We start from the raw sequence: 144,179 nt of genomic DNA, 5'->3' as shown, positions 1-144,179 counted from the left end.
CAGTATAACCATCAGGCCACTTGTATGCTACGGAGAAAGCTCTGCGTGGAGCCTCCGGCAGCAAAAAAACACCACTGGCTAAACTATTTAAAAATGCCGTCTCTCGCTAGCAATGCAGTGATCAGTGACGCTTCTTTCCGACCAATCAGCAGCCTGCAGGGTTTCACGTCACCTTCTTGGCTCGCCTCAGCTTGCTTGGAACCTCGACTGAGCAGGTAATAAAAAAAGTACCTGTTAGCAGGTACCAGGTACTTTTTTTTGTAATGGAAAACCAAAAAAGGCGAGTAAAGTCGAGGCGAGGCGAGTAGGTACCATGTAATGGAAAAGCGCCATTAGAGTTAGTGCAGGGGGGCCGCAAAATTATGTTAAAAAAAAAACATTTTCAAAAGTTAAAATATGTCTGAAAATATACATTAATATGAATTCAACATATTCATAGCAAAGATAAATTGGCCTATCTGTGAAAAAAAACACATTTAATTTACACATTGAATATGCTTACTATAGGTAAGGTAGTTATGCAGTTAACCTTAAGGATTCACTGTGCCTTCCACATGTAGTTTATCATTAAAATAATTTGATATCCATTCATTTTCATCCATCTGGCCCAGTTTACTATGCAATATATTATATATTACAATATATTTCGTAGGGGCTCCCTACTCCGTCTCTCTTTCAGCGTAGGGCAGTGTTTCTCAACGGGGGCGGTACCGCCCCCCAGGGGGCGTTCAGAAGATGATGGGGGGCGTTGGAAGCAATATTTTGGAAAGGGGGGCGTTGAGGTGCCATTGGGGGGCGTTTGTTAGAAAGCTAGTTTAAACCAAAGATTCACAATAACAATACATGTTTACACTTAAACTACTAAAGAATAAGTAGTCTGCAAATGAAAAGCTGCCAGTTTACAGCACTGCGACTGGACGAGACGGGTATCCTAACTTCTCTGTGCTTCTGTCAGCTTTGTTTGGCGCAGCTCCGTGCTGCCTTCATTGAAACGGGACGTCAGAGCATCGTCTTAAATGAGCTCTGTAGCTACTACGTGAAGCTGCGTTCAGATAAAAAAAAAAAAGCAATCACAGCGACGTCCTGTTGTATTCTTTAATCCCCCCCCCCCAATGTAGCACAAGTAGACTTTATATTTCACAGTAACAGTTTTTCGTCAGATGGTTTATTAAACACGTTTCCTACTGTACCTGAATGCAGCTTCATTTCACGGAGAAAGAGAGAAAGAAAAGAGACGTGCGAGATATATCGACTGTGCTTTGTTGTTTGGCAAACATTTAGCTGTTCCATAAACTCGCGGGCAGTTCAGGGCTTGTGTTTGGTGTTTTAAAACTTTCTTATGGAAGCGATAGAGGCAGTGATGTCTCTGTTTACTGTACGGGACTCTCACACCTCCACCAAACACAACGCGATGTGGGGTTGCGTTTTCTCCAAACGTTTTTTTCTATTTACTCCCAAGACAGGCGACAGCAAACATAGCTAGACTCTTCTAAGCATTAAAAAACGGCTCTCACTAACTTTCAAAGGTTGTAAACTTATTTCCATTCAGCAGTAGGTGTCGTTCTTCAAGTCGTTTGTCATCACCAAAATACTTTTGTGTGTGTGTGTGTGTGTGTGTGTGTGTGTGTGTGTGTGTGTGTGTGTGTGTGTAATCCTTCTGCTTTTACCCCTTGATAAGTGCCAGCTTGTTTTCCGTTGGAACAATTCGATTTTAGATTTGAATGAAAAATAGATTTGAATGTTAAATTGCTAGCTGTTTCTGATTGGCTACTGTTAGTGTTTGTAATAATAATAATAATAATAATAAGCATAATACATTTTATTTAAAGCGCATTTCATGACACCCAAGGTCACTTCACAAACAAAAAAGGACATTCAAATTATAGTCATCTTATAAAGGTGCTGAGGTTCACACCATGCAGCAGGTCTTTTGATAATACCTATTTATAGTTTGAATGTTGCATATCTAGTCGTTCTGATTGGCTGCTGTTATTTAATTTGAATGTCAAATGGTTGCATTTTTTTTTTAAACCTGTAAATATATATAATTTCTATTCACATGGCATTTTTGATACCTGGGAAACTAATACATGTGTTGTTCAATGATTTGATTTTTTTATTATTTTTGATAACAATAGTAACAACAATAATAGGCCTATATTAGGGCGTAATCATTAATATTCGGGGCATTTAGCCTACATAATATTTGATGGGGGGCGTTAGGGACCTGGATAATGGATAGGGGGGTGCTGGCACAAAAAAGGTTGGGAACCACTGGCATAGGGGTCCTTGGCCTAAAAAACATTAGAAGACCCCTGGACTGAAATGTACATAGACTGGGGTCCCTGATTGGCCTCACCTGAAGAGGCGATAACTATACTGTATCTGTCTAGAATGTTCTTTGTTCCTCTGCTTTTACCTGATGAAGGACCAAAACGTTGTATTTCTGAATAGAGTATATACATACCTATTTGTTTCTTCTGTAATAATGATATTGTAAAGTAGGATAAGCATTATAGGCAAGGAGTGTGGTTCGATTAAATGTTAAAATGGCTTGCCATATGCTTCTGCCTCACACTCTTCTTCTCAAACTCATCCTTTTTTTTGATCTTTGATGGCATCGGATTAATTTATCGATGTTTGTGTGTTTTTTTGCTTTTGTATGTTGAATGTTCGAGATGCATTAAGAAAAAGAAAAAAATAGTCTGCAGGAATTCTCTTTTCTCTTGACTAAACAAAGTTCCAAATGAGCTTAACAGTCACATAAAGTAAAATAAAACAAAGTAAATTTAAAAAAAAAAAAGGCAGCAAGATAAACAGTAAGGGCACGCAGAAGGAATATATGAGAGCATAGTAATACAGGTAAGGGAACTCTAAACATAAATTGTAATCCAAATTAAATAATCATCTGCACACAGTAACTGTTAATATGTCTATCTATCACCTGTGTTGCTCCTGCAATATGTATAGTATAATTCAATTACACAACTCTATTATTTAAAATCTCCATATACAGCGGTTTTCCCTGTCAAATTGTTCTTATAATAATCATCTAAAAGGTGCTGCCAAAAGCCCTGCAAATTAATAGTAACAAGCCAAGTCTAGCTGCAACTATTAATAAATCAACAGAACATCAACCGGCAACCGATTTACATAATCGATTAATCATTTCAGTCATTTTTAATTATACCAGTCATAATACCAATCGTTCTGGGGTTGCAGCATCTTCAGATGTGAGGACTTGTTGAAGAGGTCACGTTGGGCTTTAGAATAATTCTGATGAGCATTTTTCACAATGTTCTGACTCTCTGTAGCTCAAACGATCAATTAATTAATCAGGAAAATAATTAGCAAATGAATCCACTGAAAATATGTATTAGTTACAACCCTAAGTGTCTGTGTAACAGAATTGAGAACATAAAAAAATTAAATAAAAAAAAAAGCAGAAATAGTAGCTAAAAGGTAAAAGACTGTTACAGACTGAGTGAGAAATGTAGGAAAGTGGCTGTGGATGAAAGATGAACTCTTCTACAGTATTAGTATTAGCCCACTCTGTCCTTCTCTGTTCTATTCCCACACAGAATCTGGCACCGAAAGGGAGAGAACAGCCCGTATTTGACGACTATTGCGGAACCAAAACAAACGCAGCCGACGGCTCACCTTTACGCCCACGCTGCTGCCTGTTCAAATCATCTTCTCGTCTGCCTTCACATCCGCACGCGCTCTCCGGACGCGATGCAGGACAGCGTAAAATAAAACTTAAAAAAAAAAACTAAACCAAAACAAGTCTCCAAAGGCAACTTCGCCCTCCCCTCCGCTAACGATGCAGCCGGTGTGCGAGGAGAAAGTGTTCACCTGCAGGTCGGGTTGCATGCTGCTGTGCACTGCTGTGGGAGGGGTCGCCCTGCCTGAGAGTAAAAACGGAACACATCACCGGGCAATACACCAATAACATGAGAGGGGGGGGAGAAGAAGGGCAAGTATAGCCAAGAGGAGAGAGGTGCAGCAGCAGCAGCATCAGCACCACTCACTCACATGTTTCTGAGCATTTTGTGAAACCATTTTTAAAATACGTCATTTAGTTATCCTTACAACGTTTCTTCTGTGAACATTTTTACATATAGCTATTATAACTATTGAAACCAGATGGCAAGGTCATATAAAAAAGGTGTTCATTGCACTTTCACACAATTAAATATGAAAATCTATTGATATGCAATAGTAACATCTGTTATATGTACCTGAATGTGAATAAATGCACACTGTATACCTGCAAATTGACAACAAAGTATTTAGCCTACCAGATAGCAGATTAAAGCTGCACTAATCCATATTTTGATATCAACAATGGATCAGATGACTACATGTAATGTGAAAGGGGTCGCTTGCAGTGACACAACCCGAAAAAAAGGATCACCTGACTCTGCAGTTCACTTCATTAAAATATCAGTCATTTTGGAGACGTTCCTCCTCTCAAAAACGACCCTATATGTCGTTTGTACAAGCAGCTGGTTACAACCTATTATACGTTAATCGTGGCGGCGACATCTGGTGGCTGCAGTAATTATTACTGGAGTAAAGCAGGAAGTCAGCTGATATAGTATAAAGAACCCCAATGTTCACACAAACGTACTTACTTAAGGTATGTAACGTAGTAACGTGACGTAGTCACGTGACGTAGGTAGTACGTGACATAGTAATGTGACGTAGTAACATGAAGTAGTAGCGCAACATAAGGTAGTAACGTGACATAAGGTAGGAACATGACAAGGTTGTAACGTAACATAAGTAGTAACGTGACATAAGGTAGTAACGTAACATAAGGTAGTAACGTAACATAAGTAGTAACGTGACATAATGTAGGAACGTGACATACGGTTGTAACGTAACATAAGTAGTAACATGACATAAGGTAGTAACGTAACATAAGGTAGTAACCTGATGTAAGGTAGTAACGTGACATAAGGTAGTAACGTGACATAAGGTTGTAACGTAACATAAGTAGTAACGTAACATAAGGTAGTAACCTGATGTAAGCTAGTAACGTGACATAAGGTAGTAACGTAACATAAGGTAGTAACCTGATGTAAGGTAGTATCGTAATGTAAGGTAGTAACGTAACATAAGGTAGTAACCTGATGTAAGGTAGTAACGTGACATAAGGTAGTAACGTAACATAAGGTAGTAACCTGATGTAAGGTAGTATCGTAATGTAAGGTAGTAACGTCATGCAGTAACGTAGCAGCATAAAATAAGGTAGTAACGTAACATAAGGTAGTAACTTAACGCAGCAACGTCACGCAGCAACGTCACGCAGCAACGTCACGCAGCAACGTCACGCAGCAACGTCACGCAGCAATGTCACGCAGCAACGTCACGCAGCAACGTCACGTAGCAACGTCTCTATTGCATAAGGACATGATTAATCCTGCCTAAACACTGTCACTACATTAACAGACTATCACATGTGCACTTAAATTAACATGAATCCATCACAGTTTTCACCACATCTTTTTTCTTGACGTAGTAACGTCACGTAGTAACGTAGCAGCGTGACATAAGGTAGTAACGTAACATAAGGTAATAACTTAACGCAGCAACGTCACGCAGCAACGTCACGCAGCAACGTCACGCAGCAACGTCACGCAGCAACGTCAAGCAGCAATGTCACGCAGCAACGTCACGCAGCAACGTCAAGCAGCAATGTCACGCAGCAACGTCACGCAGCAATGTCACGCAGTAACGTAGCGTAAGGTAGTAATGTAAGGTAGTAACGTCATGCTTTAGAGGCAGCACGGTGGCTCAGTGGTTAGCACTTCTGCCTCACAGCAAGAAGGTTCTGGGTTCCCAGGTCGTCCCAGCCTTTCTGTGTGGAGTTTGCATGTTCTCCCCGTGCTTGCGTGGGTTTCCTCTGGGTGCTCTGGTTTCTTCCCACCATAAAGACATGCATGCAACTAGGACTACAGTTGAAAATAAGCCGACTGGCTAACACTAGTGCATTTACAGAAATGTTGATTAATGTGCATTGTCCTAATATAAATAAATAAAATCTTCTTCTTCTTCTATGTCACTTACATAACTACATCACGTACTTAAATATAAAAGTGAAGTTACATAACAAAAGTACTAATTTGAACCCAAATCACAATCTTTTCCTTAAAAAAAACACTGACTTTCACCCAGGAGACCGCTGGTCATGTCCAGTGTGAAACCAAAAGTCAACGTTGACTTATTTAAACTTAGGTACATATAAGTTAACTTGTAAGTTATGTGCATAGCGTAGTAACATCACGTTCTATGTCACATTCTTACGTATGTAAGTGAAGTTATGCAACAAACGTACTTATTTTAACCCAAACTACGATCTTTTCCTAATCTAACAAAGTAGTTTCGTTGCCTAAACCTAACCAAACTGCGACCGCTTCACAACATTACGTTCAGGTATGAGGGCGTGTATGACCTGCTGCCACAAGTAGGGCCGCTAACTTAGGAAACACACAGAAATGAACCAGAAATACATTCTCAAAACTGGAATTCTTACATTTTACAGAAACATCTGTCCATTCGTGTATACAGTCCATGTCAATTAAAAGGTTAAGATATTATTCTTGTTACCCCTGCAGAGATTGCCAAATAGAGGCAATGTGGCATGAGGCAAAGGACAATTTGGTTTAATTAGACAGAACGCCATTGTAATTAAACATCTGCGACCTTAAACATGTCTTTCTCATTTTCTCTAACAGAGCAACTGCTTCAGCGCTGCTGGGTTGCGCTGCGCTGTTAAAGGTCTTTACAAGACTGCGTGCCAGGAAAAAAAAAAGGATTGAGGTGTAGAAATAAGTAAACCAACACTTTTGAGCTTACAAACCTGTTTTTACTGTAAAAGAAGAGCAGCGTTTAAGGATTTGCTTGTTGAGGCAGAATATTTCAGACGGCGCAAAGCTGTGCAAAGGGTTTACATAATCCCCCTCATTTTTCAACATGGTGTTCATGCGTGTAGGGTTGGAATACAGAACTTAGTCTGCTGCCTTGTTTATTGCCTTAATGTGGCAACATTTGGGCCTAAGTGTTCCTCATTGCTATGACATGAAGCTTTATTTTCTACATGTTTTACTATATGTGCTTCGGGAGCTGTTTACCACTGTGCGTGGGTTTGTGTGCCAGTTTGCAACTAGCAAGTGGTGTCTTTCATAGCAGATGAAAGTATTCTTCAACCTAATCAGTTTGTCAAGGTTGTATGCTGCAAGCTTGAAGCTCCGTCGGCTGTTTTCTCTCCCGATATTGTGGATCCTCGCACACACGGGCAATTCAATACCTGACAAAAAGAAAGAGGAAAAAAAAAATCAATTGAATTCTCATTTCAAAAGATGAGTCAATTCCATTAGCTGAAAGATAAGTGAGTATAAGGCCTTGTTGTTTTACAATCCAGACTTCAGTCTAATCACAGTGCACTCGTAATTATGAGCTTTGTGACTGTCAAATGGCTGTACGTTTCCATGGCGCCGATCATCAGAGGGGAGGTCTCCCTTGGGATATGGCCAGTGTCCATCTTCGCTCCAGGATCAAACAGTCATACTCTCTATAAATACATTTCAGTCCTTCACCTTGCTAGATTCAGATGGCCTGTAGCTTTTATATTCCTCAGCAACTCAGCATCCACCTGTGCCTGCTGGTCTTACCTGGCAGTTAGATGCATGTAATTGCCTCTATTTCCCATCCCAGGTGTAAAATACACTGATTACACGGTTAAAAGACGAAAGCCAGCAGGGTTCTGAGTGCTGGCTGAGGACAAGGGTTGTAGAGCACTGGTCTGGATGGTTATTAGTTGAGCTGGATTTCAACAACCCATCTATCTGTCCATCCGCTGGCTCTAACCACTTATTAGTTTTCAGAGTGATGAGGAGACCAGCCTATCATCCCAGCATGCATTGAGCAAAAGTCACGAGAAACATCCTGAACTGTAGAGAGTAGGTTTACAGTTTCAGAGGTATTAGGACAGTTACAGGCAGTGAAATAACCCTAACCCTAGAGCGAGCGTATACCATTGAAGTCTATGATCATTTAGGCACACAGTCTTGCACTTTCGCCTTTTTCGCCGTTTCCAAAATGTTCTTTTTAGCCGAATCCAGTGTTTTATGATCACAATTTATCTTCTAACTGGTTGGCTTGGTTCCAGACAAAAAAATATCTCTTTTTAAGCATTTAATGAAACCTTAATGGCACAATTGAATGGTAAAAATCACTTCTGGAACCAGAGACCGAGAGAGGGGAGAGGAGAAGCTGCAGGAAGAGGTCTCGCTCTACTTCAAATTCTAGAGTTTTTTTTATTCATTTTTTGGCTTTCTACCCACTGCAGCTTTAAGCAGACCTGTATGGTTAAAAAATTAGAAGTTTCAACTTCAAATGAGAAAAACCAATCATTTTGAATTCTTATCAATATGACTTTTTTTTTTTTTACCCGTTTAGCCAGCTGCTGCACCACCATGCATGATGTAACACCCCTTGCATGTTTCAACTCTTTGTTCACTTTACCACTCCCAGCTGCAATGCCTATAGAGACCCTCTATGTTATGCCTGGGTGTTCATACACCAAACGCTCCTGTTTTGCACTAGAAACACTGGTGTTGACCTCCACACATTCTCCCCTGTTCAAAAGCTGCCTACCACCTCCTCCGTGTGTGTGTCTGTGTGTGCGTGTGTGAGTGAGTGAGACAATGTGTGGGCTTAAAAAAAAAAAAATGTACGTAGCGCGTTGCAGGACCCTTGTGACATCCAAAACAACTTTGTAGTATTTGAGTGTCCAAACCTGTGAATAATAATAAAAAAAGACATCAATTGCACTGCAGCACTGAGGTTTTTGTTTTATCAGTAGTAGTACTAGGATATATTCATCTTAACCCTGACAATCATTAACCACACAAACCGCAGTGGCATGGAAACCACTATAGCAAGACGGTTTTCATGAGACCTTGGACCCTTTTTAGGTTCAAGGGGATGTATCATTTGAGCGTGACCTAAAACCAGTGTGTTCCAAATTCAACCCACCCGCAGTGCTGTTTACTGTATGAGCTTGTGTTGACAGCACACACGTCATGTTAAAGCGCTGAGTGACATTTTGTTGCACATTATCAATACATTCTTATGAACAACCTGCAACTCTGGTTTAATTTAAGGGCAACTAGATTTCATACACTCCTGTTGTCAATAAGAGACGGGTAAGGGTGTTGTGTTGGATTGTAGGAACTCTCTTTTTGCGTCTCGCTGGAAGATATCAAAGTCTTAGCTGCTAAAAAATACCAGCTAGGGGATATCACTAAACTCCCTGTGTATATTCTGATTTATGTGTTAACGTTACTGTGATTGGATGTAAAACTTCCTGCATCAAATGCAACCAATAACTTGACTCCTTTCTAGTTTGAAATTTGAAATTAAAATTATGAACCACCCAGACCTCTCAGGTGGTCTGGGACAGGTCTGCTTGAGTCAGAACTAAACAGGGAGAAGCAGCGTTCAGTTATTATGCTCCAAATATCTGGAACACACTACAAGAAAACTGCAGGTCCGCCCAAACTCTCAGCTCTTTTAAATCAAGGCTGAAGACCTTTCTTTTTGATGAAGCTTTTCGTTAATTTTTTATACTGAACAGTGAATTTTATTCTTGTATTTCATCTCGTATAAAATTTCAATACGGAACTGTAAATTTTAGTTTTGGATTTTTATTCTCGTATTAATTGTTATACTGAACTATGATTTTTATTTATGTATCTTATATGGTATTAAATTTGTATTTGTTAATATTTGTATTCTTATTTTTAATCCCTATTTTGCTCTTTGTTTTTTAATGTTTGATGTTTTGTGTAAAGCACTTTGAGTTGCCTTGTGCTGAAATGTGCTATATAAATAAAATTGCCTTGCCTTGAAATGTGTTACTTTTAACCCCCGCCTCGCTTAACACGCACTCCCCAGTCCTTCCAGAAAAATGCGGAGTTTTTTTGTGATTGTTGCGGGCAAAAATACGTGATTATGCGGCACGTTTTCTTAAAAAATGCGATGGAATATGCAGGATATTTATGCAATGAAATTGCGGGAACTTGCCAAAACTGCCGTTTGCAACACGGTTTGATGAAAAAGAGAAAAATAAGTGATTCCCCCAACACCCTGTTTTTCGATGATGTTCACGTCACTTCATAACGTCCCCATGGCAACAGGGGAAAATGGCTGCTCTTGTGTGAAGTAAACGCAACATTTTTCAACTTTCTACTAAGATATATGTGACTTTTTTGCAACGAAAATGCGGGGATTATGAAATCATGCAAGCCCCGCATATTTTGCGTGGAAATCAACAATTTATGTGGCGAAAGTGCGGCCCTGGCATAAATATGCGGACTTTGGCTGATTATGCATTGAATTATGCAATCGCATCGTTTTTTTTGACTCCCAAAGTGAATGTATGTGACAGGAGAAGAAGTTCTGGCTGTCTGGGAGATGTCAGCCAAATCGTCCGTAATAACATTTTATTCATTACATTTTATTTATTATATTTTTTTAAAGAGTGTATCTGCAAAACAACATCTAAAAAAAACAACACACATTGTGTCTGCAATGTAGCACTAACCGACACAGCCGGGACCACCTCAACTTTTTATCTGCACTTAGTTAAGAAAGGTAAGCTAAGTGTAAGTGACGCTAGCAAAGCTAGCTAGCTAACGTTATCAATCTGCCTCTGTACCCAAAATCTCTTCACCCCTAACCCCAAGGGATTTACGGAATATAAGATATACATATTAGCTAGTGGTGTATAATTCTCGCTTTGTCAGACCATCCTCCAAAGCACGCTGGAAGAGGGTCTGGCTACTCCACATAGCATTCGGGGATGGAAGGAAAACATGCTCTTGTTTATTGGCATTTCTTTAAACCAATCACAGTCGTCTTGGGTAGTGCTAAGTACCAGAGAAAAGCCACGGTGCCGTTGCAAAATAGGCTCGGAAGGAACTTGTTTTGGTGGAACATGTGTACATTTAAAAGTTGTTTTAGTCGTCAGATTGGACAGATAGTCTAGCTAGATGTCTGGATTTACCCTGCAGAGATCTGAGGAGCAGTTAACCATAGTCCTCAGAAATCCACCAGAGTTTTTCCAGTGGCAACGGAGCAATCCCAGAAGTGGAACGCCAAGGATATAGACTACTTGTGTGTATACTGTATGTTTCAGTTGTTATGTCTGGTCTTGGTCTTAACTCGGTCTCGCCCTGCCGTGGTCTTGGTCTTGACTTGGTCTCAACCCCTCAAAGTCTTGGTCTTGATTTGATCTCAACCCCTCAATGTCTTAGTCTTGTCTCGGTCTCAACCCCTGGAAGTTTTGGTCTTGTCTTGGTCTCAACCCCTCAAAGTCTCGGTCTTGTCTCGGTCTCGATACACTCTGGTCTTGGTAATGACTTGGGTCTTGGTTTAGGTGGTCTTGACTACAACACTGCAAGCTGGCATTACCATCAATTCAGTTAGTGTTTTTAAATTGCAAAATGTCCCAAATAGCAAGCAACATGTCCCCCTGTAGATTATGCTTCACATTTTTGCTGTTCAGTTTACATTCTCACTCCGAGTGATACTTGGATACTGGAATAATATATAAAATGTCCATATCACCAGAGTACTGCAATGAAAATAACAAAGACTCCTCTGATTCATTAGGCTAATGAGGCGTAAGGAAAGAAATTGGAAGAAGAAGAACCGCTGCTGCTGCTGCAGTATGTTAATGCATGTGACAGATTTAGCTCTTTGTGATTGCAGCTAACAATGTCGGCTTTTACTTTCTGTTTGATGTGAGCATGATTTCCTCAGAGAATAATATACAGCTCTGATCCTCTAGCCGGCCACCAATTTGAAACATGTTTCATCCTGAGCCATGTCTCATTTCCAAAAACTAATTTTCATTCAGCAGCTAAAAAAGTACAGGAGCTGCAATCAGCTCAGGATTGGAAATCCTTTCCAATCTGACTGGATACATATTTATTTCTAAATATACAGAAGAGAGAAACATCCTTTAATTGGACTGAACCCATTGAAAGTCCCAAAACATACAACAACATACAAATCTTCAAATAGTGGAAGATGATTTAACTGTTTAACTATACTGATAGAATTTGCAATCAATCTTGTTCTTTTTTTTTGTCTTAAGAAGTTAAGACCCGACCTGTAAGACAAGTGGCCATACTTCCACTGAACTTATTGTAGAGAAACGGCGCTCTCAGGTGGACACATGTGGTATTTCTACTCACTCACTGCTCATTTCAGTGTGTGTAATGGACAAACTGGGCAGACATATCTTCATGTTTGGTGTCTTTTACTTAGTACACATTTTTGGTAGGCTACTCGCACTTTCCAATTCATGCACTCCACTTCACTTCTGTCTGTGTGTGTGTGTGTGTGTGCATCCCCGTTGTCTTTCCAATATCTCGAGAATCGTTCATCAGTACTACTTCACACTTGGCTTCCTGGGTACCCGATGAACTTGGCATTTGTAATTTGGAGCACTTTGGACAGCGTTGGATATTGTAGATTGATAAACTGTGAATAAAACTAAACGGCCGCATAATAGGTTAAGGGGGAAAAAAAACGCTGCCGTAATGCTGGCTTCCCTTCGTCACATAAAAGACCAGCAATTTCGCTAAGAGGAAACTCACTAAAAAGACTTTTTTTTTGCAGACTAGATATTAAACATAAGCCAGACACTATATATCATATTGAGTTGCTGACATTAGGGTTGCATATTAAGTGCTTTGGGACCTTCTGTAAGTGCTTTTGAGGTCCAATGGTTGTGGAGTAAGCCAAGCAGCAATACAGGAGGCCAAGCATTTTGAACGGGCACTGCTAGTAATGTACAAATTCCAAAAAGGCAGCAAATGTTGGAAATCAATTAAAGTTCCAAAAACCAGAAATGCTGTAATATGCAAACAGCATGTCTTGCAACAAGTCTAAGTGCTGTTGTGCCAAAAATCAGAGTCCAAAATGTGTTTTTGACAGTGTTTTCCCCGTACTTTGTGCTCGTCTGCCGTTTTTCAGCATGGCCAAGAATATGTATGTGATCATCAATTAGATTAGAAGTACTGTCTGACAGATTAGACAGAAGCCTTGAATACTTATCTGACAGCACAATGGTGCATTTTATTGGAGTAGCAGCTCCACCCTTTCATATATGATCATTACAAATGTCTGTGTCATTGTCAAATGTCATTGTTTGACTACAGTAGGTGACATGGTGACAGATATGACACGGAGATAAGCCTATGAAAAGTTGCCAAGTCAAGAGCACTGTTGGCATGTCACTCAGTCCGTGTTAAGAATCTTTGTTTTGGGCTGCCACATACCGTACCATACAGAGTCTATAGCCATGACGTTCCACTTGCTCCAGTTCCACCGATGAAACTCTTTTCGGCCGGATGCCCGTCACCTTCCTCTTTCTTTGTGTTGGCGTTCTAAACTCCGGTGGATTTATAAGGACTGTAATTAACTGCTCCTCAGATCTCTGCAGGGTAAATCCAGACAGCTAGCTAGACTATCTGTCCAATCTGAGTTTTCTGTTGCACAACTAAAACAACCTTTGAACGTACACATGTTCTACCAAGTTCCTTCCAGAGGCTATTTTGCAGAGGTACCGTGGCTCAGACAATTGTAACTGGTTTATACTCCTCCCAAGCGCTGTGGAGGAGGGTCTGGCAATGCGAGACTATATGGAACCTAAGAGTACACTCACAGTTGAGATAGCTATATATCAGATTTTTTCAATGCTACATATCTTCATGACATCCTCAGGTGCATGCTTATTACAAGTGTTTTTGACCATTTCACGTAAGACTGGTCGGCAGCTAACCAGAGAAATACAATAAGATCTCTTAAAACGACAGCAGGATCAGTCTTGTTATAATCATATTTCCAATCACAGAATCACATTACAGCAGCTCTGCTCTGCTACATCGACCAGGAGGCAGCAAACACTTGAGATTAAAAGCCATTTGGGTGGAAGTCAATGGAAAAAACAAAGTCCCTTTACAGGTTGCTGATCTCAGTGATATCTTCATAAGACGTTGAATGGGAAAAGCTTGACATGCATTTCTTTTAAGTCCGTGTCAAGCATAGGCATTGTCATATACAAATGTTTAAATCCACATGTTCTACTTTTCCATTATGTTTGTGTAGCTGTATGTTCTGTATGTATAGGTGTGTGTGTGTGTGTGTGTGTGTGTGTGTGTGTGTGTGTGTGTGTGTGTGTGTGTGTGTGTGTTTTGAGCCTGTTTGTCAAGATACTGTAAGTGTGTGGCCCTTCATGTCTGGGATCTTTTTTGCTTTTTTCCGACATGTTGACACACGTGTGCTTGCAGTGACAACTGCGGGAGGTGAAAAGGGCTGTGCAAGTCATACATCACGCTATCATCACTGTATGAACATGAAAACAAGCTTGACACACACACACATACACACACACACACACACACACTCCCATCTTTCAGCCTTTACCCAGCAGCCATTGCAGGGGAAAGGTGTAGCTCGGTGGAGGTTGGAGAGTTCACATTCCAGGTAGAGGACATGGGGAAGTCCTTGAGTGAAACTCCATTATGCTTTCTAACCAGTGATGGAATATGGAGTATTATCAGGAAAATGTAGGCTACTTAAAGTATTAAAAGTAAAAGTACTCAATTAGGAAAAATCCTTACATATTTAGAAACTGGAAACAAAAAAAAGTGTTAAAAGCCTTAAAAAAAGCATCAAAAAGGGTTAAAAGCATCAAAAAGAGCATCAAAGCGTCAAAAAAGCTACTTTAACTAGTAACTAAAGCTGTCAGATGAATGTAGTGGAGTAGAAAGTATAATATTTCTCACTGAAATGTAGCGAAGTAGAAGTAGAAAGTGTCATGAAAAGAAGAGACTCCAGTAAAGTACAAGTACCTCAAATGCGTACTCAAGGACAGTGCTGGAGTAAATGTACTTGTAGTTACATTCCACCAGTTTCCAACATGCAAAACTGCTCCTTTTTAGAGCTGCTGATTTTGTTTTTACACCAATTTCCTGCTAAGTCCCCCACTCTGTGGCAGGTCAGGGGGTCAAATCCAAAAATATAATGTTGACAGGAAGGTGGCGGGGCCCATGCAGGTGGCAGGCGTTCAAACAAAGCGGTGACCTCGCGCTCGACAGATCCTCCCTCGGCCGTTTAGAAGCGTGTCATCTGCAGCTCCGGAAACAATAAGATTCTCCCACAGGGACCGAACCCCCCTTTCAACCTTCCAGACAATAGCCCAAGGAGAAGAAAGGGAAAAAAAAAAAGATTCCCCTTGATAAGGCACGGCACGCTTAAAAAACTCCCTGAGGCCCTTTCCATTTGTTCAGCTGTCCGAAAAGTTCAGGGCTTGGGCCCGCCCGCCCACCAACCCACACACCCACCCACACGCTTGGGTGGTAGCATCTCATCCTCCTGAGCTGTAGCTCTGTGTGTGGAATTAGAGCAACTCAATTTGTGAAAACAACTGGCGCATGACGTCCCGTCAGACAAATCTCTGTTTGTGCGAAACGTCCTCACGAGGGGACAGCGTCTCATCATGAGTTGGGAGACAGCAGGGACAAAACAAGACAGGAAAGAACACTGGCATTTGCTGAGGTGCTCTGAGACATTAAAAAGGCCTATGTAAATATCTAAATATATTTTTTTCCTCGATCACATGTTCCCTTTGAGCGAACGGATCAGACATGAACACACAACTTTCTGCCAAAAACAGTTTGGGTTATTTCACAGAGATTTCTGTACTTGTGTTTGCGCTGTGGTCTTGCCACTGGTTTAAAATGGATGAATTCGTAAAAAACGTGATGTCACATCCTTTGAAGACTTGAACTCCGATCAAACTGGAAAACTTAGCAGCCCCATTTCCGCATTGGCTATTTCTCGCCTCAAACATATTCTACACATATTCCAGTTACCATTTAGCAGTAAAATGAAAAAGCTTGCCCCACCTGTGGGGGCGATGCTTGGTTTTGGCTCGACTTGGTCACAAACTTTTTAAAGCTAAACAGTTCACTAAAATCATCATCAAAAATCATTGACACTGTGTTAGAGACTTCTCGGCTCTGATTTGGTGTTTTCCTTCTGGCACGGTGGAAACTTGCAGTTTAGTAGGTCTACTGAACCTTTAACCTTTAGTTTATAATAATAGTTATATAATAGTAATATAATAATAATCGCTGCGGGCCGAATGTAGTTGAGCATGTACAGCTAAAGAGCCAGATATTTCCTTCAGGAGTTGGTAGAGACCAAAGCGATGCAAAAAGGATAGTAAATTTATTAAGACTTATATGCTACATTCTCAGATGGCCTTTCATTTGGATGAACAATGCTAATGTTGCTCTGTATGATATGTAAATAGGCAAATGTTTGCTAGCAAGTCAACCACTCTTAGATAAGGCCAACAGCCCTATTTGATCTACCACTTCATCTAGAGCCACTGTGGCCTTGACTGCTCACTCCCCAAAAGAGATTTGACACATTTTTGTATCTCCTTTTAAAGCATTGTCATTTTCACCACAGACTGCAAAATGTTAAGAGTTGATATTGCCAAAACTCTGTTTAGATGGAATAATGTTATATAATATCCTTCTCCATTTTCCTGCAGAAGTGTCTTTGAGCATGACATTGACATTGGCATTGACATTCCCCTCTGGCTGCAGGAGGGCAGTAGACACTAAAGGGACAAATATGATGAATGTAACCAGTGAAGGTAAATAACCTTTGTTGGTCACATGGGGAGAAAGCTGATGATGGCTATTTTGGGGTTTCAAAGAGAGAGGTCTGCTTGTTGGGTTTTGTTAGAGAGTTATATTGCAAGGTTTGCGTGCCTCCACATATCATTTATTTTTATATAGTAGGCTAAGGGTTATTTTTAGATAACAGATGGTGAACTCTAATGGTTATGTTATAGCAGATTAGATGCTAAAAGATAGAAAGGTGTTATGTGTACAGTAGGTATTTGAGACTGGAAGTATGGAACTAATTCACAGATGGTTTGGATTTTACAGTAGGCTATAGTTTTAAGTTGAGTATCAAGTTTAGGATGGTCACTGAGATGTTAGATACATGATACAAGTTAGGCTACTTCTGAGGCTCTCCTCCAGCTGCACTGACATCTAAAGAAAATGGAAAAAATAAAACAGTCAAGACACATTATCATCTGGAAAAGGAGGCCAAACTAACCCCAGGATCAGGATTAGGAGAAGATCTACAATAGTTTATATGCTTTTTTTTTATTAGTCTCTCATTTACAGGAGCAGCAGGTAGCTGTTTTCAGCAAAAAAGTGACGATAAATTGACTGTATGCTACATGCCCCAGCAACAGACAGACAGTTAGCAACTAGCTAGTGAACACAAAAGAGCATTTAGCTGCTAAAAAAAAAGATAGTGGGTGGAGAGGAAAGCACCGCTAAAAGGAGAGTAAATTAGCTCATTGCTTTGACTTTATGGCTCACGCATTTACTGTTTTTTTTGGTCTTGTTTCCAGCAGCAACAAGATAATTAATTGACTGTTTGCCACAAGCGGGGCACCAAACATTAAACTTACAGACTTTTTAGCTATTGAAGAAGGTTACATCTGGCTAATGTTAGCTAAAGACTGGTGTTAGCTGAAGAAGATCTAGCTAACGTTAGCTAGTAAAGACTGATGTACTTCAGCTAACTAGCTGAAGAAGATGTAGCTAATGACCCAGCTATTTTCTCAGGAGTTGTTGGAGGCCAGACAGGGCTAAAGAGAGAAGGAATATTGGACTTTGGTGGCTAGTAACAATATTTGAAATGAATGCTAATGATGCTCTGTTTGCGAATAGGATTGTTGTGTTTAGCTAGTTTTGCCAAGTAGCCAAAATAGAATGAACTATTGTGAGTTTAAAATGATTAAATGACATCAAACAAATACAAAGTCCTTCCATTTATCATTTGGATTAATGAGGATAACCCAAGCTGTGCAGTAACTGACAAACTGCACGTGCAGCCCTGTTTTCCCCAAAGCTATTTGGGACATGTGTGCGTCGTGGCGGTGGTCCCTCCAACCCAGCCGACCGTTTGGCCTGTTTGGGTTTGTTTGGGCTGGACCCCGACAGCAGGGGACAAGCCGGGGGCTCCTTTCATGAATGTGCATGTGAATGTCAACAGCAGTCCTGAGCCACCCAAAAAAACCCGCCCCCAGACCCATTAGCGAGCAGGGGCCAGAAAAATAGACGCCGGAAAAACACATTGCATAAGACCTTATGCAACACGCCACAGAAATTAATAGCTGAATCAGATAAGCGGAAGAATCGGGAAATTATGGAGAGGCCTTGAACTATTGTGTTGTCGTCCTGGCATGAGGGGCACACAGGAGTTCTCAGAGGATTCACAAACAGGAACGATATGACTGCTTGTCACGGCTATAGTCACTGAGAGGGACAGTTTCAAAAAGCTGCAACAAGTGTTACATTTTTGTATTTTTTTGTTTATTTCAAGTGTACAATTCAACATAAAAAGACAACAGCAGTTGTTGAAAGCATATCCAACAAAATAGAAAAAAAGGATGAAAAAAGAGAACATAATTCATTTCATTAGCAATTTCCTTGATTTACATGCGCGAAAAGGAGTAGGAAGAAGTATAAACTTATTTAAGCCTACCCCTTAATAATTAAATCATTTACCAACCCTTAATATAAGTATAGAGTTTGACAGACTTGGCACTTACCACACCAATAGTTACCTAATTGCAGTTAAATACAGTACAGAGTTGACATAGTTTCTTGAAAGGCAAACACAATGTTTTTTTAACTCCCTCTAAAGTCTAAACTGTCACTTTTTTAGGTTAAGGGGTTAAGATAACACAACAGCAACATTTACATCTTTCACATCTGCAATCTTTGTGTACATTTACAATCTGATTCTGGAAATAAAGTAAAGAAGAAAGTGAAGTGACTCAGACAAAACATATTAAACATGTATATGAAATGAACAATAAATACTTCTACAGAAACAAATATATACAAAATAGCTGTTTAACATAAGAAAACAGAGGCTGAATATAAAACAAAGGAACCATTAAGAAATATATTTTTCCTGCAATTCTCTAAACTGTCACTTTTGTTTCTCCACACCTATTTGAGCTGTATCTGGGGCAAAATATGTCATAATCTGTGTAAAATATTTGCAAACATTCTTTAACCTGAGTAGAGATAAGAAGGGACCTGTCAGTTTCCTCCTCCTGTTTTTTTTTTTACTGTGTAAAAGGGCAAAACCCTTTTTGCAGTGAGATCGGTTGCAGTGCTGTGCTGATAACGAAGCTGCAGGTTCATTTCCATGTGATGCAGCACATACATGCTCATGTGCAATAAGTTGCAATATTACTTTTGACTCCTTATGTCAACTCCTGGAAGTAAGGCTGCTGCCGGGGCAAACAAAAAAAGGGAATGTCAACACAAGGATTTCAATTAAAAGCTATAGAAAGTCCCTTCTTTTTTTCTCTTTCTTTCTTTTTTTCTTTATATATATATATATATATATATATATATATATATATATAAGTCCTTATTTTCCTTCCTTTTATTTGACAATCACAGTCAAAGAGTTTGGACAGGGCAGATTGGTAAGGAACATAGAAGTGAAACAGGGTATAAGGGACATACAGTAATGAGCTGACAAACTGCGGACACACTTTCTAGTAAATAAAAGTTTGGAACTTCAAGCAACTTGATGTGATATGAATCTCAGCTCATTCCCTAAATTAGGCAGAGTATTTACTGGAAGAGCAAGATGGTATGTTTGTAAAATGGTGACTCTGCTTGTTTTGAGTCAGAATCAGTTTGAAACATTTCAGAGCAAAGTTACTGACATGAAACAGACACAAGAAGCAACGGTTTCTTTCTTTTTTAGATTCAACTTTATTGTCATTTAGCAGAGTACAGGTACATTGCCAATGAAACGCAGTTGACATCCAACCAGAAGTGCAAAAGAAGTATTAAATACCAAAGCGCAGGTTGAGTGCAGTATTCTGTGCAGTTATCTAGACGATAGAGATTAATTATGTACATTATTGTGTATAGTGAGATAAATAGAGGTTTTCCAGATTACATGTCTACATTGACATGAGATAATATAGAGGGTTTATGTACAGAGAGTATAAATAGACATTATATATATATATATATATATATAGAGAGATATAACCCTAGTATAGATACTAGGGTTTAAAAATACTTCTGTAGAAGTTGAAGTATCAACTCAAGCTTTTTACTCAAGTCAAAGTGTAGGACTAACCTGACTCCGCCAGATGGATTGCTTCGCATTTGCTCGGCATATCCATCTGGGAACTTTTCGTTTGAGAACTTTTGGGAAGGGGCGAAAATACTGCTTAGCTGATTGGATAAACCATCTGTCTATCACCACCTATGTTGGTGATAGACGGGCCAAATCAACCAATCAGATCAACGAAGCGTATGAAAATACAACCACAAGCCCGCCCCTGCTGCTGCAGGCAAAGCATAGCTCATTAGCTCAGCAAGCAAGCAACATGTCGGTAAAGGATAGTTGCCATTTGTGTAACGAGAATTTCTGAATAAAAGGCAACATTTCAGGTTCCCCCGTCCATATTCCAAAAGAAGGATCCAAGAGAAAAAAGCATTAGCGAGCGGCTAACAGAATTAGAGCTACCGCTGTCTTAAAATACTGGTTAGCTGATTGGATAAACCATCTGTCTGTCTATCACCACCTATGTTGGTGATAGACGCTTCTCGTTGCGTCACACTTAAACCCGCCTCAAAACCAACGCCAATTGGTCGGTCGTTTGGCGAACGGCTCCAAAGTTTCTCTATCTCAAGATGCCAGACTGATCTGTGAGTAGAAAACTGGAGCTCGCGAGATCAGGATGGTCTCACAAGTACTGATTTCAAAACTACTTAAAGTATAAAAGTCAAAGTAATGTAAGGGGAAAAAAAATGCCATTAAGGACAAAAGCTAAGGCCTCCCCACAGGGGCCTATAGCGCACTACCCCCACCTCCACAAAAAAACATTTTTCTAAATGCCATAATGACTATAACGTTAGATTAAAATGTTAATGTTGAAAGATTTGGGATGCACCTGTTTCAGTCGCATTCATGCCCATTGAAAATGTACATATTTTAGTACAATGCAAATACATAACCATATATGTGTAGTACTGAGCATTAACATGTTTCATGGAGTGGATGATATGATGACTAGTTGCCTATAAGTATAGTAATGAGGCAAAAAGTCAAACTTAAGAGGCATGTTACCAATAGGCTTTATTGGAATGCAAATGTCCATGCAAGCTTAGCTGCAGGAATCTGTGAGGACAACGGATTTAAGATATTTCGGTTGGGAAATTTCGCTCCAGTTCTCTTGAGTCTCTGCCACGGACATCTTGGTACTAGGCTACATACGTCTGCTATTTGCTTGCTGGAGCGTGATGTGATTTGTGTCACGTGTAGGTGTGATGGATCGCGTACAAACCAATAGGGTGTCGGGATGGTATATGTTTATACTTCTCATCCAACCACAATCAAATTCACTCTATCCGGATGGCGCGATATATCTGGATAGGTTTTTGGTTTTTTTGGTGATTTTTTTTTAACTATGACAAGGCGGAATGAAAACAAGCCGAACTGAAATAGGAGTAACGAGATAACGATTTTTAAAATGTAAGGAGTAGAAAGTACAGATAAATGCGTGAAAATGTGAGGAGTAGAAGTAAAAACTCTGCTGTAAAATTATTACTCCAGTAAAGTATAGATACCCAAAATTTCTATTTAAGTAAGGTTGACACCTCTGGATATATATATATATGCATATTGCACAGGTTTATGGGCGGGTTACGGAATAAAATAAACAAATATATTGTGCAGTTTTGGGCATTAGCAGTGTAAGGGCATTGATGAAAGAGTGCAGGAGTAAATGCAAGCTTGTAATGAAGGTCAGACTCTCAGCTGACCCGCTGACCCACTTGGAGGAAAGTTTGAGCCGATGGGTTTGATGCTCGTCGTAACTCCGGCTACTCTTCTATTAGTCTTGCATAGAACTTTCTCCACAGCGTCTGTCTGAGCGTTGAAGTATGGCCTGGCTACACTGGCGTATCATTCTGGGATGGGGTGGTTCCTATTTCTTTAAACCAATCACAATCGTCCCCGATGCAGTTGAGGATTCGGCGCCTTGCTCAAGGGCACATCGGGGGGAGTGCCCAGGAGGCAAACTGGCTCCTCTCCAGCTACCGTGACGCGCTCCATACTATGGGGGACTTGAACTGGTGGTGGCATCACATTTCTCTCAAAATGCACATTTTTGCCAATTTGGGGGCATACTCAGTCAACGCCGTTTTGGGTGGCTGGAGTCTTTAGCCAGAACTGTGTCTGGACTGAGAAACATAACGATTGTACCTGTGTGAGGCGTGGTGTTATCGGAAAGGAGTATTTAATGCTCGACAAACCCACCGTGGTTAGATAAAAGTTGAAAGAAAGGCAGCTTATTTTGCTTTGCAATTGTACACTTGGAAATAAAGCTACCCTATCACAGTCCAACAGACTAACATACAGTAGAAGCTCTGATTAGCCAATAACATTATTTATGCACAGCACAGTTTCTTCTAGATCACCGTTAAGGAGTCAGCAATGCATGCTGGGAAATCTGTGACTCTTTTTGACTCCATGTCCACTCTTTATGAATTGACTTTTGTTGTTGCGACATGTCGGTTCTTATTGAAAGGCTTCAACCTTTCCAGTTCAGTTATTAGTGTTGGAGACGTGAGGCTATTCTTAGACGTATAGTCTTTGCTCTCGTGGTCAAAATAACACCCATCTGGATAAACATCCACTTGTAAGAGGTTAAGGGGTCTGTGCTCTCTCTCTCTTCAACAGATGAGGTGTTTTTTTTTATTACTCCAGATGTTGGATTTAACCAAAACACTTACATGTACACTGGATGTGAGCGTTCACCCTCCAGGGCCGTTTGTCCATCAGACTTTCAACCACAGCACAAACACAGATGGGCTTGTTATCAGTGGTGGAATGCAACTAAGTACATTTACTAAAGTACTGTACTTTAGTACAAATGTTGAGTCTCTTATTTGCCACTATAATGCCACTTTCTACTTCTACTCCGCTACATTTCAGAGAGAAATATTGTGCTTTTTACTCCACTACGATAATCTGACAATTTTAGTTACTAGTTATTTTAAAGGTTAACATGTTGGCACACAAAAACACATGTAGTTTATAAGTTGAGTTGTAAATTAAAACTAACCCAACAATATAACGGCCTACAAGTCCAGCTGAAATGATTAGACCATTAAACACAGAATTCGTTTTTTTACACTTTCTTTGACGCTTTTAATGCTTTTTTTGGAGACATTTAGCGCTTTTATTTGTTTCCAGTTTCTAAACTGTGAGGATTTTTCTGCACTGAGTGCTTTTATTTCCAATACTTTAAGTACATTTCCTTGATGATACTTACATACTTTTACTTAAGTATCATTTTCAATGCTGGGCTTTTACTTTTACTTTTTACAGTGTTTACTCACATAAAAGGATCTGAATGCTTCTTCCAACGCAGTTTGTTATCGAGGAAACAGCGGGGGATTGCACCACGCATTTCTCTCTGACCATGAGCAAGGCACTGCCACGCTGAGAGCTTCAATTTCCAATTTTCAGAATTTTAGAAAGTCTGTGTTTGTTCAAACAAGAGCAAACATTTGCTCTGCACATTTGTGTCATTTCTCATCCGGTTACATAACGAGAGCTTTTGTTCGACTGGTTTGCTCAATGGGAGTTTCCCCGCAGTAACAGGTAGCCTGTGTTCCAGTCTGGAGTTTATGTAAGCTCCATTTGTCACCGTTATGCTCGAGTCCAAACCATCAAGTTCAACAGTGTTTGAACAGAGCGGACCGGACGGCTGATGTGGGTTCAGACCAAATTTAATCTGGGGACACACCAGCAGCTACTGGGCAGTTATGTTTTTGTTTTTGGGCTTTGTTGGCTTATATTCGATAGGACAGCCGAAGACAGGTAAGGGGGGAGAAAGTTGGCAACGACAAAGGGCAGCAAAGGGCCATGGGTCGGAATCAAACCCTGGGCCACTGCGGTAAGGACTGAGTCTCAGTACATGTGGCACACGCTCTACCCAGGGTTTCTACAGGTTTCCCCGAGTCAAATTTAAAGTGCTCATATTATGCTTGTTGGCATTTCTTCTTTCCTTTATCGTGTTTATATATATCTTTTTTGTGCATGTTATAGGTTTACAAAGTGAAAAAGCCCAAAGTCCACCCCAAAGGGACTTACCATCTCCAATAGAAAACACTGTTCACAAACTGCTCCAAACAGCTCTATTGTAGTCTAGCCTTTGCGTGACGAAAGTGCATCACTTTGTAACACACGCTATAATGCTCGCCTAGCTGCTAGCGTGGCACACCCTCATACTCTCCTTCCTCATACTCTGCTTCTGACTGGCTAGCAGTCCTTACCTAGGGGCTGCGCACAAAGATGGAACAGAAGTGAGATGCCTCACTCTGTAGCTAAAACAGAGAGTTCAACACATAGGGTGAAAAGAGGAGCTGCAGCAATGTTGCAGTACAACAAAAATATGGTGTTTTTTGAAAATGAAACCATGTAAACCTTTTCTGATATAACCTCTAAATACAAGTATGAACCTGAAAATTAGCATAATATGAGCACTTTAAGACTTTTTCAGGCCATTATGAAGGGAATTTAAGACCTATATGACGGCATCAAAAATAATACAGCAATATGAGTAGGAAGACGTATAAACGTATTTAATCCTACCCCTTAAAGTGCACATATTATGAAAAAAACACTTTTTCTGGGATTTGGGGTGTTCTTTTGTGTCTCTGGTGCTTCCACACACATACAAACTTTGAAAAAAATCCATCCATGCTGTTTTGAGTGAGATATGGTTTCTGAATGTGTCCTGCCTTCAGTCTCCTAGTGAGCTGTTCAAAATCGGCTCGGACTGTGTCGTCACAGTCTGAAATGAGCTGGCTAACCACAACCGTTAGCATGCTACGTCGTTCTCAATAGCAATAATCTACAAAAAGAACTACTTACATGTGCGCCCTCATTTAGAAGTATCCCAGCTGATCCTGCCTTGTAACTGACCAAAGTTGGAGAAACTGGCTTTCTTTTACTGTCTCTAGAGTTAGCTAGCTGACATGCTCTACATCTGAGCTACTGGGCATGTGCGAGTGCAATCAAAGATAGTACAGAAGAAGAAGAAGAAAAGAGGTCTCACTCTGTAGCTAAAACAGAAACCAGGTGAAAGGAGGATCTGCAGCAGTGAGAGAGAGCTGTGCAGTACAACAAAAATATGGTGTTTTTTGAAAATTAAACCATGTAAACCTATTCTGGTACAACCTTAAAACACAGTTATGAACCTGAAAATGAGCATAATATGGGCACTTTAATAATGAAATCATCATTTACCAACACTTAATATAAGTATGTTGTATGTATGTAGTTTGACAGACGTGGCACTTACCACACCCATAGTTACCTAATTACAGTTAAATACAGTACATAGTTTCTTGAAAGGCAAACACAATGTTCTTTTAACTCCCTCTAAAGTCTAAAGTGTCACTTTTTCCAGGTAAAGGGGTTAAGAGAACACAACAGCAACATTTACTTTCACATCTGCAATTGTTTGTGTACATTGGTTACAATCTTCAGAATTGGATACAAGTCATGTAAACAGCATACCATCCGTTTGGATATTCTGCTTAAGGCCTTGTAGAATGTACAAACCAACAGTTTGCAGGGCTGCGGTAGAGATGCATTCCCAAAAGAAAAGAAGGAGAAACACAGAATTTTAAACATTATGAAAAGACTTGGATATCAACAGGTTTTTGCATATGTGCAAACATCGCAAAACTGACATTTTCAAGAAGGTGGCTGAAGGAATTTAAAACGGCATTAAACCGCTTAGTCGGAATTAGGGATGCAACGGTATGAATATGTAACCTCAAATAAATAGTTTCAAAAATTGTAAACATTTATTTTATATTACAAAAATATAGGCAATTATATTATATTATTATAATATAATTATTTATATTACAATTATATTATATTACAAAAATATAGGCAACTTTTAACATCAAAGGAACAAGGGTTCCGCATGTAAACAGCTTATTTGTCAGGAACATTTCCAGTAGTGCAGGTTTAAATGATATAAATCCAAACATTCAAGCTAATACAGAACAATATGTAAACAAATCAAAGAAACACCACTAATTATAGACTTGTTTTCTTCATCATCAAAATTATGTAAAACTGTACACATGAACACTTTAAAGTAAACCTTAAATAAGACAAAAGTGAAGCCGGGAAGGATTAAACGCACACCGTGGTAATCCACCGTGATAAAGATGATATTTTAAATGAAAACGGTAATTGTTATCGTCAACATTTTTATCGTGGTTTACCATTACACCGGTAATCGTTACATCCCTAGTCGGCATATTGTCTTTTTTCGGAAAATAAGGGCAAAAAAAAAACAGAATATTGTGTGCACGTTGACATGCCATATGATCGTTAACGTTATTAGATACACATGGGATTTTGCTGCCCCTTAATTAACACCAGGACACATCTAAGTCAACCGGCAATAGGCTTTTTTTTTCCTCCACATTAGACATTTTGACGTGACATAGTAGGAAAAGCACACGTGTAAAAAAAAAAAAAAAATGAAACCAATGATGGCTGGATTCCATTTAGCTGCCTTGATTTCAGGGTCCAGAGGTACCGTGCATGCTGGCTCACTGCCACTCTCACAGAGCATCCGTTAGTGATATTGGTAACACCTGCGCTGTTCCTTCTACGGCAAGTCAACATTTCTGCTGTTAGTTAGCTCTGCAATGCCAAAAAAACAAAAACTTCTCACTGAGAAATACTTTTTCATGTTTAAATCAATTCCTTTGGTATTTGGCTATAAAAGTTCAACCACAGATGTATTTTATTAACTGGATCCAAAAATGGTGCCTAATTCAGTTCAATGGCATTACTCGCCTGGCGCATACTGCAAAAAAATGTTTACTGCAGCGATACGTGACCCACTGAATATGCGCAGTAGTGTTTATTCAGATATTCACTCGCATTCGTACATGTCGTACATCATTCCATTTTTTTTTTTTTTTTTTTTTATCTGATATTTCGGTCCACTACTATCAAATTCATTGAATGGGTCACTAAAGCCATGAACTTCCTTGCCAGCCTTTAGGTCACAGTTAAAGATGTTTCTCATTTCATCTTAAACCTTATGGCAGGATATTTCTGTTGGTTTAATCATTGACTAACTCTACGGTTTGTTTTTCTGTTTGCCTTGTCTTTTTGCTTGCTTTATTTTTTTGATATGTGTTGTATATTTTGCATGTGTTATATGTTTCGCGGTTTGCTTGTTATTTGTAGAGTAATTCTCAATTTTCTTTTTTGGATTTTTATATTTGTATTAGGGGAGGGCTCTGAATAAACCTTATAGGCTTTCCATTCCTGCACTTAAATTATTATTTTTTGGGGTTTTCAATCTATTGTATTTACTTTAAATCTTCGTTCGTGCAAAAAAAGTAAACTAAACTTAGGAGAGAGGGTTGCATTGTGAGGTTCCACCACGTCATCACTAGCTTTAAGTTTCTCACCTCTCACCACAAGTGAATGGCATTTTCTATTTCGGCTAACTGGGTCACTCGGCTTTGTGAGCCACGATTCGCACGCTTTGGACGTGCAGTCCAGTATCTGAGCCTGCAAATAATCCTCAGTCTCAGGTACAGTATGTAGCTGCAGGATCAGCCGCTATTGTGGAATTAGTATAACTGTAATTAGTGAAAGATAGATAGATAGATAGATAGATAGATAGATAGATAGATAGATAGATACATGCTTCTTCTGGTGAACTTAAATGCTCTCGAGTCTCTTTCTTCCCTGGAACTAAACCTGACGTCCCACAGTATTTAATAATTATCAGCTGAAGGACTCCTGCTCTCATGTGAGATGATTTACTGAGTTTTTTTGTACTTTGATTTAGAACATGAGACAACTCACGTCACAAATTCTAGCAGCGCCAGCGCAGTGAGAATTTCCCCCCCTGACACAGGCATGGGTGTATTGTAAAGACTCATCAAAGGGTGATAATGGGGCATTCTGGCGCTGCAACTCAGTGGCAGCTTTTTATCTTTCTATGTTCAGGCATATTCTTTTGTCTCTCCCATGAGTGTTAGGACCCTGGCTCGAGAAGAGCTACCGGAAGGATGAAATGTAGATGGATAAACTATGTTCTAAGCTTATTAAGTAATTGAAAGAGAACAAAGAGTGACCAAAGTGGTGTTGAGAGACTACGCTCCGGCAGTCTGCTGGGTGAGAGAGTGAGTGCGAGGGAGGAAGGGCCTTTTGTAGATGGACCAGGTGCCACTGATTGGACAAGAGGAGTTGGTTAATTAGGAGCTTCCTGAAACAAGGAATGGCAGCCATGTACACACAGAACCTGAGGATTGTCTTTGCATCCCTGCATGCTTTTTAAGTGCACTTACACTTTGGTGAACACTTCTTAAAATGTTAAGGTATAAGGTAAAAAGAAAATAAAGGCATTCTACCGTTGTATGGATGACCGAGTGGTCTAAGGTGCCAGACTCAAGGTTTGACTCCTTCCTGAGTTAAGGGACTTCTGGTCTCCAAATGGAGGCGTAGGTTCAAATCCCACTCCTGAAACAGTTTTACTGCGTCTCATTTTTCTGAGTACCTGTACTCTGTATAAATGACGACAATGAAGTGGAATCTGATACAGCAAGAACATTTTGCTCCAGCGCAGCTGCTTGAATGTAATTTATCCTTAACCATCTCAATGTCAACTGTTGAAACATTGAAAGATACATAATCATACCACTGACAGCTCACTAAACCCGCCCCAAACAGCAATCGTCCAATCATAGCTTAGAAACCGTAACTAGTACTCCATTGGAGTAATAGGACGGACTGCTATGAATTTCCTTTACCTTCTATATATATATACAGTATAAAGCATGCACGGATGCAAAGACAGTGATCATCTGTGTGGTTCTAAAGATGGCTGGATGATATTTCCTGATTGTTAGGACCAGTTTAGTAAAATTTGCACTGAGGCTAAAGCTACATTTAACAGTGGGAAAACCACATGCAGTAAAGCTGTGTCAGGAGCAGGATTTGAACCCACGCCTCCATTTGGAGACCAGAAGTCCCTTAACTCAGGAAGGAGTCTAACCTTGAGTCTGGCGCCTTAGACCGCTCGGCCATCCTGACTACTGGTGTAAGAATACGGACTGCTATGAATTTCTTTTACCTTCTATGTCAATATTTAAGAAATATTTACCAAAGTTTCAGTGCACATAAAGCATGCACGGATGCAAAGACAGTGATCATCTGTGTGGTTCTAAAGATGGCTGGCTGATATTTCCTGATTGTTAGGACCAGTTTAGTAAAATTTGCACTGAGGCTAAAGCTACATAGAACAGTGGGACAACAAAAAGCAGTAAAGCTGTGTGAGGAGTTGGATTTGAACCCACACCTCCATTTGGAGACCAGAAGTCCCTTAACTCAGGAAGAGAATCTAACCTTGAGTCTGGCGCCTTAGACCACTCGGCCATCCTGACTACTGGTGTAAGAATACGGACTGCTATGAATTTCTTTTACCTTCTACCTTAATATTTTAAGAAGTACCGTGTATAACATTTGCACTGAGGATAACGCTACATTTAACAGTGGGAAAACCACATGCAGTAAAGCTGTGTCAGGAGCGGGATTTGAACCCACACCTCCATCTGGAGACCAGAAGTCCCTTAACTAAGGAAGGAATCTAACCTTGAGTCTGGCGCCTTAGACCACTCGGCCATCCTGACCACTGATGCAACAGGATAGACTGCTCTGAATTTTTACCTTCTATGTTAATATTTAAGAAATATTTAACAAAGTTTCAGTGCACATAAAGCATGCAGTGGGAAAACCACAAGCAGTAAAGCTGTGTCAGGAGTGGGATTTGAACCCACGCCTCCATTTGGAGACCAGAAGTCCCTTAACTCAGGAAGGAGTCTAACCTTGAGTCTGGCACCTTAGACCGCTCGGCCATCCTGACTACTGGTGTAAGAATACGGACTGCTATGAATTTCTTTTACCTTCTACCTTAATATTTTAAGAAGTACCGTGTATAACATTTGCACTGAGGATAACGCTACATTTAACAGTACATCTGTGTGGTTCTAAAGATGGCTGGATGATATTTCCTGATTGTTAGGACCAGTTTAGTAAAATGTGCACTGAGGCTAAAGCTACATAGAACAGTGGGACAACAAAAAGCAGTAAAGCTGTGTGAGGAGTTGGATTTGAACCCACACCTCCATCTGGAGACCAGAAGTCCCTTAACTAAGGAAGGAATCTAACCTTGAGTCTGGCGCCTTAGACCACTCGGCCATCCTGACCACTGATGCAACAGGATAGACTGCTCTGAATTTTTACCTTCTATGTTAATATTTAAGAAATATTTAACAAAGTTTCAGTGCACATAAAGCATGCAGTGGGAAAACCACAAGCAGTAAAGCTGTGTCAGGAGCGGGATTTGAACCCGCCTCCATTTGGAGACCAGAAGTCCCTTAACTCAGGAAGGAGTCTAACCTTGAGTCTGGCGCCTTAGACCGCTCGGCCATCCTGACTACTGGTGTAAGAGGATGGACTGCTATGATTTTATTTTACATTCTACCTTAATATTTTAAGAAGTACCGTGTATAACATTTGCACTGAGGATAACGCTACATTTAACAGTGAGAAAACCACATGCAGTAAAGCTGTGTCAGGAGCGGGATTTGAACCCACGCCTCCATTTGGAGACCAGAAGTCACTTAACTCAGGAAGGAGTCTAACCTTGAGTCTGGCGCCTTAGACGGCTCGGCCATCCTGACTACTGGTGTAAGAATACGGACTGCTATGAATTTCTTTTACCTTCTATGTCAATATTCGACTGAAACGAGTCTGACTTACTACCGAGAACCCGGACACAGCTCTCGCTTTGGTTGTACAGAGATTGGATGGCCCTGAGAAGAGACCCCCTCACCCCATACTCCCGCAGCACCTCCCACAGTATCTCCCGGGGGACCCGGTCATACGCCTTCTCCAAATCCACAAAACACATGTAGACCGGTTGGGCATACTCCCAGGCTCCCTCCAGGATCCTTGCGAGAGTGAAGAGCTGGTCCGTTGTTCCAAGACCACAGCTCCTCGCCGCAGCTTCAGCAATGGAAACTTTGAACATTGTCCACTCGGGTTCAATGCCCCAGCCTCCACAGGGATGCACGAAAAGCTCCGCCGGAGGTGTGAGTTGAAAGTCTGTTGGACAGGGGCCTCCTCCAGACGTTCCCCAATTTACCCGCACTACACGTTTGGGCTTACCAGGTCTGTCCAGAGTCTTCCCCACCCTCTGACCCAACTCACCACCAGATGGTGATCGGTTGACAGCTCTGCCCCTCTCTTCACCCGAGTGTCCAAAACACACGGCCTCAGATCAGATGAAACGATTATGAAATCGATCATTGACCTTGGCCTAGGGTGCTCTGGTACCAGGTACACTTATGAGCATCCCTATGTTCGAACATGGTGTTCAATTATAGACAATCCATGACTAGCACAGAAGTCCAACAACAAACAACCACTCTGGTTTAGATCAGGGAGGCCGTTCCTCCCAATCACGCCTCTCAGGTGTCTCCATCATTGCCCACGTGTGCGTTGAAGTCCCCAGCAGAACAATGGAGTCCCCCACTGGAGCCCCATGCAGGACTCCAGTCAAGGTCTCCAAGAAGGCCGAATACTCCGAACTCCTGTTTGGTGCATATGCACAAACAACAGTCAGAGTTTTCCCCACCACAACCCGCAGGCGTAGGGAGGCGACCCTCTCGTCCCCCGGGGTAAACTCCAACACAGCGGCGCCAGCCGGGGCTTGTGAGTATCCCCACACCCGCCCGGCGCCTCACACCCTGGGCAACTCCGAGAAGAAAAGAGTCCAACCCCTATCCAGGAGTATGGTTCCAGAACCAAGACTGTGCGTAGAGGTAAGCCCCACCAGATCTAACCGGTAGCGCCCCACCTCCCGCACCAGTTCCGGCTCCTTCCCCCACAGAGAGGTGACGTTCCACGTCCCCAGAGCCAGGGTCTGCCGCCCGGGTCTGGTCCGTCGAGGCCCCTGACCTTCACTGCCACCCATGTGGCATTGCACCCGACCCCAACGGTTCCTCCCACAGGTGGTGGGCCCATGGGATGGAGAGGGAGTTGCCACGTAGCTTGTTCGGGCTGTGCCCGGCCGGGCTCCGTGGCAAACCCGCCACCAGGCGCAGGTGCTCGCCGACGACGAGCCCGCCGTCTGGGCCTGGCTCCAGACGGGGGCCCCGGGCTTCCTCCGGGCAGGGTCACTCCATCTCTGCTTAGCTTTTTCATTGGGGTTTTTGAACCATTCTTTGTCTGGCCCCTCACCTGAGACCACTTTGCCTTGGGAGACCCTACCAGGAGCACAAAGCTCCAGACAACACAGCCCTCAGGTTCACAGAGACACACAAACATCTCCACCACGATAAGGTGATGGTTCACGGAGAAGATGAATTATTTTACATTCTACCTTAATATTTTAAGAAGTACCGTGTATAACATTTGCACTGAGGATAACGCTACATTTAACAGTGGGAAAACCACATGCAGTAAAGCTGTGTCAGGAGCGGGATTTGAACCCACGCCTCCATTTGGAGACCAGAAGTCCCTTAACTCAGGAAGGAGTCTAACCTTGAGTCTGGCGCCTTAGACCGCTCGGCCATCCTGACTACTGGTGTAAGAATACGGACTGCTATGAATTTCTTTTACCTTCTACCTTAATATTTTAAGAAGTACCGTGTATAACATTTGCACTGAGGATAACGCTACATTTAACAGTACATCTGTGTGGTTCTAAAGATGGCTGGATGATATTTCCTGATTGTTAGGACCAGTTTAGTAAAATGTGCACTGAGGCTAAAGCTACATAGAACAGTGGGACAACAAAAAGCAGTAAAGCTGTGTGAGGAGTTGGATTTGAACCCACACCTCCATCTGGAGACCAGAAGTCCCTTAACTAAGGAAGGAATCTAACCTTGAGTCTGGCGCCTTAGACCACTCGGCCATCCTGACCACTGATGCAACAGGATAGACTGCTCTGAATTTTTACCTTCTATGTTAATATTTAAGAAATATTTAACAAAGTTTCAGTGCACATAAAGCATGCAGTGGGAAAACCACAAGCAGTAAAGCTGTGTCAGGAGCGGGATTTGAACTCACGCCTCCATTTGGAGACCAGAAGTCCCTTAACTCAGGAAGGAGTCTAACCTTGAGTCTGGCGCCTTAGACCGCTCGGCCATCCTGACTACTGGTGTAAGAATACGGACTGCTATGAATTTCTTTTACCTTCTACCTTAATATTTTAAGAAGTACCGTGTATAACATTTGCACTGAGGATAACGCTACATTTAACAGTACATCTGTGTGGTTCTAAAGATGGCTGGATGATATTTCCTGATTGTTAGGACCAGTTTAGTAAAATGTGCACTGAGGCTAAAGCTACATAGAACAGTGGGACAACAAAAAAGCAGTAAAGCTGTGTGAGGAGTTGGATTTGAACCCACACCTCCATCTGGAGACCAGAAGTCCCTTAACTAAGGAAGGAATCTAACCTTGAGTCTGGCGCCTTAGACCACTCGGCCATCCTGACCACTGATGCAACAGGATAGACTGCTCTGAATTTTTACCTTCTATGTTAATATTTAAGAAATATTTAACAAAGTTTCAGTGCACATAAAGCATGCAGTGGGAAAACCACAAGCAGTAAAGCTGTGTCAGGAGCGGATTTGAACCCACGCCTCCATTTGGAGACCAGAAGTCCCTTAACTCAGGAAGGAGTCTAACCTTGAGTCTGGCGCCTTAGACCGCTCGGCCATCCTGACTACTGGTGTAAGAGGATGGACTGCTATGATTTTATTTTACATTCTACCTTAATATTTTAAGAAGTACCGTGTATAACATTTGCACTGAGGATAACGCTACATTTAACAGTGAGAAAACCACATGCAGTAAAGCTGTGTCAGGAGCGGGATTTGAACCCACGCCTCCATTTGGAGACCAGAAGTCACTTAACTCAGGAAGGAGTCTAACCTTGAGTCTGGCGCCTTAGACGGCTCGGCCATCCTGACTACTGGTGTAAGAATAAAGGACTGCTATGAATTTCTTTTACCTTCTATGTCAATATTCGACTGAAACGAGTCCGACTTACTACCGAGAACCCGGACACAGCTCTCGCTTTGGTTGTACAGAGATTGGATGGCCCTGAGAAGAGACCCCTCACCCCATACTCCCAGCAGCACCTCCCACAGTATCTCCCGGGGGACCCGGTCATACGCCTTCTCCAAATCCACAAAACACATGTAGACCGGTTGGGCATACTCCCAGGCTCCCTCCAGGATCCTTGCGAGAGAAAGAGCTGGTCCGTTGTTCCAAGACCACAGCTCCTCGCCGCAGCTTCAGCAATGGAAACTTTGAACATTGTCCACTCGGGTTCAATGCCCCCAGCCTCCACAGGGATGCACGAAAAGCTCCGCCGGAGGTGTGAGTTGAAAGTCTGTTGGACAGGGGCCTCCTCCAGACGTTCCCAATTTACCCGCACTACACGTTTGGGCTTACCAGGTCTGTCCAGAGTCTTCCCCCCACCCTCTGACCCAACTCACCACCAGATGGTGATCGGTTGACAGCTCTGCCCCTCTCTTCACCCGAGTGTCCAAAACACACGGCCTCAGATCAGATGAAACGATTATGAAATCGATCATTGACCTTCGGCCTAGGGTGCTCTGGTACCAGGTACACTTATGAGCATCCCTATGTTCGAACATGGTGTTCAAGTATAGACAATCCATGACTAGCACAGAAGTCCAACAACAAACAACCACTCTGGTTTAGATCAGGGAGGCCGTTCCTCCCAATCACGCCTCTCAGGTGTCTCCATCATTGCCCACGTGTGCGTTGAAGTCCCCAGCAGAACAATGGAGTCCCCCACTGGCGCCCCATGCAGGACTCCAGTCAAGGTCTCCAAGAAGGCCGAATACTCCGAACTCCTGTTTGGTGCATATGCACAAACAACAGTCAGAGTTTTCCCCACCACAACCCGCAGGCGTGGGGGAGGCGACCCTCTCGTCCACGGGGTAAACTCCAACACAGCGGCGCTCAGCCGGGGCTTGTGAGTATCCCCACACCCGCCCGGCGCCTCACACCCTGGGCAACTCCGGAGAAGAAAAGAGTCCAACCCCTATCCAGGAGTATGGTTCCAGAACCAAGACTGTGCGTGAGGTAAGCCCCACCAGATCTAACCGGTGGCGCTCCACCTCCCGCACCAGTTCCGGCTCCTTCCCCACAGAGAGGTGACGTTCCACGTCCCCAGAGCCAGCGTCTGCCGCCCGGGTCTGGTCCGTCGAGGCCCCTGACCTTCACTGCCACCCATGTGGCATTGCACCCGACCCCAACGGTTCCTCCCACAGGTGGTGGGCCCATGGGATGGAGAGGAGTTGCCACGTAGCTTGTTCGGGCTGTGCCCGGCCGGGCTCCGTGGCAAACCCGGCCACCAGGCGCAGGTGCTCGCCGACGAGCCCGCCGTCTGGGCCTGGCTCCAGACGGGGGCCCCGGGCTTCCTCCGGGCAGGGTCACTCCATCTCTGCTTAGCTTTTTCATTGGGGTTTTTGAACCATTCTTTGTCTGGCCCCTCACCTGAGACCACTTTGCCTTGGGAGACCCTACCAGGAGCACAAAGCTCCAGACAACACAGCCCTCTGAGGATGCACTGAGGATAACGCTACATTTAACAGTACATCTGTGTGGTTCTAAAGATGGCTGGATGATATTTCCTGATTGTTAGGACCAGTTTAGTAAAATGTGCACTGAGGCTAAAGCTACATAGAACAGTGGGACAACAAAAAGCAGTAAAGCTGTGTGAGGAGTTGGATTTGAACCCACACCTCCATCTGGAGACCAGAAGTCCCTTAACTAAGGAAGGAATCTAACCTTGAGTCTGGCCCACACCTCCATCTGGAGACCAGAAGTCCCTTAACTAAGGAAGGAATCCGCTTAGACCACTCGGCCATCCTGACCACTGATGCAACAGGATAGACTGCTCTGAATTTTTACCTTCTATGTTAATATTTAAGAAATATTTAACAAAGTTTCAGTGCACATAAAGCATGCAGTGGGAAAACCACAAGCAGTAAAGCTGTGTCAGGAGCGGATTTGAACCCACGCCTCCATTTGGAGACCAGAAGTCCCTTAACTCAGGAAGGAGTCTAACCTTGAGTCTGGCGCCTTAGACCGCTCGGCCATCCTGACTACTGGTGTAAGAGGATGGACTGCTATGATTTTATTTTACATTCTACCTTAATATTTTAAGAAGTACCGTGTATAACATTTGCACTGAGGATAACGCTACATTTAACAGTGAGAAAACCACATGCAGTAAAGCTGTGTCAGGAGCGGGATTTGAACCCACGCCTCCATTTGGAGACCAGAAGTCACTTAACTCAGGAAGGAGTCTAACCTTGAGTCTGGCGCCTTAGACGGCTCGGCCATCCTGACTACTGGTGTAAGAATAAAGGACTGCTATGAATTTCTTTTACCTTCTATGTCAATATTCGACTGAAACGAGTCCGACTTACTACCGAGAACCCGGACACAGCTCTCGCTTTGGTTGTACAGAGATTGGATGGCCCTGAGAAGAGACCCCCTCACCCCATACTCCCGCAGCACCTCCCACAGTATCTCCCGGGGGACCCGGTCATACGCCTTCTCCAAATCCACAAAACACATGTAGACCGGTTGGGCATACTCCCAGGCTCCCTCCAGGATCCTTGCGAGAGTGAAGAGCTGGTCCGTTGTTCCAAGACCACAGCTCCTCGCCGCAGCTTCAGCAATGGAAACTTTGAACATTGTCCACTCGGGTTCAATGCCCCCAGCCTCCACAGGGATGCACGAAAAGCTCCGCCGGAGGTGTGAGTTGAAAGTCTGTTGGACAGGGGCCTCCTCCAGACGTTCCCAATTTACCCGCACTACACGTTTGGGCTTACCAGGTCTGTCCAGAGTCTTCCCCCACCCTCTGACCCAACTCACCACCAGATGGTGATCGGTTGACAGCTCTGCCCCTCTCTTCACCCGAGTGTCCAAAACACACGGCCTCAGATCAGATGAAACGATTATGAAATCGATCATTGACCTTGGCCTAGGGTGCTCTGGTACCAGGTACACTTATGAGCATCCCTATGTTCGAACATGGTGTTCGTTATAGACAATCCATGACTAGCACAGAAGTCCAACAACAAACAACCACTCTGGTTTAGATCAGGGAGGCCGTTCCTCCCAATCACGCCTCTCAGGTGTCTCCATCATTGCCCACGTGTGCGTTGAAGTCCCCCAGCAGAACAATGGAGTCCCCCACTGGAGCCCCATGCAGGACTCCAGTCAAGGTCTCCAAGAAGGCCGAATACTCCGAACTCCTGTTTGGTGCATATGCACAAACAACAGTCAGAGTTTTCCCCACCACAACCCGCAGGCGTAGGGAGGCGACCCTCTCGTCCCACGGGGTAAACTCCAACACAGCGGCGCTCAGCCGGGGCTTGTGAGTATCCCCACACCCGCCCGGCGCCTCACACCCTGGGCAACTCCGGAGAAGAAAAGAGTCCAACCCCTATCCAGGAGTATGGTTCCAGAACCAAGACTGTGCGTAGAGGTAAGCCCCACCAGATCTAACCGGTAGCGCTCCACCTCCCGCACCAGTTCCGGCTCCTTCCCCCACAGAGAGGTGACGTTCCACGTCCCCAGAGCCAGCGTCTGCCGCCCGGGTCTGGTCCGTCGAGGCCCCTGACCTTCACTGCCACCCATGTGGCATTGCACCCGACCCCAACGGTTCCTCCCACAGGTGGTGGGCCCATGGGATGGAGAGGGAGTTGCCACGTAGCTTGTTCGGGCTGTGCCCGGCCGGGCTCCGTGGCAAACCCGCCACCAGGCGCAGGTGCTCGCCCGACGAGCCCGCCGTCTGGGCCTGGCTCCAGACGGGGGCCCCGGGCTTCCTCCGGGCAGGGTCACTCCATCTCTGCTTAGCTTTTTCATTGGGGTTTTTGAACCATTCTTTGTCTGGCCCCTCACCTGAGACCACTTTGCCTTGGGAGACCCTACCAGGAGCACAAAGCTCCAGACAACACAGCCCTCAGGTTCACAGAGACACACAAACATCTCCACCACGATAAGGTGATGGTTCACGGAGAAGATGAATTATTTTACATTCTACCTTAATATTTTAAGAAGTACCGTGTATAACATTTGCACTGAGGATAACGCTACATTTAACAGTGGGAAAACCACATGCAGTAAAGCTGTGTCAGGAGCGGGATTTGAACCCACGCCTCCATTTGGAGACCAGAAGTCCCTTAACTCAGGAAGGAGTCTAACCTTGAGTCTGGCGCCTTAGACCGCTCGGCCATCCTGACTACTGGTGTAAGAATAAAGGACTGCTATGAATTTCTTTTACCTTCTACCTTAATATTTTAAGAAGTACCGTGTATAACATTTGCACTGAGGATAACGCTACATTTAACAGTACATCTGTGTGGTTCTAAAGATGGCTGGATGATATTTCCTGATTGTTAGGACCAGTTTAGTAAAATGTGCACTGAGGCTAAAGCTACATAGAACAGTGGGACAACAAAAAGCAGTAAAGCTGTGTGAGGAGTTGGATTTGAACCCACACCTCCATCTGGAGACCAGAAGTCCCTTAACTAAGGAAGGAATCTAACCTTGAGTCTGGCGCCTTAGACCACTCGGCCATCCTGACCACTGATGCAACAGGATAGACTGCTCTGAATTTTTACCTTCTATGTTAATATTTAAGAAATATTTAACAAAGTTTCAGTGCACATAAAGCATGCAGTGGGAAAACCACAAGCAGTAAAGCTGTGTCAGGAGCGGGATTTGAACCCACGCCTCCATTTGGAGACCAGAAGTCCCTTAACTCAGGAAGGAGTCTAACCTTGAGTCTGGCGCCTTAGACCGCTCGGCCATCCTGACTACTGGTGTAAGAGGATGGACTGCTATGATTTTATTTTACATTCTACCTTAATATTTTAAGAAGTACCGTGTATAACATTTGCACTGAGGATAACGCTACATTTAACAGTGAGAAAACCACATGCAGTAAAGCTGTGTCAGGAGCGGGATTTGAACCCACGCCTCCATTTGGAGACCAGAAGTCACTTAACTCAGGAAGGAGTCTAACCTTGAGTCTGGCGCCTTAGACGGCTCGGCCATCCTGACTACTGGTGTAAGAATAAAGGACTGCTATGAATTTCTTTTACCTTCTATGTCAATATTCGACTGAAACGAGTCCGACTTACTACCGAGAACCCGGACACAGCTCTCGCTTTGGTTGTACAGAGATTGGATGGCCCTGAGAAGAGACCCCCTCACCCCATACTCCCGCAGCACCTCCCACAGTATCTCCCGGGGGACCCGGTCATACGCCTTCTCCAAATCCACAAAACACATGTAGACCGGTTGGGCATACTCCCAGGCTCCCTCCAGGATCCTTGCGAGTGAAAGAGCTGGTCCGTTGTTCCAAGACCACAGCTCCTCGCCGCAGCTTCAGCAATGGAAACTTTGAACATTGTCCACTCGGGTTCAATGCCCCCAGCCTCCACAGGGATGCACGAAAAGCTCCGCCCGGAGGTGTGAGTTGAAAGTCTGTTGGACAGGGCCTCCTCCAGACGTTCCCAATTTACCCGCACTACACGTTTGGGCTTACCAGGTCTGTCCAGAGTCTTCCCCACCCTCTGACCCAACTCACCACCAGATGGTGATCGGTTGACAGCTCTGCCCCTCTCTTCACCCGAGTGTCCAAAACACACGGCCTCAGATCAGATGAAACGATTATGAAATCGATCATTGACCTTCGGCCTAGGGTGCTCTGGTACCAGGTACACTTATGAGCATCCCTATGTTCGAACATGGTGTTCGTTATAGACAATCCATGACTAGCACAGAAGTCCAACAACAAACAACCACTCTGGTTTAGATCAGGGAGGCCGTTCCTCCCAATCACGCCTCTCCAGGTGTCTCCATCATTGCCCACGTGTGCGTTGAAGTCCCCCAGCAGAACAATGGAGTCCCCCACTGGAGCCCCATGCAGGACTCCAGTCAAGGTCTCCAAGAAGTCCGAATACTCCGAACTCCTGTTTGGTGCATATGCACAAACAACAGTCAGAGTTTTCCCCACCACAACCCACAGGCGTAGGGAGGCGACCCTCTCGTCCACGGGGGTAAACTCCAACACAGCGGCGCCAGCCGGGGCTTGTGAGTATCCCCACACCCGCCCGGCGCCTCACACCCTGGGCAACTCCGGAGAAGAAAAGAGTCCAACCCCTATCCAGGAGTATGGTTCCAGAACCAAGACTGTGCGTAGAGGTAAGCCCCACCAGATCTAACCGGTAGCGCTCCACCTCCCGCACCAGTTCCGGCTCCTTCCCCCACAGAGAGGTGACGTTCCACGTCCCCAGAGCCAGCGTCTGCCGCCCGGGTCTGGTCCGTCGAGGCCCCTGACCTTCACTGCCACCCATGTGGCATTGCACCCGACCCCAACGGTTCCTCCCACAGGTGGTGGGCCCATGGGATGGAGAGGGAGTTGCCACGTAGCTTGTTCGGGCTGTGCCCGGCCGGGCTCCGTGGCAAACCCGGCCACCAGGCGCAGGTGCTCGCCGACGAGCCCGCCGTCTGGGCCTGGCTCCAGACGGGGGCCCCGGGCTTCCTCCGGGCAGGGTCACTCCATCTCTGCTTAGCTTTTTCATTGGGGTTTTTGAACCATTCTTTGTCTGGCCCCTCACCTGAGACCACTTTGCCTTGGGAGACCCTACCAGGAGCACAAAGCTCCAGACAACACAGCCCTCAGGTTCACAGAGACACACAAACATCTCCACCACGATAAGGTGATGGTTCACGGAGAAGATGAATTATTTTACATTCTACCTTAATATTTTAAGAAGTACCGTGTATAACATTTGCACTGAGGATAACGCTACATTTAACAGTGGGAAAACCACATGCAGTAAAGCTGTGTCAGGAGCGGGATTTGAACCCACGCCTCCATTTGGAGACCAGAAGTCCCTTAACTCAGGAAGGAGTCTAACCTTGAGTCTGGCGCCTTAGACCGCTCGGCCATCCTGACTACTGGTGTAAGAATACGGACTGCTATGAATTTCTTTTTACCTTCTACCTTAATATTTTAAGAAGTACCGTGTATAACATTTGCACTGAGGATAACGCTACATTTAACAGTACATCTGTGTGGTTCTAAAGATGGCTGGATGATATTTCCTGATTGTTAGGACCAGTTTAGTAAAATGTGCACTGAGGCTAAAGCTACATAGAACAGTGGGACAACAAAAAGCAGTAAAGCTGTGTGAGGAGTTGGATTTGAACCCACACCTCCATCTGGAGACCAGAAGTCCCTTAACTAAGGAAGGAATCTAACCTTGAGTCTGGCGCCTTAGACCACTCGGCCATCCTGACCACTGATGCAACAGGATAGACTGCTCTGAATTTTTACCTTCTATGTTAATATTTAAGAAATATTTAACAAAGTTTCAGTGCACATAAAGCATGCAGTGGGAAAACCACAAGCAGTAAAGCTGTGTCAGGAGCGGATTTGAACCCACGCCTCCATTTGGAGACCAGAAGTCCCTTAACTCAGGAAGGAGTCTAACCTTGAGTCTGGCGCCTTAGACCGCTCGGCCATCCTGACTACTGGTGTAAGAGGATGGACTGCTATGATTTTATTTTACATTCTACCTTAATATTTTAAGAAGTACCGTGTATAACATTTGCACTGAGGATAACGCTACATTTAACAGTGAGAAAACCACATGCAGTAAAGCTGTGTCAGGAGCGGGATTTGAACCCACGCCTCCATTTGGAGACCAGAAGTCACTTAACTCAGGAAGGAGTCTAACCTTGAGTCTGGCGCCTTAGACGGCTCGGCCATCCTGACTACTGGTGTAAGAATAAAGGACTGCTATGAATTTCTTTTACCTTCTATGTCAATATTCGACTGAAACGAGTCCGACTTACTACCGAGAACCCGGACACAGCTCTCGCTTTGGTTGTACAGAGATTGGATGGCCCTGAGAAGAGACCCCCTCACCCCATACTCCCGCAGCACCTCCCACAGTATCTCCCGGGGGACCCGGTCATACGCCTTCTCCAAATCCACAAAACACATGTAGACCGGTTGGGCATACTCCCAGGCTCCCTCCAGGATCCTTGCGAGAGTGAAGAGCTGGTCCGTTGTTCCAAGACCACAGCTCCTCGCCGCAGCTTCAGCAATGGAAACTTTGAACATTGTCCACTCGGGTTCAATGCCCCCAGCCTCCACAGGGATGCACGAAAAGCTCCGCCGGAGGTGTGAGTTGAAAGTCTGTTGGACAGGGGCCTCCTCCAGACGTTCCCAATTTACCCGCACTACACGTTTGGGCTTACCAGGTCTGTCCAGAGTCTTCCCCCACCCTCTGACCCAACTCACCACCAGATGGTGATCGGTTGACAGCTCTGCCCCTCTCTTCACCCGAGTGTCCAAAACACACGGCCTCAGATCAGATGAAACGATTATGAAATCGATCATTGACCTTCGGCCTAGGGTGCTCTGGTACCAGGTACACTTATGAGCATCCCTATGTTCGAACATGGTGTTCGTTATAGACAATCCATGACTAGCACAGAAGTCCAACAACAAACAACCACTCTGGTTTAGATCATGGAGGCCGTTCCTCCCAATCACGCCTCTCAGGTGTCTCCATCATTGCCCACGTGTGCGTTGAAGTCCCCAGCAGAACAATGGAGTCCCCACTGGAGCCCCATGCAGGACTCCAGTCAAGGTCTCCAAGAAGGCCGAATACTCCGAACTCCTGTTTGGTGCATATGCACAAACAACAGTCAGAGTTTTCCCCACCACAACCCGCAGGCGTAGGGAGGCGACCCTCTCGTCCACGGGGGTAAACTCCAACACAGCGGCGCTCAGCCGGGGGCTTGTGAGTATCCCCACACCCGCCCGGCGCCTCACACCCTGGGCAACTCCGGAGAAGAAAAGAGTCCAACCCCTATCCAGGAGTATGGTTCCAGAACCAAGACTGTGCGTGAGGTAAGCCCCACCAGATCTAACCGTAGCGCCCACCTCCCGCACCAGTTCCGGCTCCTTCCCCACAGAGAGGTGACGTTCCACGCCCCCAGAGCCAGCGCCTGCCGCCCGGGTCTGGTCCGTCGAGGCCCCTGACCTTCACTGCCACCCATGTGGCATTGCACCCGACCCCAACGGTTCCTCCCACAGGTGGTGGGCCCATGGGATGGAGAGGGAGTTGCCACGTAGCTTGTTCGGGCTGTGCCCGGCCGGGCTCCGTGGCAAACCCGGCCACCAGGCGCAGGTGCTCGCCCGACGAGCCCGCCCGTCTGGGCCTGGCTCCAGACGGGGCCCCGGGCTTCCTCCGGGCAGGGTCACTCCATCTCTGCTTAGCTTTTTCATTGGGGTTTTTGAACCATTCTTTGTCTGGCCCCTCACCTGAGACCACTTTGCCTTGGGAGACCCTACCAGGAGCACAAAGCTCCAGACAACACAGCCCTCAGGTTCACAGAGACACACAAACATCTCCACCACGATAAGGTGATGGTTCACGGAGAAGATGAATTATTTTACATTCTACCTTAATATTTTAAGAAGTACCGTGTATAACATTTGCACTGAGGATAACGCTACATTTAACAGTGGGAAAACCACATGCAGTAAAGCTGTGTCAGGAGCGGGATTTGAACCCACGCCTCCATTTGGAGACCAGAAGTCCCTTAACTCAGGAAGGAGTCTAACCTTGAGTCTGGCGCCTTAGACCGCTCGGCCATCCTGACTACTGGTGTAAGAATGCGGACTGCTATGAATTTCTTTTACCTTCTATGTCAATATTTAAGAAATATTTACCAAAGTTTCAGTGCACATAAAGCATGCACTGATGCAAAGACAGTGATCATCTGTGTGGTTCTAAAGATGGCTGGCTGATATTTCCTGATTGTTAGGACCAGTTTAGTAAAATTTGCACTGAGGCTGAAGCTACATAGAACAGTGGGACAACAAAAAGCAGTAAAGCTGTGTGAGGAGTTGGATTTGAACCCACACCTCCATTTGGAGACCAGAAGTCCCTTAACTCAGGAAGGAGTCTAACCTTGAGTCTGGCGCCTTAGACCACTCGGCGATCCTGAACACTGGTGCAACAGGATAGACTGCTATGATTTTATTTTACATTCTACCTTAATATTTTAAGAAGTACCGTGTATAACATTTGCACTGAGGATAACCGTACATTTAACAGTGGGAAAACCACATGCAGTAAAGCTGTGTCAGGAGTGGGATTTGAACCCACACCTCCATTTGGAGACCAGAAGTCCCTTAACTCAGGAAGGAGTCTAACCTTGAGTCTGGCGCCTTAGACCGCTCAGCCATCCTGATTACTGGTGTAAGAATACAGACTGCTATGAATTTCTTTTACCTTCTATGTCAATATTTAAGAAATATTTACCAAAGTTTCAGTGCACATAAAGCATGCACGGATGCAAAGACAGTGATCATCTGTGTGGTTCTAAAGATGGCTGGCTGATATTTCCTGATTGTTAGGACCAGTTTAGTAAAATTTGCACTGAGGCTAAAGCTACATAGAACAGTGGGACAACAAAAAGCAGTAAAGCTGTGTCAGGAGTGGGATTTGAACCTACACCTCCATTTGGAGACCAGAAGTCCCTTAAAGTGATGGTTCGGAGTAATTTCCCCCTAGGGTCCTTTGCACCATGACCTCGAGTCAAACACCCCTCCAGAAGCTTTTTTCAGATGGGTCGAACATTCGACGAGTTAGCGTGATCAGCTGAATAGCTTAGTGCAGGCGCTAATGGATCCAACTGTGTATATAAATATTTATTAATTTAATGATTAAATAAGGTAGTGTCTCCAAACTTACCTCAATTATTACTTGTCTCCTGCTAGATGTACTACAGCACTTACTTTTCAAAAAAAAGTTAAATTAATAAATATTTTTGTTGTATCTCTTTTCGATGTTGTAATTTGTAGACGTCCCTAAGCACTAGAAGTTTGGTATCATTTGGGGCATTATTAGTGGGGTAACTTACACAGTTGGATCCATTAGCACCTGCACTAAGCTACTCAGCTGATCACGCTAACTCATCCAATGTTACACCCAGCTGAAAAAAGCTTCGGGGGGGGAGGGGTGTTTGGCTCGAGGTCAAGGTGCAAAGGACCCTAGGGTGAAATTACTCCGAACCATCACTTTAACTCAGGAAGGTGTCAAACCTTAAGCCTGGCGCCTTAGACCCCTCGGCCATCCTGACTACTGGTGTAACAGGATAGACTGCTATGGTTTTCTTTTACCTTCTGCCTTAATATTTTAAGAATGAAAACAACAGTAACCAAGGATGTGGGGCTTAGTGGAACAGTCAAAGGCAGAGCAGAGTACATTTTAGCCACTGGTGACTCCTAAGTGGCTCCTTGTGAAGATGATTAGGGACTGTGCGATTATTTTTGACTGTATGTCTGTAGGTTTTTATTTTCATCCCAATCAAACAGGCCTGTTTGAAAAAGACATGCGGACCTCATAAGTTATAACTGACTTAAACGTCTCTTGTACAGTGTAAATCTTTTTCCTGTACAGTCGCTCCTTCATTCTGCATCACAACAAAAGCTGAAGTAAAGAGTAGAGTATAACATGATGCATGTTCAGTATCACATTTTGTTAGTCTGATTGGTGCAATGAAACACGTTGACTGTGGCCTGTTTACAGTTTGGAACGTTACAAATATGATCACTTTCGGGCACGCATCTTTCCTTCAGTCCACAAACCGATCCGAACACATTCTTTTATCACGTGTTCTGTCACAGTTAGTCGAGCTGTAACCATAAGACACTTTGTTTTCATGTGGCACTTAGGTCGTAGCGCCAGCTGCGTGTCAAATGAAAGCTTACCGGTGGCATACACAGCTGTCTCCCTCTCTCTGTGTGGGCAGCGACTTCAACCAGTTACTGACAGCGATTCACTTGTTTTGTGATATTATATTATTGTTTGGCTCGGCAGGAAATAAAAGTTCCCTCTGAGTCTCCAGCTACAGCTCCAAAACACATCTGGTCAATGTTTGCGGTTAGGCGACTGAGATTCACCTAATCACCATCAGACCTGATTCATATGAAGTTTCAATATTTGAAATGCAGCGGTGAGGCAAAGATATTACAGTGTTCAAGCCCCTCAGAAACAACAAGTGTCTGGATCAGTGACCTTCTTTTAAATCACTTCTTAAAACACATCTTTGTAGACTTGCTTTTGTGTGATTCCGTCATGTTATCGTCTTTCTCATTAAGGTATCTTTTTTTCCCCCCCATCACCCGTTAACTTGATTTTGTTTATTGAATCGTGATTTTATTTTTTCTGTCCTTTATAGCTGCCCCATCTTTCCTTTTTCACTCTTACAATGATGTGTATATATGGGTATGCATATTGATTTAATGGGCTTTTATTTACTCTGTCAAATCCCTTTTTAAAGGTACTATACAAATAGTTATTATTATTATTATTATTATTATAATATCAATGTACAGTAGAGCTCATTGTGTGCAGGGGGGAGAGATTTTTCACAAAATGATCATTTTTGGTCATCGAAAATGGATTTGTGCAAATTTATAATAATGTAACACAAATCCATTTTAAATTCAATTCATACCAAAATTTGCAGCTAACATATAATGTGTCTGCTCCAAATAGAATCTTCTCCGTCAAAAGCTGCACTCACAGGGGAGCAGACCGCATTAAAACTTCTGCGCGCATCGCATTCCTGTCGCTTCCCACACCACATCAACATAAATCTATCACACCTTTTATAAAAGACACAACTGAGGGATGACTGGATGGAAATTAAGCTGGCAAAATACATTGAGAGCCCGGTGAGCTAAGTGTTCGTCCAAGAATGTATACGTACTTGTAGGAAGGGGAGAGAGCTGCCAATCATCTAACTGTACATCCTACAGGAAGTGATGTCCGTCACAGTAACACGCCTGTTGGCGTGGAGAATGGAGAATGGAGAAAAATGGATGTCAAGCAGACATCAGCTTCCGCTTTCCACCCTGTGATTACAGGAGGAGGAAGTAGCAGAGAACATTAGATACGAATTGGAAACCCAAGAAGGGAGAAGAAAGGAATGCTGTCCATGTGCCGTCTTAATGGCTGTGAGTGTGATGGTCCCTCCGCTCTACTAAGCCTACGTTCAGACTGCAGGCCAGAGTGACCCAGATCAGATATTTTTTTGCTCATATCTGGTTTCTTCATGACCGTTTTAACAGCCCAAGTCACGTGGCAGCCGATCTTTTTCCAGTTCTGACTTGGGCCATTTTCATATGTGGTCCGAATACGTTACAGGCCAGGTATTTTAAAAATGCGGCCCGAGTCTGGACAGTCAGATCGCAACTCACGCAACTCTCTGGTTGTATTGTGCATCTTAGAAAGACGTGGTTGGCTAGTGAGCCTTTTTGTTTGGACGGACTAGCTGCTACGTTTGGTTCAGGGCATGTGTACTTCCAGTTCAGTGAGCTTTGGTTAGCTGTCATGCCAAAAAAAGGCAAGGCATTTTGGAGGTTAATAGTTTTGTGTAGCTGCAGATCACCTGGTTGGACACCTGAACACTGGTACTAGTTGTGTTAAACATTAAGAGTATTTTGGGTCAGAAGGTGTAACGCTGGGTGTACATACTGACCAAAAAGATCTCACGGATTCGGTTAAAAGATCTCACTGTTCCCAAGTTGCTTTCTTTGGCTTATCCTCAGTGGTGGATCTAGACAATTTTACTTGTGTGTGTGTGTGTGTGTGTGTGTGTGTGTGTGTGTGTGTGTGTGTGTGTGTGTGTGTGTGAGCGCAAACATCTGTTTGTAGCATTGCTGAGCATAATACTTTAATTCAGAACAGAGTAGCTTCAGTCTAATATTTGCATTAATTTGAACATGTGTTACTCCACTTGCATTTATCAAGGTGTGGACAATAACAATAAAGCTGATAGTGATTTTGTTTGCAATCACTGTCCGTGCGTATTGTCTCCACTTGTCATTGTGGCACAACATTCTTATTATATGATTTCTCAGCTTGTCCACCAGCAGCAGAATGTCCTCCCTGTTTCAGATTCACTTTTCTTTGTTTCCATTCCAGACAATTTTCTTGTAAAAAATATTAGATCATTGTTACTGATATTAGCGACTCCACACAAATAAAGAAATTGTTTTATTAAAATCACTTAACAGACACAGGCCATGTAAGGCAAGGCAAGTTTATTTGTAGAACAATTCATACAGGCAACTCAAAGTGCTTTACAGAGGCATCAAAAAGCATCATAATAATAAACAATAAAAGTACTTTTAAGAAACAAAGAAAGTTAAAATAAAATTATTAAAATAAGACAGTAAGAGTATATTTAAAGACAAGAATAATTAGTTAAGAATTAAAATGATGTATCAAATTTATAAGAAAGCTGCAGTGAACAATAATGTTTTCAGCCCCGATTTAAATAATCCAATCCAATCCAATCCACCTTTATTTATAAAGCACTTTAAAAACAACACTGTTGACCAAAGTGCTGAACACAGTCTATGAATAAACAATAACATACAACAGAGGCACAACACAATATTAATAAAACAATAAAAATGAATACAGCAATACAAAACTCAAAATCAACCCTCAAACTGAGTTAAAAGCCAAAGAAAATAAATGAGTTTTAAGACGAGATTTAAATAAGCTAACAGTGTGAGCAGACCTCAGGCATACAGGAGTTTGTTCCACAGCTGAGGGACTTAATAACTAAATGCCACTTCACTTTGTTTAGTCCTAGTTCTGGGAACACACAACAAATCTGTCCCAGAAAACCTTAGTAAGATTTTAAAATCTATCCTATGACTCACAGGAAACCAAGGACCAGTGTAATATGGTCGGTTCACCTGGTGTTTGTAGGGACTCTGGCAGCAGCATTCTGGATCAGCTGCCAGATTTGACTGACCATTACAATAACCTACCTTACGGAAAATGAACGCATTAAGTTTTTCTGTGTTTTCTTTAGACAGAAAACCCTTAATTCAAGCTATATTTTCAGGTGGTAATAGGGAGATTTAGTAATAGCTTTTAAGTGGTTGTTAAAATTCAGGTCATAGTCAATAATTACACCAAGATTTCTGGCTTGATTTTTCTAGCTTTTGATGACATGGAGTCAAGGTGAGCACTGATCTTGTGACTGTAGTCGTTGCTGCTAACTGGGGTGGCAAGGCTTTCTTTCAGGGTGGCATTTGCCACCTTATGCCACCCCGGTAGATCCGCCCCGGATTTTGATACATTTTTGATGAAATTAAATTATTATTTAATAGGACACTTTTTATTTAAAAGGTGAGAAACTCTTTTTAGCCACCAAATAACAAATAAAAATGTGTTGAAATCAGTAAAATTATCTATACAACAATGCAATGGAAAAAAGCAACATGCTGATCAAATTTAATTTGGTCCGTTTCAATAATGTTGTGTTACTTGTGCCAGGAAACAAAATTGTTCCATAACCCAACATAAGGTCACCCACCCAACCTATAACCCAACAGCCTTAACCCAGCTTTTGGGTTATTAAAATAACCTAGCATTTTTTTGTGTACAGTCAACAGATGTCAGTAATCAGAGTAATTCCTAACCCTGACCCACCCTAATGAAAACCTTTTGACCTGATGATAATATGTAAAGAAACCACAGGGCGGGAACCAGAACCACATGCTGACTACTAAAGTGGAGTCATTTTTCTGTTGTATACTGTATGTCAATTATAGGTCAGTGGGGCAATAGCATGGCCAATATTGCAGTAGTCATCAAATTCAGTCAAATCTGTACAAAGGAACATATTTCATGTTTGACTTTTAAAGTGCCCATATTATGAAAAAAACACTTTTTCTGGGATTTGGGGTGTTCTTTTGTGTCTCTGGTTTTGCTCTCGTTTGGCTTCGTATGGATGGTGAATACGGATCCGTATTGATGATGTCATCGCCACACCCCTCTTTTACACCCTCTCTCACTGACGCGCACACCTGCGGTGAAGCTAAGCGAGCATGTCCCATCTCCGTGGTCAAACCAGCACACTATATCTAAATACTGTGTCTCTGCTCCCTGACCCTTCCCTCTGGATTCTACACAAGATATATTGCTAACGTTATGTAGCCAACGTTAAACATCGCTAAAGTAGCTGACCGCTAAAGTAGCTGACCGCTAAAGTAGCTGACCGCTCCAGCAGCGAAGTAACGTTAACGTTAGCTGCTATGGCTATCTGTTTATAAAGTGGAAGTAGACAACTTATCAACTAGCTAGCTAATCTGTCTGCTTATAAACTCCTTGAACGGATTATAGTAACTTTTACCATGGCTTATCGTAGAAAGGCTACTGCAAGAAAAACGTATGGATTATTAAAAAGACATCATTCATGGATCATTGATGTTTGTTTGACTGCCGATGTTAGAGCTAGCTAACGTTAGCCGATAACGTTAGCTCGCTACTAGCGCGCTGCAATCATGCAAAATAAAAAGCAATCCAACAGCACATTATACAATGTAAACAAAGACACGTTTTCTTGCGGCGGCAGTGGTGAAAGGTATTATAGTCCACGGATGTATTAAGAGAACGTTATAATCTAGCTAGTCATGTTATGATGGGAAGTGGAAGTGACTATGCTCTTCTTCTCCGTATTTGGTGAATTTCTGTAGAAGAAACAGCGCCGCCTATAGGCCTGGACTATGAAGTAGCGTATTGAGTCATTTACAAGTGGATTCGTTTGGACGCAACTTTTCTTGAAACGAATCCAGGGAAGACGGGTAAAAAAAAGATCGTTTTGGTACATGTGGATGGGGCCTGAGACGCGCGTGTCACGCAGGCAGTGTGTAAGCTCTAACCTGTTAACATGGGAGCGGAAATATGAAGGGACACGCAACGGACACGCTCGCGCGACACCTGCAAACAACTGTTAGCCTGTTAAAACTTCAGGAAGCTGATTGTGTGACTTTATTGACTGTGTATTAGAATTAAAGTTTCAGTTTTATTAAATAATTGCTCAAAGCATTTAAACTAACTTTTGTGTTGGAGTTTGTAACATTCCAAAATGTTAATTTTGACTTAAAGATTTCCATTTTTTACTGTAAATTCATATTGGTTCCAAATATCGGTTACCGGTTTTATTAACTACTAATAATCGGTATTGTACCCCTACCCAATACTTTAAGTGTGTGTGGACCCTGGGCTGTCTACAGAGACCGTGTTTTTTTTTTACAGTGTGTTTACGGGACAGGCAGCTCGCGGATAGTGATAGTGGAGATGTTTGCTGTATGTGACAAAAAAATGTTGTAGCCTAAAAAACGTGTGACATCACCACTGGATCAAAATATTGTCTGTCAAATAAGCATGTGACCCGTTTCAACTCCACCCTTTAAAGAATCCGAATCGAGAATCGATAAGAACCGGATTCAAAAGGAAGATTCGGAATTGCAGTTCTATATAATAATACAGCAGTATTAATACAGTAATAATACCAAAGTGGGTGGTTTTGCTGCTTTAAATATCTGAATTTTTCTTCCACCACTGACTGTAAAGTTACAGAGACAAAAACCTTAAGTAGGCTACAATGCTTGAGCAGGCTACTTGATCATAACATGCAGTTCATGTTATGATCAAGTAGCTGTTTTGACTCCTTTCCTTTCCTACTTTCCCTTGAACGCATCTGAGCATTAGACAACGTGGCCGGGCGGAATGTAAACAAAGGATCCCAGTCAGTAAACGGGCCCAATCATTAAATAAACCTTCTCTTTTCATTTCATCTGAAACGTTGCACAAACACCCTTTATAGCCTGTATACACATGCATACTGATTATTCTATCTTAAGATAACGCATTTGAGATGAAAAAAAGGGAACAATTAGACCGAATGAATCCACTTTAGAATGTCATTTTAAGTCAATATATAAGCTCTTTCCCCAGCTTAAATTACTTGCCAAACGATAGCCTACCTGGAAGGGAAAGGGAGTGATTGAGAGAATAGGGAGCCCCCAGCAATGATTGGCGGTGTAACACGACGCTTCGGGAGTCCTGCATCATCACATGGCAGATGGAAATTTCCACTCAGTCTTCTCGCTTGTTAAATGGAAAGGGTCTCCAACTCTTGTCTCCACTAGTCCGCCTGCTAGCTGCTGCAGCTGTCCGCCTCCACCGAAACATTAGGTAAGCCCCTCCAACATTTACATATCTATTACACTTTAGGCCTACATTTATTACATTTTTTTCTCTCACAAATCTACCCGCGAGTGTGCTTTGCTGCCTTATTTTGATGTTTGACGGCGGGTTGCTTAGATTCGGACGGTTGCTCTGATGTCAAATGGAATCGAGAGTTTTTTTTTTTAAACAGGCTAATGTAGAAAACGTAGGAAAATAAAAAAACAGAAGGCTTGTGCGCGAGTTTTCCAAAGACTCGTGTCCCATTTTATTTTATTTTTTTTTACCTCCTTGACTTTTTTTTTTTCTCAGATACATTCATAGTTGCAAACTAAACACACAAAAGAGAAAGAGCAACAGCAGCTGTTTGTGGAGTGCTTCCTCTGGGTGTTGCCTGTAGTCAAGAAAGCAGGGTATACGCGCCAAACATGCGTCTGTATTTCCACAAGAGAAACAGGCTTTAATAGTCTGGCGCACGGGGTCCATTTACTGTCTTTTTACGCTCACAAATAGGCTACACGTTTGCACTGAAGGCACCAGTTGATGCTATGGTTCGAAAACTCCCAGTTTGCACGTTGTGTTGGTTTCATACTGTGCTGCCTTTCCGCCTTTACTGACACAAAGGCGACTATTATTATTGTTTTCCAGTTTGCATCATGTAATGCTAGGCTGCTTTCGTGGCTGCTCCCATGCAGCGTCTATGCAAGTCACCAATCATAGAGTTTAAGTTATTTGGAAGGGATAAACAGAGGAGGAATATGCATAATGGTATTATATGTGGGGCATGTCTTTATGTAACAGCCAACAGACAGTAGCATGCTGAGTGTGGCCTGCTGCAGGGCCCACTGAGGGCTAATAAATATGTTATGACTGTAATCACAGGCTTATGGAAGAGGATTAGGGCCACATGCGAGAAATGTATGTGAGTTAACTGAGTTTGAAGTCAGTAATTCTGTGGGGGGAAAAGTCAGGATTCTGAGTTTAAGATCTAGTTTAAGAGGCTCGGAAAATGCCGGAAATAATGGGGATTCTGAGTTTAAAGTCTGGTTTCTGAGAAAAAAAAAGTCAGAATTCTGAGTTTAAACTTCTGACTTCTTTCTAAGCATTCTGACTTTAAACTCAGAAATCTCAAATACATTTTTCACATTGGCAGTGAACCTCTTTCGTACATGCTCAAACTGCTGCCATGCTCTGGTTGGAAATATTGTGCTAAATTGTTTAATTCTTTTTAACTTAACTCCAAAAACTTCATGATGGCTACCCTCAGGATCACCACAGAAACTAGATTTTTCTTTCTTTTATGTCATCCCTTTCTCATCAAATTTACTGATTTTGAATGTAGTCTTTCTCTGTTTGATTCTATAAGTACTTGGGAATCACTTTGAGAAAGAAATGGCAATAACAGGGGTCAGCAATGTTTCCAAATGTCTCTGTTTTAGGGGCTCGGAAAACGTTGGAATAATGTGGCTGTGAAACCTAAACATAGCAAAAGATATGCGTTTTTAAACTAAACGTATTAGTGTGGCTGTAGTATTAGTAAAGCTGCAAAGATTAAGCGATTTGTTTAGTTGTCAACTATTAAATTAATCGGCAACTATTTTGATCATCGGTTTATTTTTTATGAAATAAAAGCAAAAATTCTCTGATTCCAGCTTGTTAAATGTGAATATTGTTGTAGTTCCTTCTCTCATCTGTGACAGTAAACTGAATATCTTTGAGTTGTGGACAAAACAAGACACTTGAGGATGTCATGTTCGGCTTTAGGAAACACTGTCAGACTTTTTTTCACCATTTTCTGACATTTTATAGACCAAACAACTAATCAATTATTCAAGAAAATAACGGTTATGTTGCCGTCCTAAGCCTAAAACAGAGGGGTATCCTTTTGTTCTTCATGGGGATTTCCAAAACGTGCCTTTAGTTCGCTACTTTTCATATACATGCTCAGTTGTTGCCACTTTCTTTGCTGTAATACTTTATGTTCATCCTCTTAAGCCACTATGAAGTTAAGCGTTTGAAGTGACAGCCCATGATCGCAGCCACATACAGCAGATCGACTGCTCATAGGCTGAAAACAAAGACTAGACTCAGCCAAGAGAATATCTTGGCTTTGGTACAGTTAAGTGGTGTGTTCAGTTTCTATCATTGCTCTTCTGACTGCTAAAAATACCCCGTTGCCATACAGTGACTTTCAAAACCCGCTCTGTTCTCTGTGCACCTTACTTACATAACAGTTAGAACGGATCTGGCAATGTCTTCCCTTAGCGAAGCTCCACCTATGTCTTTGTCACACAGCTTTTTAAGTTTCTACACTTAGACAGTAACAGGGCTGCAACTAACGATCATTTTCATTGGTGATTAATCTTTTGATTGTTTTCTCCATTAATCGACTAGTTGTTTGGTTTATAAAATGTCAGAAACTGATGACAAATGACAATCAGTGTTTCCTAAAGCCCAAGATGACTTGAAACGAGAAAGGTCACAAATGTCAGTTATTAAAGAAAGCGTAAAGTCACATTGCCTGACTGCAACTACCCATTTTAGAACAGGAGTTTGGAATAAATAAGGTGTAATGAAATTGATTCAAGTTGACTTGTAATCTGTTAAATTGCATTATTAATCCCTAGTTTAAGGGGTCACTCCAGCCATTTAGTATTGCACTTCCACAAAGATGGGGGACATGCAAGGGACAAATAAAAAAAAAGAATGGTCGAAATCGAAGAAGCATGAGATAAGGCTGCTCAATTATGGAAAAAATAAATCATGAACACGATTATTTACCACGATTACTCAATGACTTTGTTGCATTTATTGAAGTTAAAAAACAGTGAATCAGTTAAACAAGTCAACAGTGAAAGCACCTTGAAACTGTGAAATTTCCCCTTAATACTTTTGCCGTTTGAAAATTTTTTTTCTTCCTTCAGAACACGAGACAAAATAAGAGTTTGTGTGATCGTTAGGAGGCGAAGTAGTAATTTAGCGCTTAAAATGTTGATTAATTGCACAGTCCTAGCTTAAACTGAAATGTACTGACTTTTAGTCTTTAGTATGGATGCTGCATTTCCCATAATGCATCTCAATAGTGTCTTTCATTCAACCCTCCCTGACTGCTATATGTCTACATTTCTCAAACTCCGCGGCTCCAAGTTTGTAACGCAGGCTTTCTGGTCAATTCTCCAGCCCAAGCTGAGGTGACCCTGATGACATCAGTATGACATCAGCTGCTGCTGGTGCGGGCTGATGTAAGTCAGGGCGCAAATGAGCAAATGATGTGCGAGCCAGATGCTGAGTCAGTTTGAAAAGGAGTGGATGTCACGCACACAAAGACACAATGACTACGTTTACATGCACATAATATTCAGTTTTTTGCCCTTATTCTGAAAAAGACAATATTTCGACTAAGCTGTTTACATGGCTAATGGAAGTGAATATTCCACTAATATTCCCGTTTACGTGTAACCATGCAAAACCGGATTTTTTTCAAAGTTTTCCAGCGGCGACGGATTGTTGGAGTGTGCGAACACAGCTTCCCTCTTTCATTATTATTATCCCGTTGTGATGTTTGCGCCTTTCCAAAACCCTGTTGACATCCAAGTCTTTGATAATGTTTAAAAGTAGCTGTGTTTCTCCTTATCGGGTCTGCAGCCTTGCAAACTGTTGGCTGGTTGATTTGTGCACAGAAACCATAGCAACGCACAGCACTGACCATGCAGGAAAACCCCTCCCCCCCGATTGAGACGCATATTCCGAATGCGCTGTATACATGTCCAAACAATGGCTCTAAAACCCGAATAATACCGAAATCGGAAAATGCTATATTTGGAAAAAGGCCTCATTCGGAATATCCAACCGCAATATGCTCTTTACATGACCTGGATCAAATTTGGAATATTGTCATATTCGGAATAATAGTGGAATATTGGTGTGCATGTAAACGTACTGAGTGAGGCAGGGGCGCAGACGGAGGAAGCAACTGGCAGCTTTCCAAAACACTGTCAACACATTGAATTAAAACCTGAGAAGGTGGCACTCTGTAGAATGTAAGCAGCTGCCTGTTGTTTTACCTGCAGGATTGCATAAGTCAATGGCGTGGAAGCTGCATTGAGTACACTTGTAATGGTCACAAAGCAACCATGTGCATCAGAGCTTCTTTTTTTTTTTCCCAAATGTGAACCAGGGCTCATTATTTAACACGATTACTTATTGACTTTCGGAAAGATGTTGCATTTAGTGAACTTCAAAAAACACATCCACATTAAAAAAACACCTTGAACTGTCAAATGTCCCTAGTAGATAGTGCATAGTTTCTGTCGCCCCCGTGAGGAATTCTAAGCAATGACAACAAAACTGTCAGCGCGTCCACATGATACAAGCCTTCCGTGATCGCGCACCGCCCCCGCCCCTCCAACACACTAGTTGCTAGTAGCCAAGGAGGACACGGAGGATTAAAAAAAACATGATGGACTCTTCAGAAGAGGTCATTATCTTCACTTGAGTTCCTGCGCGCAAAAGACGTCGGACACCACAATCTTCTGAACATAGTCATACTGAGAAATACTGAGAGAGCTGGAGCCGATTAGCTAATCTTAATTATCTTTGTAGCAACTCATTTGGCAATGGCTTGAATGTAATGGATGTTCGTTAAGCTTTAATACTTTTCCCGTTGAACTTTTAGAAGTCCCTCTTCAGCTAAATCATACGTTATTACAGAAATGTGCGATGAAAAAGCACTGCCGGATGCGGTATGCGTGTAATATGTTCGAATCTTTGTTTGTACTTCCACATATCTGCTCCATTTTACCGTTTCATGTTATAGGAGTCGTATTAAGTTACTAGTGATAAAGACCTAACATATACTGGTGTTGCTGCTTCATAATAAAAGCTTTTAAATTAACGAAATAACGAGAGACTTTTATTGTGAAGAATTTATGGGAAATGAACATCCACCGTTTAACAGCCACTCCTTTGACTACTCGGGCTTGCCGGCTTCTAAGTTGTGACGTAAGAACAGGGGCTGTAGTAACATCCCACACGCTGGTGAATTCTGTTACATTTTATGAAACAAAAGAAAAGGTTATTGTCTACCGGCGCTTTTTGGGGGACAAGAACACAATACAAAATAGAAGAAAAAAGAAAAAAAAAAGAGTCTACTCGCAAAACGTATTGTGCAAAATAAATCCTTTCCGAAATTGAAATTGCGATCAAAACCTGATGTACTGCACAGCCCTTAATGTGAAATGTTGTTGATCCTTGCAGTGAAAGTCTGTTATTTTCTCATCCTCCACGTGGAGGTCAGGGGTCAGCCGCGGGGAGTTCAATGTCTCGCTGAAGATCCTGTAAACACGGAGGGATGTTTGCAGACACAGCTGCTCGAGCACTTAGTTCACTACACAAAACCTTTTTTACAACTTGTGAGTTCTGTTAACTACAGGGTGTATGTGCTTCTATCATAGTGTGCGTCCAGTAAAGGTAAAAACCAGTTGCAAAAACAGGTAACATTTAACTTGCACATTTTATAGGTATACTTTTTCTTCACGTTAAACAAAAAAAAAAAAAAAGCACAAAAAGGCATCCCAAACTGAAAACACAGCTTGTTTTAGCTTTTAACATGTCATTTAAAAAAAAAACTTAAAACTTAGAGGTAATAAAAAGAGAAAAAACAGACAGGATCCTCAGCAACATATAGGCCTAAACAACAAATAAGCAACTCAAATAACATTGTTCATGTTCAAAAGGGGTAGGAAGAAGTTGAAAACTTTTCTGGTCCTATACCCCCCTCTTCATTTTTTTTTTTTTTTTTTTTATACATTATTCATAATAGGAATTCAATTTGCATCTAGTGTCCATGTTCAACTCGGCCGCCTGGAATCAAATCAAACCTTTTTGGACGATAACAAGAACAAAAACAACAGGAACATCTGCCAAGAATGTGAACCAGAACCCAACACGCGTCAGTATTGATTAGTTAGAACTGCGATCAATAAAATCTTAGCGATCGGTGACGTCATCACAGTGTCTAGTTGTCACTCGGTAAAATGTTTCAAAAACTAACAGGTCTCTGGATAACAGAGCAGGACAGGTGCAGGGTCGCTGATGCAACGGGACATGAGCAAGAGTCCCAACACTGTCTCGTCTAAACGGACACAGAGGATAATGAGTTCACTCAGTGCATTCTTATGACCCATTTTGCATAATTAAATTGACCTAATTTATGTATTTATACTTGCATAATGTTAAAAAAAAATGCTATTCAGCTTCTGCTGCACTTTATTTGACCGGCTACAGATTGTAGAAAGGGTCCTGGCAGTAGGGCTGCTCGATTATGGGAAAGAAGGGGGGGTGGGGGGAATCATAATCGAGATTATTTTGCTCAATATTGAAATCACGATTATTTAACACGATTCCTCATTGACTTTTGGAAAGATGTTGCATTTAATGAACCTAAAAAAACAAAGAAAAAGTTAAACAAATCCACACTGAAAAACCTTGAACTGTGAAATTTCTGCTTCATACTTTTAATACTTTTTGAATTCCCCTTTAAAATAAAAAATATAATTTGTATATATATATATATAAATGTTTATCTATCACAAGTCAAATAAATTACAAAATATTCATTTTTCATTCATTCAGAACACAAGACTAAATAAGAGTCAACTCGCAAAACATAATCATTTTGTACAATCATTATCATTTTTCTCGATTACGTTGTTTTATGTGATCGCTAGGAGCCCAAATTGCGATCAGAAGTTGATTAATTGCACAGCCCTATTTGGCAGTTGCGAGTTTAAAGTTTTCCTACCCACAAAATATCTTTTTTTAAAAGGCAGACTCAAAATACAATAATGTTCGGTGTAATACCCCCCCAGCTGCACTTCACTAACAAACTTGGAAATGTACAATGTTCTCTACAGAACAGTTTGTTTGTCCTGGTCTGTGTTGGCCAGTGTTCAACATGCTGCAAACAAGAAAATGATTCTCTAAATGCCGTGTTCTGTCTGTCCCAAATGCTCGGTGGCCAATGACGTCTTGGTACAGGTGACTCAGATATTTAGACAAAAGCAGTGGCTGAGTGCTCTCAAATTACACTGATGTGATGTTTTTGTGGTGTACATGTTGTGAAAAAGAGCAGAGGCTGAACTTTATTTTAGTCAAAGAGAAACTGAAGTCATTTAAATCTGTGTTTTTTTTTTTAAATAAACAAAATCCTCTTAGGGCCATTTTCCTGTGTCCTCTCGGGCTGCACAATTATCATCAACGGGCACAATAAAGATATCGGGAAAGGCTGCAACACATCGAGAAAGACACTATTCTTTTGTGTTAGTTAATGGAAAATGTCAGTAGAAAACTGCACTTTAAAATGTAACCGTCGTTCTTTTTTTAGGGCTGTCTTTTATATTCAATGTTCAATTTGTTTAATTAAAGAATGATTTCCTTTCATTTGTTTTAAAATCAACAAGCAATTTGTCATATTTTAGCAGAATACTGAAAGCAGCAGACATGCAGAACTGAGTGCACTTTAATATCTGTTTATTTATCGCAAGCAATATCACTATTAGGGCTGGGGACGATATGCTTTTGTCCCGCTTTGATTCTTTTACGATACATGGGCGCCGATTTGCCGATTTGTATTGCAATTTTCATTTATTGCGATTCTAAAAATATTGCGATTTGATAGTATCGAGTGTTGCGATTTTCTTTTCCTTCTTTAACAAAAAAAAAGTTGAATAATACACTTCTAGAGACATTTCAAAAAATGTATTGTTTTCTAAGAAATCTGACATTTATTTGTACTGAAGTACATAACATAGATTTTCTGCATTTTCTGCTTTCGCTCTGTTTTGCTGTAAATGGATATGATGTAGCGTCAGCGGTACTGTATAAACAGAATATATTTAGGCAAATTCTTGGTAAAAAATAAATAAAAATTGTTGCAAAAAAAAAATCAATACCCTTATCTGTGGCAATACTGTATCGATACACGGATGTCAAGTATCGACCTTTTATTATATAAATTGCACTTGAGAATTTACTTTTTTGGACTAGAATAATATAATCAATTATTTTAGTAATCAATCAAATCAATTTTTTTCAGTCCACTGGATGGACTCGTTGAAAGTGAGATGAACAAAGAGAAATATATCCTTTTAGGTAAAACAGATGTTGACAAAGTTTTCCTTTGGGGACATAATGTCGAAAAAAGGGAATAAACATCAATATATCGCAGGATACCATTGCAATATGTTAGGTTTGTGTCGCAAAAATATCGCATCGTGACATAAGTATCGTGATAATATCGTATCGTGGGGCCTCTGGTGATTCCCCACCCCTGTCATGCAGCCCTAGTGTCCTCCTTCTACTAAAGTCAAGGTTGAAACCTTGAGCTTGAAAAGAATGTCATATTGTTACAAAGCAAGATTCTGCCGTCATCAGGAGCAGGCAGATCAATACTAACTGATAAGATCAGAGCGAGGGTCCGCAAACGACAGCTTCACAAACAAGGTTAGGACATACCAGGTTTGTGTTCAAAAGGCCAACATGTTGTGTACTGATGTCAGAGTTTCTGTCAATGTGGGGTTTTTTTTTTGCCTTTGGCTCGAACTGCAGTGTGATATAATATACTAGATCCTTCACAGCAATGTCCGTTTGCCTTTTGAATTATCCTGGAATTTCAGTGTCCTCAAGGGCGGCAACTGATGATTATTTTCATGGACGATTGTGTGGATTATTCGTCTCGATTAATCGATTAGTTGTTTGGCTTATAAAAAGTCAGGAAATGGGGGGAAAATGTGGATCAGCATTTCCCGAAGCCCAAGATGAAGTCCAGCCTTGTTTTGTCAACAACTCAAAGATATTCAGTTTACTGTCCCAGAGGAGAGAAGAAACAATATTCACATTTAAGAAAAAAATAACTCCAACCGGTTAATCAATTATCAAAGTAGTTGTGCTCTATACTACTGTTCTTTGTTTGGGGTTTTTAGTGTGCTTTCCAAGAATTTTTCTGAAGCTTTTCAGCATACAGAACCTATTACTTGCGGTTGTCCTCATTGGATCAGTCAGTAATAAGGAACAAAGATTAGCTTTGTTAGCTTTTGTACTGAACTTTTGCCATTTTTTAAGCTCAATTTATTGAATTTCAATGAAACAGCCTGCACGGCTGCCTCCGTGGATTTATGGCCCTTTGTTATAAATATTCCAAGTGTGACAGTCAGTAGGCCTACAGCAAATGGTTTGAACAGTTCAATGTCCATTTTGGTTCCAGGCCAGATAAAATACCCAAGGTCCTCAGAATAAAATGACAAATCACCACTCTGAAATCAATCTGGAAATACTGGGCTTGTGCAAGCTTACTAAAGATGTTGTCAGACAACCGAAATGTGGTGAGAGAAGAGTGAAACGTTCAGCCCCGCTCACTGATTTCTCTAGGGAGTTCTGCAGACTTATTATTTCGGCTCACGTATCGTACATCCATAAATTGGAGCCGTCCAAGCTCAGCCAGAAGGCATGTGCTAGGGCTCCTTTTTATGTGTTTCGTAAATAAACACTACATCAGCTCGGCTTTTGGGACATTGGCTCGTATGATCTGACTTGTGGGTTTTTAGCCATGCTAGCAGCATGTGGCTCAAAGGAATGACAACTTTGGTCCAGGCTGTAATATCTCAACAACTGTTGGATAGATTGAAAATTTTAATTTGGTACAGTAATGTTCATGGTCCCCAGAGGATGAATCCTATTGATTTTGCTTACTGTAGTTTTGTACTAAAGAGCAAATGTTAGCATGTTAACATGCTAAGGGTTTACACTACAAAGTTTTGGTTTAAAAACAAATATCTTTTGCTACGCCATGGGTCTGCACTACTGTGGGGTTTCTGAGCCCCTAAAAACAGGAACACAAACGGAGACTTTGGAAAACGACGCCCGCGTCAGTTAGTCTTTTCGGTTTGGTATAGGCTTACATACCTTTTAGTAGCAGTTCTCCACCTCGTCGTTGGTCCAAGCAAATAAATCCCTGGTCTTACTTTTGGCCATTGTTGTTTTTTCTCCAAAGAAATTTTCTGTATTTTCAACTTCCATCCAATATCCATGATTTTGAACCGCAGAGTAACGTTTGGCAATCTGCTAACTGTTTTCACTGGCACGTGCATGCGATATGCCAGGTCACATGGCAATTCGTGATATGGTTCCGTTATTGAATCTATTGAGTTGTGGACAGGACACGTAAATAATGTTTTTTTCGTGTGGCGATTACGAATTTTAAAGCAATGTATTTCAATGGGAAGCATATTTCGTGATCACAGAACGATGACGGTAGCGAGTAGTATTGATAAGGCGAAAGTCCGCGCAGGGAGGTTGGTTGGTTGGGGTGGTGGATGGGTCAAAAAACACAGGACTTTCACCCCGGAGAACGGGAATCGCGTCCCACATGTTGCAGTACCTTTCCTCGTTATTCTCTTCCTAACCACAACCGTCCCTCTGTTGTTCGGCGTGTCCCGAGTGTGACGGTTCCTTTCTCCGTTCATCTTTTTTCTAACCACAACCGTCCCGTTATTGTGGCGTTTCATTTCCCCGTTGTTGCGTCCTCCAGAGCAGGTTCGAAAATCGTGACCTGTACACGTTCAAAATTCATTCATGTACACGAAATAAACGTCAAAATCGTGACCTGTACACAAATTAATAAATCTAAATAACGTGACTATTTTACCACCTGGCATGAGACCGGGTTGGATATGCGTTGTCAGATCTTTTAATATGAACGGGAATTAGTTCTGCCACTGGAACTAAAACTCTTGTTAGTTGTTTTTTGTCTCAAAACGCACCTTAAAATAAAGCCTAATAGTGTGGATGTAGCCCAACTGGCGAACAAGGTAAATATACTCTAAGAATGATGATGTTAGCATTTATGTTGTTCTGGGAGACCATGAGACAGACGTGTCTTGTACAGTGCTCAGTAATTCATTACAAACATACATAAGCCTACATGATAAATAGAAAAACATGATGTACTACTGTAGGTGTTGGTTTGAAACACACCTACTGTACCTGTGAGGTGATAAATGACAGCCCTGACTTAAACACTTGTGCGTGTGCATACTTTGGAGGCAAGTCTGTTCTGAATATGAGCCAACACTAAACATCAGCGTTGTCAGGCCTTGGTTTTTTATGACCATGGGGATCTCCTTAAAATATCAAGGGGCTATAAATGTATCAGATTTTAGGAATTCTTTGATGGGAGGATTTCTAGGTTAAATGTAGTGTAAAAGAAAATACAGTGATTTAAAATGGAAATCTACAACATATGTTTTTATTTCAACTTAAGCTACGGCAACCTGGTTCATGGGCTTCAACAAAGATGGGAGACCAGATGATGTATGCGCTTAAAATAGGCATTTATTTACCAAAAAAACAATACTAAAGAATAGAAGAAATGTGGAAGTCAGTAATCAGTCGTGTATGCATGCATGTATGGGTGTGTGAAAATGTCGTAAAAGCAAAACCAAAAAGACACGGTGAGGGAATACCGGCAGACCGCAGCTATTCAAAATTCAAAACTACATAGCCTAACATTCAATACAAGCATTTTTCACTGCAGCTACACAAAAACATTAACCTTCAAACTGCCTTGCCTTTTTTAGAATTACAGCTAACCAAAGCTCACTGAACTGGAAGTGCACAAGCTCAACCAAACGTAGCAGCTAGATGGTCCTTGCCCAAACAAAACGGCTCACTAGCCAACCACGCACAATACAACGGGGACCAAAGCTACAACAAAACTAACCCAACCAAGGCATGAGCTTTAGCAACCTTCCACCAGAACTGCTACTTAAAGCTTGTCAAGTACTTTAACTTTGTAAAGTTTTTCACTTTACAACAAAATTGGGCACCCAATCACCCTAAGGTGTTCCCGACTCATTTGATACCAAACCATGTTGAAGAAACTCACTTCTTTAACTCTGAAAAAGTGCTCCACTAGCCATGATTTACGGAAACAAGGGCATTAACTTATCCGCCCAAATATGCACAATCCAAAACTGATGCGAAACCACCGTAACACGCTAACAAACTTCCTGCAAGAGCTCAACACTCCAATACACAGCCATAGCATCACTGCAGCCCCTTCCCTCTAACTATCTAACCAGAAACGAGCTAAACTCCATGCCATTTTCTTGGCTACCAGCCAAAGTTTATGTAAGTGTGCACTAATTGCGACAGGTGTGTTGCACACATCGAGGTTGAAAGTTTTTTTGAGTATGGTTTTTGGTGTGTGGAAACGCAGTGAGGTGGAAAGTAGAACTGTGGAAACCGTAGAACGTTATATGGTGTTTGAGTTATTTTGTTTGTAGGGCTGCCAACTCTTAGTCGATTAGTCGACTAATCGGTCGTTTTGGTCTTAGTCGACTAAGATTTCTTTAGTCGATTAGTCATTTTTTATGCTTATTCATGCTTAATTACTTATTTCCAAGAAACTTCTGAGCACATTTATGGTAAACACAAGATTTAAAGTGGTGCTTTTGCAGGATTAATTGTGGAGAAACTCAGTTTTACAGATGGTTAATTGACTACATTTATATTGTGCTTTTCTAGTCTTAACCACCTCTCAAAGCGCACAGCTCTGTCAATTAAATCAACTAATCGATTAGTCGACAAAATCGTATAAGTGTTAGTCGACTAACAATTTCTTTGGTCGAGGACAGCCCTATTTGTTTGATTAGTTTTGTTATCATGTAAAACTAAACAGATTGACATATCCAACTTAAAGTTGCAGATATTTTTTTTTCTTCTAATTATTTGAAATATAATTAAAATAGGAGTTAGTTTTGAAGCACACCATCTGCACCGGACCCACGGGTACACTACGGACCAAAAAACAAACGTGCGTCAACAGTATTTAACGAACTCCAAAGATAATTGACTCTTAAGCCTACAGGGACAGCAGCAATTTACTAGCCGTACACAGGAACACACAAACTGCACCACAAAATCACCTGCAAACAGTGCGGCAACACAAAGCGCTCCGTGGTACAAATCAGAGACTTGTGCAACCCAAACAGCCTACTTACCACACTCGACAGATGTCTCCCAAACAAACCAGATGCTAAAGCAAAAGCTGAGACCAAAGTGGAGCACACGTCATCTAAAACCTAAATACAGCAAAGATTAGATATCTTGGAAACAAATGTTAATAATAGACCATGGCATGGTCTAATAAGTCCACATGCTTCGGAAATGACTCCACAAAAAGAAAGAGGGAGTTGTCTTAACGTGCCTCATATAATAAATTCAGCGTCAGTGGAAGCACTGACGCTGGATCATCTGGAGGATGGTGTGTGTGTGTGTGTGTGTGTGTGTGTGTGTGTGTGTGTGTTTTTTTTAGCTCCACCATCGGTCGGCCAAGGACTCAAGTGATACATATTATAACTTGAGCACAGTAGCCTCCTGAGTTACAGCACTTCACATAACCAGCAGCTGTAAATCTCTCCCACTGTGCATGAGATGCTTCAGCAGTAGCTATTATTGGTTGGGTATGGTTGAACCAGCCTCAACAGGCTCCCACACTGGGAGCGTTTCAACCTTTTTGCAGTTTATTGTGATCACGTTTCTGGTGCCATTCATGTTACAGAGATGACAACGAGACAGTAGTGGTTTAGGCTGAGGTGCTAGTGGGCTTTAGCAATTAAAGGAATGGTCCGGCATTTTGGGAACCGTGCTTTTTCCGCTTTCTTGTCGAGAATTAGAGGAGACGATCGATACCACTCATGTCTGTATGCTAAATAGGAATCTACCCATTACTTTAGCTTAGCATACAGACTGGAAGCACAGGGAGACAGCCAGTCTTAATGTCCAAAGGGGGCGGGGGGTTGGCGTTTGTTTCCTTTAGTATACACAGGTTGCCTGGCAACTTCACGGTGACTCCTGGAACTCACTGCTCAGAAAATAGGAATGTTTTCACATTATTAAACTAACAAGATATAACATGTTATTCAGTGAGCTGCAGAGGTTGCTGGTATGTAGGTTTTGTTATCTTTGGACATAGATAGGAAGCTATTTCCAGTCATTATACTAAGCTAAGCTAATCAGTTGCTGGCTGTAGCTTTATATTTAGCGTACAGATGTGAATGGTATCAATCTTCTCATTGAACTCTCTGCAAGGAAGTGCACAAAGGTCTTTCCCAGAATTTCAAACTATGCCTTTAACTCATGTCACCTCAGAGAGGTGTGCATGTAATTATGGTTCAGCATATGTCCTCAACATCACAGAGAAAGTGGGTGATTTGTAGCAGCACGTTGTAGTAATTCTGACTGAGTTTGGTTTGCTAGTGATACTTATGCAGCTTGGAAGTCACCACAACTTATTTGTAAGAATTTATTTTGACACATGAGCGGTTAGATAGGCAGGTTGGTTATGTCAAGAATGAAAAACCCAAACATCCAACAATAACTGAATTTTCTACTTCCACTTCATTGCATTGCTTTGTGGAGGATTGCAATTGCAATTTCCAGCTCCCATGACTTGTGTGAATTAGTTTAACTGAGTCAAGTTTGTTCTTAAATGACCTACCTAACTTTAATACAGTTAAAAGATGTAATGAAATTGTTCTTGTCTTAATCGCAAAATGTCCTGAGGAGGAAAAAAACAAGCGTTGGTCACATTTCTATAAATAATAAGTGTAATGTGATGTATGTTACATTATATAGCCGTCGCCTACTTGCAAACAAGTACACAGTGCTGATAGATTTTGCACGCAGGGGCCAGAAATATCTGTTGCCTTGGACCTGTGAAATTCTTAGATGCCGTCTTACTTTTAAAGACTCAAAGAGATTTAGAATATTATTATAACATATATACATATATAACACGTTTTTATCTTTCACCATGTCTTACCCTTTTTAGATAGTCCAAGGTTTGTTTTATTTGATATTTGAGCAGATATTGGATGTCATCTGGCCTAAGATTTCCCAGCAGACTGTGTGTGTGTGTGTGTGTGTGTGTGTGTGTGTGTGTGTCATCCATTCAAACAACCAAAGGGACCAAGTTATAGTCCATGGTGTCACGTTAGAGATGTTTTGTTTAAAAAGTGGAGGTTAACAACCCCTTGATCCATGGCGGACCTATGTTGTTCAGCTGATGTCAACACTGAGGTTATTCTCCTGCAACAGAAATTAACACATTAACACGTCCACGTCAGGAAATCTAGTTGAATGTTGATAAGCCAAAGAGGAGACCAATTTGTAGGGATGCAGCTATTGATCATTTTTATTGTTGATTAATCTGACGATTATTTTCCTAATTAATCAATTAGTTGTTTGGTCTATAAAATGTCAGAAAATTGTGAAAAATGTTGAAAAGGGTTTCCTAAAGCCCAATGTGACATCCGCACATGTCTTGTTTTTTCCACAACTCAAAGATATTCTGTTTACTTAATACATAAGGGAGTGAAGAAGCTATAAAATATTCACATTTAAGAAGCTGGAATCAGAGAATTTTTACTTGTTGATGACTCAATCTGATTAATTGATTATCAAAATAGTTGGTGATTAATTGAATAGTTGACAACTTATTGATTAATCGATCAATCTTTGCAGCTGTACCATATTTTTTTAACAGAATTTTCAACGTCAGGTTTTCAACAGGTCATACGTTCTCAAGTTAAAACTAACGCACACAGAGGTGATAAAAAAAGATCAGCAGCTGCACACTGAATTAGAGAGGAATAAGATCATAGTATTACCTCATCTCCTATTTGAGCAATCACTTCACCAGATCCTGTTTCAAAACTAGAAACTTCCTCGTCATATCAAAACTATATTTTGGAAAATTAGGCTAAGCTTCAAGTGAACTTCACAAAACAGTCAAAATGTGTTGGCAAGCTCAGCAGTAGGTGGGAACTGTCCATAACATGACTCAGTTTTACAAATATGCTTATTACAAGAACTTTGAGTGAACATTGATCAACATTTACTGGAAAGAGTCAAAAGAAAACTGAAAGAGTAGAAGACCATGTGTCCAAGTTGGGGCAGCCAGTTCAGATGTTGTCAGTCTATGTTCTGTTAAAGAGAGACCCTTTTCATACAACATACACATGTACATGGATGATACAGCTGCATTACGGTGGACACTTGACAATTCCATGGCCAAACATCCCATGGGCCCACCACCTGTGGGAGGAACCGCTGGGGTCAGGTGCGCTGCCACACGGGTGGCAGTGAAGGTCAGGGGCCTCGACGGACCAGACCCGGGCAGCAGACGCTGGCTCTGGGGACGTGGAATGTTACCTCTCTGTGGGGGAAGGAGCCGTAGCTTGTGCGGGAGGTGGAGGTGGAGCGCTACCGGTTAGATCTGGTGGGGCTTACCTCTACGCACAGTCTCGGTTCTGGAACCATACTCCTGGATAGGGGTTGGACTCTTTTCTTCTCCGGAGTTGCCCAGGGTGTGAGGCGCCGGGCGGGAGTGGGGATACTCACAAGCCCCCGGCTGAGCACCGCTATGTTGGAGTTTACCCCGGTGGACGAGAGGGTCGCCTCCCTACGCCTGCGGGTTGTGGGGGGGAAAACTCTGACTGTTGTTTGTGCATATGCGCCAAACAAGAGTTCGGAGTATTCGGCCTTCTTGGAGACCTTGAGTGGAGTCCTGTATGGGGCTCCAGTGGGGGACTCCATAGTTCTGCTGGGGGACTTCAACGCACACGTGGGCAATGATGGAGACACATGGAGGCGTGATTGGGAGGAACGGCCTCCTGATCTAAACCAGAGTGGTTGTTTGTTGTTGGACTTCTGTGCTAGTCATGGATTGTCTATAACGAACACCATGTTCGAACATAGGGATGCTCATAAGTGTACCTGGTACCAGAGCACCCTAGGCCGAAGGTCAGTGATCGATTTCATAATCGTTTCATCTGATCTGAGGCCGTGTGTTTTGGACACTCGGGTGAAGAGAGGGGCGGAGCTGTCAGCTGATCACCATCTGGTGGTGAGTTGGGTCAGGGGGTGGGGAAAGACTCTGGACAGACCTGGTAAGCCCAAACGGGTAGTGCGGGTAAATTGGGAACGTCTGGAGGAGGCCCCTGTCCGACAGACTTTCAACTCACACCTCCGGCGGAGCTTTTCGTGCATCCCTGTGGAAGCTGGGGGCATTGAACCCGAGTGGACAATGTTCAAAGTTTCCATTGCTGAAGCCGTGGCTAGGAGCTGTGGTCTTAGGGTCTTAGGTGCCTCAAGGGGCGGTAACCCACAAACACCGTGGTGGACACCGGTGGTCAGGGAAGCTGTCCGACTGAAGAAGGAGTCTTTTCGGGGTATGTTATCCCAGAGGACTCGGAGGCAGTTGCAAGGTACCGAGGGGCCCGAGGGGCTGCAGCCTCTGCCGGAAAAGAGGCAAATCAGCGGGTGTGGGAGAAGTTCGGAGAAGACATGGAGAAGGACTTTTCGGTCGGCACCAAGGTGCTTCTGGAAACCGTTCGCCACCTCAGGAGGGGGGGGAACCATCCAAGCTGTGTACAGTAAGGATGGGACACTGTTGACCTCAACTGAGGAGGTAATAGGGCGGTGGAAGGAGCACTTTGAGGAACTCCTAAATCCGACTAATACGCCCTCTATGGTAGAGGCAGAGCTGGAGGATGATGGGGGATTGTCGTCAATTTCCCTGGTGGAAGTTGCTGAGGTAGTTAAACAACTCCACAGTGGCAAAGCCCCAGGGATTGATGAGATCCGTCCAGAAATGCTTAAGGCTCTGGGTGTGGAGGGGTTGTCTTGGTTGACACGCCTCTTCAACATTGCGTGGAAGTCTGGGACGGTGCCTAAGGAGTGGCAGACCGGGGTGGTGGTTCCCCGTTTCAAAAAGGGGGACCAGAGGGTGTGTGCCAATTACAGGGGTATCACACTTCTCAGCCTCCCCGGTAAAGTCTACTCCAAGGTGCTGGAAAGGAGGGTTCGGTCGATAGTCGAACCTCGGGTTGAGGAGGAACAATGCGGATTCTGTCCTGGTCGTGGAACAACGGACTAGATCTTTACTCTCGCAAGGATCCTGGAGGGAGCCTGGGAGTATGCCCAACCAGTCTACATGTGTTTTGTGGATCTGGAGAAGGCGTATGACCGGGTCCCCTGGGAGATACTGTGGGAGGTGCTGCGGGAGTATGGGGTGAGGGGGTCCCTTCTCAGGGCCATCCAATCTCTGTACAACCAAAGCAAGAGCTGTGTCCGGGTTCTCGGCAGTAAGTCGGACTCGTTTCAGGTGAGGGTTGACCTCCGCCAGGGCTGCACTTTGTCACCAATCCTGTTTGTAGTATTTATGGACAGGATATCGAGGCGTAGTCGGGGTGGAGAGGGGTTGCAGTTTGGTGGGCTGGAGATCTCATCGCTGCTTTTTGCAGATGATGTGGTCCTGATGGCATCATCGGCCTGTGACCTTCAGCACTCACTGGATCGGTTCGCAGCCGAGTGTGAAGCGGTTGGGATGACGATCAGCCTCTAAATCTGAGGCCATGGTTCTCAGCAGGAAACCGATGGAGTGCCTTCTCCAGGTAGGGAATGAGTCCTTACCCCAAGTGAAGGAGTTTAAGTACCTTGGTGTCTTGTTCGCGAGTGAGGGGACAATGGAGCGGGAGATTGGTCGGAGAATTGGCGCAGCGGGTGCGGTATTACATTCAATTTATCGCACCATTGTGACGAAAAGAGAGCTGAGCCAGAAGGCAAAGCTCTCAATCTACCGGTCAGTTTTCGTTCCTACCCTCACCTATGGTCATGAAGGCTGGGTCATGACCGAAAGAACGAGATCCAGGGTGCAAGTGGCCGAAATGGGTTTCCTCAGGAGGGTGGCTGGCGTCTCCCTTAGAGATAGGGTGAGAAGCTCAGTCATCCGTGAGGAGCTCGGAGTAGAGCCGCTGCTCCTTCGCGTCAAAAGGAGCCAGCTGAGGTGGCTCCCTAGGGAGGTGTTTCAGGCACGTCCAGCTGGGAGGAGGCCTCGGGGAAGACCCAGGACTAGGTGGAGGGATTATATCTCCAACCTGGCCTGGGAACGCCTCGGGATCCCCCAGTCGGAGCTGATTAATGTGGCTCGGGAAAGGGAAGTTTGGGGTCCCCTGCTGGAGCTGCTCCCCCCGCGACCCGATACCGGATAAGCGGACGAAGATGGATGGACTTGATAATTCATCATGTCCCAAATCAAGCGAACTAAACCTGTGTATTTCAAAGAGTCAAAAACTAACCATAGCCTACAGAGTGCCATATTGACACTGTATCACAATTTCTGAGAAACAAACTAATAATAATAAAATACTTATAAACTATACTTAAAGGTCCAGTGTGTAACGTGTTTAGTTGTTCATTATCCGTTATATTGCCCGTTCACAAACTTGTCTTTTTACATGAATATTTTACCACCACCATTAATTCCAACTATTCCTTTTGGTTTGAAATTTTACATTTGCATTCACATGAACTGGGGTAGACGCTCCATATTCATGCGCCATCTTGAAATACGTGTGAGGGACATACAGGACATACTGCTCCGTCTTTTGCGTTTTTGCTGTCACATGATATGCTCACAGGTGCTGCTAATGCTACTAATGGGTATCGTAGCTTCCCGGCCCCCGGAAAGTTTGAAGAAGTTAACATTGAGGACCACAAGTATTCAAAATCCAATTTCTTCTTCCCCCAGAAAAAGAGAAAGGATATTGAAAAGAGCAAGAGACTGACTTTTTGAAGCGCAAAGGTTACCGTAGCTGTAATACGTACTTTGAACTGCGTGGTGCGAGAGAGTTGATTGCAATATATGATGTCAACGCTAGATGGGAGAAATTCCTACACATTGGACCTTTAAACTACAATTCTTGTCATAAACATGCAGCTAACAATTTTTTTCGACATGGACTCATTTGCAAGTTCTTTTCTCAAATAATCATTTGCTTTATAAAATGTTAGAAAATGGTTAAAACAGTTTCTCAGAGCCCATGCAAACATCTTTTACATTTCCGATCAACAGTCCAAAACCCAAAGATATTCAGTTTTACTATCACATGAGACGAGAAAAAAGCAAATCTCCAAGTTATTGTTGGTGTATTTTTGTGACCGTAACAGATAATAGATTATCTAATAGTTACCTATTTATTTTCTGTGGATTAACTAATCGATTAATCAACTAATTGTTTCCGCTTTGCAACATTTGCTATAGTGCGCATACTAACTGAACTAATGTTCGCATTGCTGATGAGTGTTTTTTTCAATTTTCTATTCTGAGAGAATATATTTAAAATTTGCTATTCTTTTTCACCTAATATAATATTAAATTATTCATTAATCGTTATTACTCTGAATTCGTTATTATCTAGAATACACTTATGCAAAATATACACACAAAATATAGTAAGTCCCTTGTGCCATCCAGTGTCCAGCTGTTCCTCGCTGGTAAAGGTCCCAACTTTCAAACTCTAGGTCCCCACTTCGTATCAAAGACTTGAAAATAATGTGAAAAGTCTCAAGCCCTGACCGAAGATCAATTCATCAGGGTTATTTTGTCAGACTTTGAGTCTAAGCTTCCTACACAACAACAGAAGACGTTATACAACCGTTTTCTGAACAGTGCATCTTGTGATGATTAAACTGATCTTCATGTATAAAATTGCTGGAGTGTCCCTTTAAGTTTTTGCACTACAGGTAAAAGAAATCTCTGTCATCGTGACAAAGCATTACACCTCTTTGTGTAATTTTATTTCTGCTTCAACAGGTTCTGGCATTATGCCACAGAGATATCAGTTACCCATGGTTCTTTGCCTCAACAGGACACTTTGAATCATTTTGTTTTCATGTGTATGTGATATCTTTGAGCTGAGGTTTATGACCCCCAACCCCCCAAGCTAATCCTTATCTCTGTTTGGTAAATCACGGGATTGGCTCAGGGACAGCTTTCTAGTCACAGGTGATTGGCTAAGCATTTGAAGTCCAAAAAAAAAAAAACGCTTGAAGGACTGCAATGCCATTTAAGGAATGTCCCTGCAGCTACAGAAAGGTTTGTGGGAATTTGACTTTCACTGCTATTCACTTAGTTGTTTTCTGTAGGGATTCCTGTATATACAACTTGTCAGCTGTCTTTTTTCCTAAATGACCAATACCCACATTGCTTGACTCTAAGAAAAGTTGGGTTTCTTATTTGGGGGATGGGGACTATAGTTAACTGCTCCTCAGATCTGTGCAGGGTAAATCCAGACAGCTAGCTAGACTATCCGTCCAATCTGAGTTTTCTGTTGCAAGACTAAAACTACTTTTGAACTTACACATGTTCCACCAAAACAGGTTCCTTTCCGAGGCTTCCCGTTGCTCCGTCTGGCCAAGACGATTGTGATTTGTATAAAGGTCCCGTGACATGGTGCTCTTTGGATGCTTTTATATAGACCTTAGTGGTCCCCTAATACTGTATCTGAAGTCTCTTTTATATAGACCTTAGTGGTCCCCTAATACTGTATCTGATGTCTCTTTTATATAGACCTTGGTGGTCCCCTAATAGTGTATCTGAAGTCTCTTTTATATAGACCTTAGTGGTCCCCTAATACTGTATCTGAAGTCTCTTTTATATAGACCTTAGTGGTCCCCTAATACTGTATCTGAAGTCTCTTTTATATAGACCTTAGTGGTCCCCTAATACTGTATCTGAAGTCTCTTTTATATAGACCTTAGTGGTCCCCTAATACTGTATCTGAAGTCTCTTTTATATAGACCTTAGTGGTCCCCTAATACTGTATCTGAAGTCTCTTTTATATAGACCTTAGTGGTCCCCTAATACTGTATCTGAAGTCTCTTTTATATAGACCTTAGTGGTCCCCTAATACTGTATCTGAATTCTCTTTCAGACTTGGTGCAGAATTACAGCCACTAGAGCCAGTCCCACAATGAGCTTTCCTTAGGATGTGCCATCTGTAGCTATTGAGGAGGAGAGGGGGGCTTGACCAACTGCTACATTGCTCGTTTGAAAGCCATGATGTCTCTCTCTCATGGGCGGGCCAAATTCTCTGACCTCAAGGAGAAGATTCCAGATCGGCCCATCTGAGCTTTCATTTACTCAAAGGCAGAGCAGGATACCCAGGGCTCAGTTTACACCTATCACCATTTCTAGCCACTGGGGGACCATAGGCAGGCTGGGGGAACGCATATTACAGTTTTTTCCGATTGATAAACAACTCAAACTACAGTCTGCACTACCAACAGTCACTTGAGCTAAACAGTTCACATCACCTGCAAAACTCTTTCACAGCAGCACAACTCTTAACACATGTCTCAAAACAGGCTCAGTGCAGCCAAACACTATGCACAAGCCTCAGTGAGATAACACACACTGTCACTAAGTACACACTGAGGGTAAAAACACAAGCATCAAACACCAATACACAAATTACAAACTTTTTCATCTTTACAGTTTGAACAATTTGAGTGACTTGACACTACTCAACAGTTTATTTAAGGAAAAAATATAGATTGTATAGCATACCAATTTTTACATAAGGTAAACTAGAAGGAATGAAAATCAGAAGTTTTCTTCAATAAAGTATTTATTCTCCAGTAATTTATGGAATTACTGGGGGAAAAAAACTAAAGGTACATACGTAACAGTACCAGAGACTAGTGTGACTAATCCTGCCTCTCTCCAGCATCATGTGGCAAGTTTTCTTCATCACATTGGATGTCTGCATCATCTCTAAATACAAATGAATGTGGTGTTTCTATTGCTTTCACCGCCATTACTTTCTGAAAAACAGTAAGAACGCAGTTTTACTATTGTAAAGATATAGTGTTTATCACTTTTTTTATAGCTGTGTACATAACCTCAGACATCTTACCTGGACATGTTGGTATCTTTGCTCTTTTACCTGTTTCTCTCAAACGGTACAGTGTATAATTGTTTCATTCTTATTTGGTGTTTGTATACAAAAAAAGGCTTTCTGAGCTTTCTCTATATAAATACCATATATGTTCAATAACTAGTCTAAAACAAGACACCTGCTTAGGCTTTCAGCTAAAGTTCCAATCAGCAGTGTTTGATAGGCACCAGACTGAAATCTATTCTGTTTTGAATGTGTGGTTTACAGTTTTGACAGCAGTGTGTTAGCATTTGAACAAAGTGCTGTAAATCTACAGTGTTGTGCACGTTGTGGTTAAAGTCATGGGATAAGTGTGTAGAGTTTTGAAAACTGTGTTCAAGCAATGAAAAACAAACTAGAGTTTAGTCCACATGAACTGCTGCTGTGCAGACTGGAGTTAGAGTTTTGCCCATGTGACTCCAGTTGTGCCCACTGTCGTTTAGCAATCGAAAAAAACTGTAATGTTAAAAAACCTCATAAAGTGAAATTGTCATGCCATGGGACCTTTAAAGAAATGCCAATAAACCAGAGCATGTTTATCTCCCATCCCAGAATGCTGTTTGGACTAGCCAGACGCTCCGCTGCAGCGCTGTGGACGAAGGTCTGGCAATGCGAGACTAACCATCAACCAACTTAAAACAATCCTACTTGTCATGATTGAAAGTTAGAACGCTGAAGCGTTGCTGTTGGCGACAGGAAGTCTCATTTGCAGCCTGTCACAGGCACACTCGAAAGATTCGGATTCTTTTAATCTAACCACATGGACTGGGCTTCCATGTTTTGAACCCACTTGAACGATTTTGTCTTTCGTCGATAGAAAGTTTTTACTCAACAGATTTAAAAAGTTTCGAAGTTGCTGTGTTGCAGTTTGTCCCTCACATGCTGCACTTGTGTGTGTGTGTGTGTGTGTGTGTGTGTGTGTGTGTGTGTGTGTGTGTGTGTGTGTGTGTGTTCCTCCTTTAGGACAGCATTACAAAGTGGACAGAGATAAAAACCTCATCCCTGACATGAACATGACCTTGGGCATGGCGATATCCCCAACGCTGTGTTCTGATTGGTCGGTCGGCGGCACAGCCTACTCCAAAACCACTGCCAGTTGCCTGCAGCACTGTTGGGCATCTGTGTGTGTGCAGCTGCATGTACAAACATGTGTGTCTGTCTTTGTCGGTACAGAAGAGACCACACAGTGACGGCAGTCAGTTGTTTCAAGCGTGTGTGTGTGTGTGTGTGTGTGTGTGTGTGTGTGTGTGTGTGTGTGCGCACACACACGTGCGTGCGCGCAGCATATTTACCAGCTTTGGCGCACTCTGGTGTCTTCAGTCTTACGGTGGCAAACGTTCTGGCCATGTAAAAATGTTGATTTCTAGATTACATTTTCTCTTCATTTATTTACCATTTACTCTCTCTCTCTCTCTCTCTCTCTCTCTACCTACCTATCTAGTTACATGTTTCCTTTCTTTCAATCAGGTTTTTTAGATTTAATTAGTGTTAATACTTTTTTCTTACTTTTATGTAATTTCTGTGAAGGCAGACGTGTGTGCATGTGTTTGTGTGTGTAGTGGAGGAGTTATGAGGGTGCTCAAAGAGGGAGGGGCCCCTGTCTTCCCTCATTGGTCAACAGAGGCCCTCCCTGCTCCCTTTTAAAAAGCCTGCTCTCTCACCTGAGACACAAAACAGCGACAGCCGCTCGCCCATTCACCTGTCCCTCATCTAGTTTAAGAATACATTTATTCCAAAATAAAGTAAAAGGAACAATCCGGGTACCAATTTAAGGATTTTCTTTTTTTTTTTTTTTTTTTTTTTTTTTTTCTGAAGTGAGTATGCCTGCTTTGCTTAAAAAATGTGGTTCATGACGTGCATGAAAAAAAGGTTACAAACCCTGGAATGATGGAAATTCTCCAAGTAGTTCTTTGGAGCGAAAGTCTTTTCTTGACTACTTTTCGAGTTGCAGTAGGGTGTGTTTACGGAAAACACACTGGCTTTAGCTTTTACAAGTGAAGTAGACCGGAGTTTCAGCAGTGTGCATTGCTGGAAGGAATTTTGCTTTCAGGTGGCTGATGCAAGAGTTTGTTTGGGTGGAGGGATATCAGATAGATAGATAGATAGATAGAGTTTTTCAGAGGGAATTCAGGATCTACTAGTTGCTAAAGCATGTTTCAAAGTGTTTTAATTTGAAACTATGCAAAAGTTTGGAGAAGTTAGTTTTTTCAGCTTTTTCGATTTCCAATGAATGTTTGATATTACAATCTGTACACATAGTGACTACGAGACATTCCGTAAGTCAAATGAAGCTATGAACATAACTGCTTATCGCTTGATCTGCAGTTCAATGCATGCAGTTTTTTGGTCCTAAACTTGTTGACTTAGAACAAAGTTCACGCATTTCTGCATGCTGTCCTTTGATGCTTTGGGTTACTCTGTGAACCTGCTAACAGGAAGTGTGGTTACTGATAAGTTTGGTTGATTTTGATTTGTGTTTTCCTGTTTTCTTTTTTCACAAGTCACCATGCAGGTTTGCTTCTGCTTTCAAAATTAGTGGCAGCATGTTGGACCAACTGAAATTTATTTGTAATGCTGGTCATCATATCTAAGACAGTTTCAGACATCTAAGACAAAAGACGCAATATATTTTTGAATCATGAAAAAGCTGTGAGCTTACTTGTGTGTGTTGGCCAGTGTGTGGCATGGCCCAGTATTAAACAGCTGTAAACACAAGTGTGAAGGCATCCCAGGACACCCTGAAGACACAATGGGATCCAAACGCTCAGGCCACTTTTCAGAAGTGGTCAGAGATGCATTCAGAGTCTGCATACAGTATTAGCATTTCAAATGTCTTCTGTTTTGGGAGGATTAAATTAAATGTAAGCGGGAAATCAACTTCCAGCAACACAGGTTGGTGACCAGACGTCCCAGTTTGCCCAGGTTTGTCCCAGTTTCAAGCCAGGGTGTCCAGAGTCCTGACAAATATCTGTGAAACACTCAAATGTCCCGGTTTTTGACATTCACTACGAAATTGTCCCGTTTTCACCCCAATTGGAATAATAATATTACACTTGTTTTCAGCGCTTTACATTATTACCCAACCCAAAAAACATGAACAATGCACACACACCATCAATCAATCAATCAACGTGTCACTGTCAAAGCTAAGGGTTAGCTGTCATGCCGAAGAGAAAGTCTTTAGTTGCTTAAGGCAGACACTATGGATGTCGACCTTGTTGTTGATGTTACCTGGATGCTTCAACACAAGGCAGCGAAGCCTATTCCAATAGTCATCCTGTACTTCAAACGAACTGACCGGGTTACGATCAAGATCCTCAACTTCACATCAATCCCAGGTGATACAGTTCTTTTTGGGAGTCCACGCAGTGGAACATAGAGAAACCAGCAGACGAGTGCTTGCCCATTTCCAGACAAGGGATGTAGGTGTACACTGTCAGTTCGCCATGTGTTTATTTAGCACGAATGCCCCTTTGGAGCAGATCTTTTCCACGATGAATAACTCCTGGGTGGACGAGAGGAACCGTATGGGACTGACAACTCTTCATTTAAAGGCTCTTCCTTGGTTTTTGTTCTTAACGAGGTCCCATAAGCTGACTTTGTCCACGGCATCTGACATTTTCGAGAAGCCCAAGAAATATATTACGAGTGCATCAAACATCTTGGGCAATGTGGTTTTCCTGGAACACGCAAAGGAATAGACCCAGTATGCATTGTTTTGATTTCTTTTTCTTTAAATTTACCGGCAGACTGGGCAGGGCAAGTACATTGTTGCCTCCCGCTGGTTAAAAACCACAATGCATTGTTGTCTCTGAAGTGGTCACTCAAGATGCATGCTTCCGCCAGTTAAAAACCACAACGCATTGATGTCTCTGAAGTGGTCACTCCAGATGCATGTGGATGCGCAGTCTAATGCCAGGTGTGAACTGGCGTACTTAGAGCTGTCCGCTTGTGATCGCATCGCTCAAGACATATGTTAATGCCAGGTCTGAACAGGGCCTATGGTAAACTGCAGTCAGTTTCACCTATGCAAAACTGATACTGCGTCAGAGCCGGGCCTCTGTGGCATGTTGCCAAACGTGTGCTTCCATAGTGTTATGGTTGTAACAACAGGAGCATTGAATCCGGGAACGCGTGAAGTTAACCAAGTCAGACATGTTAATCCTCTTGGCAACGAAACGTGAAAGCCGCTCTCTCGTCACACAGCAGAGAGCGACAGCGAGAGATTAGGTGTACTAGCCTGTGTGATGCGGCTGTTAGCGGTAATATAGCCGCTTAATCTCTGTTGGCTCAAAGATATTGGAGGTTTAAAGATCACAGGGGAAACAACAGCCTACCAATGACTGAAACTTTATTTAAAAGAGTTGTACCTTGTAGAACCAACTGCATGGGGTCAGGGTGGAGAGTCGTAACACCTGTTGGCAGGTTGAGTGTACACACTGTGATGTAAAGATCCCGCTGCTAAAGCACTTTTCAGTAGAAACCGTTACTAAAAGCTAAGTTCCCAATACAAGACTTCAAAGTCGCCGGCTCGCTGTACTATTCACATTACACAACTTGCTGTCTTGTTGTTATCTCTTCACACTACCTGACTGACTCACACACAACTAGATCTTTCACCAGGGGAATCCCATAATCTAGTCTTCAAAATACGTTTTTGTCACGAAAACACACGGGAAATGGCGTAATTCCAACACGCGAGACAGGATTTTTGGATGTCCGTCAGAAACAAGTAGTTGGTGGCTGATTTGCAGCAACAACAAAAAACAGAACTTTTAGACATAGCCATTTCAGGGGGTGTTTTGCTGTTGGCACACATGTTCACAAAATAGCCCGTTTCCACAGATCTTTACTATTTATAGCCTGTGTTCTCTATTAGCAACAACTTTGGTCCACAGTCAAGGGTGTAACTTTGGTTTGAGAAGTGGGGGGGGGGGGACACAAAACAGGGGGTCCTATAACAGAAATATTTTTTTGGATTTGAATCCCAATTTGAAGTCGATCTACGAGTCGTTTTTCAGAGTTATGAACCAGAAGTTGCAAAAAGAACGCCCCTGAGGTCATATATATATATACGACTCGTCAAGTCGTCTGAACTCAGAGGACCCCGAGTTCGTTTTCTCGTTTTTCGACACGGATGTGACGTCACACTCGAGCTACTAGTCGCAATTACAAGACAAAAAGAACGCACCATTCAGGGCTCCACACTAACTTTTTGCCTTGGTTGCACTGGTGCGCCTAACTTTTTTTATTTAGGTGCACCAGCACAAAATTTAGGTGCACCTAAATTTTTCCTCGCCATAACGCTGAATGGCGATACACAATTTATAGCTCTGTATTTTTTTACAAAGTGGGCTAAATGTTCAGTTTTAAGTCAAAGCCACTTTACACAAGCTCTTTTATTAAAACAGATTGTGATTAAAATAAAATGCAAAGACAGGGTTTCCTTTACCAGTTTGAAAATATACAGCTGCAACACATTTTTTTTTTCAGCTTTCCTATCAAAATAAAGGCCGAAATCTTTAGAAAAAAAAAAAAAAACGACCGAAACACCGAGGGAGTGCGATGGACTGAAGCATATGCTAGGCTACTCAGAGAGTGACGGCTGACTCATTAGCAGCGTTACACCCGTCTTGTGTAGGCTATGAAATGTCTGTATCGTCACTGCGCCGCATTTTTATGAACTATGATCCAGCAGGCTCCGTCTCAAACGCTATTAGGCTACTCAACGAACTGAAGTTAGTTGCATTTAATAACTTCTAATGTGTTTTTCACCATGGCGGCCGCAGTAACAGAGAGTTACCAGCGGAAACACTGGTACCAATACAGGTTTCCCTCTCATACTTAACAATATACAGCTGTGTTAATAACAATTAAAACTGTAGACAAATGTGGGGAGTTTGGACCAGCGGCGCTGTGTCTCTCCATGTTGCAGGTGAGCCGGCCGGTGTGTGAGTGAATCGGGGGCTGCGGCGGAGGAGAGATCCAAAAAATCTTAGTCGCACCCTTACAAATTTTGGTCGCATTTGCGACCAAATTGGTCGCACTCTCGAGCCCTGCTATTACTATTTACTACTAAAAGAGGAAGCTCACACAAACATATCCTGAACAAACAATGAATGCTGTTCAATTGTTTTGTTGCTGTCTGTCATCTGTTATTTCTGTCTTCCTATAATTGTAAAGTGCACTGAGACCATGTTGTATGGTGATTTATACACATAGTAAATGTGACTGATTAAACGGTTTTATTGGGCCAAACTAGATAGAAGCATAAACTTCAAGGCAAACATGGAAGTAAGTAATATCAGTAGTGAAATAAGTGTATGGGTGAGTGTAACATGAAGTGTGTGTAAAAGGAAAAGTCAAAATATAGTGGCTAAATGAAGAGCTTGTCCCCGAGTGTCCCCGGGGTGGTGCATGGTGATGAGACAAAAGAGACCAGTGCATAGTTGGCAGCCATCTTAAATACATGTGAGCCAGGCCGAACAGGTGTGCCACATCTCCTCCTGACGACCCTGGCCTAGTTGTCGTACGTCGCTACATTTCGGAGGGGAATATTTTACTTTTAACTCCACAACATTCATTTCACACTTACTTTGCAGATCAAGATTTTACACACACTTGGCCAGCTACAATATTACATTATGTTTACATGTTCTCTAACAATAATGTAATAGTATAGCTCAATATATACTATTCTTTTACTTAGAGCTGGGCAATATATCGACATTATATCGATATCGTGATATGAGACTAGATATCGTCTTAGATTTTGGATATCGTAATATGGCATAAGTGTTGTCTTTTTCTGGTTTTAAAGGCTGCATTACAGTAAAGTGATGTCATTTTCTGAACTTACCAGACTGTTCTAGCTGTTCTATTATTTGCCTTGACCCACTTAGTCATTATGTCCACATTACTGATGATTATTTATCAAAAATCTCATTGTGAAAATATTTTGTGAAAGCACCAATAGTCAACACTACAACATTGTTGCGGTTTCGATATCGAGGTATTTGGTCAAAAATATCGTGATGTTTGATTTTCTCCATATCGTCCAGCCCTACTTTTACTTTTGTTGCATCTTGTTTTGTCTTGACTGTGCGCTACTCTTCGAGGCACAAAATGGCAGGCGGAAACGTCAGCAATTAGCTGGTGAACACAGTGGAGCGTTTAGCCGCTACAGAGCCTGGTATTCGCACAAATACTTAAATTGTGCTCTGGCATTCCATTGGAATTGGCGTGACCCAATTGCTGCTGTAAATACTTTGAAACAAAAGATTATTAGAGAACTACACCTCCGTTGTTGTGGCTGTGTAGGTGTTGCTATGTTTTGTGTTTCGCCCGGGCTCCACCCAATCAAAGAGCTCACTGTGTGAGTGACAAACAGCCCTGTAAATAATTTGGCTGTTAGCAGCCATTTATAATCACGCAGGCTTTGTTCACTGTCTTTTGCACTCCTTAAACAACTTAATGATGAATGCTACTGATGGAAAATGTGTGTTCCCCCTGTGCAGCACTGTTGGCTTTTTTTCTTTAATGGTAGTGGGTGAGGCTGAGTAAACCATAAACTGTTATTGGTGGCCATCAGGCGATCTCTTGAACTCATTGCATCTTTGACCTGGTTTCAGGGTTTGTTGACTCAACTCCGCCCAGGAATTTCTATGTACCTCGAACATTGTAATATCTTCCTAAAGATAGATTAGACCCAAGTGAGACATCAATTAGTATTTGTATTATATATTGTATTTTTGCTAATAGCCATTACAAACAAAATATAGTTGTTAGCGCCATGAAATCAAGCTGGTGTGAAATGGAAATAGCCATAAAGCTAACAGGACGGCAGCCCTGCTAGTGTTGGCGGCGCTGTGTGAGGCACCAAGGTTGCATCATGTCCCAGCTTTCCTCTTCGAGGTAACATAACAAACAATCCCTCAGTTCCAGGAAATGAGATGGACTGATTTGCAGGGTAGAGAGCCCCATTTTCCCCAAAGTGTTCTTCATCCAATGCCAAAAGGCCCCGTTATGGCCGGAAAAGCCAGACAACACCTGTGTCTGCTGGCTTGTAACAGCTGAAAATGGGCATTCCTGTGGTGATCTTGAATGTCAATGATTTTTTTTAAGACTTTGGCAGGTATAGCCTCTTAGTAATTTCCTCTGTTTGTGTTTTTCTATAGGTCTTTTGTAACAACTTCTAGCAGAGGTTGAGGAAGAAGGTACATCAACGCCTTGTGAATACCAAACGCTAAAATACTGAAAACCAAACTTCTCCGCCTCTCGCCCTGCCGTGCACCACTATGCCGGGAGCAGTGGATCGTATGGAGCTAAGTAAAGTCTCCACAGAGGCTGATGATGACAGCAACGACAGCCTGGATGACCGCTTCACAGAGCCCATCGACTCCGAGAAGGCCACCATTGACAGGTCAGCAACCATGATGTCAAGATTTCCTGCCCCCTTATTAGCACCACCATTCAATCAGACATTCAGATTGAGGCAGTTATTTATTTTTGATTTTTTTTTTTTTAAACCTTTATTTATCCAGGTAAACTGTTTGAGAACAACTTCTCATTTACAAACATGACCTGGCCAATTTATTACAATTTATTGCTGTTATTACAGCCGTGGGACTTTAGGGGGCTGCTCAGAATGCTCTAACATTGTTGATTGACAAGGACGCGGCGACTGGTGTGTGGTGGCAAGTAAATTAAAGTGTTTATTTTATTTATTTAATTTTTTCAACCTGGACCTTATTTTAAGTGTCTGACAACATTATGAAAAGGATAGACCTTTTTGTTCAAGAGTAAAATCTTTTTTGTTTAACCAGAAACAGCCCCGAGAGCACTATCGCTGGCCTCTCCACACTCCATTCAAATAAACAATCATTTTAGCATGTATAGAGCCAACATATAAATGGGTGAATTACGGGTTTATTGCAACCAAACTAGAGTGGTGATTGTTGGAACAGCGGAAAGACGAACCACAGCAGCTTTAGATTTTATTTTGTTTCTGTCGACTTTGAACCCAGCACTCAACTTAACTTAGGTCAACCGATCTGTTTGCTCTCACAACACAAAGGATACAGTTGATGGCGGGATGCAAAGCTTTTTACATTTTGTGTCATGAAATGTAACCTAAAAGTTGACATAATATAAAGTGAACTGTCCACAGTGTATGCATGTGTTCATTTATGCTTCTTTTTTTTTGCCCCTGCAGTCAGTTTATGGATGACAATGAGGACGGAGAAAGCCAGAAGTTCCTGTCAAATGGTTTGATGAAGAAGAAGAAATATGAGGAATACCATGAAGAATATGTAAGTAGTTTGCTTCCTGCAATTACAGTCTGTTTATTCAAAGTAAGCCTTGCCACATTAGTCACTGTGAGAGCAGCCATAAAGTTGTTAGAAGCTGGTATAACAGTATGTTAACAAACCAGAAATATGAGCTCTGCAACAAATGACATAACACTGCAACAAATGTATTTTTAAACATTACATTTTCCAGTACAAACCCAAAACTTTGGATTTTGTGTATTGGACTAAAAAGGCATTCTGGGAAATGTTTGTACTTACGTGTTGAAGTAGAAGTTGAGTGAGAATGGGTCAGTTCAATAAAACTTAACTGTATCCAACAGTGTAGGAGAATGTGAGGGTGTATACAGTATTTCCTTGAATCACAGCTTGTTGGTGATAAAATATTTACTATTGGCATTAAAGTCTTGTGTGGTTTGCTGCGTCACGTACCTGTGCATGCACATGCCAAATGTTTTGCTATCTTTCTTATTGCAACGACTACACTACCGATGAACTGTCAATTTCGTCAATTATCTGAGACCGATTTTTATTTCAAAGGCAGACTTTTCAGCAATGTTAATCTGTTTTCCTCATTACATATCCCTCTTCCTTCTTTCTTTTCTCTCTGAGCAGCATCCCGGCCACACCTCCTTCGGGATGTCTGTGTTCAACTTGAGCAACGCTATCATGGGCAGCGGCATCCTGGGCCTGTCCTACGCAATGGCAAACACCGGCATTGTGCTCTTTACGTAAGTACTACTGCGGCAGAGTAGCTTTTGATATTATTTCTCTAAAACCTTCCATTTTCGGTGTATCGACATTCCATCGCCTATTGCCTATGTATTCTGGGATAGGGGAGAAAAAACGCTCTGGCTTGTTTGTATTTCTTTAAACCAATCACGACTGTCCTCAGTGGCGTTAAGCTCCGATAGCGAGAAGGGAGGGAAGCTAGGCTTTATCCAACCAATGTGCATCCATTTAGCCATTAGCACTATATTTTAAATATATATGTTGTAATTGTGTACTCACATTTCGCTGTTATCAGTACAATGTCATTTTGTAAATCAAAGTCAAAGTTTTGATAACATTTGAAGATGTAAAGAAACAAGAAAGAAGAGTCTACAGCCATGCTAGCAGCTCTGTAAAGCTGTGCTAAGACACAGGTGCTTTGAGCTAAATGCTATTGTCACAAAGACAATGCTAACACGCTGACGTTTAGTGGGTACAGTATAGGCCTAAGGATAACCATTTTAGATTTTTAGTGTATTAGTGTGTTAGCATGCTAACGTTTGCTAATTAGCACCAAACACACAGCACAGCCGAGGCTAATGGTAATGTCAGTAGTTTTACAGATATTTGGTCATAAAACAAACTATTAGACAAATAAAAAAAATCTGACCTGATGATGGCACTAGATGAAGAGTCATGGCTTTATTACAATTCATCCTGAAGGGGGACATGAATGCGTTTGAATTTAATAAAGTAGTTGTCGAGGCATTTCACCGAAAAACCACCACTGCTGGTGGCGCTAGTGGAGAAGCACACATGGGATACATGGCTGTGTGTTGGCTGGCCAGTGGGACAGAATTAACTCTTGCAAAAAACATAAATGATAATCACATTACCATCTGGAATATAGAGCAGCTCTGCCTCCACAGACATGTTTGAACTCCCAGTGGCCGCAATTCCCCTGCCATATTTCTCCCAGCTCTGTCTGCCCCCATGCATTATCAGCATTCATGGGTGGCTTTAAACATCCGACACCCTGCTGTCACCGTACACCTCCTGGCCACTATCCATGCCCCTGCTGCGTGGCCACCTCATGACCTGGTGGTGCTTTAAGGAACAAGAGAGCACTCCTCTGAAGCTCAGTGTCAATGGAGTAGAGGAATATCACAATAGCTACTTAAATTATAGCAGAAAAGGGAATGATAATGAACTCCTGCTATCTTCTGCCACACATTTCGTCAGATGCCACCAGCACAAAAACCTTCTCCTTACTGTTGACTTTTCTCTTCTTCCTTTTTGTCTCTTTCCAGAGTCTCTAGATTGAAAAGATTCAAATTACCAAAGCTGACTTCATTCACGCAGGGGTTGTTTTCATGTCTCATTTTTGCACTGATCGCTGACTTTTGCTTTCCCTCTCTGTGCAGAATCCTCCTCGTCGCTGTGGCCAGCCTCTCCTTATATTCTGTACATCTTCTCCTTATGACAGCTAAAGAAGGAGGTTGGTGTTTTAAGTTCATTTACAAATGACGTTCGAGTTTGGGTCGGGTTTGACCTTCTTGACATGGTGCTTCGAGCAATTTTTAGTCCAAATACAGTGTAAAAATAACTAAAAATGATGGATCTGCTGTCTGTGTTGGGCTATTTTTGTTCAGCGCTGGGGTTTGCTACGTGACAGCCCCACATCGGCTATTTCAGACAGTAAATGTTCATGTAACGCAAACTCAGTGCTTCAGTGGTTCTGACAGAAAAAACAGAATGCCTGTCGGGTTCAGGTTGGGCTCAGTTATTACTCTCTCTTGCTCAGGTTCGGACGGAATAATGCAGCCCAAGTCACATTCTATTCCCAACCTGGGGTTGCAAGATAAATCTAAGGGGTTGCGTGCTGATCACCTGAGTAGTAAACAGATTCTGCTGCACAAATGTTGCATGTTTGTTTTTTACACTTTTTATCCAATCTTTGCTTCCTTTTTTTGTGTGAAATACTGTTAATCAATACTTCTACCTCTTCAGGCCTGTAATAGACATGCAACTAATAGACATGCAGCCTATGACTAGGGGTCACAAGTACATATTGCTTAGTATTAAGGGGTCAATAGCCCCAAAAAATAAAAGGTTGGAAACTTGTGCTCTAAAACACTATTGTTTTGTACTGATCCACCCCCTTGTGGTCATAAAAATAAGTTGTGCTTGAGATATACTTCAAATGAACCTGATGCTTTTTGTCTCTGTTCTTGTTGTGATGGCTGAAATACATTTTTCCCACGGCTAATGTGAACTTGTCTGTTCTGGCAGGATCCCTCATCTATGAGAAGCTGGGAGAGAGAGCATTTGGTTGGCCCGGGAAAATGGCAGCGTTCGGATCCATAATTATGCAGAATATTGGAGGTGTGGGTGTGTGTGTGTGTGTGTGTGTCTCAGCTTGATTTGAAAAAAGCAAGAGTTAACTGCAGGTCCCAAATCATGTTCATTTTTAGGTTTATACTTGTATTTTGGGTTTCTACTAGAAAATGTTTACATGTTTTAATGTTAAAAACCACTTAATTCTTTATTCTGTACCTGAGTTCACCCTCTGTCTGAAACGCTCAGTTTTAGCGTCTGTCTCTTTAAGCCCCCATTCCCGAAAAAGCAAAGTCTGCTCCGATTGGTCAGCGTTTCCGGGTTTTCCACATCTGTGCTCTCTGAGTCTCTGCATCGTCATTGGAGCCGGGGAATGACTGTAACAGCCCTGTAGCAGCACTTTCTACACATGTGTGTGTGTATATATATGTATATATGTATATATATATATACACACTGTATATAGTAACATTGTGACATCACAACTGTACGGAAGTCCTGGCAGCTCGTTTAACGGCACAATTTCTGAATACAGGCTGTGTGCATTTCTCTGTGGATTGACCGTTTTGATACTTTCACAGTATTTAAATAGCACCTCAACCTGCTTTATATTTACAAAAGACATGGATATCTCACTTTTTACAATATGGGACCTGTAATAAAATTGCTAAAACTATATGTGCATGTAATGTAGCTTCTCTGTCTGACTGAAGTTTCCCTGTCATGTCCTGCAGCCATGTCCAGCTACCTCTTTATCGTGAAGTATGAGCTACCTGAAGTGATAAGAGCCTTCTTGGGTTTAGATGAAATCTCTGGGTGAGTGTGTGTGTGTGCGTGCGTTAGAAGATAACTATTGTGTTTGTACAGTATTTACAGTAAAGGCTTTAACCCCTGTGATGTGTTTGCAGTGAATGGTACCTGAACGGGAACTACCTGGTGGTGTTTGTGTCCATTGGAATCATTCTGCCTTTATCGATCCTTAAAAATCTGGGTAGGAACTCACTTTACACCAGCCATTGTGACTAGAGAGGCGAAGTCCCTCCCCTTCCGGTGGATCACGCATGGGACCTAATTTCGTAAACTGGGAGAGACTAATTATCTTTTGATCCCGTTTGAATTGAGCCATGAATTACACATATGACGTTTGTCCATTGAAAAGATAATTTTGCAAGTGAAGAAAGTCTCCGTTTGTCGTAAAACTTTGAAGTACAAGACTGTGAAAAAATCCGTAATTACAAAGACTACTCACTTCAATGTTGCATGGGCGACGTCTCGCTAAAGCAGCGATACTTCAGTTTGGTACCGGGACGTAACGTTGCTTGAACGAGCAGCGGATTTTGCTCTTTTTTTCTCTTCCCGGGCTGATAAAACTTTGCTGGATAAAACACATGTAGTAAGATAACGTTACGTGTGCTGTGGAACCAAGCTAGGTTAGCTGGCTAGTTAGCAAGCAAGGCGATGTAAATTGTGCGAGACGAGATATTTACTTCACTGAGTGGTTTCACACAAAAATAAGCGGTAATACGACAAACTGAGACTTTCTTCAGTTGCAAACACTTTTTTTTTTTTCAATTGACCAACATCATGTCACAATTCAACGGGCTAAAAAAAAATAATACAATACAATTTTTTTTCTCTCAAAATCAGGTCCCATGGTGGTCCTCCGGAAGGGGAGGGACTTTGCCTCTCTTTTGTATATTGTTCAACTATTTTACCACATGCTCTGTAATTCAGTATTCAGATACTAATTCAGAAGCAGGATCTATGTCACTTCCTGCAATTGGGATCCTTTTTCTTTGCAAGTTCTTGCAGCTGTCTGTATGCAACTTGGCCAAACCAGAAGTAATGTAACACTAGTGGAGCCCTTAGTCAGCTCTGGCAATTAGGAGTTACTGTAAGGGAACCCTGCTATTAAGCGTGCAGTCAGCTCCAACACTCAGACGTAATTTATGAGTGCAGATCCGCTTCAGCTTGCTGAGCTACAGAAAGGCTACATACTGAGGCCGCTGCACAGATTATGTGATTAAACCAGTTAGACGTAAAGGAGCAAAGAGGATCAAAACCTCAATTTCATTGAATAAATGACAACAGCATTTCTGTTTTTGGTGTTTCAGGCATTAGATTTGTATTCATGGGTATTATGTTTGATCTCTGTTCCATCCACACCTTATTAAAGGTTTGATTCCCACTGCAGGTCAAATCTAAACTGCCGCTCATATCAAATGTATGTTTTGTTGATGTAACAATGCATCGTGAATCGGTTGAAAGTGATGTAATGTGTAAAGATTATAACCATTTGACATAAAAATGTAATTGCGATGCAATTTTTAAAATGCCTAGGGCAGATCTACTTTTGGTTTCACTTGTTTGGCTTCAGACGTCACTATGTGTTCTTAGTTACTTGAAGATATTTTTTTTATAATTAATTTAGTTATTTTGATGTGGGATTTGTTTAAAAAGTAATCAAATTATTATTTTGTTTTTTTAAGATGAAATATTATTTCAATTGCATTTTTGATAAGAGGACACATCTGTTGTTTTGCACAGTTTATATAAATAAAGGAATATTGTGTTCGTTGTCACAATCACTGATGTACTCTCCTCTTCAGGCTACCTGGGCTACACCAGCGGCTTTTCCCTTTCCTGCATGGTCTTCTTCCTGGGTGTGGTAAGTTTAGCTCTCTAAAAACTTCATGAGCAAAATGTTGGATTCAGACACAGTTAGTAGATTTGGGAGAGGGTTGGTCATGTTTACATTCACACCGCCCGTGTTTCGCACAAATTGCTTGGTGGGAATTACATACAAAGTCATTGCAAAGACGCGAATAGACGGAAATTCGCGGCGGGCGAAGTGAAAGACAAGAACATGCTAACTTTGCGTCATTCTTTTATCAACGTGTGTTGAAAATATTTCAGTAGTAATGTGGCGCAAAGCGGCTTTGCACGGCCAGTGTGAACACAACATTAGACCATAGGAATAACATGCATGCATTTTTAAAATAGGCGTAGTTCCCCTTTAAGAATGTATCCAATGACTGTGTGTATGTGAAAGAGGTTGCTGTCAATGTTGTGTTTACAGCTTGTTTCTACTGCCCTCAAGCTCATGCAGTTTCAACAACATAGCAGAACCAGATTGTTAACTAGCTGCTGCTTGTCCCTGTCCTCCCTACTGATGTAGAAAATGTGGAACTAGTACCAGTCCATTGGAAAACAGTCTGTATAGACGATGTTTCATTTCTGGGATTGCTCTGTTGCCGCCGAAAATTCCGCCGGATGTCCGTCATTTCGGCCGGATGTCCGTTGCCTTCCGCTTTCTTTGTGTTGCCGTTCTAAACTCTGGTGGATTTCTGAGGACTCTGGTTAACTGCTCCTCAGATCTCTGCAGGGTAAATCCAGACAGCTAGCTAGACTATATATCCAATCTGAGTTTTCTGTTGCACCACTAAAATAACTTTTAAGCGTACACATGTTCCACCAAAACAAGTTCCTCCCCGAGGCTATTTTGCAGAGGCACCGTGGCTCCTTCCGGCGCTTAGCTCTGCCCAAGACAATTGTGATTGGTTTAAAGAAATGCCAATAAACCAAAGCACGTTTTTCTCCCATCCTGGAATTATATATGGACTAGCCAGACCTTCTTCCAGAGCGATGTGGAAAATGGAAAATAAATGCCACAATGCCAACTCTTGTTGCAAGCAGAGAGTTTTTGTCGTGAATTTCCTTTTATTTGTTGTTCTTTCGTTTCATTCGGACAAACGGAGCGTGACTCCATATTTTTCTTTTCCAGGTGATCTACAAGAAGACCCAGCTGTCCTGCCCTCTTCCTTTCTTTTACCACCACTCGGCCAACCTCAGCATGAACGGCACAGACGTACAGGGGTTATACCCGCTAAACAACTCGGCGCACATAGATTTCTCCCGGGCCGACGTTTCCCCGGCGGTGCTCGGCACCCACGACGGCCACCACTCCACCGGCGTCCACGTCGAGCCTCACCCCGACGACGAGGAGATGTGCACGCCCAAATACTTTGTCTTCAACTCACAGGTACGATGGGGTTGGTGCTAGCCTATAGGATAAGATAAGAACAACTTTTTTGTCGGTCGTGGGTGACAGAAATTTGTCTTTGACAGGGGCAGGCTCAAACGACATAAAATACATATATAAGAAACATAAAAGATACAAATAGAAACAGTGTTGGGAAGGTTACTTTGGAAATGTAATAGTTTACCGACTACAGGTTTACCCTATTTCAAATGTAATAGTAGTGTAACTATTTAAATGACTTTATCAGACTAATGTAACTTATTACATTTAATTACATTTTGATTACTTTTCTAAATTTCTAATGAATGTTTTCAACTGTTAACCATTTCCAAAAGTTTAAACCTGGTAGTGCTAACGCTAACAGACGGGTGGCGCTGCAAATTCAAACTGGAGAACCAATCGAAAGCATCAGAATGCATCAAACTTTGCCAAAAGAAGACATTGTGCACATGGTAAACACAAAAGCAACAAAATGAATATTATTCAACATATAGCCTAGCTTTTTACAGAAAATATTCAGACGCCACCCCCAATGTAATCATGAACATCTTCATAGGTAACTGCCCCCGGGCCTTCTTATACACAGTGTTGGCGTGCTGCGAGACGGTATTTGAAAGCTTAAAAGCTTAAGTTAGGTTGTAATGCTGTCACGGATACCTTTGTTTGGCTTTCAACTCTCGCTGACGCCAAACATTCGTCCAACTTGTTCAAGTTCATTGTTATATCATGTGTATCCATAAACAAGTCTCATTTGCGAAGATTTAAAGGGTGGGGCTTTTGAAATGCAGCCCCAGTGGGTTCGATCAAGGTGTGTCATTTTCTCACAGGCACAATGGATAGACAAAAGATGGGCAGGATAAAGTAGGGGTGTGCAATTAATCAAAATTTTTTATCGCAATCACGATTTTGGCTCCTAGAGATCACAATCTCGTGTGATCGATGAAAAACACACGTTACGTTTTGCAAGTAAACTCTTATTTTGTCTTGTGTTCTGAATGAAAAAAAAAAAATGTCTTCAAACGGGAAAAGTATTCAGGTTAATTGCCGTTTCAAGGGGTTTTCACTGTTGATTTTCTTTAACTGTTTCACTGTTGTTGTTGCACCATCTTCCCAAAAGACGTGAGCAATGAGGAATCGTGTTAAATAATCGCAATTTCAATAGTGACCAAAAATCGAGCAGGCCTAGGTTAAAGTATACCATTTCTAAGGTAAATTATTAAATAAAGAAAACATAGATCAATCCACATTAATGCTCTACGTTTGTAAAAAAAAAAACTATGTCAGAAGGTTGGGCTTGCACACAGGAATGCATCTTACAACCTACAAATCAAACAGAAGCTGATTGGCAAGTATTCGCCTGGACTTGTTAGGTAAAGGTGTGGTTTTTAAGGTGTGTGTGTGTGTGTGTGTGTGTGTGTGTGTTTGTGTGTGTGTGTGTGTGTGCGCGTGTGTTTATTTAGCCAGTTTTTGCTTGGCCCTGATCATAAATCAGGATAAGAATATGACACATGGCATTAGTTCCCATATTCATTCAAGTCATTTCACCTTCTTTCACGAGATGACTACGTGTTTCCTTTGTGCTATAATGGGCGTTTAAATCAGTTGCAGTTCGAGGAATGAAGGCACAGGGTCGGGGGGGGCGGAGTAAATACAGTTAGTTTAGCATGTTTTTGGTAAACATGCTAAACTTGTTTTTGGACTGCCTGAAGCTGAATTTCTGTGTCTTAAATCTTTCTGTGCATCGTTTGTCCCCAGACGGCGTACACTGTGCCCATCCTGGCCTTCGCCTTTGTCTGCCATCCCGAAGTGTTGCCTATCTACAGTGAGCTGAAAGAGTAAGTGTGCTTCTTCCCTCTACATCAAGCTGTGGAACACCATCACCATCTCCTAAAATAAACTTTAATGGGGGCTGTACCATAGATTGTATATTAAAGGATGGGCGATATGGCCTAAAATCCATATTGCGATATACATTGCAGCCTCTTGTCATAACGATATATATCACGATATATAAATTATAATAGAACCATTTCAGACCAGGTTACATAGACCCTAAGGAAAGCCCAACTGCTAAATGTATTTATTTATTTTTTTAAAGAGAAAGAAACGTAGTATGTAGTTTTGAGAACATTTATTGTGCAAAACTGTAATTAACATTAATTAATAACATGATGTTGCAGATAAATAAAATTCAAGTGCACTAGTTGCAGAGACTTTAACAAAGAAAAAGCTTCAAGTATTGAGTTTCTTTCCTTTTGTGCAAACACAGATACTTCAAATGAAAATGTAATAAAGTGCAAAATGAAAGCACAATAATTCTTTTGAATAAGGAAGATACTTCCAGTATAAGGCACATATACTCAACTAAAGAAAATGTTTGAAGTATAAAAGTTTCTTTACAGTAGTGCCATGCCATTCACAGTAAAAAGTGCCAAACAGTGACAGAGCACATTATACGTTCTACAGTTCTATAGTTCGGTCAGGCTGATGAAAGGCTCCATGGTACGGCTTAAATCCGGACACAGTCCAAAAAATGGATGTTGCACCGGTCTGTTTCACCACCTCCTCCGTTTCGCTTTCAGCCATGTTTACTCAAGATGACGATGATGACGAAGATGATGCGAAATATGCAAATAACAAATAAAACACACAAACATCAGCGTAAATAAACACTACCTAAAATGACTTGAAACTACCTTTTAGGGCAAAATTATTTGCAAGTACTTCGATTTTTTATTTATTTTTTTGTCTGGCCGATGTCCCATCAGCCTAAATGGAGGGGGGCGGGATTTACGGCACGGCCCACGCGGGGGTGACGCTGTGGGCTGTGACAAAGCGTCAGTATTTGATGAGTGGGGAACGGTCTGCGAGGGCAGCGTGGGCCTTTTCTTTTCTCAACTACAGCACCTTTTAAGGGTCAGTTCACCCAAATGAAACCCGTTTTCTCGCTATCGAGCCATATGATAGTCTTATTTGGATGAAGAGAAGTATATCAACCTGCATATATTTATCTATATCTTTACTGCAAGTCTCGAGTGCGGCTTCAAACCTTCTGAAAAGTGACGTGACCTCTCTAAATGTGTGTCTTGTTTCTACAGTCGCAGCCGGAAAAAGATGCAGAACGTCTCCAACCTGTCCATCCTGACTATGCTCATCATGTACATGCTGTCAGCCCTGTTTGGCTACCTCACCTTCTATGGTAAGAACATCCATACACAAGAGCGGTAATAATGAACTCTAATCATAGACAAAAAAATGGCCTCAAACAAATAGTTAAGTGATATCAGTCCCTTATTCAAGACAAAGCCAATAAGAGAACAAATTCTGCTTACTTTAGTTGGAAAGGGAACAGTAATTTGCTTTGAAATCCCAGAAAAAAACACTAATCAACGCCATTTAATTGACTAATAATCTAAGTAGGCATACTAATTTAGTTTAGTTTAGTATTCTGGCCGATAGCCAACCCTCGTTAACCGATCAATAGCCTATATCCACGTCGTTCCACTTTTGGGATTGCTCCGTTGCCACCGGAAATTCCGCCGGATGTCAAGAGGCCAAGACGATTGGGATTGGTTTAAAGAAATGCCAATAAACCAGAGCACGTTTTTCTCCCATCCCAGAATGCTGTGTGGACTAGCCAGACCCTCCTCCGCAGCGCTGTGGAAGAAGGTCTGGCAATGCGAGACTAACCGATCATTAACTGTTAACCGATAGAGTCCCAGTTGACCCGTCCGGGAGGGCTCGGACATACTTTCCGCGTTCTGTGGAAAGCTGTGGACTTGCAGCGGTCACGATAGCCACGATGTTCAGTGCATCGTGGCTGATTTTTACTGCTTAACTGAAAGTATTAAAGTCAAAATTCTTATTTAATTAATTAAATTAATTAATTTAAGTTAATGGTGAAACGGTTAATCATTAACATCCCTAAATCTGAACCATCTAAAAGCGAGGATCTTGCAGATGTCCCCTACAAATCCTGGAAATTTGATTTTGACACTAGTAATTAGTACATTTTGCTAGCGCTATATCGTAATATTAAGATATCGTAATATGGCATAAGTGTTGTCATTTTCTGAACTTACCAGACTGTTGTAACTGTTCTATTATTTGCCTTTACCCACTTAGTCATTATATCCACATAACTGACGATTATTTATCTAAAATCTCATTGTGTAAATATTTTGTGAAAGCACCAATAGTCAACAATACAATATCGCTGCAGTATCAACATTGAGGTATTTGGTCAAAAATATTGTGATATTTGATTTTCTCCATATCGCCCAGCCCCTACATTTTGCCTCAGCGTTTGTCACCTTTCGTTAACAAATTGTTCCATTTTTTTCCCCCTTTTGTTTTTCCTCCAACACAGACAACGTAGAGGACGAGTTGCTCCACACCTTCACCAAAGTGTATAAGTTTGACACGTTGCTGCTGCTGGTGCGTTTGGCTGTTCTCACTGCCGTCACTCTGACTGTCCCAATTGTGCTGTTCCCTGTGAGTACATCACACACAAACACCTTTTGTTGTCTCTTAAAAAAGCCTAATATGTTTGTTTGGCCAGTCTTCTCTGAGGAAAAACAGGCGGCACACAGTGGTGGAATGTAACTAAGTACATGTAATCAAGTACTTCACTTAAGTCTTTTCTTTTCGTGCCATTTTCTACTTCTACTCTGCTAAAATTCACTGAGAAGTATTGTACTTTTTACTCCACTACATTCATCTGACAGCTTTAGGTACTTTACAGATTAAGATTTTTGCACACAAAACACATGTAGTTTATAAAATACAATGTGTTATTATAAATTAAACTCCCCAACAACATAGACCTGCAAGTCCAACGCTTAAAACCAGAACTGTTTTGATGGTGTCCAGTTTCTAAATTGTTTGAGTACTTTTACTGTTAATACTTTAAGTACATTTTCCTGGTGATACTCTCAATTCGGGACTTTTACTTGCAACAGAGTGTGAGATTTTTTACAGTGTAGTATTAGTACTTTGACTTACGTAAATGATCTGAATATTTCTTTCACCACTGGCGGCACACATATCCATGGTTGGGTTTGGAAAGCAGATAATATTTACTCATTGTAAAATATGTTATGGGCTCATTTCTAGGGCTTTTACACTGATGTTCATTACAGCATTGCCCTCCTATTCGCCTTTCATTGAGCCTGTTTACGCACTGATATAATTTGATTCGCGTCAAGAGTGCATGCAAACCTACACCACCCTTGTAATTAGACATATCTGGGCGCTGCGTTCCGCCCGACGCCGACCAGCGACTTGTAAAAGCATTCATTCAGTGGAACGTCACTGCCACTGTGAGTCATTCTGCTCACAGACAGCGTTTTGTGTCTGCTGCCCAGTCAGTCTTTAGTTGTCTTTTTCTCCAAGCAGCTTGTTTTTTTCCCCTGGAAGCTAGGTAAGAAAGAAGAACATGCTGTTCGGTTTGGCACTCCGCTTGTGTCGTCATCTCAAGTCCCAGAGCACGCAGGCTGAGGTCATAAATGGCCACACTTCTTAATTACGTCGAAACACACACACACACACACACACACACACACACACACGCCTACATACACTTTTAAGATCCTAACTGTAAAGCCTCTCTTACTTTGTGTTTCTGTTTCCCCATTCTCCCACAAGCTGGGGTCACAGGTTAACCGTGTGCATGTGATGTCCAGCTACCAAACTTATCGTCTCCGTCACATTCGTTCACACACACTCCTCTTACTTCCCGCCCCATATATGTTCATGGGCTAATTTTAGCGTGGCCCCTGTCTGACATGGGGGGAACAAAAACGGCTGCTGGCCAGAGGAAGTTTTATGACCCGTTTTAACTTCCAATGCGTTCACACACACACACACACACACACACTTGGTTTTATGTACAGTAAATCCAAGCAGCTGCTAATTTGTGAATAATTTCTGAAGTGGCTGCAGGGACCGAAAGCAGCCACCAGAGGGCGGCAGATTTGTGGATATTCAGTCACAGGAAAGCAGACAGAATGATGCAGCAATGACTGCACGTTAAGGCTTGACACAGCGCACACTCTCACACACACACACACACACACACACACACACACACACTTACATAGTTACAGAATATAAACATGTTCCTATATCCACTGTCACATTTTAGCCGTTAAGCTGATGCTTGTGTTATTACACTGGATGTGGATGGTCCCGTTCTCCCTCTGACTCTAACACACACACACACACACACACACACACACACACACACACACACACACCCCCTCCCCCCCGGCAGACACTGTGAGATAGGATCCCCCTCTCTCTGCAGTGGAAGTTTACAGGCAGTGGACAGTGGAAAAACCCTCACCCTGACTGCTACCTTCAGAGAGATAGGGAGGCGGAGCCAGTGAGTCAGGGTGGGGGTTTGGCTGGCAGGGGAGGGGAGGGGAGGGGAGGGGAGGGAGACAGAAACACAAACCATCGCCAGAGCACAATCCTCTAAATGCGCTGTGATAGAATTGTTGGAAATCTGCATCAAAGATAGTGAGGAACATTCTATGGATTATCTGATTGTGGCTGTAGAAGAATACCTTAAGCCCATCTCTATTAAATTTAGGAATTTGCCCAAGATGTACATAATGGAAAGGAAGTCAGATTCCACTGAGATGTGACTCTTTAATTTAGTTAGATTTGGCTTCATTGTTGCTGCAGTGCCATCTATAAGTGGAAATCTATCAATTTTGTACAGGATTGCCCAGTTTACATGTGTGTTCAAGAGTTATGACCCTACCTCTAAGAATTTATAAGCAATATGGTATGAAATATTTCAAAAAATGTGGGGTCACATTCAGATATACCTTAAACCAAATTGCAAAACGGAATACTAATATCTGTCAAGGAAAGCAATTGGGATTTTTCTTTCAGATGATACTTTCTCAGAAAATCAAAATGAGCTCATAGTTAGCCTGGTTAACTGCAAACATGCAGTCATATGCACGTTTTCCTTCTTTGGCACAACTTATTCATATGTGAGAACGTGGAAGGACTCTAACTCTCTCAATTTGAGTGGTACTCACAATGATTGTAAATGTAATTGAAATATAGAAGAGAAATGCCGAGGGAGTGAGAGGTAGGAGGACTAAGATAACAGAGGAGATACAACAAGTACGGAGAAACACAAGACTGAAATGGGATGCCTCGAAGCAGCTGTGGTGAATTGTAGCTTAGTGAAAAGAAAAATACATAAACGTAGCAAGGGTTTGGAGTTCCTATCCCACTGTTACAGTAGAAACCTGTGTGCTCGTGGGCCTCAAATCGGCTATGACGCTTTTAAAAAAAAGATCAATCATATTAATTGTGTTAAAAAAATGGTTTTTGCTTGTCTTTACCTGCATGGAATTCCTATCAAAAGATGTGAGTCATAGGCTGCTTTACATTAGTCAGTGTTGGTTTTAAGCTCTAGTTGCTGGGAGACAGCAATGTGAACAAAATGGCCGACCTGGGGAACAAAGTTGATTTGTGCGTGAATTTCTGATTAGGAATGTGCATTTGTGCGAAGTTGGGAATGTTTAATTAACTGACCGTCACTATTCTTGTAGTGAATGAATCGCTGTTGCTGTATCGTGGTCAAAAGATTGGCGAACTTGGATGCATGCAAGGCATCAGATCAAAAGAACTACTCGGTCGCGTCGCCGCTCTGCCAAGTTTCCGTTTGACATTTGAGAATCTCGCCTTGAATCCTCCTGACCTTCATTTTGCATGGAAACTGCTACCGGCCTTCAGCGAGAGATTAACATTAGCTTTGTCTGCCACTGTCCTTGGCTCCAGTGGGGGAAGTTCTGTATGAGATTGGAGAGAATGTGTGTGTGTGTGTGGGAGTGTGCGTTTGGAGATATGTGTTGGGGCATGAAAGTGTATAGTGTGAGTGTATGGGTGTGCAGTCACGTGAAGGATAGATGCTAACAGAGGCCAGCTCACACAGGGCTTTGCCAGGATCCAGTACATAATGAAAGGGCTTTATGTGGAGTCAAACATGCTTCAGTTCTCAGGCTCCAGCTGGAGAGTAAAGCCATGGGAGACGGCTGATTTACAGCACCACCGTCACCTGTGTGTCTTACCACCACGTAGTAAAATATCAGTCTTAATCCACAATGTCAAGCTAACGCTTGAGTAGCGCTAGCTTGAGTACTTGTCTCCAAAGCCTTGTATGCTAGCAGTTGGTGTATTTGTTTTTTAGTCTTGAATATTTGCAGTTAGCTTAATGATTTTATTTTTCTTAAATAAACAGAGAAAAGTGGAACTATCTTACTACTATCTGGTTTTCTTTCACATAACAGTAACCTCATAGTTATATCAACATTTCAAACGATTGAAGTTTAGCTAGCGAATTAGCTAGTGAGAATTAGCTTGCGTGCTATAGGCAGCATTATTCAACCCAACGTACACTGCTGTTGTCATATCTCTTAATTAGCATAAACATCTGCAGTTATCTTAAACTTGTGACTGACATTTGGAGTGTGAAAAGTTGTTTCTGTGTGCAAAACACATGCACATCTTTCTTTGCCAAAAACTGTAAATGTTATTTGTCTTCATTTTTATATGTCAGTCCCTCTTTCTAGTAAAGCACCCTTTTATAAAGGGTTTGTAGATTTTAATTCTGCTCTATAAAACATTTACTAATGCTTTACAGATCAGTTATAATCATTAGCTATTAATAATGGCACCATGATAGCAAGAAATGTCTACCAGTTTTATAGCCATTGTTAAGAAAACATTTTAGGGTTGCCAGCTTGTGAAAAATACGTGAAAAAAGTACGTTTTTTTCTGTTTTTTCTCCTCCTCATCAGCGTCTGCAGTTATGAATGTTAATAAATTGTTTATTAATTAATTTTGGTTCAGATGCACTGCAGCCTTTTCAGGTCAGAGTTCAAACAGGCCATTGGAGTGGTTCTCTGATTTATTAAAGAGCTAAAAGATGACAAAAAGTGTCATGCTGGAGGAGGATTTACACCAGAACGAGAGATTTCCAAACCTGGCTGCCCAAAAATCGTTCTTATTAATGTACAGAGGGAGGTTTTATAGGTGTCACCACTAGAGAGCTTGTGTCTACATTCATGGCATCAAGTGTGTTTTGCTGCAGTGAAGCACAGTTTGTGAAACATCTTGTTTTTTTTTTCAGCCCAATTTGACTAGTTTCAAGTAGTGTCGATGTTTTTGCTTGAAAGGGACTTTTCCCTTATGTAGTTTCAGTTCACACCCAGGATCTGTTATATTTAGCAGCTGTCACAGAGTGTCTTCTACTCGGTCTGGCGCTTTGAATATACTTGCACCTGCAAATGTGCACAAAGAGAGGAAACGCAATCATGGTTTGCAGTAAATAGGCTGAAGTGCACCTGGTTTGTTTTCAGCTACTTCCTTTGCAGAACTAGCTTACATACATAGCTCAGACCTAAGCCCCTGGTTTGTTGCTAACTGGCTGAACCCAGATGTGGATGGGTGAATCTGGCTGCCTACAACTCCAGTCCATCAACTTCCTCTGTGTGTGTACGTGTGTGTGCAGTGCCTTTGACAGGTAAAGAGTAGGGGGCAAAAAGTGTGCAAACATCACACTGTGAACTCCAAAGGCTTTGCGCCAGGTAACAGTCGGGTGCTGAATAGTTTGGAGCCTTGGAGAGAAATGCCGCATCCAGGCTCTAGTTTTCCAAGCCTGGCCTAATTATGTCACAGCTGGTGGGAGGGGGGGGGAGACAGCGGAGGTGGCACGCTTGAAGAACTTTAGGAAAGATGCCGTTAAATTATTGTCAATATCTCCCACAAGAAATGAGTTTTGGCTTAAAAGTGGGGGAACCTTTTTCTTGGCAGTGGACAGTGAAGCGCAGAACTCATGACAGTCGTGATGGAGGTCACTTGGTTCAATCTGACAGTGCAGAAAATCCAGTTAATGTGATTTTTTTTCCCATGCTAACTGGACATAAATCTCGTGCTTAAGTCAGACTTGAAAGGATACAAAGACGGCATGCGGTGTTCTGCCAAAAAAAAAAAAAAAAAAGGAAAAGATTGCACGTTTTGTCCTTTTCAGGTAAACTAAATCAAGAAGTTACTTTCCCTGAAAATCCATTTGCATCTCATATTTCATTCTCCACACACAAGTGTCTGCCAGAGCTGTAATTAAATGTGTTGTCATGACAACTGGTGGCCCTCATTTGTCTTTTAATGTGGGTCTAGTAAGTAAAAGAGGAAGGAAGACCGGTGAGTGACAATAGCTGCCCCCCCCTCCCCAACCCCACATGCAGGCACGCCCGCCCTCCTCTCACTCCCGGCTGATGCAATCCTGTACTTGTATTACGCTGTGGGAGATAATCCTGCCCTGCCTTTTTGAATGGCCACCTTAAGCAACGCCCCTTGTAACCTTTCCCTTTGAGGCTTGCGGGTGCTTCAGGTTTCACCTGACACCCGCAACCTTTCACCCACTGGAGGCTTGAACAGGCTGCCTGTGGCTGAGCAGCAGCAAGCGTCTTAGCTGGGATCTCCCGGTTCTCTCTGTTTCTCACACACACACACACACACACAGTCTCTCTCACACACACACACACACACACACACACACACACACAGTCTCACAAGTACACACACTAGCCCCGTAGCACTTGACACACTTCAGTCGGTGGCCAATTTTGGGACTCGGCCTCGGGCACAGGCCTGCAGACACACAGACTGTTGTTGTTTATGGTTTGTTTCTTTGCCAGAGACAGACTGTATGTAACCAGAAGACTAACACTGCTGGATTTAGTGCTGAATTTAGTGGATTTAGAGCTCAAATGTAATACATTTGTATTCTATCGAACCAAACTGATACCTTCTGAAGTCACAAGCAAAAAAATTGCTGTGATTGTTACACATTCCCCCATTCTCATCTCAGTCAGATGATGGTGAACTTTATACAACTTTGTTGTGAAATAAATGAACGGATTTGTCTGAATTTCTCTGATCAAGCAAAGAGACTTGAATGTCAATACAATGTGTTTTTCTTCCCCCCCCCCCCCCCCCCAGATCCGCACCTCCATCAACACACTGCTGTTCAGCAATCGAGACTTCAGCTGGGCTCGCCACATGCTGATTGCCGCCGGCATCCTGGCCTTCAACAACATGTTGGTCATCTTCGTCCCCACCATCAGGGACATCTTCGGCTTCATCGGTGAGTCCCGCCTCCAAACGCTTTGACGAACAGCCACGGATTTGGTGTTGACAGTTCCCGTTTTTTTTGGTTTTGTTTTTCTTTTGCAAAAGAAACTCAAAATGTGACAATATGGCGAGGAAGATTTCGTTTACAGACAATAAAACATGCAACATAAAGAACCCACAACATGGACAAATGTGAGTTAATAAAACAGGCAGTAAAGTCAGGCAGTCGAGGCCCGAATAGCACCTTCGGTTCAGGGGTCGTTTTATTAAGTAATGACGTTGGAAGCACAAAAGCTTAAAGTGTTTGGGTCGAGTCAGCTGTGCAGTCGCGTGAGCCGTTTGTGACCACTGATCAGCAAACATGGGACATGTCTCCCTGACATTAAGCTGCAGCGTCTTTGCACGTACAGCTCTAATGGCTAATGGCTTTTCGCCTACCATGAAAATTAGAAGTATCCTACTCCCTTCCCTACACCTGGTGAAACCAGGGTCCAGAGTGTTCCAAACTGTACTAAACGTACGGAAATTGATACGTCCATTTCAAGCGATGCCCGCATACATCCATCCGTCTTTTATGTTGGCATGGATGTTAAGCAATACATTCACTAGAGGGAGTTTGAACAATTCAGTCTCGCACGGACCTCAACTTTTCCCTTGCTACCATCCAACTCACATTTAACTTCCGTCCAACCTCCCGATCTCGTATCTGTCGGCACTGTTCCCATGATTTGCGGTGCTACTGCTCCGTTTGTGTCCGTAAGCTTTCAGAAAACGTGCACAATCACGGGTGAAATTAACGCAGAGTATGGACTTCTGCCGTATACTTATCTAACGTTGGCGCATAAATGAGCCTTTTAGGAGTTGCCAAGAGATAGCGTTTCAGGCAAAGGCTTGCGTGAACATACTGAGGGAGGAAGGAAGGTTATTGGGGGGGAAAAATAAGCAAAAAAAACAAAATTTTAAATTTTGTGATGCAAAAAGAGCACGTGCGGGTCATTGCAGTTGTGACAAAAAAATTCAGCTTCGGATTTAGTAAACGCTTGATTCGCTCTTACAGCACTTCAGATAATGCTCAGATTCATTCATTTCCACAAGCAACATGCATTGTGGATAATTATTTATTTAATGTTATTTGCCTGTAAACATAAAAAAAGTGATATATCTTAAAAAATATATAATATTTCAAATAGCAACTGTCTGAAAACTGCAATTCTACAAGTCTTATTTTTTTTTTGTGCAGGTTCCTCTGCAGCCACTATGCTCATCTTTATTCTACCTGCTGCCTTTTACATCCGCCTGGTCAAATCAGTGCCGTTCCGCTCCCCGCAGAAAATCGGGGTAAGTTTGCAGAAACACACACACACACACACACACACACACACACACACACACACACACACACACACACTCCGATCAACGTCTTTCTCACTGTATCATTTTTCCTCACTCCATCCCCTGAGGGGCGGATAACATTTTCATAATGTGACTCGTCAGAAGTTTCCAACGGACCCCCGCTGTGCATCATCGCACATTGAACTCACATTTAATCTCTCATAAGTCTCTCTCTCTCTCTCTCTCTCTTTCTCTCTCTCTCTCTCTCTCTCTCTCTCTCTCCAGGCGGCCGTCTTCCTAGTCGTGGGAATCGTCTTCATGATTGGCAGCTTGTCACTCATCGTCCTCGACTGGGTCCACAACCCCCCAGGCTCCAGCGGCGGTCACTAAGCTCCTTCTTCCCTCCTCAGATTCACATTTGACAGTGCAGCAACCCCCCGCCTTCATCAAATCACAAACATCAATTATAAAACCCCTCAACATATGGACATAATATGCTGCATAGAATATCACTGGAGGGAGACTTTTTTTGGCTTGGTTTCTATTTTGTTGTTGCTGTAAAAGTTCACAACGCAAACGAGAGAATCAAAAAAAAAAAAAAAACCCAGAGAGGGATCCGGTTTGCCACAAAGACAGCCTGAAATCATTGCCGTTTTCCTTATTGTTTCCAGCTATGAAGAGACGGAACAAATACATACTGTGCAGCCCTCACCTGAAGCAGATCTGTGAACTGCGATTTACAGGGCTGGAAAGACAATGCAAGTCCCTCAGTCCAGACATTTGGAGGTGGAGTGTGTCGTCTTCTATGAAACAAGGAGCACTTCTAGCATTATGTTTCACTTTGTGTAGCGCTTACACACACACACACACACAGACACACACACACACACATACACATACATATAGACATAGCAAAACACATCTACACCTCTGTTTTTAAGCAGCTATCCATGAAAAAATCTCTGAAATTAACCAAACAATGTAGACTGGGTAAACCCAGCCCGATCTGCTGGCGATTTGATTTCCTGCAGCTCAGCCTGGAAACCTGTATATTTATCTATCCTGCTTCCGTTGCAAATCTGCGGGGACCAATCACAAACTGGCTTATCCACCTGGCGTGCTATTGGTTTAACACGATGGCGATAGAGAAGCGACGGCAAGCAGCTTTTTGTTTACATTCAACATGGCGGCCACCGAAGCGCAGCAACCCGTTGATGCTGCTGTCGCTTCTACGTCGCCCAGCTCGTTCATCTGATTGGTTGAAGGACTATCCAATTGCGTACAGAGTCATTTGAACTATGCCCGTTGCTCACGCCTCTTGTGCAGTAGAAAATACAGAGCAGACTCCCCAGACTAATGTTCAATCTTAAAAGATTGAGCTTGGACTGGTGATAGCCAGGCTACAAACAACGCTTAATTAGTAACTGAATTCAATCATTTAAAATCTTTTTTTATTTTATTTTGCTGCTATGCTAAATTCACAATCAGAAGCTTTGCCAAAGTCAACATACAGTTTAAGTCGATCAGGTTCATGCCAGAGCTCTGAGTCTCCCGGATCTTCCTCGCTGGCTGTTTTAATCTCGGCTGTGTACACGAAACAAGGAGATGCTTTCAGTATTCCTATCACAGAGGAATCTGAACATGCAAGGTATCAATGTACATAGTTAAGTTTGTCTACTGAAAAAAAGATTGTTGTACAAAAATTACAGTCTTTTCTATTCAGGTCGTATGAAGCTAAGTGATCATTTCCAACACGCAGTATGCATACCTGCTGGAATAATTTATTAGCCACTTCACATTGGGCTGGACAACTAGGTATAACTGTAGGTTGTTATTATTTTTTTTAATAATTGGCAAAAAAATATGTGTGAAGAACTATTTAAAATACGCAGTTCATAAATATGCAATTGGACAATTCAAAAGAGGATTTAATTCAACCAAAAGAGCCAAACATAAAATAGTTAATTTAAAATTGGTAATTTAAAGATGCCAAGATCGCAGTAAAATATTTTCAACACGTGCCATACTATCCTCCTCACTGTCGATAGAAAACCCTCACTCTCCCCAAAATGTAATTTCAGAAAGGCCTTATCTTTTATTTTTAAGGTGATTACATGCTATTCAGCTTAAAAGAATAGTTTGATTTTTGGTAAAAATGCGCTAATTTGCTTTCTTGCCGTGAGTTAGATGAGAAGGTTGATACCACTCTCATGTCTGTACGCTAAATGTGAAGCTAACGTTACAGCCAGCAGGCAATTAGCTTGGCACAAAGACTGGAAACATAGGAAAACAGCTAGCTAACTCCCCGTCTTTTTCATTTCGGTTTTCATACAAAGTCGACTCATGAGATATAATGTTTGAATGGTTAGGCTTTGGAGTTGCTGGTGATAGATTTTCACTTTTCACTTAGCTACTTCAGCTAGCTGTTTTCTCACACTTTCATTTTCTATGCTAGGCTTAGCTAACTGTCTTAAGGTACTAGCTTAATCTTTAGCACACAGACATAAAAGTTGTATTAGTCTCTGCAACAAATTGAATACACTTTTTGCTCAAAAATGTAAAAAGTATGTCTCTTAGGAGTGGTGATTTGGAACAAGGTGGATGATAAACAATATCACACATCACGACGCTTGGTTGTAAAAGAGAGCTAGATTAAGTATTGGTACATTAACTCTTTAAAAATCAGATACAAAAAGTAACCGGATTAATATTTTAAACTGTGCCTTTGGATTGTTTTTTTTTATAATTGGCCTCTAATACTGGTGCCTTTGGAGTCATTGACAACAACACTAAAACCTCGTTTCACCTTTTCTCTGATGCCGTTACGTGTCACCGACACATCCAGCCAAAGTGGACAACATTTATAGATCCTTTGCGGATCTACGTACATGAAACAAATTGATATTTTAAATGAAATAGTGTATTATGTGCATGTTTTTGGATTACAAATATGGTCTTTTTGGACAATTGTATATGCTCTGTAAATAATCTTTATTTTATGGTACACTTACACTCATTGTCTGTGAGTGGGTTGTTGGGGGATTCTGCCTTTCAAAGTCTTCTGCAATCCAGTCTATGTTTTAGTATATAAAAGTATACATAACGTTTATTAGAACTTTTTTTTCTTTCTGGCTGTATGACAGTAGATTTTTTTCTCTTTATTTGAAACTTGTATATTTGTAGAAAACTTGGTCTCTATATATCCATTTTCATGTTTAAATGTTAACTCATCATATCAGTTTTAATTAATCATTGGCCTGCATTATAACACGGTTTAATCCCAGAAGTCTCAGAACCGAAGCAATACATTTCTGGAGCTTATTGGTTCCTGCCGACCAACACTGGGTTCAAATTAAAGCCACAATTTAAGCGCTATTGATGTTCGGAAAAAAACGTGCCGTAACACTAAACATTAGTATTTCGTGACCACACTACAGTAAGGTTCTTACAGGACATAACACCTTAATCATTTGTTAAAAGAGCTAATGGCTTTTCTGCTATTTATTGCATGGCATAGCACGTATGCTAACGTGTAGCCATACAATATATGCTAACGTATAGCCATATACCTAGGCTAATGTGTAGCGGTACACCTATGCTAACAAGAACCCTCTGTGTTTGCCCATTCTGAAGATCTGCACAATCATACACAGTGTAGTTACTTACCTTACTGTGGCTATGACTGCCATCCTAAAAAAACTTTTCAAATCCACGTGAGGTTTTATTTCCATGACGTTACTTGAACTGAAGTTTTCCACAGCCTGATAAAGTCTGCAAGCTTTATGACCGAAGGGTCCATGCAGCCTCTTTGGTACCCGGAATGAATGTTCAATAATGGATAGTTCTCAGTTTGAAAATCTGGCTCCTCATTTCTTCATGAATGTTTAGCTGTAACTTCCTTAGCCTCTTGCTTTCAGTGGCTTATACTGGTCATCGGTAGTCAACAGCTTCGTCTCTTCCTCAGGTTGGGTTTTGTCTTTTCAAATTGGTTTTAAAAAGGTTTTTAATAGAATGCTCCCAACACAACACCTCTATTTCCTTTAGTATCTCAGGTATATGGTCTGGATGAATATTTCTCTCTCACTTTTAGACAACTTCAAATATCTTCACCTCTTGTGCATGATTGAGCCAAGCTGTACAATGCTGTTGTTTATGTGCTGGCCTTGATAAGAAATTGTCTTGTGAATCTGTAAAAGCAGACAAGTCCCCAGCTAATTTTGACAGTGTTAAGAAAGAAAGGAGTTGTACAAATCCACCTGCCTTATTTTTCTATGGACCTCTAGCCGTGGAGAAGCACTGGCTCAATGTGTCTGCTGTTCACAGTGTCTCTGCTTCCTGTGGATCAGGCCGAATATTCAGATTTGTAATTTTACACCCACACAAAGGGGATGTTTTTTGTATCCGTGATGCTGTTTCATTATGATGAACAATAAAAATGTGAAATGAACAAAAGTTTGTGTTTTTGTACACTCTTTCACCTATTTTTTAAATATGTTGCACTTTACACAAAACCTAGGATTGATTTCAAGCAAGTAGTATAAATGCACTGATGGTATTGGCGTACTATCATATAAGTCCAATTTTGAATGTGTGTATGACTTTCTATATTTAAACACTGGCAAAAAAAGAAACGTTTTGTCACACCAGGGCTTACATAACCTGTCTCTGTCCCAGACTGGCTTATCGGCATGTAACAGCCAAAGCCCTATTTCTGGCAGATCAGATATTAGGCCTCTGAAAATAAAATAAATGCTCCTGTAGCTGTCTAGGTAGCATCTACTGCTGACATGTAACACCATCTTGTAATGCTCCCAAAGATGGTGGGGAAAATGAGTAACCTTTTATCTTTCCAGATACAAACTCTTGACTCCAAAATGAAACTGGGGTCCATTTCAGAAAGCAGGTCATTCATTCATCCAGTCTGTATCAGGCTCATTTTAGTGCAGTATGTTATCTGCATGAATAAAAAAACAGGGTTGGTTTATTAACTGTGTTAATGATCCTGTTGATGAAGAAGCTGTATGACTTCGCAGGGAGTTAAACATACGTCGGGAGATGATATTGAGGCCCCGACTACAGATGCATTTTCATTTCCAGATACTAGCCTACCTATTTGAGCGGTATCGTTTTTCTTCCCAGCCTATCAGTTATGTAGCCTACATAACCTTATCCTCATATCACTAATGTCACCCATCGTGGACATGCTCTTACATCCCAGCACATTATTTGTGTCACATTAGGTTTTTTTACAGCAGTTTTCTTTACAACATTGTTGATGCGGCACATATTAGTAAAACCACTGTATAGCAAAGCGCCGTTAGAAGAGTGTGACTTGATGTGAAACATTTTTTAAGCATTTTTGTAGTGTTCCCTGGACACAAACCAGTGATAGCCATTAAAAAGGAGTTCCACAGGATTGCAGGTGAATGATGTAAACCCTTTGAAATTAAAGATTATGAATTATAATTCTGTTAATGATGGTGCTGCAGCCCCAGAATGGGATCAGTAGGCCTAGGACTTTTTTGCCGGCAGGATTGCACCTAAATGAAATAGATTATAGGTTCAATACCATTCACCAGTAATATTATACTCATAATTACATATGATATTAATACACTATCTTGGAACAATTTTCTCCCACGCAAATTCTCACTCTTTTGCAGGAGCATCAAAAAAAAAGCAACACAGCAGTGTACAAAATACATGTTCAACCTCGCTGTATGTGCACATGAGTTTTCCACCGACCAGTTTGTTTGTGGTTGCTACCATGGTGAATCGTAGTATCATGGCTCCATTCATGCTGCCTTTTTATAGTGGTGGTGTACGCGCTTAACTCTGAGTGAACCTACTCTGAGTTGATTGAACCAACTCAAATCCGCTGTTCTGGAACCAAAAACTCAGAGTTTCCCATCTCAGGGTAAATCAACTCAGAGTTCAGGGTTTGTTAAACCTCCTTCCTGAAACAGGCCCCTGGTCAAAATGAACTGAGGGCCCAGAGAGCCTTAAACGTTCAAGAAATTATTTTCATTTTAAATATTACTGTGTTGGTAGAAAAAGAGAGTAGTGTGCAGTGCAGCTTAGGTGGGTTCACATCCTGGTATTTTTGTATAGATTAAAGGCAAACATTTACCCAAAACTAATGTTAAAGGCACAATGAGTATGATTTATCAGCTGTATAACAAAAATAGGATGTAGGCTCTAGGCTCTTTTTTTCCTTGGCAACTACTATGTTTTTCCTAAATGGTTAACACATTTTTAGGCATTCTATTATCAAATGGCTTGGAAAATAGTGCATATAGATGGTGTAAATGGGGGTGGGGGGGTGGTGGGGAGAGGGTGGATATCCCTAGGTGAGCATGCCCTGGAGCCCCCCAGGTTTGGGATTAGCCCCCAATTTTTACAACTTTTGGCTCCGCCCCTGCTGCCCTTTGCCTGCATTTTCTTATTTTTCTGTGTTTGGGACGTTTCTGGGCGTCAACCTCTAAAAATAAAAATAAAAAATGGGCACCCAGGTACCCTATCATAAGCACACATCCACGATGAAGCTATGATAAAGCTTGTTCTAAAATGAGGGCAAATGTGGGATTGGCATTTATCCGCGGGAGATAACCCTAACCCTTGTTAAAGGGGCCAACTTTGAATGTTGTTTTTAAAAACTGACTATTCCTACACATTCGGTTTTTAAGAATATTTTGTAATTCCGTTCTTTTTGGGGATTTTGCTTTTTGGGTTGTTTCCTGACGTGTAAAGTAAAAAAATCATTAGCTCCAGTACTGTATTTAAGAACAACATTAAGCACAAGTTTTAGTACTTTGACTATTTCTTTATGTAGATTTCATATTTTTCAGAAGTAAATTCAGCATTAAATGTAGCGTACTAGTTTGGTTGTATTTGTAGACTGAGATTTGAAGTTGAAAACGTGATCGTAAAATGTGATATGTGGTTGAGCATGCAAAATACACCTAACACCTTTTTGATTTCTGTTCATAAAATGAAAGACACGTGGTGTGCCAACTGCTATGGTCATAGTCAGCAAGGTTAATGACCTTTAATTGGAGATGGCTCAACTGGGTCTCGATTTTCTGGAAACCAGCGACTCAAAGTTTTCATTAAGATAGATGAGAAAGTATGTTGTGTAACAAAGGTTTCATAGGCATGTTTAAATGGCTGAGGCTGCAGGTTTGAATTCGCAACATCACCAGAATCAGCATGGTCACATTCCACCACACGGGCTGGTCGTGAATCTGTTTATACAACACCCGTTGGCTCTGACCTCCGGATGATAACCTGCTGTATCCTCGCTTCACCTCTCTGGGCCGTCAGTGCTACGCTTAGGACATCTTCCCTCTGCCAGCAGTGGGACGTTAGTACATTTACTCCAGTGCTGTACCTAAGTGCTAATTTGAGGTGTTTTTTTGAGTAATTGGAGTCTTTTCTTTTCATGCCACTTTCTACTTCAGCTCCGCTACATTTCAGAGAGAAATATTGTACTTTTTACTCCATTACATTCATCTGACAGCTTTAGTTACTAGTTACTTTACAGGTTAAGATTTCTCATCTACACTCGATAAAGAGCTTTTTTCCTCTTCTCCCAGGCTTTATCTAAATAATTAGCCAATTTATATGTTTCATATGTATGTATATATATATATATATATATATATATATATATATATATATATATATATATATATATATATATAATATATATATACACACATGTCTCATGATATATTGTCTCTGGTGTATTATTCAACTTTTAGGTTTTGTTAAAGAAGGAAAAGAAAATCTCAACACTCGAAGCTATCGAATCGCAGTAAATGAAAATTGCAATACATATATCGGCAGCCATGTATCGTGAAAGAATGGAATCGGGACAAAAGCATATGGTCCCCAGCCCTAGTGCTTGTCGTGTATGTGTTTGGTTGAATGAATCCACACTTTACTACACACTCCTGCACTCATCTTCTTTTCTGTGTTTCAAGTTGAGTCCCCTGGTTTCTCTGCTAATTCTTCTACCCTCTTTCTCCCTTCACTTAATTCCTTCCTTCCTTCCTTCCTTCCTCCCTCCCTCCCTCCTCATCCCTCTTTACCTCTGCAACTGTGCAACATACCCCCCCCCCTTCCCCTTCTCTCCCTTCATTTCCCCTCTCTATCTTCCTTTTATGAGGATTAGCTGTACTGTTCTGTACAGTGGGGTGAATTCCAGAGAATACGCTCACCGTTAATAACTTACTATCTGTGTGGGAAAAAGGCTTCACCAGCAGAAATCTGCAGGGATTTTGAGTCGAGCCAGCCAGCTGTGGGTAGTATTCACTGAAAGTCTTTGAGAGAGTAGTGGGGTCGACGACGAGAGAACCAAACACTTAAAAGCAGTTAGCAATTTGGCAATTATGAGAAAAAAACAATCAAACCTGAAAGCCTGTAATAAAACAATTCTCATTGCACCAGGCCTTCCAGCCTAAAACTATAGTGTCTTTGTACAGTAAATCCAAAATTATGAATCCATAACCCAATTTATGTAATGTTCCACTTCCCCGGATCGCTTCATGCTAGCGTCATTCAGATTATTTAGTGTGATAGCTACAATCTGGGCCTATTCAAAGAGCTTCTGTGTGATCCTAGGCCTTCCAGAAACTTTGTAATCCAGCCTGGAAATGCAAAGACTTTACACAATAATTCCAAAATTGATAAATCCAATCCAATCCAATTTCAGCCATCTTGACTCCCAGAATGTTATCAGGTGAGTGTGTCGACCAATCAAAGGTTGTCCTTGTGACTATCTTCTTCTTCTTTGGTGTTTTCATCCGCAATGTTGCAGATGCAGCCACTTTCCTGACTGTCACTTTGCTGCTACATATACTTAGGGCTGTGTGTGTGTGTGTGTGTGTGTGTGTGTGTGTGTGTGTGTGTGTGTGTGTGTGTGTGTGTGTGTGTGTGTGTGTGTGTGTGCGTGTTATGCTAAACTAAGATAAGCTAACCAGCTGTTGGCTGTAGCGTCATATCTGCCGTATAGACATGAGTTGTATTAATCTTCTCGTCTAACTTGTATTTCCTAAATTAATTTTCTAAAATGTCAAACTTTTCTTGTACCATAATAGAAACAACTATTGCCCTCTGTATTCTGTCTAAGATAACAAAAATCTGGCAAAGAGATGCATCATTTGATGTTTTTTGTTTTTAGACTACTATGGATTAATTATGGATGGAAAAAAAAAAATCGCTGCACCCAAAATGATAATAAAAGCAAAAATGCCATTGCCAAATTGAATAAACTACTCTGGAAAGGACATCCTTGGTGCACCCTCCACTGTGAAGGGTGAATGTGCTGTTATGTAACAGAGATTCAATTTCCATAAGAGCTGAGTGGAGTCAAAAAGAGCATGTGTGTGTGTGTGTGTGTGTGTGTGTGTGTGTGTGTGTGTGTGTGTGTGTCTGTCATTGGTGATGTGTCTGGTTCATCGTTGCTGCAGGCTGCTGTTTAGAAACAAGGGCTCCTCTGAGAGCAGCATCCTGCATTTGTCAAAGGGTCACATGTGGCAGATGTAAAACACACACACACACACACACACTGAGGTACACCCAAACACAACCACACCCACCCCAACATTCAGTGAACACAGACACACTAAAACACACACTGCAAACTGGTTTCAATGCCAATAAGCACAGGGTGTTTGATGTTCTTATCATGTGACTTCCGGGATCCTATCAGCCTTCTGTACATACACACACACATCACTGCACCACACACAGACACACACAGACACACAGACACACACACACACACACACACACACACACACACACACACACACACACACACACACAGGAAGGATATGGCTTGCTTGTCCTTGCAAATTGAAGATGAATTTAAATGTTTTGGTCATGTAGGCAGGCATTTGTACAATTTTTGCAGACTCTGCTGACAAGGTATTCTTCTTGGAATTTATTTACGTCATTGACAAAAATTTTAGATCCAGTTGTCTACTGTATGTTTTCCGTATATACTGCTAGAACCAGAATGTCCTCCCCAAAAAAACATCCTTATAGGTTGTTTGTGCAAGCAGCTTATTACGACCCATATTTACGTTTACTGTTAAGCGGCAACCTCTAGCGGCTATAGTAATTATTAGGGGAGCGAAAGAGGAAGTCATGTGACGTGGTATAAAGATGAGGAGGAGGACAGGGTGGATGGATGGATGGATGAGTCAAACAAACACAGGAATTTCATTCAGGAGACGGAGATTCGTGTCCTGTGTGAAACCAAAAGTCAACTGTCACTTTGAAATGATTTGAGTTTTACAGACGGTAATGTCACATTATGTCCTCATTTTAGTAGTGAGTTGACGTGACTTATTTTAAGCCAATCCCTGATGTTTTACAAACATTAACTATTTTTATTGCCCAGACAAGTTTCATTTCACAACGTTTACTAAGCGTTTAAAACGGCTACCGTTTAATGGTCACATGATTACAGTCACATGATTAAACCTCCACCGCGCGGCAGTAAATAGAACGGTCACGTGTCATTTTGGGAGTGTTTGGAACTCGACCAATAATGCCATTTAGGTGTGAAGATGTGTTGTGGCTAGAATATAAACATCAACTTTGTTTATGCTAGTTTGTATGGGAAATTTTGCAGCAATACCTCAATTCTTTTTTACTATTTTACACAATTTTTGGAGAATACAAAAGAGGGTCTTTTGTTTTAAGAACTTTTCTACATTTTTCATGTTTTGTGTATTTTTGCATGATCTTTTTGGAAGAAAGAGCTTTTTTTAATTGCTGATGAAGATGAAGACGCAGTCGAAAGCTTCCAAACAAATGTGTGGAACTTGTTTTGTTAACTGCTGTTTCCATGTTTGAGAATGAACTCAAGCTTTTTTTTTTATTTAATGTGGATCATATATACAAATATATTGATAGAATTTATATTGGTTGTTTTTTATTACAGTGTTAGAGTATTTTGTTGTCTATTACAGTGTACAGCGTTTCCCACAGTCTGTACACTTTTAGAGAAATTCCTGCGTGGGCTACTTTTACCAACTCGAATGACATATCTGCTTTGGTATACAATGGTATGGTGTGGGACTCAGGTCCCCTCCTCTCAGGTACATGGCAGCTCCTCAGTCTCTGAGTGTCAGAGATCTGAGTCGGCTGTGTGATTTAGCGTGACTTACTGGAAGGTGCTGTGTGACGCACCCACAGTGGCAAAGATGGGGACATGGTGAGAGAAACTACGCTCTGGTGTGAAAGGGCGGCCATGCCAGCCAAGGACACACACCCCAACACACTGACCTCTCAGGACTGTTTGAGACAACTCAGTAGATAATGTTAAGAGTGTAACAGTGCAGCAGGTCATAGGTGTGTCAAAACAGCAAAACTACAAATTTCACAACATTCCTCAACAATAACACATCTGTCTTAGTAGACGGATTTAAACAGGAGTAGAAAATAAACAAAAATAAGGTAAGGACAGGACAGGAAGAGAACAGGGGAAGGGGACATAACAGGTTATCATTGTTTACCTTTTTAAAAAGGCAAACTTGTGTTAAAAAATAAATAAATAAAATGTGCTAACATTACATTACTACTTGTGCAGTGATGATGATGCATTAAAGTTGCTCAGCCTGTGGAAATACTGCTGCAGACAAGCTGGTCTTAGATCAAATTCAACCTGTCTGTAGTACAGACATTCATGTTAGTGCCACCATCATTTCAACATTTTAATTTGTCCAGAACGTTGGTTTATGATCAAAAATCTGCAAAAAGAAAAATTGACATTCCCATCAGCATAAACATTATACTTGCTAAACATCAGCATGTAAGCATTGTCATTGTGCCAATGTTAGCATACTGACATTAGCATTTAGCTCAAAGCACTACTGAGTACAGCTGCACAGAGCTGCTAGCATAGATGTAGACATACAATAGCACACAGTTACAGTATGTCTGCATGAAATGTTTTTCTGGCAGTGTATGTATGTCTATATTTGCTACCAAGGTTAACTTTACATTTGCTTTTATGGCTTTCAAGTCATTTAAATGTCAAAAAACCCCATTGAAACTGGATTTTATTTGTTATTTCATTTATTATATTTATTCATCTACTTTGTGACTGTGATAAAAAAAAGTGCTATACAAAATGAAGTTATTGTTATATTATTTGTTATTTGGTCGGTGCTTGTAAGAACAATATTGTACAGCAAATTTTTTATCTATATTGGTTTATTCTAAACACCAATTTATGAAACTCTACACTAATTTCAAGCCGTATACAACACTGACATGTTGATGATGACTGAGTGATGGCATGCCTGTAATTACTTCCTGTGGATAAGATAAGATCCCAGAGTGTCAAAACCTTTGTAGCTCATCGTTTTTGATAGAAAGTTTACATTCCGGTGACATGTCAAACAATGATAAGATATAATCTTGTGCTGGGAATAATTCCTGTTTGAACAGATAGTTCAGTTCAAAGGTCACTGCTGGAGGATTTGTTCAGTTGGACAATGTTGAGAAATACTGTGATTCCCAGCATGAATCTGCAAAAATGACTGAGATAAGAGCAGTACAACGATATGGCAATATATCATTAATGAGTATTTGGTTGTAAGTCAAGTATTTTATTGTTTAATCAGCAACAATCATTTTTTAAAAGTACATGTTCTATGTTGTTTTTTCCATTGGACTGTTTCTGTCAGTATGTTTGTCTACATGTTGGTTCTATTGTGAATTTACACAGAAAACACAGCTAACTGAAATGTATCTACTCTTCAAAATAAGATGTATCTATGATAACAGTTTACTATTGGAGTTTGGCCAGAGCTACAGAGTAGTTACTATTTACAGTAAATAAAAACCTGAACTTTTCACAATCTTCCGGGGTGCAGTCCATTGACATGTAAAGACATGAACAACCAGTTGAAGAGGCAAAAAAAGCAGGATCAGCTAAATGTTAACAATGATTTCCCCCCCTCGTTTGGTGCCACTCTGTTTAAATTTTTCCGTAGATGTGTAGATGGGTGCAGTTCAGCAAACAAGGCTTAGTTCAGATAGTGTCAGACATGTTGAACCAGGACTTGTGTCACCATTAGACAGCAATATCGGTAGTTAATTAAGTACTGTGCTTGGCACTTGTACTTTTACTTAAGTATTTCCATACAAGTAAAATTAATTTGAAGTTAAGTCATTATTTTGGGGGTCTTATTTGTGCTGCTACAGTATGTAGAAGTTATGATCTATTCATCTTGCTGCAGTGACGTAGAAGTGTACTCAAGGGTTCGTCAGTACCAAGCGGCAACTTCGAGTTCATTGAGTCTGAAAAGTGAACCTTTAACCTGCGTTCTACCTCATTTCCAGCAGGGGGCGACTCCACTGACTCCAAAAAGAAGTCCTATTGTATAGAAGTCTATAGGAAAATGACCTTACTTCTCACTTGATTTATTACCTCGATAAACATTTTCATAATGTGTTTATGGTCTCAGTCGCTAGTTTCAAGTCTTCTTCAATACAGCATGATGTTCATTTTGTAAATTATGGTCATTTATTTAAAATTGACAATTAAGCATGGGATACTTTAGGGGCAACCTGTCAATCATGACAGAGGCTTAGCAGTGCTAACCATAGCAATGTGACGATGTAGCAATGTACATCAAAATAGACCTGAACTTGTTTTGGGGTGTTCTCCATGTTTTCATCTTAACTGTGACCCTCTCACTGTGTTTTCACTTCAAAGTCAATTGGAACATTCTGGTCGCCAAAAAAAGTCAGCATTCGGTAGTACCTTGTCAACCAAAGCTAGCTAGCTAGTACTTTCGTTACCTTAAGGATTAATGGCGCCAGTGCTTGAAAGTCCCCATTTACCCGCTAGCTGGATTATTGCCGTTAGCCGGTTAAAAATCAACGACTTTCCCTCTTTAGCGTTAGCTTAGCACAGCACCATTACAACCATACACGTCAATGGATTTGCCACGTCATCCTCCCCAGCTCCGCCATCTTGATCAAATATGGCCACTTTTGGCTCCAAAATACCAAGATGGCGACAGCCAAAACAGCAGTCCACAGACCAATGAGTGATGTCACTGATGCTACGTCCATTATTGTTAGTCTATAGTTGGTAAACTGTGACATCACTGATGGGTGTGGTTACAGGTGCAACAGAGCACACTTCTGACTACCTCCAACCTAGTCTTGCATTGCCAGACCTCTCTCTACAGCAGTGTGTAAGCACTAGAGTATGTTCTGGCTACACTGCTTATCTTTTCTGGGATAAGGGGGGAAAATCTCTCTGGCTTGTTTGTGTTTTTTTTAACAATTACCAATGGTGCTGAGCCCTGGATGCAGCAGTGGTGCCTTTGCAAAACAGATGGTGTAGATCGTAGAAAGGGAGCATCCATCCCCCATTAGATTTGCAAGGGCACCATCAGCAATGTAATTCCATTGAGCCCAAATACAACCACAAAACTTAAAAATTTTAACTGAAAAGTTTATTCTTGACGCTTTTCTGCAGTTTGCTTTTATATTCACCTAGTGACCTAAATTAGACATGTGCTCTTTGTCAATTTCACTTAAGACGTAGATGCTCCATCTTCAAAAATTACATGACTTTATATGGTCTTATGAAGCTCCTTCAGACATTGTTGGATTACTTAAAAATGTGTGGCGGCAAGAGAACAGAAACAGTATTAAATACCTTTGCGGCAAAAACAATATATTTTAGAATTCCAAAAGAGAGGGAGATTTGGTAGAATGTACAGTTGTCATTTAAAAAGGCTTAGTCATGTTATTTTCATGAAAGAGACAGTCCCAGCCAGAAGGAAATATGGAAGTTATCGTACAAGCTGGGTCAAGAGACTCAGACAGGGTTAGTATAGAATTCATAATGTAAATCCACAGAGCGACCGAGCCTCTGATGGTACTTTATTAAAACAAAAAAGGACCCCTGGCACCACAAAAAAGTATGACTCAATAATACAGTACAGTATTCGTTTGGCTTAGCTAGAGTTGTTTGTTCTTCTGCTCCCCCATGTGTTTTTGAATGTTCTTGTTCTGGTGCTGGATTTCCTTCAGGGGATTCAATTCTCTAATAACGTTGCATGACTCGGCACAATTCCCTGAGCTGATATGAGTGAACGTGCTACAGAAGATAACTGAGGGTGGAGACTGGAGAACAATGGGCACTATTGTGTTTTATTGTGTTTTGACGTCAAAGAGAAAGAAAAAGTGCTTTTATTTTGGTGCAAAGTGTTCTGTGCTGTAGTGTGCACAATGTTGCAGCACCTTACTTGAATAACAGAAGGTAACAAAGACACTAAATAAGCAGCATGAAGGCTTTTCGGCATCTTCACATGAACCCTTCGGTATGCCATAATCCATTGTGTGTCAGAACACTGTTTAATGGGGTGTTTGGGATTCTTGTGAAAATTTAAATATTCTTGTGGGTCTCATTTAACCTTTAGAACATTATGACCTGAACCCTGCTCCATGTCCCTTTGCTCTCCGAGCGCCTGTAACTGCTTTAAGAATCAAATCACAGAGATCAAGCCAGTAGATTAGATATTAACCACAAAACAATCAGGATCAGATTATTTCATAACAGCGACCATTTTACAATGTACACATGTCCCTGGTACGAGACAACGCATTCGCATGATATGGTACGAAAACCTGTGCACACCAATTCGTATGATATCTTACGAAATTAGGCGATGGTCGGCTACAGATCGAGTTTAGCCGACAGCAAGTGAGTGTCATGCAGTGACGACAGTTAAGGTACCAGAACGACTAGTTAAGTTTAGGAAAAAGATCGTGGTTTGCATTTAAACACTCCCGAATTGCAGTGCATTACTTGTACTATGTACAAATAGTTCATGAAAACAGCCTAGTTACGAGAACATTTTAAAACAAATGTAATTCGGGAGAATCCCTCGAAATGTATTTGAGAATACAGTTAAGGTTCACGCAAAAGTAATTTCTTAAGGGACACAGGGTGCTTTTGAATGTCATTAGATGCTTTTTGCAAACTTGAGTTAAAAACCTTGTCGGGATTCATTAAATTTAATGCCTCTATATAATTATATACCCTGCCTATTTTGATCACGACTGGCGGTAAATGAAAAAAGAAAAAAAAACATTTGCAGGTTCCTGTTGAGCGTTCTGTGTGACTGGTTTCAGTAATGTATTTTTCGTGCCAAGAATAGGAACGCTTTCTTGACTATCAGGTGGTCAGAACGGTTAAAAACGCAGGGTCAAAAAGTTAATCTTTCATTAAAATGCCATTCTCTTGAATCTGACTTATTCTGTAAATGCTGTTACGTATACAGAAAGAATGCTTAAACCCAATGAGCCTCTGAGAATATGTATATTTTTTACCTCGAGGTCTGTTTAGGTGCAAACAGAGGCACTCCTTACACTTTGCGCGTCAATATTATTATTATTTGAAAGATAATCAACCAAAACCAAAAACTTTAAACAGGGTCGGACCATATAGGTTAGTGTTATGCAACAGCAAGGTAGTTGAAGTAAAGCAACACAGATGAAGATAATGGAAATGTTTGGAACTGTATCAGCAGCCCTGATGAAACACATATAAGTTTAAGACAAGAATAGTAAAAAGTAATTTGGCTCTATCAATAAATACAGCCGCCAATCAATGGGGGACAGATTTGTCTCACGTTACGTGTCACTGTATGATTATATGTAGATTGCATAAAAAGATATGGCCCAGACAGCTTTACTGTTGCAGCCATGTGACTGTTAGTGCTTTAAGGTTTTTGTCTACATACTGAGGTTAAAGTCAGCAAAGCCACAAATCAAGTTCTCAAAAGACAAGCTGAAAGTTGAATATTTGGAACAAACAGTGCCTGGAGTTGATTCCTAGACAGTGCTCACTTATGAAAATGTAGCAATTAGTACATCAAACTAGTGTTTCAGTCCCTGCAGCCCTTCATCAGAGCTCTATATATCACTTTAAGCTCCTCCCACGCACAGCTGAATCCACTGATTCAGGTGTCGCAGTGTGCAGCTGCAGGCAATGATTGCATGGACAAGCATTAGAAACTATTCAAGATCAGAATGAAAATAAGATAACGGCATCAAATATTTTCAATAAAGCAACAACATTCACTTACGCTGCAATGTCGGCATAAAAAAAGGTATTTAACCCTTGTGTTGACTTTGGGTCACATTGACCTGAAATATTTAACAATTTAAAACAACGCAAAAAGGCGTCCAAAACGTAAAAAACAAAAAAAGATTAGATGTTAAGATGTTTCCCATTTAAAATGGAAATCACCAACTCTAACCAAAATAATTTAATTTATGATACTTAGATCACATTTTAGATTACATTACTCTATTACAATTAATATGATTTGAAGGACTACCCAAGGGAACGTTAAAGTATTAAAAAGCATGCAACGTGCACACTGTTTACTTCACATTTAATATTATACATATTTTATTTAGTTATGTATACTATGTATATATGTTGTAAATTTCATTCTAAACGTGTATATACATTCTTTTCATTCCTCTGGCATTTTGATATTTTGTTATCTTATTTATTATTTCTAGTAAATTTCTTGTGCTTTTACCTGTATGTGTGTGAGTGAGTGAGTATGTGTGTATGTCCCGGTAACTTGCAGCTGTAACAGAGTCATTTCCCAGTTTGGGATTATCTAATTTGTCCATCTATCTAAACAAATGCAGTCACACAGGATACAATTCTTTGCATTTTTTTTTTGTTCAGTTATCTAATACTTTTCCGGTCTACAAATAATTAGTTTATGACGCACAATGTTTTTTTTTCACCCCCAGGTTGACTAGTGTGGAAGGATAGAGGGATGGAGGAAATGCGTAGGTCCAGGTTTTGATGACTATGGGCCCTATCTTGCACCCGGCGCAGCGCTAAGCCCGACGCAAGTGTCTTCGCTAGTTTAAGACCAACGCAGTTGTCAATTTCTCCTCCAGCGAACACGTCGTTTAAATAGCAAATGCACGTCCTGCGCCCATCTTTGCGCCCATGGGCGTGCTGGTCTTACAGGGAGGTGTGTTCAGGTGCATTCTTGGCGTATTGCTATCTTGAGGCAGCGGGAAGTGATCGCTCCATTGACCAACAAAAACCTGGTCTAAAGTTAATAGCACAGCATTTCATTGTTATTTTAACAGCAAATTAGTAAAATGCTCCTAGGCTTATGCACAGCACGCACACACTATGCTTGTTACACACACAGGGAAGCGCAGCAGCATACAAACATGCAAAAGAATACAGATAAAAATATTACGGTGCAAATCTTCCATCATAATAGCAATGTGCCAAGGTACAAACACGCCTGGCTTTTAAAGGGAATGGGAGATGACCCTCTGATTGGTTTATTGCATGTTACGCCCAAAACACACCTATGAATTAATGAAGACACTAAGCACAACCATTTAGAACCATGCGCCTGGTGCACAGACCCTTTTTTCCGCCGTCAAACTAGCGAAAGTGGATTTGGACACGACCTAAACGCACCTGCGCTTAGATGGTTAAAATAGGGCCCAAAGTGTCAGATTCCCCTCATCTGGCCCTCCTGTACGGTACGTTACATAACTGTGCCACAGACTGCAGAGCTCCTCAGCACCTGGTCACCCACCTCTACTTTATTACTCCCCATGGGCTCAAATCAACACTTTGGCCCACTGCTTAAAATCCAGTAAAAGGTAATATGGCATACAGCCATAGCAAAACCAAGCGACAGTATGAAGTAGTCTGGAAAAGATCATCATTTTGTTCAACAAGTTATAGAGCTAAACAGTGTGTTTCCAGAAGTGAAAATCCCACTCATATTCATATTCATATTCTCACCTTACGCTTTCTTTGTGTTGGCATTCTAAACTCTGGTGGATTTATGAGGACTATGGTTAACTGCTCCTAAGATCTCTGCAGGGTAAATCCAGACAGCTAGCTAGACTATCTGTCCAATCTGGACGACTAAAAATACTTTTGAACGTACACGTTCCACCAAAACAAGTTCCTTCCCGAGTCTATTTTGTAGCGGCACCCGTGGCTCCGTCCGGCGCTTAGCACCGCCCAAGACGATTGTGATTGGTTTAAAGAAATGCCAATAAACCAGAGCACGGTTTTCTCCCATCCTGGAATGCTGTTTGGACTAGCCAGACCCTCCTCCGCAGTGTTGTAGAGGTAGGTCTGGCAATGCGAGACTGGTATAAAATCAACCTTGTTTTAAGAAAAACATGTTTTATTCGTGATGTCATGGAGAAGTACCCACAATCCTACGCCTAACAGCAACAACTGTGATTGGTGGAGCTCGCTGTTACCAGGGAAATGTTTACCACATCCGCAAACCCGCAGAAGGCTAGTGAGTTGCTACATAGACGGTTTAGAACCAAGATACCCCAACTCTCACGGATATATTATAAGACCTGGATACAGCGAAGCCCCGTTCATTCCTTTGAGAGTTTCCCAGTGGTGCATGAAGCCATCATGGATCTTCTAGACTTTCCAAATGGTATTGGACGGAATTAATTGAATTCTGATATGTTGGTCATTTTGCAGGGGTTGTTAACGCTCAAAGAAATGTATCCACTCATTTACAGACGTGCCTTTCGCTATGTAAGGGGCTTGTTTTTGGGCAAGAAGTTATCAGATGAAGGCCCAGGAGTTTCAATTCCACTGTTTGGCACACTTCCTGGGGGCCTGCCCAACTCAGTAATTTTCTGTATCTGTGTCACGTGGGTTTCACAACATCTTTAGACTAGCAGCAGGTCCTGAGTGTATTGATTCCAAGGGGAGAAGTGAACGTGAACAGAGATTATGGCCGATTCTTTTGCCTCACAGTCACTAGAATAATTAAAGCTGCGAGCAGTGATGGACGGGCCCTCGCGCTTCTGCGCGCGTCGGGGTTACCGGCGGACGCCGCTCCTTGTGACCGTGCATTCGCGCGGCACGCAGACACCGCAAATCGTCACCAGTGAAAAGGGAACTCCCTGCCGAGTTCAACGATACCTCACACAAAACTCTACGTCATACGGTTCATCAGCTGTGAAAGGGGGTGTGGCTAAAGCATAGGGGGCGGGCCAAACCATCACCAATGAATAAGGAAGTCTCTGCTGAGTTCAATGATATCTCACACAAGGGTCTACATTAAACGGGTCATTAGTTATAAAAGGGGGCGTGGCTAAAGCATAGGGGGCGGGTCAAACCATCACCAATTAAAAAGGAAGTCTGTGCTGAGTTCAATGACACCTCACACAAGGGTATACCTTAAACGGTTCAAATGTTATGAAAGGGGGCGTGGCCTGGGTAAGTGGCCATATTATAGGGGGCGGCTCAGTATCACACGTAGACCACACATTCTGAGTTTCATGCAAATCGGATGATGTTTGTCATATAAGGCAGATTTCCTGTTGCCAGCAGGGGGCGCTATGACCAAAAGTCAATTTTGGCCTGTAGGTGTCCTCAGGCCTGGACCCTTGTCAATCGTGAGAAATTTCGGGCAGATACGACAACGTACACTCAAGTTAAAACAACTTCTTTGTTCATCGCTAAACACTCAAAATGGCCGCCACGCCACACCCACACCGTCTGACGAAAAGTTTTTCTTTTAATAACTTTTCATCGTTATTGTGTTGAGATGGTACCGACCAAGTTTGAAGTCCATCGGATGAAATCTCTAGGAGGAGTTCGTTAAAGTATAGCACCTTGACTTTTAGGCCTACTTCCTGTTGCCACTAGGGGGCGCTATGACTTTAAGTAAATATCGGCCTTTATTTGTCCTCAGGGTTGGACTCTTATGAATCCTGAAAAGTTTCGAGGTAATCGGACAACGTACACTCGAGTTACACCCACTTCCTGTTTCGGCGGCGAAACGCACAAAATGGCCGCCCCGCCACGGCCTCGCCCTATGGCGAAAAGTTTTTCTTTTAACAACTTTTCATCTTTAACTTCTTAAGATGGCACGGACCGAGTTTGAAGTTGATCGGATGAAATCTCTAGGAGGAGTTCGTTAAAGTACGACACAGGGAAATGGCCAAAATCGCACTAATTTTGAACATTTAATTCAAAATGGCGGACTTCCTGTTGGGTTTAGGGTATGGCTCTAATGAAGTTTTTTGTACATCTTGACATGTTACATACGTGTACCAAGTTTCGTGAGTCTACGTTAAACGCACTGCAGGGGCTCAATTTTCGTAACTTTCTAGGGGGCGCTAGCGAGCCATTTTTTTGCGCCTATTCCCGAAACCCTTAAAATACGTAAATTTTCACCAGACTTGATGCGGCCGCCAAATTTGGTGAGTTTTTGAATATATTAAGCCCCTCAAAAAGCCAATTCATTTGACGGGAAAATAATAGAAAGAAACAATAATTCCTTCAGTTTCAATAGGGCCTTCGCCGCTGTCGGCGCTCGGGCCCTAAATATTTGACCCATTTTTCAAAAGCCACATATGTCCTGAACATTTTGACAATGAAATTGTGTTTTTCAGACAGACACATCAGGAGTCTCAGCAACAAACTTTCACATGATCTGGCAACACGGATAAGCTAACGTCAAGGTTTGCGAACACACCAGATAACTTATTTTTATAATGCTAGATATATCTTTTAGCTGTGTAAATCCAATGGTGGCAAAAGGAAATAAAAAAAAACATTATGCATGTATAACTTTTCACCCATGCATGACATTTCCTACACTTACAAATGAGGCCACGCTGAGGAGACATGTAGTACACTGTTTAATACCATTACAATCGTTATGTACACAGTCTTGACGTGTTGTCTTTTATATGTATTTCAATGATCATCCAGACTTAAGTTTTTACATAAACACTTCCTGAAACTTCAATCAATTGCATAACCAGAGCCGTTCAAAAAGTGTTTGGTCATGGTTATGCTCTATTTTCTGTAACGATATGTGGGCTAACCTGGCATGCAGGTCATGTGAGCTCTGCAGCAGGTTTTGGTGTATTTACACTTCTTTTTTTTTCCATTGCAATATAACTGCAGGCAGACATGCTGTAATGAGCAGTCACAGCTGGATAGCAATCTGCTCTGTGCTACACGGAACAATGCTATCCAGCATTTGTTTATGGTATGAGACAGCATTCATGGTTCCTCAGCCAGGCATGATTTGGTAAAATGTGATATAAGCTACAGCTGCACAGTTTGTGAGGAGTGAGGATTGCTCCCATCCATCTGGCATGTGAGTCAGCGTAATTAGGTAAGCTAGTATGTGCTTAGTCACTGTTGTTTACAAAATCATGAAAAGCGGAACAAAACATGAACATTGTGGTTATTTGACACAACTTTCCTAAACATTCACCAGCAAACCACACATTCTTTTATGAATGAACAAGAACAAGACTGTACTTGACAATTTATGAAGCAATTAATCCTGTCTCCTCCAGGATCTTTTGTAATGTTTAAATAGTGCTTACACATATTAAAGGCTCTGTTAGCTACTCACTAGCTAATGGTCAAGTGCGGGTTTAAACCATGGGTCAACCCAAATCACATTCAATAAGAAAAGATACACAAAAAATGTTTTTTTGTTTTTGATGTTTCACATATTTAGCATGTAACAAAAGACAAACAATTAAAACAGTGGCCCAGGATTAGAACTTGGAAATTAGATTTTCAATTTCATTGTGTCTTTGAAAAGATTCCATAATTTATATTTCTGCTGCTTTACTCATAGCAAGTGTAAAGTATTTAGATAAAGTTTTTCAAAAGCAAAAGGCTAAAAGGCACCAACATTGGGTTTTCCACTCAAAGCTCCCCTAAGCAAAGTTATACGATTTCCATTACTTTTATAAGAGTAGCTATCTTTGTTTGATATCTCATTCTATGAAGAAATGTGTTTTTTATCAATGAATACATATATAGTTAAGTTTGATTTGCTGAAAGAAAAGTGGGTTATTGTCTCAGTTCGGTTTAGAGGGGTCTGATCAGTATCACGGATGTAAGGAACGACTATCTTGGAGATCACCCATCTAAAACAGTACTGTTACATAATCATCCTTTCATTTCCTTCTTGTCAGGCTACACCAGTTCTTCCTCTCTTTAGGCTGTGTCGGTTTGTGGCTGTGTGACTGTGTTCTTCTTCTTTACAGCTAGCAAGATGAACGAAAACACTGACGGCAACTTTAAAGTCTTTGTTTAGCGGTGTATGAGCACCAGAGCTTGTAATTGCAGGTTTGAACAGCTAGCATGACTCTCTCTGTATGCTAACGGATTTCAAAAGAATCCATGCTGAGAATCAGATTTTGAAGTGTTTTAAGAAGCATGTGATCTGATAATATGATATGATATGATACCTGGGCGGCCATGTTCATTTGATGTGTCTTAAAGAACTGTGTTTTGGAAAAACACTCCCAACCTCCCACGTTGAATCTTGGTGTGGGGGATTTTAACTTAACACAGAGTGCATAATGGAAGACATTACATCACATAACTGCAGTGTCCCTTCAGACTACTGTAACATGTCTCAAGTCAGTCAACGGTACAGTCCTGTAGATGGAGGACACAAATCAGTCACCGTGTCACAATTCTCTGACAAATACATGCACTCATAGTACACAGTGTATGTACATAGTGCATAACAACCTGCGGTGAGCCACTTTCCAAGAATAGGTCATCTGAACTGAAACGATTCCAGACATTCAGAGATCTTGGCCTTCTTAACCAAACAAGTGGTTGTACGTCTCATGACATCAAAGTACTGTTTTTTTAAACTGAAACACGTTTCCTGTTTGCTTTTTTGCTTATGTAGATTCTTTTGGGGTTTTTTGTGTCGCTTTCTGTGCTGAAACTTTTGTGTATGTACAGTGCAACTTTATTTAAAACAGGAGATATGACTTTACACTAAATGTGAAGCTAGAGCTAGGAAACGGTTAGCGTAACATTTCATTTCTGTTGAAATACCTTCCTGTTTTTACTTTAAAATACAGTGATAACAGGCTACTCATACAGGCCCTGTCCTTTCTAAAAAAAAACACAATAATGTGTTTTATACCAGCTGTCCTGATGTTACCAAGTAAAAGAGCATCTTAAAAATACAAATTTTAGATGGTAGTAGTCAAAAAAACTTAAAGCTTACTTTAGATTTGGTGGATGCCCTTTTAAATCACACGTTGGGCTAATTATGGGCTGCAGAAGCATTTTAAAGAGAACAAAGCTGTCACCATTAACATTAAACAATGCTTCTGGACACATCCAGAACATTATCTCACTTTATGCAACACTTGGCATCACAGCACTGCCTTTCCCAGCATCAGGCCGTTGTTTTGTTTCCTCTTCACCTTCAGCTGTGGACAGGAAACTGTCAGGGTGAAGGCATTTTAATACCCTTCCTGTGTTAAAGGAACATTACCATAATGAGACAAACACAGACACAAGGACCAGACAGGAACTCAGAGGTTATCATGTGCTGACCGGACTTTGTTTCTCACTCAGCAGCTATTTGAAAAATTTATTTACTACATTTTTGTTTTAAGGCAGGAAATGACACATTGGACATTTTAGAAATGTGAAAAATCTGTTATTTTGTAAAAGCAGGCGGCCCTGTTTTTAATCAGCTTCATACCAGCGCAACTGGACGAGGTCATGAATAGTAATGAGCTCAGGCAACACCACGTCAGACTGACCAGCTTTTGTACTTTGCCTGATTTCTCCGCTTATTTCTTTTCAGTGGCTAGAGCTAACAGAGCGGTTTTGTGTGGCAAGGCACCTTTAATATGTTCTAGGGACTGTAAGAAAATTACTCGAGTGAGGAATTTGCCTTCCATAGTGTATTTTCTTTGAATCCTTTGAATCAGAACATTGCAAAACCCTCCTAAAATAATAAAACCGAAACTTTTCCTGGGCACAGTATTTGCATGTGTCCACAGCTCCTAATGCTTAGGATGGGTTAAATGCAGAGACTGAAATACATTGCACTGCAGTTGTTTGCGATGAATAAGAATAAAGTTTCTGTTCTTGAGTGCATTTCCCCTGACTCATTTCCTGCTTCTCCTTCTCCATAAACAACATGAAATCAAGTAGAGGCTAACTTTTCCTGCTACAGGTTTCCCACCGTGGTCAGAAAGCACAGGGGAGACACTTTGTTTCTCCCACTAGGACTCTGGATTCGTTACTCACTCCGAAGCTAATCGCCGTCACTCTCTCACTCGCTCTACCCCACACTCCCCACGCGCACACACATGCCGGCCCTGCTATTCCCTTAAAGAGATTGACGCACACACCAACGCACAAGTATAAACTTCAGGCCACGTAGGCTACAGCGAAAGCTCTGTGTGGAGCCTTCCAGAACCATAAATCAAGCTTAACTCTGCATCCCCTTTTACACATGCAGTGTTTTTCTCGGAAATGTGCAAGGACATTTCCTGCATGGTGTCATGTCTTAATTGGAAAAAGCAGGGATTGATATGCTGGTAAATCTGTCCTACCAATTCCCTACCTCAAGACTTGGTGACATTCCATCTATTCTGGCATTGTTATGATGTGTGTGAAAAGTCGCAATGTGGCTGCATGTGTCAATACTGAAAACCACAAGCAGTGCCCATTCCAGTAATTTACCAGGAACTGTGAAAGAGGCTTGCATATGTGTGTCTATTTAACACTATTGGCAGAGTGTTAAATCTGGGTGAGCAGTCAGCTAAAACATCAGAAATGAGAAGGCCTGCAGACTAAGGGGCCATCCACACGGAAACACTATTTGGTGTAAACGCACACGTTTTGCATCGCTTTGGCTAGTCGTCCAAACGAGTCCAGTAAACGCACTGCCTGAAGACGCACTTTTTTGAAACCTGGTCCCATGGGGAAAAAATTCAAAAACGCCGCCCTCGCGTCTTCGTTTGCGAAGCCGCATACTTGCGTATCGATGATGTCATCGCCACACCTCTCGACCTCTAGCCTTCGACCTCATATCCCGCGATGACGTCTCATAACGACAACAATGGCGGACTACATGCTTGTGTTCCTGCTGGAAAAGATGTGGAGCCTATTAGGGTTACTAGGGCTGTTTGGTTTCCTCTTCTACTGTCTGTTTGTATACAGCGCGTAAGCATGCTCCACCTCTTCTTCTCCGTTTTGGGTGAATTTCTTTAGCAGAAACAGCGCCTGGAATATGAAATAGCGTGTTGAGTCATTTACAAATGGATCCGTTTGGACGCAAACATTCTTGAAACGATGCCAGGGAAGACGGGGTACGTGTGGACCTGGCCTAAATGAAGGCTAATGTCCTCAAAAGTGATACATGTCTAAACAATATCAGCTCAGTGCCTCAGTGCTCAAACGTGTCACAATCTGAGAAACAGACTGAGAGAGAGACTGGCTCATTTTGATAGTAGACGAACCAATTAATGGCGCTTTTCCATTACATGGTACCTGCTCGACTCGCCTCGACTGTACTCGCCTTATTTGGTTTTCCATTACGAAAAAAAGTCCCTGGGACCTGCTAACAGGTACTTTTTTTAGTACCACCTCGGTCGAGGTTCCAAGCGAGCTGAGGCAATAACCAAAAGGTGACGTGAAAGCGACAGAGTGGGGGGGGGTGTGTTTTCCAGCTTCATTTGAAACAAAATGTGTCTTATGGCTGTGGCAACTAGTGATGTGCGATACCACTTAATTCCTTTTTGATCCGATACCAAGTAATACCCAGGCTGGTATTGCCGATACCGATACCAATACCAATACTTTTTACGTATTTTATTTGTAGTGATGTGACAAATAGTTTAAAGTAAATTAAACAAAGTAAGTAATGACAAGACAATAAACTACTCTCATATTATTTAATTATAAAGAAAATCTCAGAGACTTGTACAGTAAAACAGGTTGAAAATTACACACATAAAAAAATGTCCACACACAGCGTCACTGCTGTCTTTACAGCTAAAATACAGCCAGACATGACTCCTTTTGCGGTCAGCCATAGTCACTCTGCAATCTGCAGTCTTCGTAGCGGGAAATTAAAGAAGGGCTGTTGCAGCGGCCGGCTCCGTCACAGAGCCGCAGTGCACACACAACTGACCGGCGGAAGGAGAAGTAGTTCCTTCCCATAACCGGATATAATTAGACTTTTCAGGTGACAACAAGTTACTTATGATAACATAAACACTCACTCCAAATTACTGAGTTTAAATATCGATCTTTTTATAAGAAAATCGATACTAGAGCAGGAGACGTTGGGATCGTAACTATCGATACTTTAGTATCAATCCGCACATCACTAGTGGCAACAACAACACACCTTTGACGTTCTGCAGTGCCGCTATGAGGACCAGCCACGCTGAGGCGGTACTAAAATCTGCAACGGAAAACGGACGGAGTTGAGGCGAGTTTTGCAGGTACCATGTAATGGAAAAACGCCATAACACTGTCTCGTGGCTATCTAATCAACTTACAGGCTTTTTCCGCCCGGGCCACTGTGCACAATGTTCTAACACTTTTAACACAGTTGAACCTTTTGGCCTGAATAAGGAACTGAAGTTGTCATGTTTCCTCTAATTTGTTACAATTGATGAATGCAGTACTTGTACTTTTTGTATTGTTATCTTTGTAACGTTAAGGCTACATCTACACTACTATGTTTTCATTATTTTAAGATTATTTTAATCTCCGTTTGTGCCTGTCCAGACTACAAAGCAACACCGTAGTTTGCAAACTGAAACGGGGACAGTAGCGTTTCCAGATGTCTCTGTTTTAGGGGCTCGGAAAACGCCGCAGTAGTGTGGATATGAGGCGTAAACGTAGCAAAAGATATTCGTTTTTAAACCAAAACATAGCACTTTAGATTTAGACAAAGATATATATGTTCTTTTGTTTCTGATGTGACTATAGAGCCACTAGATTTGAAATCCTCTTCAACCGTGTATGTGTATGTGTGTATGTGTCCTCCTAATCCTCTCAGTTGCTATAGCTCCACTAATTCCTTGTGCCACATTGGTGCCCTAACTTTACCCTGCACTGTAAACCGAATTACCTCTTTCTGCCCCTTTTTTAAACCTTTTTCCTCCCCGCTGGTTGTGTGAGACGTTCAGGCTCGATTCATGTTTTAAGAGCTACACTATCACGCACAAATACACAAACACACACAAGCCAAACAGCTGGAACTGTGTGAGGAGTGAACCTGAGATAAGGAACTTCACACAATAGCAAGGGGTCAGTTATAATATAACCACATAACTGAATAACCTCTTTAATTTAACAGAAATTTCTTTATTTTTTAATTACAAAGCTGTAATAAATTGTTAGTTTTCTGTGTTGGTGCCTTAAAATCCAATTTTTTTCCCCAATTGACAGTCAAATACACACTTCCTTCTTATGACTCTGCCCTGCTAGCTACCACGGAGCACAAGCTAACGGCCAAATGTAGTGTTATAAGATGGTCTAGTTTAGCTAGTGGCCTGAAATCACATTAGATTGCATAAATATATGTATACGACTCCAAGCTTAAATAAGTCATGTAACAATATTTGGCTGTTTTACAGGATGAGGGGGAAAAAAGCATTGTCTGTGTTATGGAATGAAATTTAAACCCAGTTGCAATCTATGGCCTCTAAAAACAGAAAACAAATACTCAGTTCTGTGGCTTTGTAAGTAAATTAGCGTAACTTATTACCTAATGATAGACTGCTTGTGAGATACTACCATTCATGTTATAAAATTATATTTTTATGTAGACAAAGTTGTGGAAATTCTCCAAATTGCATTTGTCTTATTTTTTACTGCCATTTAAAGAAACCTTTTTGACGGTCAGCATTGTTGTGGGGTAACCTCTTATACATTTCTCATTTCCCTTCCCTCTATCTGTCTGAGTTTGATTCTTTGAAGCGCACATCCCACGGCAGCGCAGCGGAGGCGAACAGGGAGTCAGCGGGTTCACAGGACCGACCAAGGTCCATCCTGGATGGAAAGTTTTTAGAGAGCGAGACGAGCTGCCTCCCCTCCCCTTCCCTCCCCTCCGGGGCCCCTAAGGCTAACGTGATCCCCCCATTTGTGCTCCTGTCATAAAGAATGCGCCCGCTAAACCACTTTCCCACCACTAAGAGGATTACTAAGGTAATGCTCCTGAATTAAGAGATGCTCCGCCACATCTAGAGATTGGGAAGCAGAATTTAATAACTTCTGTTGAAAGCTGGAGTGAGATTTTTCTCCCCGTGGGTCAAACTAGGTGCCTTACCCAAGACGTATGGCTCGAAGATGCTCGCTAGCTAGCTAGTCTTCTAGGCAGGTTTTGAATCAAACGAGAGCTATACATCTAAATTGGTAGTGATTCCTGTCTTGGAATGTTCAGAATGCCTGGAATTCAGTTGTGCTCTTTGTCTCTGCTTACTCTATTGTTGTCCTGGGGGAGGGGGGGGCGGGCGTAGACAGCCATGTGCTATCTCTGATACACATGGAGTCACCAGCCATTTCTTTTCACCTGGCAGTAAAGATGCTTTCCACAAGATTTCGCCCTCCTAAGCAACCAGCAAGAGTCACAAATGCAGTAACCAGGACATGATCCCTCACTGGCTTCCTACCTGTGAACAACGCCAATTGTGTTTCCATTGGAATGCACAACCAAAACCGGGGTTAGTGCTGCCGCGAATTATCCCTGGGTCTCTCCGGTGTGAGGCAAGTGTTTTGCAGCTGCCTCTTTCTTCATTTGTCCACTTTTTATTTCTCTTTTCACGTGTTGGATTGGAAGTGAACGGACTTGACATTAGATGGCGCTGTGTCGTAATTGCTTCACATCGGACACTAAAATGGCGCAAAGATTAAACATTAAACATCGTGTCCATTCTCCATCCTTGTATTATTTATTTATATGTAACTGCCTACTTCTGAGACATTATACATGGCCCCTAACAAAAACAAACTAAAACTCCTGTAAAACTAAATATAGAAAAACTAAAACTAACAAGCACACTCTGAAAACTAACTAAAAATTAACAGATGAAATCCAAAAGTCAGAACTTTCGATTCTAATTCTAGCATTCTAGGCTAGCACTTACGGTTCTTCAGATGATGTAAACATTAATACAGGAATGCATAAAAGGGACTTTGAGATCCTGATTTATGAAAGACAAGACAAGAGATGATGATGGAAATGTTAGCATAGTGCACAATAAAGAAACGGGACTGGCATGGGAATCTGTCCGGCATGGGAATTTATAATTTAAGGCAAATCTGCGGGAGCTCAGTCCAAACTGTGCAGAGAATCCAGTGATGCTTGGTAGACCTTGTTAGTTTTCCCACTGTGTTGGGGAGGTCGTGTTTAGCTAAGGCGTGTTTACGTAGCGACCCTGATCCTGTCGCAGGCCTCACGTCCGATCAGGATCAACTCTGCCTCTGTATGTGTGAGCGCCATGACAAGGTTAGAAAGATAACTCACTTCCTCTTTGGCGACTTGTTTGTTTTTCAGTCTGATGGCCACCAACCTGCTTTGTGTCGACCGCATCAAATGGCGGTTGCATTCATGCACCCGATGCCCATCAAAAAGGGACACACACACACACACACACACACACACACACACACACACACACACACACACACACACACACACACACACACACACACACACACACACACACACACACACAGGGCCGACTAATGGGGGGAGGGTGACACACCCAAGGGGGGCATTTGGAAATCATCTTGTCCTGGGCACGAGCAAGACACTAAAATGGCGGCCCTGCACACACAACTACAAAACAAGGAATGTAAGATGCAAATGCAAATGTCTTTCTTCTTATCTTAGTAAAATCACTTTTGAATAGGACCAAAATGCTCCACAGGGAACAAAGGTAAGTCTTTATTTCCTTGGTGGCTCATCATGAACCAGAACACCAACGTCTTCATCTCCGCTTATCTCTTCTCTCGTAGTGGAAATAACCCAGTTACCCCATACACGTTTGACCCCTACAGATCTTCGCATTAACTTTTTGTTCACACTTAGAGGCAGTGGAGGAAAAACCCCAACAACCTTTATTTTCCTTATAAAGCGAGGCCGATCATGAGATCTCTTCCTTCTTGGAAAAAAAAGAAGTTGTTTGTCTATATTGTAATAAAGATCCTCCTTAGAGGTTGACTGTTCCAAGAACACTCACAGTGGGGATGGGGTGAGTAAGGTTGAGGAGCAAGAAAATCTGCACTCTAAAGTCAGAGAAAATGAAAAGTTAATTAGTATAGGCTGGGGAAAGAGGGGCAGCTGGTGTTAGCGATCTGCTTCGGACGCAGGAAGGGGGCTCGGTGGGAGACTGGCACGGTTAAATATGATGCACTGAAAGGTATTCATTTGGGAAGTGGGCGATGGATTTACATTAGAAAAAATATGGCTGCCAAGGAGGTAATTAACGTGTTGACGGCTGTCTGTATTTTATTTTAAAATGTATTTTATGTCCCTTTAAACTGTATGTATTGTATGTCTGATGTATTTTATTTCCTAGCCCTCCTTCCCTTCCCTTCCCTTAAGTAGCTTTGTCACTTGTCAGGCCGCCATTGTGAAAAGGAACCTGTTCTTAATGACTCGCATGTAAAAAATAAAGGTGAAATAAATGAACTTTGGGGTCAGGGTGATCAGGTACAATGATTGTAGGGGGTTATTACTTCCAACAAGACACAAGATTGAAACTTCTACTGCATCTACAAGAAAATTCTGGCTATTAAAATTAAGTCAGGGCTAACATGTTTGCAATCAGTGGCCTATTTACACATCCAGCAGACACAGTGCAGCATTAGTATTCAATTAGTTGTTTTTCTGGCCACCTGATGAATGTTTGTCCTAATATTTACTCTCCTTTTAGCTAAAGGTGTGTTCACCTCAGGGTGTAGCTATGCTGGGAATCGCCACCAAATTTAAAACAACAAAGGAGGAAGTAATCATGCTTTTGCAGGTGCCTAACGTGCTCTGCTAATGGAAATATTGGGTATTTTAGTTGATTTAAAATGTGTTTTTTTAAGAAAATAAATTGCACAGCATACCGTTTGTATAGTGTGTGTCTATGCATACAGTTGTTGGGTATGAAATGTGCAGAGGTAGTTAGATGTGCAATGGTTGTAAGGAGAAGAAAATAAACCACAGATCCAACCAGGAACCACAACTAACCAGTAACATTAAACAAGTTCAACCAGTCTGAGTTCTCAATGCATCAATAGTTTGCTTGTTAAAAGAACAGTTTGACATTTTGGAAAAAATGCTTGCAGATAGATGAAAAGATGGATACAATGCACTCTTGTGTCTGTATGCTAGCTAAATATGAAGCCAGAGCCAGCAGATGATTAACTTAGCATAAAGACTAGAATTAGGAGGAAACAGCTAGCTAAAAACAATCTGCCTACAAGCAACTCTAAAGCTCAGTGATTTTCTTATTAGTTTAATCAGTACACAAAACATAAAAGTTGTGGTTTTACAGGGAGTTAGCTAGCTGTTTCCTGGTTCCAGTCTGTTAAATAAGCTTGTCTCTCATCAATGGATTTAAAGACATTGAGGGCATCAATCTTCTAATCTAATTCTTGCCAAGGAAGTAAATTTCCCAAACTTTCAAACTCATCCTTCCCGGTATGTCACACTCTTTTGTCACGAGATTCCTATTGGAACCACAGGTAATCTAAAATCCACAAATGAAACTAAAAAGGGGGCAGACATGTTCTAGTGGGGTGATATAATGTTCTGCAAAGGTGTGTGCAGGGTGGTGAATAATTTTTTTTTTTATTACATGGTACCTGCTCGACTCGCCTCGACTCGCCTTTTTTTGTCTTTCCACAATGAAAAAAAGTATGTGGTAGGCCTGGTAGCTAACAGGTACTTTTTTTCCTGCGGCGTCGCTATGACGACCAGCCACGCTCGCCTCACGCATGAGGCGGTACTAAATCTGCAATGGAAAAAGGAGGACAGGGCACCGCGGCTGAAGGCTCTGGCTCCCATTCTACTTTTGGAGATTCTAGGAACCACAAGTAACTCTGAATTGGGGGAGCACAGTGTTCTAGTGGGGTGATATTATGATTTAAGATATGATGGTGCCTGACTACTAAGAGCTTTTCACCTTACTTTTTTCCACCTTTAGACACACTCTTGTTGACTTTTCTGACCCCGCCCTCTCTCACCTGACTGACCATGCACTGCTACCTGCACCTCTCCCTGGACCAAATCATAGCAAATGTTATGCATGCGTGTGTTTATTATATTTATATATATGTGTGTGTGTGTTGATGGGGCAACAGGGCACCGGTGTTCAGATCACATCCCCTCCCGCACCCTTTGCCCCCGCTCCAGTTTCCTGATCCGTCTGAGATCGGCTGGGTCGATCTAAAGCCCCAAACAAAGGCTTGTACACAGAGAGAGCCCCACGCAAACATACTCATGTGTGACTGAGGGCAGAGGAATGCACTGTGTGTGTGTGTGTGTGTGTGTGTGTGTGTGTGTGTGTGTGTGTGTGTGTGTGTGTGAGTGAGAGAGTGAGATTATGAGGAATGGTGAGAGAGAGAGTCAACAGAAGTGTCCTTTCACCCGTGAATGTGTTGCCCTTTTGTAGTATTTATTTCTCGATGCCAAGTGTGTAGATATGTGTGTATTTACGCGCGTGTGTGTGCTGTGTTCATCGTTTGCTCTTCCCTTGCAGGTCGGGTGCCATGAGACAATAACACCTGCATTCCCCTGCACACTGTTTTTGGAGAGTTTGGGTGAAATGAAATGCACTTGAGGCAATCTTCCATTTGGGCCAACACATTCTCACTCCCAGCTAATGCTCTGGGTGGCCCTTTGCGTTACTTTGTCAACATGCAGGGTTTGGTTAGGTTTAGGCAACAGAACTACTTGGTTAAGTTTAGTAGAAGTTTGTGGTTTGGGTTAGAATAAGTACTTTCGTTAACTTAGGTACGTGATGTTAGTTAATTATGTAATGTAAGCAAGTTAACTTCCAGTACATACGCAAGTTAAAGTAAGTCAGCGTTGACTTTTGGTTTCACTCGGGACATGAACAGCGGTCCAACTTCACCAACTGAGCGCCAAGACTTTTATTTGAACCAAAAAGCTTTTTATATTATATTATTATTTTAGGTGACTGAAATCTTGCCCAATTGGAACAAACTATGTAATGCAATGAAATTAGTGTGCACCTTTAAAGAACACAGAGCTCTGTGCACAACACCTGACGGCTACAACCAACAATAGAAACCAGACAATATGACACCAGTGTATCTTTGTGAGACATCTTACCAAACTTCCCTCTTCATCGTGTAAAGCTGTTATTTGAATTGGTGTCACAAGATCACGACGCCAATATGACATTTTGTGAAGCAGTTCAGGGTGTAAAGAGAGAAGAATGATGTTGCATGATGCGTTAGATAAGAAAGATCTCTTTGTTGTCAGCTGCTGACATTTCACCTCCAGCTAGAGGCAGATTCGTAACACAGATCTGGCACACTCAAACTGTGTGTCATTTATTCTTAAATACGCATTAAAACTCTTCATTTGGAGTCATTCTTCACTTAATGACTGGACTCAGGTGAGCCAGGTTGAATCATGCACCCTGCTGGAGTGTCCATGAGCTGAATCTGACCCCCGATTCTCTGTAGAAGGGCGGCGCCGAAAGAATTTGAACGATACCCAGCCTCTTTGCTACATGTTGTCCCCCCATTTCTCTCCCCCCTTTCCTTTCCTGTCCAAAAAAGCACAAAAAGAGTAGTAGAAGTTAGTACAAGTAGTAGTAATTATTTTCTTCTAATTCTAATTAGAAGCAACAACAGTAGTATAGTAGTAGTAGTAGTGATAAGACAGAGTCGTAGTGATGTATTACTATCAGAATAAGGAGCAGTGGCAGTAAAATGTTGTATTAGCAGCACTATCAGTAGGAAGTGTTATATTTATGGGATCTGAATCAAAGGTCACACTGATGGTTAAGTCACTTTACAGTTCTTAGTCATCCCAGACATCATACTAGACTGTAAACCATGGCTGGGGAAGATTACACTCCTTCACACACACACACACACACACACCTGACTGACGAGGAGAGCCAGCAGTGTGAAGGCGGATCAGGATGGCCTCTATCACATGAGAGCGTTTGTTTGTAATCTCCTTCCGACAGGGAGGTCTGCTTTGAAGCTCCACTCCCCGAGCTGATCTGGAGCGACAGACATCCAAGAACTTTTGAGTCCACTTTACCTTCAAAAAGTCTCCAGAGGTTAGACAGCGAGGGATTGCTAACCAAATTCTGCTTTCCAAAAGAGAGAGCAATGTCCTATGATAAATGACATATAGGCTATGGAAACAGATCTGTACGTCAACATACACGCGATTTAAAGAATACTTCTGCAGTAGCAAATAATCACTAGGGTTAAATTTAAAAATCAATTGCAACGAACATGAAGGGGTATTTGAGTTCATCTGACAGGACTGCAGTCCACATTACTCGAGGGTTTATCCTTTAGTAGGGATGTAAGGATGCATCGCGAATTGGTTAAAAATCGATATCGATAGGTTGAGATAAAAAAAAAAGAAAAAGAATGCCGATGCAATTTTTAAATGGCCTAGGGCGTAATCTACTTTTTTTAAGATTCTTTTTTGGGGCATTTTTAGGCCTTTACTTTGATAGGACAGCTTGGACTTGAAAGAGGAGAGAGAGGGGGAATGGCCTGCAGAAAAGGGTCGCAGGTCGGAGTCGAACCTGCGGCCGCTGCGTCGAGGAGTAAACCTCTACATACGTTTTTTTTTTTTTTTTTTTTTTTAGGTATTTTGATGTGGGATTTGTTTTAACAAATTATTCACTTATACATATAATATAATTACCAATATTATATATATATTATAATATAATATCATTATCAGTTGCACTTTTGATAAGAGGACACATGGCATTTTGCACAGTTTATATGAATAAAGGAATATTTCCCAGTCATTTGTCTGCAGCTCATTCTGTTAAAAGAAATCGTAAGAAAAATCGTGTCAGGAACTTAAAATCGTGTATGGAATCGTGGGTTGAGTGTATCGTTTTATCCCTATCCTTCAATTATCATAAGATGACTTTTGATGTTCCTATAACAATAAACAACTATTTTGTACACATCTCTGTTTCAGTATTTATTGCTTATTCTTATTAATGTCTAATATGTTTGTTGGTTTCTGTGCATGCACCCAATCAGCAAGGCAAATTCCACGTAGTTCCAGTACTGTGGCAATAAACTGCTTTCTAATCCTGATGATCACAGTATTTGGAACATTTGAATAGGGCCTGCTGTAGAAGACTTTGTTAATAGTACTAGTGTAGTATTTACTGTATATGGCTTTCGTGGATAACACCTATTGTAAAACTGTAGCCTCCTAGAGGCTTCCTGTGGTTTTCCAGGGGAAAGTCTCTCGGTCATTGCTCTGTTTGTACACAAACGCACGTCACTGCTGTGCGTAAAAAGTCTCCACCTTCTCCATCCAAAGACTCAGGCCACTCCTCCTCCTCCCCCCGCCGGGCTACTCATTCTCCCCCCTCCCCCCGCCTCCTTCCGTGTAGGTCCGGGCTGATGCAACGCTCATCTTTATAAAAGGGTGAGTCCCTCCTTCACCAGATCAGGCTTTTCTCTCCGAGCCTTTCGCATCTTTGGAAAATTGTTTTTTTTTTATAAATTAGACGAAAATCAAATTTGATTATTCAAAGTGTCTTTTGTTATGACTTCACTTGAAGTGTTTTGAATCAGATCTTGTCTAATAGGCCTATCCATTCATTTTTCCAATTCATTCTCACTCAGCCTAAATACACTCAAGGATCCGTTTGAGTAAAAGAAGAAATCGTCCGGACATTTGCTGTTTCTTTTTTCTTTCTTTTTGTACTTACTGAAAGGATTTTACAGGCTTCCTGCCACATCTTTACAAGGTAAGAATGCCGGTGTTGTGTCTCATCATTTACCCTCTGTCTGTCAGAAAATTTCCGGATGGAGGCGGCCCAGTGTTTTGGGAAATCATTCTTAAGCTTTTAGGTGGTACACTTTTCGGTTTTCTACTTAAATAATAACCCCAATATCTGTCTTTTGTTTGTATTTTGAATATCATCTAATGAAAAGTGGATGCGTCGCCAGCTCTTTTGGGCTAATTAGTCAGTATTAAACCGACTTCATGCCATAACAGCTGTGTGGCTCTGTTTCCAAAAGAGCCAAAAATGTCCTTTCTGTGAGGACTGATGCCTTTTTTGTTTTCGTATCAGGTCAGCCCTAGTCCAAAAATAAATAAATAATTGATCAGTGTGACAGACAGTGATGCTGCAGTGCTGGACTCATGTCTGGAGGTGGGCCCAGTGTTGGCATTGCCACACAGGTTAACATTGCAACACAAGCTGAGTGAAAAGGAAATCATGTAAACCGGTCCCTGTGTGTCATCAGCAAAGCCTCTAATCGTAAACCGAGGAGGGATTAGAGTGCGAGCCCTCTGCGCAAAATGGAGAGCCATTCCCATATAGGGGACAACACGTGCCATTGTTTCCATCGGAGCCGGCCATGGGAATGATGTTATTAAATGGATCTGCATGGGGTTACGCCTTTTTGCGCTCTCTGTGAGGATCCACATGGGCACACTCGAGAGATACATATGACTATTAGCCTATTATTATTATTTTTAGAATGTCAGATTTTAGAATATCCACATGCTTTGTCTTATTGGCACCCTTATTCTGCTTTAGAAATGTCTAAGGAGTGTGTCTGTGTGAGGGTAAAGACGTTGACACACCCTGTTTTCATTCCACTTTTCAAATGATTTCGGAGGGAAATGTGCGCAAAGTCAGCGGCGCGTACTGCGGCTTTTTGTTGTTTTTTTTATTTTTTTTTTATTCAGCGTCTCCACATCACATCGCGGCTGCTGAGGTAATGCCGGTCTGGTATTTTTCCACTGCCGGTGCGTCACCCGCCCCTCCCCCTCCCCCTTCTCTCCCCCCTCCCCCCTTCCAAAGAAAAGTCACATGGTCTAAAATTCATGAGAAGGGCTGCGGCGCGCGCCTGCATGCTCACTATAATATTGAGGATTCCAAAGGGAGCGTGAACGCGCACAGCTAGAAAAAAAGAAAAGAAAGGCTGTGGTCTTTTTATGGCATAACGCAGGGAGCAGAAATTCGTTAAAAAAAAATATATATATATATATATAATTTAATATATAATAATTAATCAAAATTCTTTTCTGTTCTGAAGCATGAAACAGCCCACTGCCAAAACTGAGATGAGCCGTTTCAACATCTCTCCCGAAGAAGAGTACACATACCAGGACTGTCCTAGGAAGGTCACACTGGGCAGGTGAGACTGGCTTTAAATATATGTATTTTGTATGTTATGGACATATATTTAAAGCAAGTCTCACCTGCCCAGTGGGACCTTCCTAGGACAGTCCTGGTATGTGTACTAGTTGCTGAGCTGCTGGTGTCTCAAAATTATCTATTTTTTTTTTTTTTTCTTTTCTGCTCTGAAGCATGAAACAGCCCACTGAGATGAGCCATCTCAACATCTCTCCCGAAGAAGACAACAGCAGCTCCAACAGCAATGAGTACACCACATACCAGGACTGTCCTAGGAAGGTCCCACTAGGCGGGTGAGACTGGCTTTAAATATATGTCCATAACATACTATATATATATATATATATATATATATATATATATATATATATATACTTATAATAACCCCTGTGTAGTAACTGAACATCCTGTGTACACACATTGTTTTCTCTAAATTCTCTTTTGTTCTCTTATAAAGCCAATTCTCTGACGATGGAGAGAGTCAAAACTTCCTCCCCGAACACAACCTGGGCAAGAAGAAGTACGAGACTGAATATGTAAGAGGATCCTTCAACACAGCTCATCTTCAACGATCACGCCCGTGTGTCCTCATTTCCTAACTGTGGGCCTTTTATTGTTTTCCCCACAGCACCAGGGCAATGCTTCCTTTGGCATGTCCGTCTTCAACCTGGGCAACGCCATCATGGGCAGCGGCATCCTGGGTCTGTCCTACGCCATGGCCAACACTGGCATCGCTCTATTTGTGTAAGTTTCTATATATATATATATATATATATATATATATATATATATATATATATATTAGGGTTCTTTTCCCCAACAGCCTTTTATCTTTCTGGGGCTGTCAGTCGATTTAAATATCTAATCGCGATTGATAGCGAGTCAAAAAAAAGGTGATCTGGTGGTAATGCCAGTGTAAATACAACTGCAAAGCACCGACAGGCATCAGAGAAAGGCAGTACTTGAGGTAACAAAACAGTCACAGCAGGATAAGGTTTAAAGTCAAAGGAAAACCACCACTCAACGCGTGCACGGTTTTGTTTCATAGTCTGGATCCAGCTGAGGCGAACAGGAGCAGGTGTGGTTTTGTCTGTTGCATCAAGGTTGCAGCTCATGATGTGTACTAAGTATCTGCTTGGCTTTTTCCCCGCCAGCAGTGTGTGTGTGTGTGTGTGTGTGTGTGTGTGTGTGTGTGTATGTTCAACCTGCAGCCGCTTGACCCTGAGCAGCAGATTACACCGGGGTCGAAAGTTTACAAAGGCTCATTCGGACAGTTTTGAAGTACTCGCTATCATGTTTGCAGTAGATACCACTGTGGAGAGAGTGTTATTTTCAGTGGGAAAACAAGTGGAAAGGTAAATTCTCTTCAAGGAAAATTATGTTTTTTTTTTTTTATTAGAGCTCCCCCTGTTGGTTATCCACAGCAATTTGAAATCAAAATGCCTACAGTGTCTATCACTTTTGCAGCTTATGTGAATCACGTTAAGACGTTTCTACATCAGCTGTCATTTTGTTTTAGTGTCTGCATTTCTGAGCCCAATTTCCTGCGGAGAAACCACCACTTATAACAGCACTTTTCTTTGACTCACACTTTATAACTGCTGTCTAAGAGGCCCTCAGTTAAGTATCTTTTTTATGTAACACATGTGTCCAAATACGAATACATGTACTCCTAGCAGGTTACTAGCTTTCTTTGGGTGTCACCGAATGGCAGTATGTACGTTTCCAACACAGGGAG

General features: G+C 41.8%; 2 protein-coding genes and 8 non-coding genes across 13 annotated transcripts in view; 2 read left to right on the top strand and 8 right to left on the bottom strand.

Moving 5' to 3' along the window:
- Positions 1–29,813: 29,813 nt before the first annotated feature.
- On the bottom strand, positions 29,814–29,924 carry trnal-caa (transfer RNA leucine (anticodon CAA)). The gene is made up of 2 exons: positions 29,887–29,924; positions 29,814–29,859 (listed from the first exon to the last, which is right to left on the bottom strand). It is a non-coding gene; the product is annotated as a tRNA-Leu (tRNA).
- A 122-nt stretch (positions 29,925–30,046) lies between these two features.
- trnal-caa (transfer RNA leucine (anticodon CAA)) lies at positions 30,047–30,157 on the bottom strand. Its single transcript has 2 exons — positions 30,120–30,157; positions 30,047–30,092 (listed from the first exon to the last, which is right to left on the bottom strand). It is a non-coding gene; the product is annotated as a tRNA-Leu (tRNA).
- A 2,611-nt stretch (positions 30,158–32,768) lies between these two features.
- On the bottom strand, positions 32,769–32,879 carry trnal-caa (transfer RNA leucine (anticodon CAA)). Its single transcript has 2 exons — positions 32,842–32,879; positions 32,769–32,814 (listed from the first exon to the last, which is right to left on the bottom strand). It is a non-coding gene; the product is annotated as a tRNA-Leu (tRNA).
- A 465-nt stretch (positions 32,880–33,344) lies between these two features.
- On the bottom strand, positions 33,345–33,455 carry trnal-caa (transfer RNA leucine (anticodon CAA)). The gene is made up of 2 exons: positions 33,418–33,455; positions 33,345–33,390 (listed from the first exon to the last, which is right to left on the bottom strand). It is a non-coding gene; the product is annotated as a tRNA-Leu (tRNA).
- A 5,034-nt stretch (positions 33,456–38,489) lies between these two features.
- Positions 38,490–38,600, bottom strand: trnal-caa (transfer RNA leucine (anticodon CAA)). The gene is made up of 2 exons: positions 38,563–38,600; positions 38,490–38,535 (listed from the first exon to the last, which is right to left on the bottom strand). It is a non-coding gene; the product is annotated as a tRNA-Leu (tRNA).
- A 466-nt stretch (positions 38,601–39,066) lies between these two features.
- On the bottom strand, positions 39,067–39,177 carry trnal-caa (transfer RNA leucine (anticodon CAA)). Its single transcript has 2 exons — positions 39,140–39,177; positions 39,067–39,112 (listed from the first exon to the last, which is right to left on the bottom strand). It is a non-coding gene; the product is annotated as a tRNA-Leu (tRNA).
- A 2,038-nt stretch (positions 39,178–41,215) lies between these two features.
- trnal-caa (transfer RNA leucine (anticodon CAA)) lies at positions 41,216–41,326 on the bottom strand. The gene is made up of 2 exons: positions 41,289–41,326; positions 41,216–41,261 (listed from the first exon to the last, which is right to left on the bottom strand). It is a non-coding gene; the product is annotated as a tRNA-Leu (tRNA).
- Positions 41,327–43,938: 2,612 nt separating this feature from the next.
- Positions 43,939–44,049, bottom strand: trnal-caa (transfer RNA leucine (anticodon CAA)). The gene is made up of 2 exons: positions 44,012–44,049; positions 43,939–43,984 (listed from the first exon to the last, which is right to left on the bottom strand). It is a non-coding gene; the product is annotated as a tRNA-Leu (tRNA).
- Positions 44,050–52,369: 8,320 nt separating this feature from the next.
- slc38a4 (solute carrier family 38 member 4) lies at positions 52,370–108,631 on the top strand. Of its 2 annotated transcripts, XM_028570946.1 has the most exons (17): positions 52,370–52,463; positions 76,259–76,352; positions 83,473–83,717; positions 84,510–84,606; positions 85,219–85,334; positions 86,739–86,812; positions 87,607–87,699; positions 88,386–88,467; positions 88,560–88,642; positions 90,261–90,319; positions 91,436–91,693; positions 93,449–93,528; positions 94,792–94,892; positions 96,063–96,187; positions 102,722–102,866; positions 104,094–104,191; positions 104,471–108,631. In XM_028570946.1, the coding sequence occupies exons 3-17, from the start codon at positions 83,593–83,595 to the stop codon at positions 104,573–104,575; spliced, it is 1,641 nt and encodes a 546-aa protein (XP_028426747.1). In that variant the 5' UTR covers positions 52,370–52,463; positions 76,259–76,352; positions 83,473–83,592; the 3' UTR covers positions 104,576–108,631. The 2 variants fall into 2 exon arrangements, with proteins under 2 accessions (XP_028426747.1, XP_028426746.1); XM_028570945.1 differs by lacking the exon at positions 76,259–76,352.
- Positions 108,632–140,715: 32,084 nt separating this feature from the next.
- The window catches only part of slc38a2 (solute carrier family 38 member 2), a 14,046-nt gene continuing 10,582 nt past the window's right edge, over positions 140,716–144,179 (top strand). Inside the window, exons 1-5 of one of the 3 annotated variants that reach the window (XM_028570947.1) lie at positions 140,716–141,040; positions 142,341–142,442; positions 142,615–142,734; positions 142,899–142,977; positions 143,070–143,185. In XM_028570947.1, the coding sequence (XP_028426748.1) occupies positions 142,342–142,442; positions 142,615–142,734; positions 142,899–142,977; positions 143,070–143,185 (416 nt within the window). In that variant the 5' untranslated portion in view covers positions 140,716–141,040; position 142,341. The remainder of the gene's footprint in view (positions 141,041–142,340; positions 142,443–142,614; positions 142,735–142,898; positions 142,978–143,069; positions 143,186–144,179) is intronic. The other 2 variants (XM_028570948.1, XM_028570949.1) reach the window with 2 other exon arrangements.

This window comes from Perca flavescens, chromosome 23, assembly GCF_004354835.1.
Source record: "Perca flavescens isolate YP-PL-M2 chromosome 23, PFLA_1.0, whole genome shotgun sequence".
NCBI lineage: Eukaryota > Metazoa > Chordata > Actinopteri > Perciformes > Percidae > Perca > Perca flavescens.
This window is presented reverse-complemented; position numbering and strand designations above follow the sequence as displayed.

Bases quoted from the DNA above. Each gene is read 5' to 3' on its own strand.
- slc38a4 (XM_028570945.1), top strand. From the start codon at position 83,593: ATGCCGGGAGCAGTGGATCGTATGGAGCTAAGTAAAGTCTCCACAGAG. The intron at 83,718-84,509 runs GTCAGCAACCAT...TTGCCCCTGCAG, and splicing joins GAGAAGGCCACCATTGACAG to TCAGTTTATGGATGACAATG. The intron at 93,529-94,791 runs GTAAGTGTGCTT...TTGTTTCTACAG, and splicing joins ATCTACAGTGAGCTGAAAGA to TCGCAGCCGGAAAAAGATGC.